Raw genomic sequence first — 127,397 nt, 5'->3', positions numbered from 1 at the left:
GAAATTTTCTTCCTTTATATTTCAATCCTTTTAAACTACTCAGTAGTGTCCTACAAAGTCATAATACTCTCTTTTTCCCCCAAAACTCAGCATTTTCTTTCTCAAGTTTTAGGATAAAAATATCTACTTTCATATGAGAAATAAACATTTTAAATTTTCAATTTAGGTGGTTGAGATATATTCTTTTCCCCAGATGTTCTGTTTTCATATTTATCCACATCTCAGCAACTGATTTTTCTTTTCTTTGTTTCATTTCTTTTTCTTCATTTCAGCAGTAATTTAAGAAGGAAAGCAAGTATCCTCATTCTCCACTAGCAAGTTTTAGTTAAAGTATATTTCAATATCTTTACAATGTGAGGATTTTTTTCAGCGTTTTTAAACACAGCTTCTTGAAGACTTTTTTTCCCATGCATGAACCATTTCAATTCCACAAGTTCAATAATGCCATGTTGTTAGTAGTGGAATGCATAGCATAGATATAATACTGTTTGTTTCTTTCACTGAATAATTACACTTAAAACTGGCTAATTGGAATCAATTAGTAGTAAGAAGTTAGTCTCAGGGGGAGAAGAAGAACTATTTATGGAAACTCCAGATTATGTAAGGAACCAACATTTCCACGACTAGATTGTGTCTTATCTGCTGCACTTTTTCATTAAAAAATACAAGGACCATGGTAGTGAGCGAGGCAAGTGTTTACTTCCATTAAAATTTAGATTAAACCACATTTTTTAAAACATCTGTAGATAATCTCTTCATTCATTTAACTCTAAAATACAGACTTCTGGTACTGGATTTCAATACAAGATTTCAGTACAGTTTATTGCATTTTGTAAAGCTTTATAAATATCCCATGCTCTTTTGTTTCTGTCAGTATCCCATTCCCAGGGCAAAAATACGGATGTTTTGTCACAAGACTCCTGATTCAGCTAAGCTAGAGCATTCCAACTTATGCAGGAATACCTGTGCTTTACAATTGCCTCAGGCCCATATTTGTGTCCAGTAGACATTATATGAATATGTGAACGTATTTTGTCAGCTCCACCGTAACCATTTGCATCCTGCTACAGACTCCCTGAATAATTGTAAGGATAAGAACTGATCTTCACCTTCACTCTTCACTGATCACCTACACTGATCTTCACAATCAAAATACCGTAGGGATTTGTGATTTGCCAAATGTCTTGGATAAGCATCAAATAGGCAATTTTTGCAGAAATGTAGCCAAAATTTAACAGCTATGGGAAAAACAGTCCACAACAATCCTTCAAGAAGAATGATCTGTAAAAACAATCACAAGCATCTACAAACAGAATCACTGTGAGATTCCTTAGTCCGAATGCTGACTGATCCCAAATTTTCTCTGAATAAAGACTGTAAGGAAAAGGTCAGCGTGTGTTTAAGGTTGCTGTGATTTTATAACTGATTACAACAAAGCACTTTGGTACACGCTGAAATATGGCTTTCTTTGGGCTAGCCTTTAAAATGGAGCAAGTACCAAAGGGGAGTCATAAACGGGGGGGGGGCAAATTATGAAGGGGAAGAGGAGTTCAGCTGACTGGGGAAGATCATTTGCCTCAGTGCAATTCTTGGCCAAAATTCGTCTGGGTTTGATTTTACTGAGATCCAAAGGATTGGATACTTCCATTTCCTTGCACAATGAATAATGTGAACCAATCGAACAAGGTCTTTGAATGTAGAATACCAGTTATTGATTAAAAAACAAAACCAAAAACAAGACAAGTAACTGTTCACAGTGATAAAACTAATCTAAATGCATCAGCAGCACTTAAACTTTAACCTATGTTTGAAATACATGAAAATATCCTACTTAGTAATAATTCTAGATTTCGTTCTTTCAAGCTACCTGTGGGTCACTCTTGATTTCCACATTGTAAATTTGCAATTTCATTAAGCATCAAAATACATTACCAATATATCTGATCATTTGATGGGCCTCAGAGCACACTACCAAGTATTCTGTAACATCACTCAACTCATAGAAAATATTTCATTATAGTTATAAGGGGTTTTTTTCTTAATGCATTGGTACTATTCTGAGTTTGCCTCTGCAAGTAAACTCCTGCCCCCTATCGCCCTTAATGGTGCTGATGCCATAGGCACACGTCTTGTAGGGATTAAAAATATTATAGCTATTTTGGCTATAAAGAGATTACTCAGATGCAATGTTTTTCATTATGTTCAGGTCATCAGTCTCAAGAACAGTCATGGCTGCTACTTTCTTGTTAGAGAAGTGTTAATCTGACCACTCACGTATAAGTGGGATCTCAAAAGGAGTTTCACAATTAAGATGTTTTTGGTGAGAATTCATACCCATCATCAAAGTGGGAAGATTTAACCCCTGTTGGTATAAAATTCGTTATCACAGAACCCTATTGTTTCAAATAATTTGTTTATGAAATAAGACCAGAGCGCTGAACAGCAAAGGCAGAAAGATTAAACAATCAAAACATTTCAGTAGAAAATTCATTCACATTGTAGATGATAAATAATTCCTTGTGTCATATCTCTTACGAACATGACTAATGACTGAAAAGAAATTTTCAGTTTTTAGTTCATTTGAATTCCTTTATTCCTTAGAGAAGAAAATTAATTAACTACATTTTGATCACAATTATCCTCCTTAAGATTCTGGAGCTATGATAAGTAGATGATCTACATCTCATTCATTCTCTTAAAAACTTAACTTTTGATGTGGGACAGGGGCAATGAACCATCTTTGCTGCTTTAAGGCTTTTCACAAAATAAAATTTAACTGACAATAAAGGAAGCGTGCTCCTAATTAAAATAATATTGATTCAGCATATGGTATTTTGCCTTTGGTTTTCACTTTTTATTAGCCAAGTTGTCACTTTTCTCTTTAGTGCCACCTTGTGGGTCAGCCAGTTATGAAAGCACAAAAATCTCTCCTGCACTAAAAATAATTGGATCTGGCATTCAGAGCATCATGGGGAAAGGAGGAGGTTGTGGTTTAGGAGTTTAGACTTTCTCTTTTTTAAGGAAAAAAACCAATAATGTATGAAGAAAATGGTTTCTATTCATTTATAATAGGTATGCAAGAAGACAGGACAATCTCTCCGGGATTGAAAGTAATGGGATCTACAAAAAAAAAAAAATCAATGTTCATTTACAGGATAATCATCAAACTTACCTTGGAAAATGTAAGTGGCAACCTCTGACTTGTGTGATTTTGCCACAAAAAAAATGCTTCTGTATCTTACTGCCATTATTTTTGCAACACCTTTTCAAGAGAAGTAAAGCTAGATAATTGTAAACTCCCACTAATCCTACTTTCAGAAAAGATAAATGAGCAGATACAGCATCATAACATACATGCTTGTGAAATTCTAGGTGGATTTGCACACACCAGCTTCAGATTCTCCTGATAAAGCACAGAAATTCAAAAACATATCTAAAAATTAAAAGTGTCAGGGGACATGTGTACTGCAAAGGACATTCAGATCAAGACTTGGCTGCACTGTGGTGACAATAAGTTTTTTCTAATACCGCACTAATAACTCAGCTGTCCCCTCACCTTACAGAATGGCACAAACACATCCTCATTCATTACTTGAAGGAATTATGGACAGTGGAATTATGGCCAGTTTGTCTTCTTGAAAGGAGCAGAGAGAATGTTTGTGATATCTAATTTTTAAAGAGCCCTCTTTGTTACTTTTATTAATAATTTTGTTGGTTTTCTTAATGCTGGCAACTTTGAAAGCTACAAGAAAGAAGTTTTTCTATGTTATAAGCCCCCAAATAAAACATCTTCATTTTATTCTGCATACACATTAAAAGCACTTTAAGCTTACAAATTCTGGTTTTTAGCTAGCCAGCTCCTTTGCATTCTCTCTTACTAAACACAGATTTATAAAGGAAAATACGTCATCCCTGAAAATCTCTTAAATTTGATCAAGTAGTCATATATCAGATAATCTTGCTGGTAAGGAGAGGGGTGATTTTAAATAGTAGCTGTAAGGTAAACCATATGCAGGTATTCTTTCCAAGAATGCCAAGGCTGTTGAAGGATTAAAAAAAAGGGGTTTTTCAGATGCAAGGACCACTTTTTTATGATAGTGCATGCATTGGGCCCCACGGGCAAAAGGCAAAGCCCCTCCTCCTCCAAGGCTTTTTGTATCTTCTCTCTCTCCTCCCCCACTCTCTCTGGCCCAAGGAGGCTTTGTACATGTCTGCAAACATGTTATCCCTCTGCATACCAGAGAGCAAGGCTGAGAACTTCTCTTGCAATGCTGGGCAGGGGGAAAGCATTGAAACTGCCTTTGAGAAAGAGCCACCACTTTAGGCAGAAAGCCTTCCTAGCAAAATGAGTTCTAACTTCACATTACAAATTCTTCCAGAAATGTATCTTTTCCTACAGTAGCTCTTGAGTTGTACTGAAATCAGATTTCATCCTTAAGATATATGATCAGAACAAGTGATAGAAAATATAACACAGTGGAAAATGCAGTTTCCCATGATCATATATAGCCATTACTTAGATGGAAAGGAGTTGCACAGGAGCATATGCCCAGTAGGCCATTGAGGTTCAGTGACATTTTCCAAGGGTGAAAAGCCCCGTAAACTCTCCTACCGACAAGTAGGGAGGTGTCCAGCAATTTCTCTGAGTCTTAAATAAGTTCAAACACAGTAAATTCAGTTCAAGCAGTAGGAAGGATGGTCCAACAGGCAGCTCACTAGCCCAGACTGTAGAAAACTCAGCAACTGACTTCCCAGTACAGTCACAGCCTTCTTCCGTAACCCCCGTATTCCTGTACCCTTTGCTAACGTCATCCCTCCAGACAGTGCAAAAGCCTTTGAGGAAAAGAGCTGTTAATGACTGTATGGTGTCTGGATGCTACATCTCATGAAAACACTGAGATAGCAATGTCTTGGATAGCCTATCATGTTCCAAAATTTGCTGTGAGCTGAAAAGCCACCCACTGCAAAACACTGATGGGAAAGTGCTTCTCTACTGAGAAGACGAAGGGGAGAAAGGAGTTGCAATCAGGTTGAGTGAAGAATGACACACAACAAGTGAGAGAGGTTTCACCCTGTGCTCACATCTCAGCAACTACTGAGGATACAGCTGTAGAGACAGCTGTCTCTGCATGACTCCACAATGCATCAGTTATTCTTATCACTCTTTTCCCTCCCAAACCTTCACATAGACCAGACTATGATCATTTACCAGATGCTTCTACATAGTTACCAGCACCAGAAGACGTACACTGGTAACCTGCCTCTCTGAAAGTTGCACTTGCTGGACTGAGAAATGGCCACATGCTTAAAAATGGGATTTGATTATATGTTTGGGGGCGGTTTTATACACATGGAATCTTGAAATTCTGAAAAAGCATCAGTGAAGTTTAAATGGTGAGAGCGAGTGTAATGGCATAAAACAAATACTCTAAAGAAAAAAGTAATGGGATACCCAGGACTGAAACCATTGTTCACACAGAAGGTCCTTGTACTATTTTGGGGAAGTACTTAATAGAAGCACATTCCATTTTCTATGAGGGGTTTTTAGCCTCTGCTGCATCAGAAACAATATACATGCACCACCAGCTATGCTTCTGCCAGGCCAGTCTCCTACGAGACACACCAAGTGTGATGCCCCTCAGCCCCAGCTGGGTGCAGTCCGACCATCTCACCAGCAGCTACGCTCACAACTAGCCAGGTCCCACGAGTCAAACAGTGACAGAATCCAGATCCCAGTTTTCAGGGATGTGTCCATCTTGCCTGCCCCACTCCTCAGACAGATGTTTTCTCATATACCTCCCTTCCTGAAGAAGCTGCTCAATTTGCTTTTGAGAAGTTATATACATAAACAATTTTGTACAGTTTTATTTGAAATGTGAGTTCTCCAGACCCCAGGAAATTCCAATTTTAACATTATATGGATATGCAGATGGCAAACTTAATTTTCCTAGACTGCAGGATAGAGAAGACTAGCAGTGTCACCCTGCTTCAGCAAACACCAGAGCCTTGCCTTTGCAGTATTTTTGATATGTCTATATAGCACCTGGAAGCATCACCTGGAAGAGCTGTGATCCAGCTGGGGTAAGCAGGTTTAGCTGCTTCAAACACCATGCTTTCAGACTGTTCCAACATGTTTTTCAGCAAGATTACCCGTGCGAGAGCAAGCACCACACAGTTGTCACACAGAGCTGTCATCAGAGGTAGCCTCAGGGTCTCCGCAGAGCACCAAGCTGTACTGTACAGCTCAGTGTCACTAAGACAGTGTAAGCCTACTCTGAGCAGCAGAAGCCTGCTGTACATGCTTGCAGTGAAGACAAGCATCCCCAACCCATGCCACCTTATCCTACCATAGTGGTACCATCCCTCACAGATAACAAACAGCTCAAAGCCACACCCATTACATGCAAGGGGTTGCAAACTCAGTTATGAGCTCCTACTCTAACTTCAGACATTAGCCTAACCCATTCAAGTGGGAGCACGGATTTCCATAACTGTTCTTTCCTGCTAGCTTTAGAGCAAGCAATAGCAGATCATCCCTCCATACCTCTCCTTCTGTTGCAACTTCCTAGCTCCCTGCTTGACAGTCTTCCTCTCCACATAGCTTTTCCCACCAGTCCTGTCAGCCTGTATCCCTGAAGCCTCTCCAAGGCAGCCTGCAGCCTCACTGCTGCTCCATGATGCCCAGGCAGCTGTCTCTTACAGCAGCTGGTTTAGATCCACAGCTTGATCTCAGCTAGTGGAGGTAATGAAGCCGTTTATTAACCCTTTCTTAAGCTACGGGCAGGCATGGTGTACTCATTGCATCTCAGTAACTGAGAGGTTTAGGAGCATCTGTAGGTTATCATCCCACATATGGGCCAGCACGAAGGAGTCCAGGTGCCAATGGGCTTTACAGACACATCTTTACCAACAGCAGAAGGAAGGTTAAACCCAGGTGAGATTTTGGAAGGAGTGTCTTCTTTTTACGAATACCCTTTTGTCTTCCTCTCCTCCCCAAAGCTGATGCTTTTTGCTTCAACCACTTCATCCTACTTTAACTTCCCTGTCAGTGTCCAGATATCTCACCTCGGTTTTAGTCTCCATTCCTCAGACAACTCATCACAGCATCAATCTCCTGGAACACCTCAGTGCTGAAAATCATAACGTGACATTTACAAATAAAATTTTTATGTGAGATTTCCAATGACACCTCAGATCTCAGCACAAGGGCCTAACCGTCTTTGTACAGCAAAAATATAGCAAAGCGAATTTTTTTTCTGTAGTTTTGATTCTGAAATGCATCATACCATAGTACAGTTTAAATATAAAGAGAAAACACTGCTCAGTTGTCTCTCAGAATTAACTTTCTCAAGAAATATTTTTAAGGCTCACAAATCATGTGCAAGGTCTTTTTCCAAAGGAGAATTTTTCTTGAATCCATTTAGTAGTTGAAGGTTATGTCATATGTCACTGGAAAGGTAATTTTTCCTAGTTTATGAAAAATGCCTTGAATTTGACTTTGCTGTCACAGGGGAATAATGATATCTATACAGGTAATAAACTGGCACCCAGAGATTGCTATTGGTAGCTTTGCAAGAAGTATACAATTTTATGGAGGATGATAGGAAGTAATGGGGTAAATTAATATCAAATATGCAATTTATTTCTATAATGTCTACATGACTCAGGTTTCCAGTATTTGTAATATTCTTTTAAATATTAATAGTTAAAGCATAACAAACAGAAGATCATTTTAGAGGAACTAATGCACAGCTCTGTAAATTCAGTAAACGATGGCTATTAATGTTCTCTTTTGTCTTCCAGACAGAAAATCAAAGCTATTTAAATTAAAGGATGCATATAAAATCAATGTATGTTGATAAGGTGTGCACATTAACAACAATGTTTGCAAACATTCTCTGTAGCTTGCATATATAATCTTCCCTTTCTGGATAGCTGAACACATTAGCTGGCCTCATCAAAAGCTCCTTAAATTATTTTTTTCCCTTGTTTTCTTTAAGTTATTAATTTTTAAGCTTGTATGGTAGAAACCTAGAGGAGGCTGTAGTGGCGCAAGTGTTACGGTGTCACAACCGCATGTGCTCTCGGATGAGTGGGATGTACCCATACAGCCTGTTTGGCCAGGCTGAGGTTGGGAGCTGAGGAAGCTGGATCATGGTGCTGAGCTAAGATTTGGACACAGGGAGGCCCCACAGCTAAGGCCAGCCAACCTTCACCCCACTGCCAGGGAATGACCACTGCCAGTCCCCTGCCTCTAGCTGAGACCCCTGCCAGCCCACAGGATGCTTCCTGATGTGACACCCCTGGGCAGTTGGTTACAACCATGGGGTTGATCACCAAATGGTTGGGGCATAGGGTAGCAAGTCAGGCCCCCATGCCTTAGCTGGAGGCAGCCGATCACTGTTCATATGATGTGCAAGTCTCATGGCATAAGCACTGGAGATTGAGTCCAGGGTGAGAGGAGCAAAGTGAAGGTGCTGGTTGAGTGGAAAACAGGCAAGCAAGAACACAAATATAGGCTGAGTCTATGATCAAACGTGCAAAATAGGCCTAGATTTAGCTTAAGAAGTGATTAATGAAATCCTATGTGGTGTACTGAATACACAGTCTTGGCTCATGACAGCTACAGTAGAGATTTAACAAACTAAAAAGAAACAAGAATAAACTGGTGATTTTTTTTAATTATTATTATCTATCCATTCAGCACATCCATACTTGCACCCACATTGTGTAATTAAAATCAGTTAGATTAAAACCAGAGAACGATCCATGTAACCACTATTCATTCCACATGGAGTGGTCCAGCTAAGCCTTGTAGCTGGCTCCATAAGCCTCAGTCTTAACATTCATCATATTTAGCTATGGTCTATGCAGGTGTAAAAATCCACACACACCAACTTGCAACAAGTTCAGAGGCCAGACTTCCAATGCAAAACATTTGTCCCTAGGCCCTCTGCTATCAAAAATATTATGGAAAGAATGAAAATAGAATGAGATGGCCTTTTGTCCATCAGTAAGTCATTGAATCAGAAGGAATTCAAAACATCCTGGGAAGCCACCTTGACAGAACCAAAACAGAGGACATACAAGGCATCGTTCCTCAAAAAAATGTGGCTCTGTTGGCTGTGGGCAATGGCACTGCAGGATGTCATTACTGGGGCCTGCACAGAAAGGCACTGACACTGAGGTAGCTCCCCAGAGCAGAAACTTCCCAGTAGGTTTTGGGGAGGGCTTCAGCCCAAATACACAGAAGATAAACACATATCAACAGGAAGAACCTGGGTTTTTCAGTTTCTGCATGGGCTGAAGTCCCTTTTACTTCAAAGCAAATGTTTCCCAAATAAAAACCTCAGAACTGATCTTCTGAAAAGCTTCTGTCATATCAATAATTCCACCTTAATAAAACCATGACAAGTCTATTCATCTGTGGTCAAATTTACTGGAAATACCTGAAACACAATACGTATTTTTCAGTGAGATATTCAGAAAAAAAATTCCATGTTCCCATGTCAGCACTAAAGCTTAAGAATTTTATTCCTGGGATAACCAGGAATGCTCTGTTGCCTCCCAAACTTGAGACCAGCCACATGAGCAAAATATTGGATCTCACTTTCAAAGGTACCGCTTTAAAAGAGATGGTTTGACAGGAAAGTTGAATCAGCCTTTCTCTCCTTGGCAAGGTGCATAATGTGGTACAGAAAAAAGGGTTACACCTGTTTAGAAGCCAGATGAGCCAAAAGGCTTTTTGTAGAAATAGAAAGGGAACCTGAATTATTATTGTCAAGAGCTTGACTGGGTGGTAGGAACAGGGGCACAATGGAAAAGTCACAGCTGCATAATCAATGCCACATCTAAGGCATATCACAGACTGCAGTTTATTTTATTGCTGTCTTCTTGTACTACCTCCCCAAACTGAAGATAAGTATAATAATCATCATCTAAAAGAGTATTTTACCCAGTGCCAAATATTAAAAATAATTTCTTGCAAATAACTTCTTGTTCGATAAAGATTAATTAAGGAAATTATGTAAAAAATATACTCTTGGGTAGAATATGCTAAATACAAAGAAAACAATACATCCTTTTGGACAGATTCTATTGACAATATATCCTGAACACCATCATTTCCAGCAGATATAAGACCTGTCACTTACAAAGTAGCCACTAAATTAAATTGCAGATTTCTCCATCATCTGTTAAAATGCATTCCTATGGCAGATGTAAAGTTCAAAATCAATTTGAGCTTTGTCGGTGGCTCCAAAATGAACAGTCATGCACGTAATTTCATATAATGACATTTAAAGTGTGCACAGATACACCCAACTCACACACACTTTAAATCTTGTATTTGAAAAGAATTGAGGAAAAGTATGAACTATATCATACACTTTCCCAAGACTGCGACAAGGAATAGCAGACAGTTTAAAGTGAAAACAAAATTATTCTATGCCTTTGTTCACAAACCAGGAAAATATTCACATTATGTGACCATAAAGCTCTCTATGGACAAAGCAGTATTATTGTAATGGAAATAGTATTTAGCATTCAGTTAAAATTTGTGTGCTTTTAATTCTGAGTACAATGTATAAACAGATATTTTGGGGGAGGAGGGAGAAGAAAGGAGAATCAAACTGTGTCAGATTTAGTATATACAAAGGGTTTGACATAAAATTGTTCCAGTCTTGGTTAGGACTTCTTGGAGCTACTATATGAATGTGTGTAAGTTAATGATGCTAAGGAATACAAAAGCAAACCAGTAGTACCATTCACTTTTCTCTTCATAAATTGAAGTATTTCCTCTCCTGCGCCTTTGTATTTGGTTCTTCATAAACCTTTTCTGAATATCTGGGGGGATTATCCGTGTCCATTAATTTTCTAATTTTATCTGTCAAATATACTCTCCAATTTCTTTTACTTTTTAGTAAGACTATGCACAAACATACAGATCACTGGAAATTGCTTCTGGAGGATGCTATAATAGATGCTTGTCAGGTACATAATATGAAAAAATGTTTGTTTATTTCTCCATGTAATCTGACACAATTAGGCTACTACAAAGTAGAATATAATCTGTGTCCTGTGTCTCCTGAGGTCCTCTGAAGAACCTGAACACTATGCAACTCTTTACTTTCCCTTAAATACAGAATCTGCCAATTTTTTTCCAAAGGAAGTTATTATATCTTGATTATCAAAAAATATTTTACAGGAAGTGTTTTCTCCTCGGCAGCATTAAACCTTATTAGCCTTTGGTAATGATCTTTTCTAAAGGGCAATTAATGTGTAATCAGTAGCTGCTCCAAGGAAAACTGGACAGTGGTTTTAATGTATAAGCAAATTGCATAAAATACCCTTTATCTTTGTGATCAGGTTTCTCACTAGTGCACGTTTCACTAGCTGTCAGCACTCTGGACATGTCAGCTGGCCATCAAAACCATCCTTTGGCACAGGCTAGCTGAAGCCCTTAAGATGGACAACTTCTCAACTGCGCTGGTTTTGAAATCCAAAATAGTGATTATGCAATTCTTAGAGATTTCAGTAGTAACGAGTCACAAAGTGACAGAATCTGGGATGAACCAGAGTAGTAGAAGGGTCAAATGAAAATAATTAAGATGTCTTTCTGCATAGCTGCTTGGTCCAAAACTCCGTGGGTCAGAGGAGACATTGTAAACTGATCATTGTCTCTTTGCTTTTGGAATTAGTTTTGTTGGCATGATCAGACAGTAGGAGGGCAAGCATGAAATCATGTAGTTGTACTCATCAAACTACCAGGCTTAGTGCTTAGTCTGATCAATGAGGAGTGAAGATCGAAACTGTCCTCAGCATGACTGAGGTCAGGTGTTTGGGAAAACTATGATGTTCTATGTAGGTGTTTGGAAAAACTATGATGTTCTATGTAGCACAACCCTGCTCATTCACCTGGATTACCAAAGCTTCATGTGCACCTGAACACACTGACAAGGAGCATGGGGCTTACTCTTTGCTTTACTTTTGTAACTTCAATCCACCGAGCTGGAAGAAAATTGATAGTAAGTTTCTTTTACTTTCCAGATGAAAAGTCTACATAATTATGTCAACATCCTTGAAAAATAATGCTTCAGTTTTATAAAGTATTTCAGAAATCTGAGATTTTGAGCCAATTCCAATATTGGACTTTTACAACACCCACCTACCCTGCTATCAGCTTCATACAGTAGCTGCAAAGCAGTGTAGGAAGATAGAAACAACTGCTATTTATTTTGAATACTCTTAGTTGATTCCTTCCTTCCTCTTTATTCTCTCTTTTTTTTCAAATGAGTCTTTTATCATTCTGGGATATGATAATCCACTTTTACAACTTCGTCTCACACCTTTGTTCTTTTTTTTCCCCCTTTGTAATATATATTACATAAGTAATGTGCATTGTGGAATATTAGGCAATTCTCTATTTCTTTGCTAGGTTAAAGAATGATACACTTTTTCAATTTATTTTCAGTGAAAGTTAGGAAATGGCAGCTGTATTTGTTTTGTACTATGTAAAATGAATGAGAATGGTTTACCAGCTGATTTATTTATTTCTGTTCTTTCCACACTGTGCTACAATGTAAAATGTTAGTCAGGTTTAGCTTGGAAGAACTATACTTGACTATAACAAGACCTTTGCTTTTGAAATTTAAAAATATAAAAATAAATATCAGTAATGTCTGGGGAGAATAAACTCTTTCCAAAGGCTTAAATCTACACAGGGTTATCCTAACTATTCCTTACAGATCTAAAAGAATGCGGTGAAAGGGATGTTCTACAGGGCTTCCAGGATTATGGAGAGGTTGTTCATCTATCTTCAAATATGTAGGCATGATTAAAAAGAGCTGAACTTTCTTTTATGTTTAAGAAATGGTTTAGAATTTTTTTCTGTAATTACCTTAATGTCAATCAAAATGATATAAAAGTCTTGAAAGAAAAAATGTATAAAATGTGTTAAAACAACTCTATTAATAATATATGGATTGACAGAAGAGGTTGTGAGAAGGCTGAGGATGGACATTACAATTTCCTGTCAAAACTATTCCTGCACAGAGAGTTTTCTTCTCATATGACAATACCAAAAATTACTTCTCTTCAACAGATCTTCCAGAAGAGGTGTCAGAGGAAGTAAGACAACTATACTACAGTCAAAACCATAGATTTGCTGCAGTACTGCTACAGTCAGCTTAGCAATGTTGTTATCTCTGTGCTCATGGGACTCTGGCCTGGGTACCGAAGAGTAATTTAAGTGCAGACTATATGCTTATACTCAAAACTTTGATACTAAACACTTCCCTGGAGCATGTGTTTTCCCAAAAAGGATTCAGATCCATATCTCCCAAAATAAATCATAAGGTAATATTCTCTCCCTGCATATGAACATGTGGCTTTCAATACCTCCAAAGAGAGGAGGGTTGGCCCTCTGTTTCACACACCTTGGCTGGAGGCTCTATCCACTTTTGTCCTTCTCGTTTTAAGAAAAACAAGTATTGAAAGAACTGTGAGATGTAAGACGTGCCATTTGGACTTCCCTCTCCTGCACAGTTCCTCACTAGCTAGCTCCACATTCTGACCTGTTTCTTATGAGGTCTTCTGTAGATTCTGAGAATTTATCCTTTTTATAGTAGCCTGAGCATCTATTCAGAGCATTTGTATACATAGACATTTGCAGTGTGGGAGTACTTTTATGTATTAGTTTCATGGCAATTTCAAGACATATGATACCTTTATCCTTACCTGTTTTCTACTTATCACTAAGTGGTTACACATATATTATTGTCAGTTCCTTAGCAATTACATGAATTAAAAGCTGATGAACAGTGCTCATCCCTGTTTACCAGCAAAGCTTTCATTAGTCTTCCTCTCACTCAGCCAACAATGTTGCTCAGTTTAGAAATGTGAAGAGGGCAAAAAACTCATGCTCAGATATCTCAAACATTTGTTTTCAGTCTTAAATGTAAATTATAGCTAAACACAATCATTTTCAAATGTGCAAAAAAAGCACAGGGTTTACTCTGTAAGTATGAGGTCTTGACAGTACTCTTTCAGTGACGATATAAACATTGTTCATGTGATACGATAATATACAAAAAATACTTTCCTGGAAGCAAGGTGCACCTTTCACTGAAGTATTATGTGTTACTGATTAAAGTACAGTTTCTAGCCTAAAAAGAAACTATTTATAACTTCTACCATAGAGGCTCCATCTTCACATCTCACATGTTGACAACTGTCAGCTCAAATCTGATGAAGTTCCAAAGAAAAGTTATGTTGTGCAATTGGGCAATCCTGCAAAGTGGATCTTGAAGCAGAAAACTGGCTCCATGTGTCTGACGTCATGCATCATCAGCAACAAGGATGCTGCAGCCTGAACTCAAGCAGTTTCCTTTCTGACAAAGCACAAAGCAGAGATTTATATGGCTCATCCTTCCATGGTAATGGTGGCTCATCAGTGGTAACAAAAGGAAAAAGCAGCAAGCAGATATAGTAGTCAGGAGTCATCATCATCCCCATCATAAGGAGAGGTCAATTATCCCCTTTGTTCAAAGTGGCCTTTCATAGTTGAGGTAAAGCATTTCAAGACTCACTAGAGCATTTAAATACCTCTAAGCATGCTTATTCAAGTAAGGGTTTCTGCTAGAGAGCCCAGAGCTACACCACGGGAGGCAGGACTCTGGAAAATAGGGATGGAGGAAAGGGGCAGGCTAGGGCTACATGCCAGCCAGCAGCTGACAGCCATGGCTGGATGCATCCAGGTCCTTCCTCCCCCAATGCTGACTTACAGAGGCTTTCCTGGCTGCAGGTGGCTGCTCCTCTCCTGAGGTCTCAGCAAGTCACTTAGGGCTGCTGACATTTTGAATCCAGACCTGCCTCAGGATCTGTGATATGTTGGCCCTGGCAGAATTGAGTGCCCTGAAAGACACATACTGGTAGCTGCTGAAAATTTTTTAGGATGCTATAATCTCATTTGTTGTGCAAAAAGGCCTACCTCTAAGAGGAGAGAAAACTCCACAGGTTTTGGGTTCCTTTGCTGTCACACCTTTTCAGTCAACAAACTGATTTAAACCAAGTGTGGATCTGAGCTAAACAAAAGTCCCAACAGTCTGATTCTCATGAATGTTTAATGACACTTTGTACCACTCTGTCATCTTAAAAGGGCCTTGTAGACTTAGTAAACTATTTCTGCATTCCCTGTAATGATTCTGATATTACTTATAAGATATAAAGTAGCATTCATATAAATAAAAGTCAAGACCTAAAATGCAGTCTTTCAAAATTTCTACAGAGAGAAAGAAAAGTACTTAACAACAATCTCATCCAAGAAGATAATTCCACAGCTATGCAATTACCTTATCGTTTACTATGGAAAAATGCCACCATAGTTGTGGCAGTAATTAGCAAGTTAAAGAAAAAGGAAAATACATTAGCATGAAAAGTCACTAGTATAGGCACCTGGTGCAAAGGTTGGCTTGAGTTTGGCTTCATCTTTAGTCAGTTTAAAGATTATTGGATTTTTGCCTACATTCATCTGCAAGTAAGAAGCAGTAAACAATGGTGAAAGCTATATACTTACCCAATCTTTTTGAATAAAAGTACTGCATATGATAGGAGAAATCCCTAGTTACAACCCTATTTTGTGCTTCCAACTTTTGAGGCCATGTCCTCTGCACTGGGGACACAAGGATTTTTTTTTTTTGCTAGGAAACTGCAGGAAAACTCTCATTATCGTCAATAAGTCAGCAGTATTTTTTGACTCATAGGAGTCTCACAAAACATTGACTGTCTGTGGCAGACTGACTCTGGCTGGACAACAGGTGCCCACTAAAGCTGCTCTATCCCTCCCCTACTCAGCTGGACAGGAGAGAGAAAATACAAACAAAGGCTCACAAGTTGACATAAGGACGGGGAGAGATCACTCACCAGTTACCATCATGGGCAAAACAGCCTTGACTTGGGGAAATTAATTAAATTTATTACCAATCAAATCAGAGCAGGATAATGAGACAATAGAAACAAATCTTAAAGCACCTTCCTCCAACCCCTCCCTTCTTCATAGGCTTAATTTTATTTCCAATTTTCTCTACCTCCTCCACTCCAGTGGTGGAGTCTCAACTGCTCCTTCCTCCTCAGGGGGAGGAGGTCCCCTCACACTCTTCCCCTGCTCTGGTTGGTGTGGAGTCCCTCACTGGAAAGACAGTCCTGCACAGACTTCAACCAGAGTCCTCTCCACAGGCTGCAGCTCTTGACAAATTGCTCCAGTGTGGATCTTTCTCACAGGCTGAAGTCCCTCAGTAACAAACTGCTCCAGCGTGAGTCCCTGCCAGCAAATGTACTCCAGTGGGCACCTTTCTCCACAGGGCCATGGGTCCTACCACAACCCTGTTCCAGCATGGGCTTATCCCAGTGTTCCAGCCTCCTTCAGGCTTCAGTCTGTTTGAGTGTGGGGACCTCCATGGGCTGCAGAGGGAGAGCCTGCCTCATCATGGTCTTCACCCTGGGCTGCAGGGGAACCTCTGCTCCAGCACTTGGAGCACCTTCTCCCCTTCCTTCTCCACTGACCACGATGTCTTCATGGTTGTTGCTCTCACATTTTGTCGCTCTGCTCTCTGACTGCTGTTGCACAGGCTTTGTTTCACCCCTCTGAAATCTGTTATCCCAAAGGCATTACCACCATCACTGATGGGCTCAGCCTTGGCCAGCAGCGGGTCGGTCTTGGAGTCAGCTGGATTTGGCCCTGTCATACATGGGTGTAGCTTCTGGCAGCTTCTCACAGAAGCCAATGCTGCAGACCCCCCGCAACCAAAATCTTGCCATGTAAACCAAATACACTGTCAGTCAAGAAATATGTGCTAGAAACTGTGCTGTCAAAAACCTCTTTGCACTATAGGTTTGATTTGTTCCTTCAGGGACATTGCATGAGATGGGATGTACAAGGAGAGGGATAAAAGGGGAGAGAAAATTTGGGACATATCCCTTTCAGGTCTCCTTTACATTCCCAAAACACAGTAAAAAGGACTTCAGGGTGTATTTACAAGAGCTGCCAATGCTGTTCTCCCTCCATGGTCTCTGCAGACCTTGCAGAGAGGGGAGTAACCCCCATTCTGCCCCTCAGACTGGTACCTGCTCTGACCTGTCCCCCGATGGAGCCCATTTTGCCCACAGACCTTAAGTAGGAGCTGGGGAACATCAGCTTTAGCAGGCTGATGATAACTGACACAATTCCCCCATAAGGTGAAAAAATTCCAGGGAATGGAATGAGGAGACCAGAGAATCAGACTGGAGATCCAAATTCCAGTCATGTTCCCAGCCCAAATTAACCATAGCAGCCAATGCATAGATGTAATAATTGAAGAATGGGCTGCATAAATATAAAAGTGTGTGATTTTTATATTTGCCATTTTAAAAATCGGTGATAGTTACATAGTGAGGAAAATGCTGCATTTTATGAGTCATCAGCCCCCTTTATGAGATACATTTTGGACTGTATATCACTGTATTGCAAGAAAAAGTATTTCAATATGATTAATTACCTGATGTATATAAAACATTTTGAATCTGGGGAGCATGATATAAATGTGAACTATTATTATTGTTATTTATTATAAGGGAGATGCAAATCCTCTCTAACTGTTGACTAAAGCCTTATGATTTTTATGGTCCCAACTTTGTCAGAAAGATTTTTATCTTCCTAGAAGCAATGTGGTCCCAAAGATGTTGAGTCTTAAATCAACAGCTGTTATACCTCAAGCAAGTTATGAATTTTCCTTGATTTACAGCAGTTGGGGTTTTTTTTTATTTTTCTTTTTAGGGATGCGGCAGGGAGAAGTGTGTCCTTTTCCAAAGATGTAACATAAGGACAAGAGTTCCTCAGAGAAAAACCACATCCACCCCAGTGAGGCTATTAAATTCATGTTCAGGTACTCAGTAAATGACCTGGTTTTCATCACACAGAGGAGGTAGTGATTCCCACTGAACATGCCAGCAGCTGCTCTGGGAACACGTACCCTTAACAACATTTTCTTGTCTAGGTCTGGCTGCAGGATTCTCTGTTGGATAAATAGTTTTTTGTTTGGTTTTGTCTGTTCATAGCTACCTGTTTGTTTGCTTTAAATTCTGGTCCATCATACAGAGAGATCTGTGCAAATACCAAGGGAGCTTGACTTAAACAACAGAGTCCCTGAAGGGGAAAGGAAGCTCCCTTACAGCTTCCCCAGAGCCCTGATAATTATTCCGCATGGTAAGAATCCCTAAGGGTAGTTGTCAGTAGCATTTTTATACTCTCTTAACCTGAATCAGACAGCAACACATGTGCAAGCCAAGGACAGACAGAATACCTTGGGCTTGAGTACAAATCGATTCTTCTTTCAGATTCCCCTTCAGGGTGTCAGCATGGATGATGTTTACTGGAAACTGAGGCCACTTGTGCAAACGAAAGCTATTGTCTCCAGCAGTGCTATTAAAAAAGCACCTGGAAGAAACAGAGGATAAAATCTGTTGTATTCATCCATTAAGATCACTTAGAGAGGAGTTCTGGGAAGCCCTGACTCTCCTGTAGCTGATGGGAGTGTTGCACATTTTCCACATGCATGCATACAGCCTACCCCTGCAACTATGCCCTTTGATCAGGAAAGTTTGAAAATACTGGCTTTTTGCACACCTGCAGCATGGCATTTGCAATACTACAGACTGGGGCAGAATGGCTGGAAAGCAGCCCAGCAGAAAAGAACCTGGGCAGCTGAACATGAGCCATCAGGGTGCCCAGGTGGCCAAGAAAGCCAATGGCATCCTGGGTTGTATCAGCAATAGTGTGGCCAGCACAACCAGGGCAGTGACAGTGCCCCCTTGTACTCAGCACTGGTGAGGCCACACCTCAAGTCCTGTGTCCCTGTTTTGGGCCCCTCACTAAAAGAAGGACATTGACTTACAGAAATGTGTCCAGAAAAGGGCAATAGAGCTGGTGAAGGGTCTGGAGCACAAGTTATATGAGAGGTGGCTGAGGGAGCTGGGGTTGTTTAGCCTGGAGAAAACGAGGCTCAGGGAAGACCTTATCGCTCTCTTTAACTGTCTGACAGAAGGTTGTAGTGAGGTGGGCATCAGTTTCTGCTCCCAGATAACAGGTGACAGGACAAGTGGAAATAGCCTCAAGTTGCACCAGGTGAGTTTAGACTGGATATTAGGAAAAATTTCATGACAGAAATGGTCGTCAAGCACTGGAACAGGCTCCCGAGGGGAGTGGTTGAGTCACCAGCCCTGGAGGTACTTAAAAGACGTGTAGATGTGGCACTTGAGAATTTGGCAGTTGATGGTCAGACTTGAGGATCTTAAAGGCCTTTTCCAGTCTAAATGATGCTATGATTATTTTCAAGGGAAGATGTATATCACATATGATACATTAAATTTATTTGAAGTTGTGAGTTGCATATATTCTTTTCTACCATACCTGGTTTTTCTGCATAACAAGCATTTCTGTTCAGCAGTTCCCTTTAAAGACATAAGCAGAGAACTTCCCCAGATTATTGCTGAACAGGTTTGCTCTCTGAGAGAGCCACATGTCCCACGAATGCCAGCCAATTTACTATCTTATCAGTGAAATATGTGTTTTATCGTTTAGGACATCCAGTGTTGGGAGTATGTGTACAGCTTTCCCTTCTTCTGCCTTCCTTCACAACACAAATCCACCAAGAGGTCCAGTTCCCACAAATGGAATCTTCTATACACCCACAGTAATCTCCTATCCCAACCCAAAGCTCGATGAACCATAATAAGTCATCTGTCCACAACTGAGTGCAAGTTACAGTTACCTACTTACATATCGGCAGGTTATTGCAACAACTGTTTTGGGCCAAACCCTGCCAATCTCTTCATATAGATGACTAACTCGGCAGCAGTGAAATCAGTTATAGGGTAAGGCAGGAGAGGTTTTGTTGCTGGTTTTTAAATTTAAAAAAAAATTGCTGGTTTTTAAATAAAATTCTATGACTATGAGGAGCAACCAGCCATCCCTCATGGGAGAGAAGAAGGTGGCATTGAGAGATACAGGAGTCACATGTGGATCCTACTTGCTTCTCCCACCCCACAGTACAAATTCCTCACCCACAGGGATCTCCTCTACTGTTTTTTGAATTTGGCCCATAAATAGGACTTCAAAGCATTCATGTAATAAATGTGAACTTCAAAATTGTGTCGCCCTATTTATTTTGCCTGCAATACTGTAGCACTGGTATTTCAGGACAGATTTTTTTTTTCCCAAAAAATATTTGTATTTTTTTTAATTTTTGTATTTTAATTAAATCCTGCAGTAAATAATTATATATGCACCCCAGGGCTGTGAAATATTTCATGAAAAATCAACCTAAAATAAAGAGTTCTATTAAAAATGTTGTCATTTTTCTTAACTGCAGTTTGCCTCTATAGCCACACCGAAAGACATGAATATTTCTCTTTGACAAGTATTTGGCTGAGAGGGTTATATTTTGCTCTAAGTGCTTCCCACTAAACATTGTGACAAAGTTATGTGGATGTTGCATGGCAATTCGATGTTTAAACTGAAATTTAAAAACTGTTTGTACATGCACATCTTTATGATTCACTAGACTGTGCCATGAAAGCCCCTGTATCTCAGTCAGTATTCTGTTGAATCTACAGCTACCTTAAATTTGTAGACATTGCTATCCTTGCGTAAGAATCACTATTTCTGGGCTTTATAGAGATTAACCAGACTTTATTTCCCACTACTGAAAATGCTTCTGTGACATGCTGCGCATTGGCAACGGAATAAGATTTTGACAGGTGCAAGAAATTGCCATGTCCCCTCAGATTTCATTGGATTTTTACAAGTAGATGAGCCCCAGAAAGCTGCTGGGTACTACTGCACAGGAGCAGTTACTGTGAGTACAATGAAAAAGTGTTAACCAGCAATCTGCATATACTCAGCTGTAGGATCTCCAAGGGAATGGAGCGTCTCCAACAAATCTCAAGGAAGAGAATGTGCAGTTCCCATCCTGCAAACCCAGCTGTGCAGGATGGGGGAAGAGGCAGGGAAGAACTGAGCCACTCCGTCATTTCCTCTCCACTCCATTGCCCCATTCAAACTTATGGTAGTTAAAGGAATGGGAATGAGTCTGGTAGAATCAAACGTGCCCTCAGAAGTTAAGCTCATTGCACACCATCAGATATTCTGTATTTAACAATGCAGTCATGCGGTGACTGGAAGAAAGGTTTGCTGTGCCAGATGAGCATGCACATCTAATTTATCTATGAAAATAGCCAGCCTCACTGAATCCAACCTTGTCAGAGGTGAACTGAATGAGTCTGTGTACCATCGATGCACATCACTCCTCTTTGCTTGGTGCATACTTTGTACTTACTGCTCAGTATTGACATTCAGGTAGAAGAATACAAGCACGTATTCTCCCATGATATCACCTTTTAAAATTCTCTTTAAATTATAAAAATACCTGTGCTGAAGATAAACAGCACCTGCACATGATGCGTCATGTGGTCAAAATTTTTATTGGTATCTGCTGTGCTGAAGAGAAGTCTTACACCAAAGGAACTAGCTTTTTCCTCAAAAAGTTTGTGGACTCTGAGCTGAGACTTTGGCCCATATCAGGATAACGCTTGTATGTAATTCTCCCTGACTGGTTGCTTCCCATTTAGCCTGGGCTTGCAATTCAATTTCTTGCATTCACAGTCATGAGTCCCAGCAGCCTGCTTAGATCACACCTGCATGAGTAATCCCTCTTTCCCTGGTTCCCGCTGACCTCCAGCATCAGCACCAATATCTGCTTTGAGCACCTAGGAACAGAAGAAGAAAACAAGAGAAGGAAAGAAAGAGTCCTTGTGCTTCCCCTTTTTTTCCTGGACCTTAGCAGGGGTCGGGAGCACAGGGTGTACAAGGGGTGGCTGACAGCTGGGTTTATGGAATCTTAAGAATAGATTAATCTTCTTGCTGTTTTCAGACGGCTAATAGAAGTGTACAGACAGGGCAGAAACAGACTTCTCCCAAAAGACAGGATGAGAGACAGAGACACAAGTTACAATGTAGGAAACTTCAATTAGAAATTAGGAGACAAAAATTGCCCCTCAGGGCAGTCAAACATTCAATTAGTCTGATCAGAGATAATATAGCATCTTCATCAACAGAGATACTCAAAATTTGACTGGACAAGATCCTGAGCAGTGTGATTTCAATGGACTTGCTTCTAGCCAGAGCTTGGACCAGATGACCTCTAGAAGTCCCTTCCTCACTCTGCCCTTCTTCAGTTCCAGAATTAGATGTGATTTAGCTGCAGCAAACAGGAGTTTCTTACTGACTTTATCTTATTTCAATACAGAAGTAAGTGTAACCATTATTGCACTCCAACCTCAGCAGGCACTGAGGTAAGGGGTGATGCTGCATATGCTACGTAGCTTTAATGATTTATACAAATTTCAAGGCTCAGAGCTGAGTTCTCACTTGGGTTTAATGTCTGATGAGGATGTACCTCAGCAAGCATCCCAAGTTCATGCTGATAAAGGTTTGCATGCATTTGTTCTATGGTTATCTATCTGTCTATCTGTCAAAAGACTTATGTGATAATTTAATGCTGTATGGCAAGTGTCTGATAGTAAATGAGGCAATCAAAACTCACCAAATATTCTGCTAGGTAGTAACAGGGCAGAGTTACCAGGGTCTTGTGTGTCATTATCTCCCTCGCTAATTCTTTGGGGGTTCTTTTTATCATTTCTGTCTCCATAGCAAAAACACTGTCCTCTTCCTTCTATTGATTCTGTTAGATACCATTGCACCATCACAGCACCTGACTATAACAAAATTAGAAAAGCAACCTTGTTCCCCTGAATGTCATCATGCTAGTGCAGCCTCCTTCTGCAAGGATGACCTTACTTCCTATTCTTATGACCCTAGGGCCAGAAAAGCATGCAGAGACAAGTAATTGTTTCCTTTCAGTGACATACTGCTGAAACAAAACACCAAGCATTTGCTTATCATAGGAAATGTCATAGGAAATGCACCTATCCATGATGAAATAAATATCAATTTACTCAATAAATTAGAGAGATTAATGGAAGACCTCAAAAAGAAGTAAGTGGTCCTGGTGAGAAAACAAAAATCTGGAAATCACATTGCTTTATCTAATTCAAATCAATCAGCAACAATTTAAAAACATATGCAAATATCACTTAAATTAATTCATTCTTTTCCACTAAAATCTGTCGGTCACAAGAACAATAAATATCACTGGAGGATGACATTTTGAATGCTGAGTGTGTTTTGTACTAATTGTAGTATTTTATTATGTCATCAACTGAAGGAAAACTATCAGTGTTCTCAATAGCTGTGTACACAATAAATGCCTGAGAGAGGGTTGCCATGAGTATTATCTGTCAAGCAAATATCGGTGCCTCAATTATTGTTTCCTTTCAGTAAATATCAAATCAACCCCCAAAGAGTGACAGTGGAAGAGCACTGCCACCTTTATAGCTCTGTAATTCTGCCAGACAATGATTTAGCCAAATACCCATATGGTGTGAATCAACACCATTCCATTGACTTCTGCAGAATTAAACTACTTTAGACCATCCAAAAACATAGCCCAGGGAAATCTCCAGTAGGTCTTCCTGTCACACACTAGTGCAGGAGTGTCCACTGTACTCTCAGCATTCCAGCCTCTCTCAGACTTAGCCTAGGTCTCCCTTCATCTGATGCTTTCCAGGCAGTGGCACCACTGATAGGAAACCTCAGCATCCATGTGGAAAAAAACAATATTCTGTTTATAGCCTAAATGCTTGAAGAAGATTGGTATCGGAAATCTTAAAAAAAAAAAAAAACAAAAATAAAAACCAAACCAAAACAAAATCCCAAAACCAAAACAAACAAAAATTCAAAAACCAAACCAAACAAACAAAAAACCCCAACAAACACCCCCAGAAATCAAAAGGTGAATAAAATGATACTGCTATTTGGGAATTTTTAACTACAGATATAATCTCCTAACTTCTAAACCACACCTACTTATTTTTTGGACACCACACAATCTTGCTACTATGTTTCAATTGGTTAAGATATTAAGACCAAAAAATCATGCTGCTTTCACATTTTCTGCAAGAAATCAGCATGCACTCTTCATTCTTTAGGGTGTTTTTCCGGACAGTGTCACAGTTTTTTTCTTCAGAATTTCTCTTCTCTGAGTATTTGGGAGCATTTCAGATTTCAGGCACTTGATATTACCTATTGTTTGAGATTCTCTTTGAAGTTGATTGCTCTCCATTTATTGGACAAATGGACCAAGAAAGGGATGGCATTCAAGGAAAAAATTCCATGTCCAAAGTTTTGCAGAGCTAAAAATGCATCATCCACACAGACATATAACTTAATCCTCAGTTGTAAGAACTGCAGTAGCTGGTAGTACCAATGTGGCTTTAAACCATTTTCAGAATCTCTTTGACTTTCTTCTGGGTGCAATATCTCCTTTCACGAAGTCTTCAGTTTTGATCAAGTTGCATTTGTGAAAAGAGAGATGACTCCTGAAACCAGGAACCACTTTTTAAAATAAATTCCTCTGTCTTTTGTGTACACAGGCTACTGTGGAACAAATCAGCCTTAGCAGGGTTGATTCCTACTGAAATACATAGGGGGATATGTAAAGCACTGAGAGGCCTTTATGAATTACTGGTAAATACATTGCCCACAAGATGACCGTGTGATAGTCTGAGTAAAGAGTTCTTTAACATGTTAAAAAACCATTGTTGTCTATTTCAGTGGTTTTCTGCCATGTTATAATTAATGACTTTTTGTGCTGATGAATGTTTTCTATATTCGTTAAAATGATATAATCAAGTCATTTGGGTGAAATATTTAATAGAGTTTTTTGAAAGGGAATATAGTCTTTAATTTTCATGCTACTGAATAATTACAGAAAAAATCAAATAAGAGCTTGTTTACATGAAAAATTAGAACAGCTATTTCATTTTAAATTCATGTCCTTCCTTAAGCCTAAATAACCCTCAAAAAGGCCTAATTTAGGGATTGAGTAGAACAGTGAGGTTATACAGGTTATGCCTGTGTAACTTGGTTTATATTCAGGACCTAAAATATATTATATTCAGGCCTCCATTTGCATTTTAATGAAATGCTATGACAAGTAGGGGATTTTCTAGGCATACACTCCCACCCATGTGCAGGGCTGTCCCATCAGCAGTTTGTCAGTCCTATTGTTAACACACTGTGTGTATGTACGTATCTGTGAGTACATACACAGCATCTCCTACTGCCTCAAACACCTGATGTGCACTTCATATATCTCTCTGCTGCTAGATATAGGGCTCCATGCTGTGGCAACTAATGAATTTTTTCCTGGTCAAAGGATTGTGGGCTCTGCTTATACAGCAGCAGGTTTTGCACTACACTAACGCCCTACACAGCTTGATAAAAGACTCAGTCACTGTATTTCAAGGTATTTCAAAATTTCATTGAAATCCCTTTGCACATCCTTTTTCCCTTTAATGTATTTAAATTTCTGTCCTGAATGATTCAAGAGCAACCTCTGAATTCAATCATATCCTTTCAATTGTTTCCCTGTATATTTCCAGCCCTGCCTGAAGTCAAGTTCAAATAATGGCCCAACGGGAATGTTGTGAAATTCAGCAAGGACAAATGCAATGTGGTTCTGCTGGGAGGAATAAACCCTTTCAACAAGGCAGTCTGGTGAGCAGTTCTGCAGAGGAGGTGTGCCAGTGGGTCAGCCCAGGCCCACGGTGAGCCTTGGCAGCAATGAAGACCAACAGTGCCCTGGGCTGTGTTGGTAGAAGCACAGCCAGCAGATAAAGGAAAGTGATTATTCCCTGTACTCAGCAGCTGTTAGACCACATCTAGAGCACTGCACTGCATTCAGTTTGGGGCTCCACAGTATGGGAAAGGCATTGATAAACTGGAGTGAGTCCAGTGGAGGGATTCCACGATGATCAGGAACAGAGCATATGTCCTATGAGGACAGGCTGTGAGGGACCAGACCTTGTTCACATGGAGAGGAAATGTCTCTGAGGGGACCACAGAGAAGCCCCCAGCACCTACAGGGAGCTTGTCAAGGAAATGGAGACAGGTTTCTCCCAGCAGTGTGTGTCTGGAGGCTGAGAGACAAAGGGCATTAAGTGAAACTATAGAGGTTCAAACTGGACAGAAGAAATGTTTCCCATGAGGACAACCAAGCAGAGGACCCAGGCTGCCCAGAGGAGATGTGCAGCCTCTGTCCCTGGAGGTTTTGAAGCACACGCTCCAGGTACAGCCCAGAGCAATCTGTTCTGAACTTTTGAGCATGAGGCTGGGCTAGAAGCCTACTGAGACCTCTTCCAGTCCAAATTACCCTGTAATGTTCTATGTGTTGGAGAGGAATTCGACTATGCAATATATTCCCTTTGTGATTAGGTCAATATGAAATGTCACTGATGTCTTTTTACTCCTCAAAGACATGTATTGTTTCAACTCCTGCAGGTATGTCATAAAGCTTACCTAAGCAAGTCTTTAAAATAAGCTGAAAAAATTCTTCCTTTTTTTTTTTCATTCTGAAAGATATGAAGCATGAGCCCAAGATGAAATAATGCTTTGCTAAAAACGCAATAATTTGCAGTTGCATTCAATCAGATAGTTGATGAGGAAATAAAGCCCTAGTATAAACCAAGTCTGGGCTTCACTCTTTAGGGTTTTGATTAAATAACTTGATACCTGAATGGAATATGAAAATACTTTTGACTTTTTTTCTACCACATAGCTAATGCACTACTGGCCTGGAAAGGGATTAGAAATTGAATGACACAAGGAGAATTGTGCCAGAGCAAGAGTTTGGCTAGGGTGAAACCTTCGAGCATCTCATAAATGCTTTAACTTAGTGATCTGTCTATGACTAAGTGTCTCTGCCAAACATATAGAGCAGAGAGAACATTGAATTAAGCACGAATGTCTTATCTGTCTGACTTGGATATTTAGACTGAAATTTTCAGATACAGAACTTAGCACAACAGAGTCATTGCTTGTTGACTGAGTTTCTGAATAATTATCTCCAGACAAAAATTTAATTATTAGTTATTGGCAATATTAGCATTCTATGATACTACTACTAGTTCTTATCAGCTGATCTTTACCTGTCTTGTACCAGAATCTAGCAAGAACTCTGAATCTCCACACCATCGAGAAGGCATGGAAACAGAGCTATGTAACTGTAGTATAAAACCATCGCTATATTTTCTCAGCAAAATAATCAGTCAGTGTAAGCTATTGGAAGCAGAGATCCTTTCCTGTTAGCTACCATTAGCATTCCTACTACTTAGCAAAATATTAAAACAAATATAGAAGTATCTTAGCCTGAAGTGAGAAAAAACCAATATGTAACAAAAAGCAATCTTCTCAGGTTCTTGACATGTCAAAAACAGTTAACTGCTCAGCAGTCCCAGCCCTATGTTCTAATGGGATAAATCTAAAACCTCTTTGTCAATTAATTAACTTATCCCTGCATCTCAAATTAAGAAATCAAATAAAGATAAACATGTAATTTTCTTTCCTTCCATGCTTCAATTCCCAAAAGTAATGCAAGCACTTTTTTTTAAAACAGCCTCAAATGATGCAAATTATGCAAAAGGTACAGTACATAAATACAGACAGAAATAAACCTCTGAAATGATGTTCTCTATATGTCTAAAAGAAGAAAAAAGGAAGAAAAAAGTGCAGAGGTGTACAAGAGTAGGTGAATAAGACTCTATCCCTGAAAACTAAGACTGCAAAACTCCCACTGAAATTATTTCTGCACAGGGAAGGACACAAGTACAGAGGGCACCCTCCAGCACCTGGTTAATAAAATGTCAAACAGGGCTTCTCCTGCCATTAATTTCTAACAGAAAGATAAAAAGCCACTTATTATCCTCCTCTTCAAAATCCTCATCAACTTAGGACCTCCTCACCCAGAAGGGACTTGAGTCCACATCTGCTGCAAGAGTTCAAACCAACAGTTTTTCAAGAATGGTGACAAAAAAGTAGTGAAACTGAGACACTTTTGCTCAAATAAGAGGAGAATAAGTGCTGCTATCAGTGGGTGTTCTGCTGCACTTCCCACACAGGTGTGTCTCGGAGCCAACGGGAAGAAGAGCAGGGCGTGGCAGTCACAGGGATCTCTATGACGGTGCAGCTCTGCCTGGGCTGTAGCTCTGTGCTTGGGACCTTCAGAAGAGAGACAACACCATTAATTTAGTTCCTGACCCTGGGACTTTCTCTTTTACATAAATGTGTCTTGTTAATTCAAAATTTCAAGGAAAGAGCTGTCAGTCCCCTTCTTTAATCAAATGGGTGCCAGGGACTATCCAAGAGGGAAAAATTTTGGCTGAGGATGGTGGTGCCTTTCTATCACCTTGAATTCAGCACCAGAGCTCCAAACTGATGTTGAAAAAGCAGCTTTGAATGGGTTCCTCTTGAGTAATTCTGAACTGGTTCTTGTGACAAACTCTGCTTCATTTTCCACTTCAGTGTAGTGCTCGTCCTTTACCACTCTGAGGCACAGTGTATGGGAGGGTTAAGTATTTCACTTCAGGAGCTGGTAACCAGATACTCAAAAAGTTTGCAGCTTGGCACCTGACTCTTTACCAGTCATGTCCACTACTGGCAAATAATTTATATGCAAATAATTTATATGCTCCTAGTGAATTCTGTACCTAAAATTTGGCACTGGGGAGTTCAAATGCTGTGATTTTTATTTTTTTTTTTTTTTTTTTCTGAGAAGCCAGGAAGGAAGACTATGGAAAGGAATGGTACTTGTGGGGGGAAAGCATTTGCTTATCAATTAATAGATAATCAAACAGAATGGGTTTAAATGTGAAAATCCAGATGAAGTAAATAAATTCTTAATCTATCTAATTTTGACAAGATGTTGGTAGGTTTTGTAGATTTTTTTCTCTTAATGGAGCCAGTTTGGCACTTCTGCACAACAGAAGCCTCATCAACCAGTGATTGTTCTTGAGATATGTCCCTATCTCAGGGAGATTCCCCGTTGCTATTTAAATCATGTTCTTTTCTAACACACAGATCACAAATCTGAAAATGAAACTCTTCTATTTCTCAGTATAAGATAAAGATATAAATAATTAATGTCAGCAGTCACTATATGAAACAGAAATTATTTCAGATTCTTTTAGGAATTCTCTAAGCCTAAGCCTATCAGCCCACCAAGGTATTTGGATGTCCTAGCTTAAAGCATATGAGCTACCCTAGGATTTCATGTGATTTAGGTAACTTGAGTTCACTTACTGAATCAGGTTGGCACGAAACACTAATCCTTTTCTTGACTCCCTCTGACATATATTACTGTGAATGGTAGATACTTGTTTCATAACTGGGCTCAGAATTGCAACAGTAGTTGTGATTTTCAGAGAAAGCATTAAAAATGATGCTCAGGAACAGTTTTAACTGTTGCTGCATTCAAAAAGGTGACATCCAATTATAGGATTTATATATAGTATAAAATTCTACATGTATTACATATTTGGAAAAGAGATCATATTCTGCAGGCATTCAACTATGAGTCACATCAAAAGCCCTGCTACCCAGTGTGAACTGACTCCCTCAAGTTATCCATAGAGATAGCTTCAATTTATGGCTGAGGTAACTCCTAAGGCCCCACTGTTTTGACAGTTGGCATAGACCACAGCCCTGCTACCATTTTTCTTTGCTTTTTTATTTTTTTTTTGGTAGCAATTATGCCCCAAGACCTCATTCAACTGATACCTACAGAAAGAAGCTGTGATGATGGACACAGGCTGGGTGTTTCTGCAGGCACAGCATGCCTAGGGAACTACATTGACATCTAAAAGGTGAGTGAAGCTGCCACTCGGGAGAATGCTGCCTCTCCAATGGGCCTGGGTGTCAGACCTCAATCCATCCCTTCTCTTGGGATATTAAGTTTTTCACCAGCCCTGATGCCCTCTTTCCCTATAGCCCCATGCTATGTCTTCACACAGCCACCAAGGCTGGCTGGCAGGTGCCAGCTCTGTGCTGCACTGTATGGCCAGGTCTATGTGGTGTCCTCTTATCCAGATGGAAACACAACTTATGTAAGGAGAATACATGGCTGAGGTTCAGGGATCTCCCTGTCATGTGGGGAATGACCACCAATCTGCCCACATGATAGAAACACATCCTGATTTATGATGACAAGGGGCTAGATATCCCCTCAGAATACTCTATCCAACCTTATCCAACTGAAAGATTCCTGCCAGTGATGCATATCCTGATGTATCTTTATGCTGTTGTCAGCTGCTTCCAAGCCACTGCTTACCATGTACTTAGCGTATCTGTCGACTTGATTCTGCGCTTAAAATGCGCATTTTTACCCTAAAATCTTTGTTTAGCCATATGGGAGTCATGCACATGCTCAGGTCCTTGCGTGAACGAGATCAGGTTACTAGGAGAATGGCATGACCAAGCTCTACAGAAATATATATCCAAGCCACCCTTTCCAGCCTTCTTTCTCCACCCACTTTTCACAGAAAGGAGGCCGCATATTTGCACCATAAGTGGATGGGCAGCTCTTCTCTTTTTATCAATGGACCCAGCATATAAACAGAACTCAGCAGAGACCACAAGCTTCACACCATTCCCTTAACAAGTGCAGCCACTTAATGGGAGAGCCACTTAAAGGATCAAGTAAGTGAAGCAAATTTATTAAAGCAGAGGCACAGAAATTTCAATTACTGTTGGTTGGCATCACACAAATTGCTCCTTTTCTGAAATATATGCTAAAAAATGTCTTCAAAGGAATTATTTGAGTTTCATTAATACATTTCTATGATTATAGCTCCCAGACTTATCTCTCAACCTTCTTTATTTTCATTCACAACAAAAAGAAAACAAACAAACAAACAAACAAAAAAAGTTGTAGGGTTTTTATTTTCCACAGAAGAATAGAGTTTATATCTCAGAGTTTATTTTGACAGAATAAGAATCAGGGTGAGCCTAGTAAACAGTACAAAAGAGACATATTTTTTGTCCATAGAAGGACTGGAAATTCCACTTGCTAAAAAGTGACAATTATATACCACATGAATAAATTGACTCTGGATACACCATGTCATATACATATCCTGGTCAGATAGAAGTAAGTGTTTAATTCTTCATACACACGAGAATCTTAAAACACTCACTTTTAGCAAAAGAAAATAATCTTGCTTCCAAAGCAGATGAGTTGTGGTAGCCTAAAGTAATTTACAAAGCAGAAAATGCCTCACTATTCAGTCTTTTGTTATTCAATGCATGTGCCGTTTACAATATAGAATCTTAGAATATCTCATATGTACTAAGCACATAAATATTTATTATAGTTTTATAATTGCGCTTTTACTGTGTGGTTCACTGATACGGGGCTTAGAAGCTTTCTCTGTTTTCCATTTTTTAATTTAATAAAATGTACACCAAAGTACAATTCTCAGATCGAATAGTGCTGAATGAACTGAGATGTAAAGGCACTTACGTCTAGCTCTGCGTGTACTACATAAAATTGCCAAAGTGTATTTATAAGACAAAAAAAGAGCATCTTAGAGGACCTACTATGATGTCTTCTAACAACATGGCAGATTTGTTTCAAGATGAAACCTTCCTTGCTGGCTACTTCTTCTAGAACTGTAAATATAAGCAAACATGTTTAGTAATGACAAATGTTGCCTTCCAAATTCCGATCATATCTGGTTTTAGTTACAGCAATTTCTACCAAAAAAAAAGCCCCCAAACCATTGCAGCTATATAGACACTTATCATTTTTAAGACTCAGAGTAAAGACAGTCACTTGAATTGTGAGAATGTCCATTCTAAGACTATCTTCCGTAGTGATCATCAATGACTTGTCGTTGAGATCTAATGGCTTTCTACAGTTTCTTTACTGCTGAAAAATAATTTTATTTTTCAGTATTTGACCTGTTACTTTTATAAGATTTTCTTTTAAATTAATGGAATATATTGAGAAAAAGAAGTCTTAGGGACAAAATACACATGCTGCATCCAGAATGCCTTTAAAAACTGAGATATACAAAATCCAGAATCATAGCAAAGGACAGCAACAAAAATTTTCAACTCACTTTGAAAAATTTGTTGACCGTGGTATCTCTTTCCAAGAAATACATCCTCTTGAGAGGGGACTTATGTCAGCAAAGGAACCATCTTCCTTTGACAAGATAGTTATATTCTTGACAACAGTGTATCAGTGAACTTAACTTTAACCTTCTTTTATACATAGATTAATATTTAGGCACTGGAAAAGCAAAAACCACACATGCAAGCAAAATAAAACAAGGAATTAATTCACTGCTTCCCACAGGCAAGCAGGTAGGTATTCAACCATCTCCAGGAGAGCCCCATCACACACAGTGGTTACTTGGCAAGACAAATGCCATCTCTTCAAATGTCCCTTCCTTCCTCCTTCTTCCCCCTATTTCATATACTGAATATGATGTCATATGGTATAGAACATCCCTTGAATCAGTTGAGGTCACGTATCTTGGCTGTGTCTCCTCCCAGCTTCCCATGCACCCCCAACTTCCTCGCCAGCGTGGCAGTACAGAAAGCAGAAAAGGCCTTGGCTCTGTGCAAGCACTGCTCAGCAATAACAAACATCTCTGTATTATCATCACGGTGTTCAGCACAAATCCAAAACACAGCCCCATACTAGCCACTGTGAAGAAAACTAACACTGCCCCAGACAAAACCAGCACAGCATGATATACAAATTGCTACCCCCTCTTCTCTGCATATTGGTGGAGAATAGTGAGTGGGCCAAACAACATGTCGAAGTCAGAACACCATCAAAAAGGCAGGTACAGGTTTATCTCTTCCTTAAAAAATTTGTAAACGCAGACAACAACTGTGAATCTGCAGGAGATTATTCATTAAATTAGACTACAGCCATTAGCACAGCATAAATAGACTTCAAGCAAGTTCAGGGCAAACAATGAATAAAGGGTTGAATACAGATACAGTTCAGCTCCCATCAGATATGAAGAAAGGGAGTCAGCTCTGATGCTCCAAACCTGCAGTGTCTCAGCTCCTTCTGGGGAGCGAGATAGCTGGGTCTCCTCTTCTCTTGTTGTAGCTGACAATATTTATAATAGTTTGCTATGTTAATTTCCAGCAGGTCCACATGGATTTTATCAGCTTATATATTTTCCCCAAAACCAGTTTTTACTTTATCTGCTTTACTAACATTGTGATTTGCAGCAAGTGGCTTTGTTTCGATCTAGGGATTTCTTGTCTTAACTTTTCATGCTTTCTCAAATATAGATTCAGTTCTACAACTGAATAAACATACAAATAATGCAGCTTGTGGTCTGGTGATTGTATTTTTAAAGAAAACAAGGAATCATTGAAATCGTCTTTTACCTTTAGAACCAGTTATTTTTTCAGCTCTGCTCAACCTAAAAAAGAAAACTCTTTTATTTAACACAAATAAAGCATATACAAACAGCATGATCTGTCCATGCTATGTTTTTCACCGACAAGTGTTTACAGAGGGTATTTTCATCCCTTCCTTCTTTCCTTAGTGTTCTTTAGCAATCTCGTTCAAGACTAGCACCAACTTTAGTAATATACACTATATTAGCAAGTAAATGAGAGTCCCACTCAGCAGTAGAAAATTGATGTCAGTGCCATCTGACATGTTTATAGCAGCATTTAATTATTTAATCAATTTAATAACAGAATATTTAAACCAGCATTAAAAAAAAAAATCACTGGGCATAACCATTTCAGTCTATAAATCAGACATTTTGCTCTCTATTCTCATTCTTCAATTACATTCTGTGAACTAATCAGCAACATTTGATGGGAATATAGGATGTAGACAGACTATAACAGGTGGAGCAATCAGCTCTTCACAAGAAATTAATTTGTACAGCCACTATTACTTTCTCATACACACACATTCAGATTTGCACACACAGCCAGGCAAATAGCCCTGAGTATTGCTAATTGTGATTACAGCCAAATGTCATAAAACACATTTCATTATATTCAGGGGAATGATAGTTGTGCTCATTCATTATCTTTTTATTTTCTTTTAAATTATCTTTGTAATCTTCAGATATGCTTTTGCTTCATTTTCTTCTTGATTTTTGAACAAAAAAATTGTTTTGTATTTCAGTATTCATACTGGGTTTATTTGAACTTCATTAAAACCACACTGTTAATTTCTGAATTGAATAAAAAGTATGTCAAAATGTCTAACGATGGTTCTCATGAGACACAATGAACATGAACACTTCAGTGCAAAAAGTAATAATAAAATGTTTATAAGAATATTCCATTAAGACTAAATTTCTCCCATCATGTATCCTCATTTCAACCAGCTAAAATCCTTCCTTACTTTATTAAAGCAAGCAAATCTGGCCATGGGAAACTCTCTTAGGCATTAAGATTACCTCTCTGGGTGGCATGCCATCTTTCTGAAGGTGCTTCTTTGCACTCACGGCACGTCTGCTGCTTGGCCCCTCCAGTAGGAGTTGGAGCTGGTGACTTGTCCATGGGCTGGACTTTCTCCAGCAAACATCAAAGTCTGGGAGGCATTGGCCTGTAAATGGTGCTTGGGAGGGTTCAGCAGCTCATAAGAAAGCCTCTTCCAAGGCAAACTGTAATTGAACCTCTTTTTCAGAGAGCTGTTAAAATCAGCATACAAAAGATAGCACCGCATACAAGGTATCCTGTGCTGTGTTTGCTGGTCCCAGGGACCCACACTTCTTAATGACCTGAACTGGGAGTTGAAGGATGGTCCAGCTTATTTAAATTCTGAGGATGGCTTCAGGAGCAGAGTGGTTAGTCAAAGCACCTTGTATGGACTGGTTCTTCAGAAGTTCAGCACAAGAAACTGCCAAACAGCCATTCAGAATGGAATTAGACAGGAATGCTTAAATCTCTATCCTGAATAAAAACCAGATTTCTCCTTTGTGCAGCATCACTATGCTGGAGCAGCGTTGCAGCAGAACCCTTGAGATTCTCATAGGAAAGAATAGATACAAGATGCATATTCTCAGCCCAGACAAAAGGACTGGTAGCCACATGTGGTTTCTAACTCCCGCCGTCTCTTATGCCCCTGACATCCCTTCTCAGCTCACCCACACTGTACGTCTCCACTCATACAGGAACTCTCTAACAGGTGGGACTTTCAGACTCCTGGAGGGACAAAATCCTCTCCATCCTATATTTGAATAGCGTCTGGTCCCCTGCATCACCCAAACACATCTTGTATTCAATTTACCATCACTGTACTGAAGTACATCACTGAAAGAGGGAAGCATTGACCTTTTAATCATCTGACTGGAGAATAAAAAGCCACATCAGTCATCACAGTTGTATTTTGTGTTTCATTGTATTTTGAACTGAAAGACATCCACTTGCCCAGAGACTCTGGGGTGCTTTATTGGGGTTTATCTTTCATTCTTTCTACCTGCCATTAAGAAAATGGGGAAATACTCTATTATTCTCTGGGTAGATGGAAAAGAGGAATAAAACAGAAGGTGATAGAGAAAAAAAAAAAGGCTCCTTGCCATCGGTATGGGCCTATCTGAGTTCCCAGTAGAGCAGAGACATGTCACCAAGAAATTTGTGTCTAGGGGTGCATTCTCTGAAATCTGTGCTTGTGGGTAGTAATAGCTCACATTTAGCAACAAACTTGTTATTGCCATAGCTCAGCAAGATTCTCTGTCTTCCTCTCACACAAACCTCCCATTTTGGCTGACATTACTGACATTTCCAAAGCAATCAGAGCTACAGACAGAGCCTGGCTGACAGTCAGCTTCAAGAACCACCTTTGTGCTGAGTACTGTCGCCCAGAGGGCATTTCTAGCACGGTTTTCTCAACATCAAACGTTGCTCTCCCATTATTTGGTGGTCAGTAGTTCATTGTTCTCCAAAGAGTAAAGTGAAGCCCATATATCTGCTGTCAGGGGGGGAAAAAATGACGGAATTCTGTCATAATACCATCCAGATCATATCCATCCTCCTGGCTAAGTTATAATACATGCAGGTTATTTGTTAAGAAGTAATCAGTTTTAATAACCACATTTACAACAAGTGTTGGAGCACCCAAAGCAGAGAATTCAGGCTGCCTGTTTTCATTTTATGAGTGTACAAATGCAAAGAAATACATTTGGAACCTGAATTTACAGCAGCTGAAATACAGACCTTTTATTTTAACTTTCAACTAAGCTCAATAGGGGATGGAGGACAGTCAAGCTAACTTACTAACTTTTGTATATAATAACTTTACAAAAGTAAAATAAATTTTGTACTTAATTAATAGCAAACAGAATGGCTGCAAGTGATAAATCATCCAGAGCCAGGAATGCAGAGTGAAATCTGACGTGGTGTCTCTGCTTCACACCACTAAGTCTTTGCCACAGCTTTGGGGGTTAGAGGCAGAGCATCAGTCTTAGCCTTAAAATAGGAAATATGTCTCATCCTTCACATTTTTTCAGTTTAGCCTTTAAATTTAACTGTAGATCACCCTTCTTATGCAGAGAGCTTATTACGGTTTTCATTTTCTCTTGTTTTCATACCAATATTTTCCCACCAATCTGCAATTTAGAGGCTGTCCAATGACACTAATGTTAATGGCATATATTACACTTCTGTTCCACAACAGTGCATGTTTTTTAAAATCATGAAGTGCCCATTTTGCAGATGCTCTGACAGCCTCATACTTTTATCCCTGCCTCCACTCTGCAGTTATACAGAACCTTGACTTACCCAAAAGCAAACTCAAGAGATCAGAAATATCTAAATTAATTCTACCCAAAGTTTTCTCTCACGATCTCACCACAGTCTTGTCAATGCAAACAAACAGCTTTCGAAGAGCTAAACAAAAGTGGAAGAGCAGATGTTGAAAAGAGGAATTGTTCCCCACTTATCACTGGGGAACTGTCCAGTGTCAGGATGTCATTGGAAATCACAGCGGGACTGTGAAGGGGATAAAATACAGGCAGCACATCTGCCTTCATAGCTAAACATTCAAGTAAGTTTAGGTGGGGAGGGCTGCAGTGTTCTCAAGAATAAGGAGATTAAGGTCTTCCCTACTCAACCCAAGTTGAGTATTTTACCTAAACAAGCTTGTGAAAACACAGAGCTGGCAATCCCACTTTATACCCCAGAGTGAGGGCTTTTGTCAGGCACTCACAAAGCTTTCTGAGAATTTGTAGAAGTCATTTCAGAAAAGATTCTCGTTTCATGGGATTTTTTTTAAATAGCTGTATGGGGCCAACACAAAGGGTCTACCTAGTGCTTGCTACAGACAACACCAAGGACAAATGTTGATCTGTCATGCTAGCAGTAATGGGAGAGCTGTAGCTGTTCTTACTGCTGAGCAGTAAGAACCTGTTCCAAGGAAAATGGATGTTCATTTTTATTGCTCTTTTTCAGCAGTAGTGGTCACAACTGTTGGTTAGGCTTTTTGTTCCTTCACAGAAACTCGAGTTCACACATAGATATGTGTAAAAGGGAGTGGTGGAGAGATCATAGGGGCTGTTGTGGGAAGGAATGTTTCAATTTTTCATAGAACTGTTTTTCATTATAAACTTAAAATCCTAAACATTGAAATATTTTGTATCCAAAACACTAAAATAAAAGGTCCATTCTTCTTCCCATGCCTTCCATAAAGTCTCTGTTTTGTCTTATCTTTTCAATATAGGCTACATATATCCCTCCCCTTCCCTCCTGATCAGAATAACTGGGTCCACAAGAGACGGATTCATTCCTTGACAGAGGAGATGGGATACAGTTTTCCTACTGCTGCATCTAGGAAACCTAGATGGCCTTATGTCATTTGTGCATGTCACTACTAACATGGAGGACTTTGGCTAATAGATTCTACTTGTTCTCTCGGACATATGATTTTTTTTCCCTCCTGTGAGGAAAACTAGTGGACTACATCAGTGGTTCAGACTGTGATGTATAACACCATGGGGAAAGGGATGCAGTGTGCATGGATGGACCAAATGTTCTCCAGAGACTTGATCTTACCTCTCATGAATGAAAATAGAAGACCTCAGCTGTGCTAGCACTGACCAGGTCAAACAGGAGAAATGTTATTTGCTGGTTTACTGGTTCAATGGCAGGTTTTTCTAGGTATTGCTTAAAGTATGAACAGCTGCCTACATACATTGACAGCTGGCTTGTCCTCATTTCTCAGTTTTCCTACCTACATGCAGCTGTGAAGAAACAAACTACAGATTTTGCTGTAACTTTGCACTAATCTTCCCCATTTCATCCAGGCTGTTTCTCCCTTTTATTTTTTTTTAATTAGTTTTGAGCTTGATGAGGCCCATTAGAGGCAATAATTAAGACAGTCTTATTTTAAGATTATGCCAGACACAGGTAACTGGCAGAATTTTAGTTCTTTTAAAATTAAAGTCAATTCCTTGTACTACTACAGTTGAAAAAATATTTACTACCCCAAATTTTTTCAGCTCTCCATCTTTTTTTCTTGTAAAACTAGCAAAGACAGAAAAGTGATATAGTCTGGTCCACCCACTGCAGCAAGATATAAACACTTGATTGTGTTCTACTGACAGGGCTATTTTAGACTTTAATTATATGAGTTGTCCTTGCTCATTAGCAGTATACTACTGCAGTGCAACAAAAATAAGTGATTCATTGCTGACACATGGCACTTCATGAGCAGTCATTAATTAGCAAAGTAGCACTTGGATATAAATTGGTGAGGAGCATCAGTAAATGGAACTTTAATCAGGATCTCCCTTAACCCTCCTCTTTTTATGTGCCTCCATGGCATCCAGAGGCTGAGCTCCAGTGGAAGCGCAGCACATCCCCACAGCAGCATCCCCCTGCCAGCATCACCACTGGTGTACATCACCACCACTCCAGCTGCAGCTGTGTTGACATGCACCAGCCAGGGCCAAAAACCTGCTGGGGTGGGGAAAGTGTTTTCTTCTTTAAATCAAGAAAAAGGAAATTTGTTCCTTGTCAGACACCCTTCAAAAGCCCTTTTCATCACTGAAGTTTGCAGGCTGGGGGAGGTGGGGGGTGGAAGTGAAGTGGGTCTGCCTGCTGCATGCAGTCCTTTGCTTCTCCCAAATCCAAATGAACACTGGCAAATGTTCAGTCAGCACTTGATGTATTTGCAATTTTGACATAAAGTGCATTGAGTTCAATGGACAAGAACAAGCAGAAGGCTCCATAATCTAGCACTCCAGGTTCTTTACAAGGTATGTGTAGCAGGGTGCTCTGCCTAGGTGGGAGTGAAACAGCTCAAACTTTACCCTATTTGCATCAATGGATGGAGAAGGGAGGTCATACTGCTTTTGTTGTTGAAGAGTGCTGAGACCAGCCTAACTCAACAATCCCCAAGTTAAACACTGAGAATGTGAAAAAACAACATTTCCTGACAGAAACTGTCACTGGTGAGGATGTGGCAGAAAAAGTTCCTGATAAAGAAACCAACAAGAGATAGTACTGATAACTTATCTAAAGCTGCTGAGCTGAAGGCTGCTGAGCTGACACAGCTAGGCTAGAAACATATGACTGACAGTCAATCACTTTATACTACAAAGAGCACAGTACCACTTTTTAATGGCAGGGATTTCTAGCATCCCTGTAAGGACACACCTCAAGGTTATACCTGGAGGCTGAGTGAAAGATATTTGGCCACAGTCATTAGTACAGAGTAACATCAATCTCTACTTACTAATTATTTTGCTAGCTTTGAAATTATTGATTTAATAAATAGTTCACTGTTAAAATCATGAAGTAATTGTACTTGTAATTGTAAATATCTATATTGTGTAGTAACTGATTCAGATTAAAGTCTTTTAGTCTAATCATAATTATCATCAATTTAAATACTTTATTGGTTTGCCATCCTTAATCCTGCAAGACAAAGTCATACAAAGGCTCAATTACACCTACATAATCCATTAGACATAAACCGTTAACCACGTCTAGGACTAGGATTAGATCCAGCTGCACCTAGCCTCCTCTCTGAGAAGGAGTTCAGAAAGCAAGGGGGGTCCTTTCTTCACCTCATGACTCAACAGAAGGGTCTCCCTGATAATCTTTGTCTGAAGCTTCTAAGCCCACAACAGTGTGTAACAGTGCCTTAAAAGAATAAATAAATAAAGGTGAAAGTATAAAAGCAAGAGCATGAGAAGAGGGATTTCCTCACCATGACATGTAATTTTTGCTAATACAAATGGACTTAGGTTCGATAAATTGCACTACGGTGAGAATCAATGGAATTAATGATTTGTCAATTCTGCAACAAGGCTAGGACAAATCTCTATTCTACTTTCCAGTCCCAAGAAATGGAAAATCAAACTTTTACAACAACCGATCTTTGTGGTCCCCTCACAGTTAGTAAATGAGGCATTTATCCACATGACATTACAAAACTGGAGAATGTCATTTACTCAAAAGCACTACGCTTTAAAGGGTTTAAGAGCACTTTGTAAGTTTGTGCAGTGATTCTGTGTATTGCTCTAGTGCAAGCACCCTTTGTAGGAATTGTATTTACAAGAGAGATGTAAAACTTGTGCTGGTTTTCAGCTTAGGCTGATTATGTATTCAGGATATACTTGCGGATACCTAAGGCTGCCAGCTAGTAAAGCAGAAGACTTTAAAAATCAAATTCTCTTTTGAAAGTTACTGTTATTTTTCTCAGCTGGAACATCAATTTAACATTTTAGGGGAACTGCTTCCTTTTTAAAGTGATGCTGTGAAGAGAAATTTCCACTGGTAGGTGACTGAGAACAATTTATTCATCCTTTCATAGCTATGCTAAGTTCTATCATAGATAAAGCATTATTAGACAGCAGATTGAGGCAACCCCCTTCCTAGAATGGTCCTACTCTCTCTGCAGGAACATATCTGATATACTCTACCAACTTTACTCATGAAATTATTTTAGAGACAACTTATCGCATAGAAAACCTCAGGGAGATTTTTAGAGGAGTTGTGAGGAGCAGGCATTCCTTTAGAAAAAAATACAGGTTCCACTAAAACAAAAACAAAACCAGGAGAGAACTCCTAATGTAGGCAGTTTTGGTTATTTGTGCCCTGAGCTAACCTGTACATGTCACAGTGTTATTCTAGACTCACAGGGGAGAGCAGATATTTACAGATGCCACAGCATACTAAGTCTACAAGGAAAGAAAACTGTTTCTTATTTGAGAATTCACACTTGTAATGTCAGGGCTGTAAATATAAGCAGAGGGGTCTAAAGCAGGGGCACTTAAAAAGGATTGACAAAATAAGCACTGGCTCACGGGTTTTGGCAAAGGCAGCCCCAAATGCAGTTTGGAGAATACCCAGTCCAGTCTGACAAGGAGGGTCAGGAAAGGTCAGAGGTACAAGGTCCAGCTACATTAGCTACATTATTTCAGATCCATAGCAAAGTTTAGCCATCACCATGAGATGTGGCCCAGCTTGGGAGTCTCGGGGGATCAATAAGCAAATATAAATCCCTTTGTCCTCAGGCAATCAGTTAAATTCTTGTTCCAAATGTTGCCATTAGTTGACCTAAGCCTTTCGTTTGCTCTCTAAGCCAGAGTGAGGGTGTTTTGAATTCAGCTTCACAGAGAGCTGCAGATCCTGAAAGGCAATTGTGAGACTGAGGCCAATGATTTAACAAACACAAAGACACTTCACTTTTTGTGGTGGATAATGAAGAATAAAGGGGAAGTTTATAGAGTCGGGCATGGATTCAAATTTGGCTTTCTTGCACTGTTACCTTTCTTTTCCAAACTCCCTCACAGTACAATTCCTCTTTCACAGATCAGGAGAACAAACAAACCTGCGTTTCCAACTCTCCAGTATTCCTGACAAAAGCCAAAGTTATATAGGAAACACTGGTAAGGAACTGTGCAAGATTTTTATTCAAAACAAACTGACTGAGAAGTGAAATTTAGTTGCTACACCTGTGGCAATGATCCATCAAATGGTTGATATTTACTTCTACGTAAGAAAAAAAAAATCTTCATTTTCTTGTGTTATCATCTCTTGAAACTAAATAACATGCCAGAAAAAGATACTTCCTTTTAACCAACATAATGATCAATCCTGCGAAAACTTTGGGATTGTTTCTATTGCACTTTCACATTAAATGAAAAATGTACTGTCCTTTGATATAGCCTGAGGCACATTTAAGATACCAATAACAGAAGATGTCATTAGTCTCAGGACTAAAATGGACCACGAGTACTATCAGACCACTAATTATTTAGAAAAAGTAATAAACAATATAGAATTTAGTAGACATTAGAATAGATCGATTAAAAATTTGCACTAAAATTTTAGCTAACAACTAAGTTCAAAACTCTGTGTTTCCTGAGAAGGAAATAGAACAGCCTCTGCGAATTAGTAAGAAATACACTACATATGGAGTACATTTTTTTGCACATACATTACGAGGTCTGTTAGTTTATGAACTCATCATTTAAAATCATCCTTAGAATACATCTAGGAATATTTACACCATTCTGACAAACAAATCAATTCCAGGTCTTTTAGAAGTGACAACTGACCTACCTAGTTTGTATAGGTTTCTAATACATTATGCTAAATTACATTTGTTTCTGGTTTATGTTTTACATATGTCAGAAGAAACAGAAGACATTTTATAAAATAAAGATGAGAAATTCAGCATCTCAACCTGTAATTGAGGTTAAGCATATATCTCAGTTAAAAACTTATTCTTCTATGAGTATGTAAGGTGTTGCTCTAAGATCATACAGATCTCTATTTGAGATTCAGATGAGGTATCATGTGGAAGCCAAGTCCTGTTTGTTGCAGAATTGCTTCTGATTTTGAGACCAGAAGACAGGACACAGAACTTAAGTCTTCTCCAATGCTCTTATGATCCTCTGAAAATCACTAATGGTTTCCATAAGTGAATTGAATTATTATGTTGTAAATTAGTCTTCAAATACATGCACATGCTAAACCACAAGCAACCTCATAGTCTGTCCTCATTGGATGCTGGCCTGTTCTGGCAAGGACAGTCTCACATCTAATGATCTACCAGAGAAACTCAGTGGAGCTCCTGTTCCTATTGCAGGCATCACACGTGACCTTAGGAGCTCATTTACTCCACCTCGGCTACAGTTCTCTTTTGTGAGACTGAACAAGACATTCCACACTAACACTGGAGACCACACTCACTTAAGTGCTGTGTATATTATGAGTGTAAACAAGAAACAGGGAATGGGTAGATTTCAGTATCAGTTTGTATGTGGTCTCAGTTAATGGTGAATTGTCCCTTGGTCTAAAAACCATTACATATTTTAATAAAACATATTAGAAGCACGAGTTTAGGTAAAGTAGAATACACAGAAGAGAACAGCTTGGTTTGGTTTTTTTTTCTTTTATGGCAAAATTTATGATTTTTGACTAGTGGTGCATTATCACTGCACTAAAGGTCACTGATGTGATGGTATACCTGAGCTGCAGTTGTACTTGGCTAATGTTTGGTGATGCCTCTAGCAAGAGCCCTGAATGTTTTCTCAATTTAGGATTTTTTTGCACTTCAGATTTTGTGGGTTTTTTTCAAGACAAGTGCTTGTGCAGCCTTAATTCTTAGGTAAAACTCTGTGCCCTGCTTGTCTGTCTGCAGCAGTTATATCAGAGAAGAGGTTACAGGGACACAGCTCTCTGTCCACAGTCCTACTGAAGGGACAGAGGGACAGACCTTCTCACAAGATCAAATAAAATGACAAGTTGCCCATATGTAAGCATGACAGATAAGTAGGTAAGTCATTGCAGCCCCACTCCTGATGTTTGCTGATAATAAATAGGCAGATAGACAACAGGCAGATAGAACAAGTGTGCCTGAACAAACAGGCAGAAAGACAAATACATCTGTAAGAGCCACAAACAGCTTTAAATGACAACCCCTTCCTAAAACTTTGAAGACTATCATAAACATCTTTCCTAAAAAAAAATGGGCCAAACTCCTTGTACTCTGTGCCAACATGTCCCCCACCACTACCCCACAGAGGATGAAATTATACATTAGCTCAGCACTTGACATGCCTCAAACACAGTGAACTCTGCAGTTGCTCAGCCCAAGCTCAAGCCAGAAGTCACAGCAGGCAGTGAAGGAGATGGAAATGTGAAACAGGACAAAATTACAACATGAGCAAAAATTGTGCCAAGAGTTCTGCCTCCGAAATGTTTGTTGTCCCTGCACCTGAGCTAAGGATGGTGAGCTTCAAAGAAAAAAGTATGGCTACTATGAAATCACATCAGAGTAAACCTCAAAGAGGAAATATGAGACCAATGCTGATACATTCTAGATATATCTATTTTATTTCTCTGATGGAAAGCTGTATTCCCTGAATGCATAAAGTATTTTCTAACTCTCTTGCAGACAACTGATTTGGATTACACAGAGATCTCATGGGTATATGTATCGTTTCTCTTCTTTATTTTTGATGTTTATATCCTTATTTTCATCTGTGATATAGGAACTAATGTTCCAAGAAGCCAGAGTTGCCACTAAGGCTCCATATATTTACTGGTCATATCCTAAGAAACTAGCATATATTCCCCCAGTTGCATATTTAAGCGAGATTGAGTATGTATTGATATGCATTGGTCCATTTTGGTTTTTTTCTTGTTTGCCTATTTTTATGACATTTCTTTGTTAAAAGAAAAAAAAAAGATACTACCACTAAATCATGTGTTACCATTTACATATACATAGTATAGCTGCAAATACATCTTCCTTTCCCTTCTGGGTTTCAGATTTTATCTTTTTATAACATCTGTACATCCTGAATTCAAGATACAATATGACCTTTATTTTCTTAGTCTGCTGTGACCTCTGGGATAGAACCAATAGACTTTTTTTTTTTTTTCATAAAAGCCAACTCAGATGTTAATTGAGCTGGATTCAGCAACTAGCTGACTCATATAAGTGAAGGGAAAATACACAGCTCTCAGTCAGACTCATTTTATGAGTTTACAAAGGAAAAAAACACTGAGAAAGATTATACATCATCTACTACTGAAACCAGAACTGCACTCATGCAAATGAGTACAATTAACAGATTGGATCACAGGTTTAGGAAGAGTCCAGATCTAGATCCATCAGACATGACAGTCTATCTGGAAACTCTCACCACTGCCCCACAAAAAAACTGACAGATGCTCATCAGAATCATTACAAAATTTTCTGGCTAATCCCTAACAATTTCAAAACAGATGCTAAAGTCCCTAGTTTAACTCATGCTGAATTCAACAACTGAGGACATAATAAAATTGGATCAGGTGGGTATTTTAAAGTATAAACCATAAAATGGTATGTCAAAGTGCTGTTTTCCCAATGATAAGAGAATAGGAAAATATAATAGCGGATAAATGGTCTGTGTGGGAAGAAGATACAGCACATTGTAGCCAGCTCCCCATTGATGTCAGAAATAAAGGACATTGAATATAAAGGAGAGGCAGGAGAAAATACATCTTAGAGGATTTAAATGGTACAGTCCAGAGACCATTTAATTAGCAGTTTTGAATAATATGATGTTCTTTTTGCCAAAGTTTATGACCAAAAAAAAAATCAAAATAATTTATGAAACCATTATTAAAACATTTCAGCTTCTGAAAACTGCTTTTCCAGGGTATCTTTTTTTTCTTTTATTAGACCATAAATATGTCAATACAATTTCATTAAAGGCATAATGAAAGACATTACCAGCAATGGTGGAAAATGGGTTCATTTGACAATTTGCAAAACAAGAACTGTCAGTATTCCTCTAGCTTTTCCTAATGACACTTCAGGCTTTGGACTACTTCCCCAGGGGAAAAAGCTGATAAAATGAATACATGGCTTACGCTCAGTGATGTGAGAAGTCTGTTAGATGGCTTTGTGACTGTGTGCTTTCTAGGAACAGGTGTTTGTCACAGCAGAAGGCAACAACCTCTTCTGAACTAAACCAGGTAAAATTTAGGCCAAAAAAGGGGGCTCAATATCTGCCTCCTCCCTAGGTGCTGCCCTCCAAGGGGGTAGCACAGCAGCACATTTCCAAAGGCATGAAAAGCTCCTGGGTAGGGTCACTGCACTGGTAGAGGAAAGGGGAGTTGGTGAGGGACAGAGGACCCAAGAGGCCAGAGTGTACCACCAGATCAGCTCCCCAGGGAGGAGAGGTGTTCCCTGCCACGGAGGCAGAGCACCAGGAGCTGGGCCACCAGCTGGCCACCCAGTGCTGGGTGCTGGCAAGGCTCCCTAGGGGTTTGTTCAGTTTCTCTTACTCTCTCGCTGAGGGCCCGCTGACAGCCATCAGCACAGACAGGCTATTTGGCACTCTTCATTTCTTACAACACCGCGGCTTGGTAAGGCAAACTCTAATTTTTCCATCTCTGAATCCAGAAACCATAGGGGGCAGCAAAAGCAGTGCAGAATTGCTAGAAAACATTTTTTAAATAATCTCAGTTGAATCCATTGCATTTCAAGGGTCTTGTTTTGATCAAACTGCTCTTGAATTCTTGACAAACTATCTCCTTTTCTAAATATACTCCTTCTTCCTACTTCCCCTACATCCCAAGGGGGGACCAGTCTAGGATATTAAATGACATGGACTGAAGCTACAGTGCAGATATAATTTTTCCTACAAGCAGAAAGAAATTAGAGGAAAAGAGAGGAACACATATTAATTCACAATTCCCTTAGGAGAAATAGCTCCAGCCTCAGCCTCCCTCATATGTACTATTACTCCGAGGGTTGCCTTCATTAAAGAATATTCCCAGTGTAAACAAGTAAGTCTATATTTCCTCAATATTGAAAAAACACATTTTTGCTTTGGTTTCATTGAATGCTTCTGCCCTCTTCCCATTTAAGGAAAATCAAGCAAGAAAATGGCAAACAAACACATCATCCTTCTGCCACCTTAACCCTATGCCTTTTAATCTTTCAATCACCAAATATTTGAAACCTGTCACATCATGAAACACCAAAAAAAAATGCCATGCAGAACAAAAATATTTTATCCCTAGAGATACACAGCTCAAGCACAGGTTCATGAAGGAAAATATTTTTACAGCATTTCCTGAAAAATTACACATAATTGGATAGCCTCTACAGTGGAGCTGCCTCTTTTTCTGCTGGCACTGAACAAACTCTTGCAGCATGGAATTACTTAGTGTCTGGCAGTGGGACTAGCAATAGTCTCTGTGTCATTATGACTGAGATTGGACATGGCACTCGTGTTAACACACCTTGTGTTTGAAGTCCTGCAGACCACAGGCAGGCAGTTTTTGTGTTGGAATTCATTTATGGGAAAGCAGAGTTTGGGATGCTTTAGGGTTTGCTTTATGAAAGTTTTCTATTACCACTTACAATGAAATACACAGATTGGAGAAGAATTGACTGTTCTTTTCCCATGACCTTAAAAGTGGACCAATTTTTGAGAGCTTTTCTGGTCATGTGGAGGCTGGATATTAAGTGAAATTGGAGAACATACTGAAGTCCCAGCAAAGAGGGTACGTGAGCAATTAGATTGTATGAAATCTTGAGATGGGCTTCAGAATGGTTTGAACAAATATTAGTCAAAAAATACCTAAAATGTGCCAGTCAATGCACCTCAAGTTTTTGCTTAATCCAAGACAGTCCTCTGAGATCAGTCATCCCGACTACTGGCACACCTGGCCCAGACTGCAGATGCTGAAAGCTGTGTGGTCCCTCAGCTGGAGCCAGTCTGGGTGGCTTCCCCCAGAGTACCTTTTTGTGGCAGACACTGGCAGCTGCTCAGGGAAATTGGCATCGCTGCCCATTCACGCTGGAAGTGGCAGTAAAAGTGACAGGAACACCAGACTCAGCTGAAATGCCCTGTCCTGGGAGCTTGTCACTTGGCACAAATTTCAAAATCAGACAATTGCTTCTACCCCAAATAACACTATCACCAAACCCAGAGAGGGAGGGAAGGGGAAGTTATTTCATATTATGAAAGTTTCTCTTTTAGGCTGGCGCTTCTCAAGGATAACAAATATCTTTGGTGGTTTGAAAACATGCTCTTTGCTTGGCTCCAAAACTGCCACACCATCTTTCAATTCCACCTTGATACCCTCCCCCAAGGAATCAAGAGTTTTCCAACTCATCTGAATTAATTTGAACACAATGAATTTCAATCAAACAAGGCTTCCAAAAATGTATTTTAAACACTTCTGATTAAAGAATGCAACGAATAAAAGTGGCTGGGAGGACTGACTTGGGATCTACTTGGGAAATTTCTCCTGCAAAGGAAATAAATAGAAGGTTGTTAGATACTTTTGCACTGCATAATCAGTTTGTACTGCTAACATCCCCAGACAGTGATATGTGTACAGAGGATGCTGCAGTTGGGATCATTACTCCTCGTTGGCAACAGCTGCAGCAGCATTTTTCTGACACCAGTTTTCTGCAAGAGACCCAGAGGACAGAACAGCGGTAGATTATAAAACTGCTGTGAGCATAATGTTATTGTCCTCTCCCTAGAGTATGACCTCCACATGCAAAAGCTCCCTCCCCAGACCCTGAAGTTACAGTTAATAAACTTCGAGTCTCTGTCCTGCCAGTGAGACTGCTCTCCTGGAAACGGGGACTTGGATCCCATCCCAAATCTCAGGACCATCCACAGATTTTACATGAAGCAGTCATTGCACAAAACATGGAAATAGCTGGCAGAACAACAAGGTGCTGCCTGCAGTGGATCTCCAGCAGTCCTCCCTCTTCCACGTGCATCTCCCTCCTGCACTGCAGATTAACAGGGATCCCCCCACTGCTCTCTTCTTATTTCAGTACTAGATTTGAGCCTCCTCCACTCTGGGAAGGTCTCTCCTGCTATTGTACCTTGTTGCGCTGGGCTCCTCCAGGAGCAGAAGGAGGCTCTCACTATGAACCTGTGCATCCTGAGTCCGTAGGAAAGGTATCCATATGCTGTAGCACAGCCTGAGATTTCGAATCAAGAATTCTTTCTGCAGCAGAGTTGAAGCAAAGCTTTGGAGGCTTTCTGTGGCTCTGCTAAGTGAAAAGTGCAGAATGGGTCCAAGTCTTTCACCAACATGCAGCAAAACAAAACCTCCACAAAAGTATTTCAGATCTATGATATCATTTTCCTACATTTGAAAATTACTCCCACTCCGTGGCATTTGAACCACGTCTGTCTTCATAACAGAGACTTCTCATCTTCCACATCAATACATTTAATTCTTTAGTGTTCTGGTGTCAGCAAGGACATCGTTTAAAACCGTTAAGAAACATGTCCGTAAAACATATGCCCATTAAGTAAATTCTATGAATGCAGTGGTACTAAAAGCTGTGCCATTATGTTAATACTATTGAAAACACATATCTGTATGTAAATGAATATGTATGTGTGAGTAGCTATTTTGATACAGTAAGTGTATGTGTGAAATCCAGCCTAGTGCTAGCAGTACCCAAATCCCCTGTGGATCCAAATAGAACTTCATCTTATATCTAATAAACAAATTTATAGGTATTCTAGCTGAGATTTTGAAGACCACTAGGAGGAACTGGTATCCGAATTCCATATGCAATCTCAAAAGTTTTTGTTTTGCTTTGTGTCTATGTAGTCAACTGCATTAATCAGTAGTCATATACAACTCCAGGTTGCTGTCAAATTATTGTTCACTAATTGCAAATGATTTCATGTGCACATTTGTATGAACTTTATTTATGAACATGTTTTCCAAGAAGCACAGCTGTGAGTGCAAATGTACACATCCCGTCCTGACAATTCAGTCCTTATCTTGGATCTGCTATTTAGTCTCTCAAAATAAAAAAAAGCCCACAACAGCAAACAAACAAACAAAAAGAATTAAAATGCTTTTCCTCAGACTTCCCCTGGAGCAATATCCAAAATATACTGTTGGGTTTATTCCTGATGAAATCTTGAAACAAAACAAGAAACCTCCCTTAGATGAACTCCCCAGGCCTGAGCAGATCTAGTTTAATTTGCCACAGTCCTTTGTGGAGCTGCTGTTCCTGGGAAAGCAGCAGGTCTTGATCTTGGCCTCCAACAGATGGCCCCAACAATATGACAGTAATAGCATCTGACATGTGTTGTTTCAATAATCTCTCTAACTCTCGGAGAAGTATGCAAGCGTTACATACCGTGTGCTGCTTCAGGTTGCTATTTTTGGCATGGTTCTGCTGGCATATGTTATGATGAAGCATTCACAACATCTTACATTTCCATCATAAAATAAAGGGGAATTAAGAGAGTAGGTCCATAACCCTATCATTTAACCTTGTTCCCAAGGTAACACCTCCTTTGCATAAGGATCAGCTCCACAAAACCCAGAACTCAAACTGCATTTTGAGAGATTAGCTGTATTGCAGAAAGTGGAGTCCTGGGGGTGTAAGAGACACAAGTTGATGGAAATATTTATGGCCCAGCTCTCGAAGTGTTTCACACTGAAACATAATCAGAGTTTTCTACAATATGTATTAAATAGCAGCAATCTACAATCTGAATGGCACCTGGTGATTAGGGAGCTGTGAGGAGGAGTATCAGAGGGGACTGAGTGCCCTGTCAAGATGAAGTTTTCCTGCTAATTACAAGGGTAATGAACACATCCCCTTTCAAGCCCAGAGGACTTTCTTAAGGAACTTCTGATTTTACTCATTGCCAGGTTTAACAAAATAGTATTTCAGGCAGGGAAATGCTTTCAACTGCAAGCAGCAAAACCTAAAAGAGAAATATCACTGATTTTCACTGAGTGCAAGTCACTGAAATGTCTTAGCATCATAAACTAGTCTTGATCGCTTTTTTCACAAATGAGCTGCTGCCAAATAGAGGACAGACAGCAACAAGGAAACCCATTTCAGCTGCTTTCCTCCTCAATTTGCAGTTACACCCCTACCATTTTTCCCTTAAAATCTTATCTAGCTCCTCATAAAATGATTTATTATTATTGCCATGTGGGTTGTTTATTCAGCCGATGAAGGACAGGCTCCAACAGCCCTCCCTTGCCTATCCCTTCAGGCCCTTACCTCTCCGTAACTTCGGTCAACTGCCTTTTCCTCTGTCTTGACTCAGCCCTGCTCAGCTCCCGTATTCCCATCTTCCCCTCACAGTCCTGTGCCTTTTAAACTATCTCTTCTCCAAAGAAATAAGGACTCCTTTTAGTGCCTCTGAAGCAGTTCTTAAGTGGAGAGGTGTGAAAAAGCCACAGCATAGAAAGAGAGGCAGAAAAAAATCGTGGAGTTTGGTTCTTAGCTTTAAAAGAAGAAAGACAAACATTTTGCAGCATAGCCTTGAACTTTCCTCCATCATGCATCCAGACAAAGGTACCAAAGCTGGAGCACACAAAGCTACAGTATTCCCACCAGAAGCATTAGAGGTATTTCAGAAGTCATAGTCCCTAGAAGTGGCCACTTTTCTAATTCTGGGTATAGATCAAGAAAACAGCTTAGAAAAAAACTGAAACTAAACACAAAGAGTCCCATTCAAGTGACATGTAGAAGAGTGTCTGACTGCAGTATTGAAAACCCTCTGGGGAAAGGTGAGGGAAAACACTGAGAAAGCAGGGAAGGGGAGGTGGAAGAACTTGGGCAGGAAAGGAACCACTGTGATGTAGACATGGCCAAAAGCAGACTGCTCTTTGGATATAGGGAAGACAGAAAACTCGAGCCTTCATGGAGCTGCTGGGGTGTCACTACCAATGCCAATATCTCTGCTCAGGGTGTTCACACTCAGGGTGTTCACAATACGGGTACTCACACGGGTCTCCGTGATGGCTCCGATTACACCAGAAAGAGTGGGACAAAGCAGAAGGACAAGAGGCAAACAGCCCACTTTGCAGTAGGGACAATCTCAGCTGGTTTTGGGGAAAGATTTCTACCTTTGGCAGCTGCACAAGATGTGAAGGGGCTGCCCTCAGGAGAGGTTGTGACGGGTGAGCTGGTGAGAGCTTCAGCTCCTATTTGTTCTGCTGTCACCAGAGGGGCTCAATCCAACAACTATGTGCAGAGGACAGCTGATGCCTTCTTCCTTTCTATGTCATTGCTCTTCTTTCTTGTGCTTTTCCTACCCTGCATATCCCAGCATGCCCTTCCAAACCTTCAGATAAAACACTCAGTCATACAACAAGCGGCACCGACATTGAGCAAAACTAAAGAGTGTGAGATTGGTACTTCGCTGAGATGAATGGGGTGGAAAGGGTCACCGTTTTCTGATAAGGCTGTCTGCAGACTCAGACAGACAACATTAATTAGACTGTGGGAAAGAAGATTCTCTTGGCAAACAAAACGGCTAGAAATTCATTTGTTTTAATAGAAGCTTAGATTTGGTACTCTATGATGCAGTCATGTCAGTCAAATAGCTGAGCCTTGGACACATTGCAGTTAAAACAACATCGAGAATTCTTTATTTTTTTAATCAGGGAAAGAGAGTTTTTATGATAATTCAAATTCCCACTGTACCTCTGGGAGGAATACTGACTCTAAATAGTGATAGTTAAGCTAAAGGAGAAGAAGTAAAACCTAAGTAACTATGTCCTAACACCAGGCTTCATATTGCTCCCTCCAGTTCTTAATGCACAGAGCCCAAGATGGACCATCTCTTGGAAGAGATGGACCATGCACTGGTGGCTGGGATGTCCAGCTGACGAGCAATGCTGGGCTCTCTTCTTATAGGCAGAAAACCTCTTATGCCTTGGGTCAATTCTGCTTCCAGATGGTTCCTGTATTTTGGAGGAGGAGGGAAGAGACTCTCCCTGCCTGAGTTTTAAAATAGAAAGATCACACATTCCTAATTTTGTGAAATTAATCCTGATTCAAATCAACTTGCTCATGACTTTCAGACTTGCTAAGGGAAATGCCTGACTGGAAATCCCATTTGAACTTAGGCAGTTTTCTAGTCCTAATAATGGCACTTCTGGGTTTTCCCCCAAGATTTAGGCACTGGGAAATGCCAGAGTCAAGCCTTGTGGCCCTTAAGGAATTCAAACACCTTTCAAGTGTAAACAGGAAAGGAGGTGGTATTTTTCATGTGTTTCAACTTAGGTGTCTACACTTTACCTAAACTACACTTTTACACCCTCTGTTTTGACACTGATGCCTAAGTTCAGGAAAAGACCTGTGGAAGAAACAGCTATTCTGCCACATTAATTAGCTCCTACGTGGACAGAAAATTGACAGCCTGTTGTCAATGCTGGTGACATTAAGGCTGACAGTAAGTGCTGACAGTAAGTGCTTCTCTGTTCCATAATGAGATTGGTACTTTATTGCCTCAAGAAAGCTGGAGAACAGGCAGGATTAGGCTGGTAGAAGATGAAAATTTTATTGGGAGAATCAATCAAGGAACATTATAAACAATCTTTGAATAGAGGGAGCATTACTTTGGTTTGCAACTGAAAGGCCTGGTTAGCTGCCCAGCCAGCACCCGACAATTATGTAGTTGCATTAGCTAGCATGGGGTCTCTCAACTCCAGCTGGACAGGAGCTTGCAAAACTACTGTCCATTACATCTATTATCTCCCAATTATTCTATTTACAAGATGCTCTCCCCAGGGACCCTCCAGGACAAGCTGCTGCAGAACCACTGAATGCAGCAGTTGTACTGGGGAGGCTCCTCCTGTAAGCACACACCTTGGGCACCCAGTAATCTGCACTGGCAAGCTGTTAGTTTCCACCTATAATTACCAAAATGGCTTGGGATCTGCCTGTCTGCAAGACACTTCTCTCTCCAGGTGATCAGACTGTCACAGTGGCACTCAGTGAACGCGCTCAAGCTGTCGCCTTCCCAATTTAAGAAAGGGCAGGACCTGCTCACAATGATTTTGCTGGAAAGGGCTCCAAGCTTTGAGACACTTTCCTTAGCTTAAACAGAAAGGTGAAATTCCCTGAAATCTCCTGACTTTTACAAGTACCCCATAAAATCTAAAAAAGCTTTTGTAATGCTGATAGCAGTGGCAAAAAGGAGGCATGTAATCAGTATGTGTGAGTTGGGCAGATTATTGTTTATCTACATTTTACTACTCAGCATTTAGTCTGTAAATAAGAAGGACACCATTGGATTATGCATCCAAATCTCTTTTTGGAGAACTTTAAGGAGGAAGGAAGGAAGGGAAAATAGAGCACTGACAAAAAATAAATCAAATTAATGGTAAGACTTGCACTGGCAAAGAAATTTTACATTTAAGAGTGGGACATGAGAGCCCTCCACATTTTCATTAACAAAAGAACTCATGACCTACTATTTCTGAACAATCCGCCCACAGCATACAGATCAAACACCCAAACTATCCACGCAGTGAGAACAAAAAATGTAGCTTGAACTTAATTTGGTTCAATTTTTTCCTTTGAAAATCACCACACATCTTAACCTGATATTCGTTTTGCCTGCAACTCCCTACCTGATTTACATTCACATGCCAATATACCTGCTATCAAACTGCTCACACCATTTCCTTGTAGACCTCGAGAGCTGAGCACAGAAAGTTAATGCTGGTAGTTTAATGCCTTGAGAAGGAGAATTAAAAGCTGTTCTCCTGGCATCAAATTAACCCCAGGTTGTTCGAATATAAAGTATATAGCAAGGGGTGAGTCCCTTGATCCTTATCAGATGGGTGAAATATGCCCACATGTATAGAGACTGAGATTAGCATGAATTTACATTAAAGAATACGGACCTGTGTGGAAGAGTGGGCTGTATAAGGAAATACAAGCACAGACCCACTGCCCATAGGCAATTGCTATTCAGCAGGAACAGTCACGTTTGTGCTATGTGATCGATGAACATTGACTGTGTTTTGGCACTAACTTTGGAACAGAATCTTGAAATTAGCTGAAGTCTAGATAAAGAGGTCAAAGAGATTGACAATATGAACTTACAGACTTTAGATAATAATTTTTCCATCAATAAAATATCCTTGCTATATGTCCTACTTCACCACCTCCAGCAGCTCAAGAGAATGAAGTTCCACCTGTGGTTCTCTGGAAGCTCCTCTAACCCAAGAGATTTCCAACACCCTCAGTGTGGAGGGTGTGACCTGGCACAAAGTGACCTGGCCTTTGGACTTTGGGCTCTGACACACAAAGTGCTAAGAAAATTCTTCTGATCTTTGTCCACAGTGGGAGAATCTTCAGAAGAATTCTTTGCTGACCTGAAGGGGCTGTTAGACTCTTTAACCAAAGCTGCAGCTCACTCTTAGGAATAAGCCAGTAGCAGCACTATGAGCTCTAAGTTGCTGCTTTCTTCTGCAAAATCGCATTGCTCCATGCAAAACTTTGTTTTAAAGAAAATTTAAGATTTCTTTCATCCACATGAGAAGGAGGAGAGAAGGATCTCCTGGTGCCACCTCGTGCTACGGACTCTCCTTCCCTCTCCTGCCTGACCAGACAGGGAGCATAAACTAAAATGCCACCCATCCTTTGTGCGAGTCACAGTAACAAAATACAGCCTCCTCACACTTTCCACACATGCATCAGCTCTGAGACATCACTCAGGCAAAGATTTTCCCGGCTTTGCCACCAAGATGGTGACTGACCTCTGAGGACTCCCATGAGGAGAGCCCCCTTCACGCAGAGTGAGGACATGAACCTGTCATCAGTGGTTCCCTAGGGTTAATTACCTCTTTTAACACAGCAACTGTTTTTCAGGATTACATAAACAATGCCTCTCTTCTTATCTACTGAAGTTCCAATCTAGCCCCTCATCACCATACTTTCTGGGCTGTAATTGTAACACTATTAATGGTTATCCCTCCTCTGTGAAGTAAAGTAATCTTGAGTACACCAATTAATCAATACTTGGACAAATGAACTGAGCTTTTCCCTGGGCTAGGATAGTAATTGTAATTATGAGATGTGATCAGCTGGCAAAGTATGGTTACTAACACTTGCATCTGGCAGAGAAGTGAAGTCTTAAATATCTATCAGAAGATTCTCGTTTCACAGAGACAGTATTTCTTTAAGTCTAGTTAACTACTTGTCAGAAGCCATTAGCTTTAGCTAATCGGTTATCGTTCTTCTGAGAAATGACAAGCAAGAGTCTAGTGGACTGACTCCTGAGATCCCTTGTTGGCACCATCATCCATCTGTCCATGAGCACTGAGCAGAAGGCATCGCATTTGCAGTGAGGTCACAGGGCATCAAAGGGAAAAGCATCAGAAGGCAGAAGGGAGACAGACCAAAGAAAACAGTAGTTTACTACAAGTCCTGAACACTTTGAGGCATCTGGTAGTCAATACGGGTTAGTTACATTATGTTTGCTCTGTTTTCTGCATGAGAACCACATGTGCAGCTTTGCAGAACCCTGGGCAGCAACTACGATACAGAAGACCATGATAAAATCTGCTCGGAAAATAATGTGGCCTCTTTTTCATTTACATGTACATACATACACACACTGAAAAACTGTATTGCCTAATTGAGGAGCCACACAAGATTAATTAGGACAAATGGCAGTAAAATATCAGCTTGCTTGTTTGCTTTAATTTTCTAAAAAGACCAGAATAGGTTAGTTTTTGTTTAGGGTTTTACAGGTCCCAGAACTGTGAAATGTCCAACAGCGAAGCACTTACGCAAACGTGTGAAAGTAGATTTACTGACATCTCAACAAAAAACATTTTTCAGGAATCTGCAAGAAAGAAAGTCTCTTTCTGCAGTACCAAAGATGAAGTCATTTTCCGAAAAGGAAACACAAGTCATCTTTCACCATGTTGTAGTGCTCCAGTCAACTGAAAATAAGGTTGCAAGAGGGAATCACAGGGAACAAATGCTGCCTACAACAACTTCTGAGGTGAGAGTGCCAGGGAGGCTGGAAGTGGAGCAGTCACTCTCTTGAACTTGCTGATGCTGGAAAGGGAAGTTTTCTGTTGGTACCAGTTTCTTAACAACAGAGGGAAAACACTTTTTTCCCAGTTTGTGGTTTCATTCCTTTATGCTATGCCCAGTAGAAAGCAGAAACTCAAGAATTTAAGGGAATCCAGAGAAACCTGCTATAGCTCCTTAGTCACAGCAATAGTTTTGTGCAAATTCTGCCCAGACAGCCCTGGAGCCACCATGATCTTCTTAGCTCAAAGAGTTACTGCCAAGGACCACCACAGAATGGTAACTCTCTGGGCAGATTCCTCCTGCTCCTCCAGATACACGACTTATTTCAGAGCTAACAAAATGGCAGATTTCACTTAAATTCAGAACACTGACAAGGTTTGCCTAGAAATTGCTACAGTCAGAAAGATATGGAGTGAGAGCCATCCAACTGAATGGAGGTACCTAGTAATAGTACATTTGTAGAAACTACCCAGGACTAACTTCACAGAAAAAAGCACTCACAGGTTATGTTTCTTTCCACCCTGTAGTAAACACCTCGTAAAATTAACTTGTCCCTGTTGTCCCATAATCCAAAGAGAATGCTGCATTTCTCTGTTTTACAGGGAGCAGATTAATTGTACCACTGCAAATTCCAGCACCACATTAATTGTACCACTGCCAGCACTGCTGGCTTGCCCAGCTAACCCAGGCCCAGTGCACTGCTTCCAGAAAGGGCAGCAGTAAAATCACCCAGAGACTCAGAGCACATTTAACCCAGCAGCTCTATCCCAGTGTCATTGAGGGAGGCAGCCCTGAAACTGAGGATTCTCCTCTTGTGCTTGGACAGAGGCACTTATACCTTAGGACTTGTAAGGAATTTTTAAGGATTTATAAGAATGTTTTTAATAAATATTATTTTCCTTAATAGGCTAAGATTAGATAACTCTTCTGCTATTGATAATCCCCTACAAAAGTCATGTAGGACCTTCTATCCTTTTTCCATTATATCTATAGGAAAAAAGCACATACTTTCCCCCTGCTCTGCAAAGCCCCCTTGGGTCTTTGTGCAAAACAGTGCTATGAAATGCATGCTCTTCAGGTGCTCTGAAGCCACAGGTGGATGCCGTTCCCAACAAGGGCAGGTCACTTCTGCTGCCCACCCTACCTCCTCAACCAGATCCCAGATTTCAGCACCCACATTGACAACTGCTGCTGCTGCTGCTGCCGGTGCCATCAATTTAAGTGGCTCTTGGACTAACAGCATTTTAGCATCAACTTTACACTCATATTTTATGGTGAGCATAAGGAGTCTCAGGTTCTTCCATGAAGTGACAGTCTTGTCACCATTTAGCAGAAGGGGCTGCAAGAGGTAATTGCTGCAACTGACCTCTATTTTTTTTTCCATTTTACCTCTGCAATTAGAAATAAGACTCCTAAATCCTCAACTGTTCAACTTGTTACCCTTATTAATAACTTTCATATCCATCTTTATAGCCATAACCTTCCTCCACTAAACCCACTGATTCTCACTGTTTTTTAAAAGCTCTATGGAATTTATAATTTGGGACAGGGATTTCCCTTTTACAATATCTTTGTCCAGAATCTCCTTCCAAATAACCCTGATAAACACTAATATATCAAAAATAATCAAACTTAACAAGCAACTAATTACACTTTTCTGGGAGGCTGTTCCATTCAAACACACTGTTCCCATGAGCAAGAGATATGTGCAGTCAGGGCTGGCTCACAAACATTTCAAGTTTAAAAACTGAAACTCCTCATAGTCCAAATGATTTCTGTTCTCAATAAAACTGGGGTTAAAGGCAGAAAAATCTCCTCCTGTCTTTTAAAGCAGCTTAGTACATTTACCAAATGCCTCTGGGAGAAGCATCCCTTTTTCACTAGAGTTTTATGTGACCAATTCAACTGTAACAGTTCTGGCTACTTTACTATTGACAATTTGACAAGTGGACTCAAATGAGAAGTTTTTTGTGATTTCCTTTCACAAACCTGTATGAGGGAAATATTAAACAGAAATTGAAAACCAACTTCCATTAGCATTTTTCTTTTGTACCTATTTTCCCTGGGAATTTAACTTTAATTTTAGAGGAATGTTCCGATAGACTGCAGGAAAGATAACACCTGCTTCATTTCCCTTCCCTCCAGCCTTAAACATGCAGGATTTATACAGTTATTTTTCTTCTTTCCTGATACCACAGCCTTGCCTGTTTATAAAATGTAAGAGGTAGATAGATAATTGTACTATTTCACTAGTAAACAGGGAGGTGAACATGAAACTGAGCTCAGAATTGGAAACCCTGTCAGAGTGTTGGTGAATCACTGTATGAAATAAATTGTTCACTTTCTGTTCAGTCCATTAGCTACAAGGACGGAAAGAATTGCTCTTACAACGCATAATGCTGCAATTTCCTATATTCACTTAGCACTTCCCCTCTCCCTTCTGCAAATCAGAAGCATTACATTTGAGGTTTAATTTGCTCCCTCTACCCACGTTTTCATTCCTAACTCTGACAAACCAAGCTATTGCTCAGTGAAAATGCACCAGCTTTTACATAGCATTCATGCATACAGTGCTCTTCTTCCCCTTTGGAAATTAGGTAACGGCAGGAAAACAGAGGATATATAGAGGCCTCTATGCCTATCCATCTGCAAACAGATGATCTTTTGTTTCTCCTGAGCTTTTTGAGAGATGGTGTAACACAACTGAATTCACAAGACCCTCATGTCATGTGTGTGCCAGATTTTGTGCTGACACTGTAATGAGAAAATCCATACTTGCCTACAGGTACCACACAGTTGCCCATGCCCTTTCCTTGTAAATCTGGGGGAGCCACTGACATTTTTAATAGTCTCAAGAGTTAGGCTTGCTAAACAAGCTATTTAAAGTAATTCTTCCCTGAAATGGGGCAAGGAAGATTGTATTGACACCGAGACCCCTGACTGTCCTGGAGGGCTTCACTCCAGCAATGAGGCTGGGCTTAGCATCTCAGACAGACCTGTACACTACCACACTGTACTCAGTGCAGACCTGCACAAGGCTGCCCACCTCTGCACAGCAGAAGTTCTGCAGGAGGACTGTAGTGGGAAGGAAGCATGGAGGGATGGTGCTCGTGGGCCTCTATTTTGCCTTTTTTTTTTTTTTTTTTTTAAAGCAGAAGCCAGGTTTGAGAAGAAAAGATTTGAAAAAGGAGATCTATGAAATAAAATTCTTGGCACTTCTCAGCTTCTCTTTACTACTTTTCCTGCACATATGACAGCATGTGTTAACTGATCCCGCTACACAGACACCCACAGACAAAGCCTGAGGAGTTGCTCCTCAAGTCACAGGAAGACAAACAGTGGCTATTTGAGACCACAGGAGCAGCTTGGGGTGGGAGCTCTTCTCTGGGACTCAGGTGGCTTTGTAACTTCTGCCTGTCAATTAGCATGGACTAAGAGTCTTCCCTTGGATGCATGAACTGTGCTGACCAGCACTGGAAGGGAGCAATGAATGAGATCTCAGACAAGAGTAGACCATGTTGCCTCCCCATCTTCTGCACACTGCATTTTTATTCTGGAATTAACATTTTCTTTTTAAAAATACCTGCAAATGAAATAAGGAACAGCCTTTGCATGCCTGACTTATTACTCTAGCTCTGCTCCAGCAGACATGGATCTATTTCAGAAAACACTGGCTGAGTTGAGACCTGTAGGTAAAATTTAGCCTTTCTATTTCAAGCTATTTCTAATTGAACTGACTGGTGCTGGCACTAGAATGCCTCTTGGAACATGTGCTGGCTTTGCCGCAGTTGAGATTTTGACTCCGATTCCCCTTTGATGAGAGACACTTGTTTTTTCATAACTCTACAGGCAAGTGATCTATCAGGGGTGATCATTAAAAGGGAACTCAGATTGATCCTCCTGACAAATTCTGCTAGAGTGGCAAAACCACTGTGTGTATAACCTTAAACTCGTTTACCATTATCTGGCCTTATTCACATCTCTGAGGTTTGTAATTCACTGCAAGAAGGGATGGTGAGGGAGGGTAGCACTAGATGTACCCACCAATTGTCAAGCCCTGGGAAATGGTAGCATCACATAATCAGCATTACTCTCACATAAAGTATCAAGACTGGGTTTTAGTGACAACTAGAAAAGCTTGAGGCAGAAAACACTAAGAGCATCAACCATTCCATAATTAACATCTCTTTACAACCATTATGAAAAAATAAAATAGTACCATACACCAAAAGTTCTGAAAGGAAATAAAAGTGATTTTACTTCTGTCTTGTTGGTCTCAAATCACTCACTTTTTCTCCTGTGGGAGAGGAGGGCTGTTTGGCTCTAGAGTGCTTCATTGCTGCTCTAAGGATTGTATTCATGCTGGAACTCTCACAGAAGCTGGCGATGCAGGCATATTTGGGTTGTGTTTCAGGTCATGTGCCAGTTTAACACAGACTGAAATCCTGCTGCTTCACAAATCTGACTCCTTACCTCCAAAGGTGGAGTGTGGCAGTGGCGGCTTCTTCTCCATTATTTTCTTGGACATTTGAGATTTCTGACTATATTAAAAAAAATGTCCACCAGAATATCCACCACCCACCTGCATTTTAAAGTATGTGACTATGTAACCATTTCACACTTATTCCACCTGAATAGTCCACTCCAGGCCAAATTCCAAGAAGATGCCAACACTTATTTTTAGTCTTACCCTACCTCAGCTGTTGGCAAAGAAATATGAATTCTTACTCTAAGACATTGGAGGGCCTTTTAAAACTAAATGTAGCTCTTTCGAATAGACATCACTGAATCCTGATTGTTTCGTGTTTAGTTACCTTTTCTCTAGGACCAGATGCAAAATGAAATAAAAGAGGTTTCATAGAACATTTCAACTGAGAACAATGTTTACTCTTCATGCTCAGTTAGAGAAAATTGCCAATAAGGATGCCAAGGATACCTCTACAGCCTTCACTATGTCATTAGAGGGACTCATTTCTAATAAATAAGTCCTAGTATAACCAGAACTTTTCTCTTCATGCCCTGTTCCAAACATACTTTGAAACCCATAAGAGGAATCAGTCATTGTTGTCCAACTCTTCACTGAGAAGGTGAGAATTTGCCTGTGAAACATCTCTAGAGTTGGAGCGATCGATACCACAGAGCATAGTCATTATATAACAATAGCAGAATTACTCTCTTCACAAATTATTTGGAAATATGATCGTGGTTCCTACCGAGATAGAACGGAAGCTGTCATATTTCTAAAAAGCAACACACTGACAGATGAAACAAGAAGAGAAGTTTCCACGTTGGCAAAGCTGATTCCCTGAAAGAAAGAGCATTGCATCAATCCTTACCTGGCCCTTAATGTGACACCAGGCTGGACAGCAGGTGCAGTCCCCAAGTTCCCTGGGAACTTGGACCTAAACCAAAGTTCCCTTCTGGACTACACCGGTGGGTTTCTTTTCCTTGGAAATCAAGGGAGTTAGGGAGAACAGGCTGCTCTGCGCCCAGATTTCACCAAGACACAAGGCTTATATCTGGCTGGAGCACTCAAGTTCAGCAGCCTGGAAGACCTCCAGATTCTCTGCATTGTCCAAGGAAGCACAGTCTTCCTGATAGCCCAAATGCAGGCACAGATAGGATGTGTTTGTAAAAACCACAAATGCTGATTGCATCTCAGTCTTCTGACTCTGGGCAGCTGTAACTAGCAGGTAAACCACATAGAAAGCTCTCTGAAATGGCTGATGAACTTAAAATAGAACACCATAGTCAGTCTTTAAGGTTACACTCTGACCATGCATTCTACTCATTCTCTAAGCGAAGATGGAAAGATGAAGAACCACCCTTTAGGGCTGGTCAAAGACTGAAGGAGGAGGCAGAAGTGCAGGTGACATATAAATGCTCTACAGTGGTGGCTGTTGACCATTACTGCTCTTATGAGCTGTCTGAAGCCTTTTCCAGGTTGTTGCTCTAAGGGACTTCAAGATGTCATATTCCCTCTCCTCTGGTCTCAAGATGGGACTGACTGTGCCAGCATCCTTCCTGAGAGACAGCAGCCTAACCTTGTTCACTTAAAAAATTATGGAGGCTCTGCTCTCTCCCCAGGCAATCTATCCTTCACGTTTCACTGTTACATAACTTAATGTTCCTTTCCTGCAACTTAAGTCCATTAGTTCTTGAGGCTGGAGAACAGCCTGTCCCTTCCATTTTGCAACTATTTCTGTATGTTTGAAAAAGGTTATCGTGTCTCCGCTCAGCCTCCTCTACTCCAAACTAAGCAATCACAGCTTCCCAGTTCATCACACAGAAGGCAGGCTGCTGCTGGCTGGCGATAGCTTTCAGTAACTGCTGACTCGGCTGGATTTGCACCAGCAGCCTGTAGGTGAAAGCCTTCAGCAGCTTTAGCTCTCTGAGCCAGGCTGTCCGTTCAAAGACATGAAACTTTTTTCTGTAATCTAATACAGTGTATCAGTAAATATGCATTACAGTACAGTAAATTTCTGGAATTTTCTCCATCACATTAGGGTATCATAACAAGAAGAAAGGAAAAGACACCTTATTTCACGAAGGTGCATTTTAGGGCCAAACTTAAAACGGGATTCCCAACAGGTCTTGAAGAGTGGAGAGGGAAAATGCAATATATTGTGCTAATACCTTCCCCATTCCACCCCCTCTATCAAGCAAATTAAATGAAATGCATGAACCATGTCTCGGTTGGCAAATGAAACCTGGTATTTGTATTTGCTGCCATGTCTCAGAGTGTTGTTTTTCATTTTAGACTTTGCACGGTAGTAAAACACTGCAATGCTTTACATTCATTAAGCTTGGGCCCATTTAGTCTGTGCAGGCAAAGCAAGTGCATATATCTCAGATCCATAAAGCATCAGTTCAGAATTACACAGGAAATAAATGAGACTAAGCCAGAAGTCCAATTTCTAGAGTCCAGCTCACTAAAGCTAAACAAGCACCTTAGATAAATATGGCCTATTCTAAATGAAATGTTAGTGTAATTTTGATAACTGTCAATAATTCCCTCATTATGCCTAAATGAGCTTGTCATCCAAGGGGATTGCTGTATGGCTGATCTTAATTTGCTAATAAAAACTGCACAGAAGAATTTCAGCTAAACTGGAACTATTTGATTCATAAAAGTACAACAATGCACATTTTAAAGCATTCCTTCCCAGTCCTGGCTCCTGACTGGTTGAAGCCCAAAACCAGTTTGCTCTGCAGCCTGTAAGAAGGCCATTTTGTTATGTAAGAACAATGAGCGATTGTCTCTCTAAATCACTATTATTCCTTACCCCATTATAGTTAATTTATTTTTAATCATGTTGTATAATAGAAATAAAATCATTGGATTAAGCATATATCTAGCAGCAGGAGCCCATTATCCTTTGACAATGTTCTGTTTCATTGACATTATATCTTCACTGTAGACAGTTTCCTTGCCATCATTAGTCCTAAAATGACTATTGGATTTCAAGGGTTTCTCCCTAATCCATAATAAGATTTACTTGCTAACAGTACAAAACAAAACAAAGATATGCTTCTATTATTTTACTGCTGTTGAATACTTACTTTAAGCTATTAAGAAAATTCAAGTACAAATCTAGATTTTATAAGTATTTAAAGTTTTCCTGCATAATTCTGATTCAAGGGAAAGCCTCAGCAACTTTGAAGCTTTGGATCTTTGTGGCTCTATTTTACTTAAGCAAGCAACAATACTTTGTCAGTTCTTGAATCAAATAAGATCTACTACTTCTTGCACAATGATTTTTTCAGACCAGTTAAAGCAAATCTCAGTACAGTTCATTTTCTCCAGAAATGGCTACAAGGGGTTCATCAGATTTCACGTGAAGAAAGAGGCGCAAACTTTCCTGCTTAAGGTTGCCAGCAATTCCTCTGTGCTAAGTGCTAGCGAACAGTCAGCACTAATGTTGGGAGGTTAAAAACTCCTTTGGCATGCTGATTCCCATGGGATAATTCAACAGTTATCCATTTGTACAAATGGCAGTCACAGTTAAATCTAAAACTAGATTTTTCCACACCCTATTAACAGCAGCATTAGAATGCAGCAGGGACCATCCAGAGAAAAGAGCCTTTTCTGTTATCTCATAGTTACCTTTGAGAAGGTGGCAGATTTCCCTGTGAAAATTATCCTTATAGATTGCCTCTTATTTAAGGATATGCTGGCACTATCAAGTGGTGCTCTTTTTATGCTGAAATTGCTAGAAACACTTAGTAGTCTTTGCATGACTCCTTCATCTGGGAGAGCAGCTTCAATAGATACCTATTTTCCATATATGTAGACAAGCTGTGACACTTTCACCCATATTGACATAATCCACATAAGCCATGTGGTTTCCATTAAGAAGGGTCCATACAACATAGTCAATTCTCCATTATCTTGGCTAATAGGAGAATAACCCAGATAAAGGAAAGACATGCATAATTATTGCTTCCAGATAAGAGCTGGCTCAAATATTTCTGCACTGTGCTCCCCAGACAGAGCTTGTACATCTGTCAGAGCTTGACAACTTAGAGTTTATTAACTCAGGCATTACCTGCATCCATCCGATACAAGCAAGGTAGCTTGGGTGTCTCCATGATTTAATCACTCCACAAGTATTCTACTAACTGAAAATAATTTTGGCTATAATTAAATAACAACTTCCATATTCATCGTTTTATATGTTCTGATACTAATATGGCGTAGACCCAGTCATGCATGGACAAGTCAAGGTTGAATGGGGAATAATGAGGAAAAGTAAATTATGCATGAAATGCAAGAGGAGTACGTTCAAAACACAAGGGAATGCACAAGGCACACGGTGATGTAGAAGGGCTTGTGGAATCGTATTCCCAGATAGCACTCGCAGAGGAAGCATGCTCAGGACTGTCACAGGTAGCAAGTGTGAATCAGAACTATCTTTCTATGTGAATTGTCAGAGGTTTCTTTTTTATTGTGTTGAAATTACTCAGCCACACTGAACTTTAGTCAGTTGAGAGTTCTCATAATGTGTAATCTCCGAGACCTTTTAGTACCAATACACAGCCTTCCTGATCTCAGAATTGGTACACAAATTGTATTGTTCAGTCACAAGAGACACTCAGTTCTGTTACAGATATATAGACAAAACAGTGTCTTTACCACTATGGAAAGAAATACAGATTCTCTTACAAAGAAAATGAAAGTGTCACAAATAATTTTTTCTGGATTCTTATGGAAGGAAAGGGATTATAAAGAAATAAACTCAGACTTAATGAAATCAACAACATCATTTCTTAAACATTGAAGTGAATCATCTTATGGAAACGAAACCATTGCCAGTCAAATTTTTAATGGTATGCTTGTACATGGCATCGTGTTGAGGAATTGATGATTATATTCTGCCACATTCCGTGCTGCATTTACAAATTAGCATTGCCTTGGTTTGTCTGCACATTACATCTAGACAGAGGTACACAACAATGCAAGACACAGGCCAAGCTGTAGAGGGAAAACTGATGGGTAAGAGAAGTCAGCCATCTCATGTGATGTAACTGGCTACAGAAAGAGTAACTGACAGCAAATCACAGTGCCAGACATATCAAATCCCTAAATATCTGTTCATTTTGCTTAAAGCATCACATACAGTGTTCAGATCACTGCGGAGGTCCTGGACAACATTTTCTATACTCCTGGTATCCTTCAGAATCTCAATGCTTTGCGTATATGGATTGAAATACACAGAGAAGGGACGATTGATTGATTTGGCAAAGTCCCTGAAAGAAAAAAGAAAATTAACATAACTTTTTTTTTAACTGCTAAAGAAGAGAAATTTGGATTTTTGAGTCAGGGGAAATAATTTACCTCATCTTTTCTTTGGCTTCTTCAAAACTTTCTGAAACAAAGTAAGCCTCCTGGAAAGTAGTGATAAGGCATTCTTGCAAACAGGTTGTCTTTGGATCGAATGCTTTCACATTGGCCTTGTCAGAGAGAGCATGCTGCAAAATATACCATAGGATCTGTTAAACTGTGTTTTGATACTGCTGCATGTCTACATACAACTGTTCATATATACAGCTTTTATATCACTGTGCTGTATGTTTCCCACGAGCTGGTAGCCCCTCTTGTTTTACTACAATGTTTTTTTCAGTTTGAATAGTGAACATGGTGAATTTGCTACTTAAAAGAGCTCTTTCTATGGAAAAATTTTTTTGCCCTAATAATGAAATAATAAAGAGGAGATTAGAAATGCACCTGCCATGAAGATATACAGACATAAATGTTCAGCTGGAAACAGGAAAGTCATCAAATAACCATTCTTGAAACATTATCTGTACAACTGCAAATATGTATGTCCCCAAAATGTCATTTAACTGGCAGAATTCATCATTGTCTTGGTGAGTAAACTGAGTCTCAACAAACAGTTTATACAATCTGTGCTTTACATTTTCAGGACAGCATCATATACTATTTTCCTGACAGCGAAAGTGAAACTATATATCTGAAAACCCATTAAATAATGCCAGTGTATCGCATAGCGATGAAATGCATTGCCCTTCTGCCACATACACCTGAGCAATAATGCTCCATATAGTACTGCAAAGAAAAAATAGCTAAACAGACACGGGTAAGTACAGGGCAGACACTGGGCAGATGAGGCATCAAATGCTGCTACTCAGAATAGAGATTTCTGATTAGCCTTTCTCTTTAAATGACTTGCACAGGCCACTAGAAGGACACGAAGGTTTCAAAACTGGAAAGTAGGTACTGAAACATTTTCCAACACAATCTTTTCTAGCTCCCCTTTTGACTTGAATACTTGTGTTAGCTTTTGGACCTACCTTATCTTCCAGAGCATACATATTTTCATTCTCAGTGCTCTGTTACGGCAGTGCAAGGTAAGGAAGGAGAGCATATTTAGGTCACTTTTCAACCTTCTTTAGTCCCCTTATATCTATACACAGTGGAAGATGTGCATAAAAAGCATAAAGAAATGACAGTGAGGAAGCAGATCCCTGAGGTCCAAAGGTGTCTCTGATTTCTTTACTTTCTATCTGCATGGACATTCTTTATAGTAGAGTAAGGTATTAACCTTAAGGTATTCACCACAACTTTTATCCATGCTCTCGCTTATGCTCATTCCTAAATCCCTGTGAAAGGCACTGAAAATATCACATCAGCTCCCAACCTGCAGTCTCCAAATAACAGGACAGAAAATTGGAACAAGAGCCTCTTCCTCCCACCTCCTCTCTCTCCAAAAATAAATACATGAAAAATTAATGTATGGAATCACGAATTGTCAGAGAATTACCTTTCTTTAGTACATGTATCTTTTCCTTCTCACAAGGTTTGCTGTTTCTAGCCAGCCATCAGTTGAACAGGTTTGAAAACAAATATTAAAAATGGTCTGTCAACCAGCATCCTCTTCTAAATGGACTGCAGATCAGGCTCACCTTATTAGGCTACTGTCTATATCCCTGTTGTCACTTTCTCTTTGCAGAGCCACCATACAAGTGAATGCTCGTAAATTTAGGCACTTACCTCCTTCTATCAAAATGAATTTGCTTTTCTTCACTGAAAATTATAATAGATTCCCCGGGAGGTTAACTATAGATTAAAAAAATCTCCTCTTAAGGTGTCTTTGTACTTCCAGGGGAGACTTGATGCCTCAAATGTCTAAAGCACAAAGTCTTAAAACTCTGACAGGACTGAGTGAAGCCCTATGCCTGGAATCAAGATTATGATACAGGCCATGATTTCTTAGGAACTGAATCAGTAGGTGACCACTTCTGGCTTATGGATTCTTTCCTGTACTGTGAAAGCTTCAACAGAAAGGTTGACAGTGTTATCTTCTCTACTTACTAATGGCCTCTGCCAGGCCAGGCCTAGTCCTTGGGACTGAAGCCATCAGAGACGAGAAGGGATTCAGCCTGTGGCTCCGACATCATGAACAACTCCTCTAGTCACTGAGCCCTGATTTTATAAAAGGAGAGAGTTTAAAGAGGAGGAAAAGCTGATTAGTTATCACAGGGGATGTCCTCTGAGAAAGCCTTTCTAGCTATTCTCCTCAGATTAACCATATGAAATGACTCATACATTCTGGATTCCAGTCTACTTTACAGATGAGCAGAGCTGTTGCTTCACAAAGCAATTCTGCAGAGACTGGGATGTGAGGACACCAGAGAATGTGCAACCCGGAAACAGAGGGTAAAGAATTCAGACATGCCTTCAAATATAGGTGACAACTAATCAGTTATTCTTAGGGTTGCAGTTTGGGAATGAAGTGCCTAAATTCCGATGAATTCCCACCTGAGTCACCTGTCTCCCTTCTAGGACATAGTCTTCGGCTCTTGAATCAATTAGGCATTGTCATGGCTACCAAAGCAATGTTTCCATCTTTGCAAGTCTGGATGGTGCTTTCAAATTCCACAATCTGGCATCTGTAACATCTGCTATTGAGTTGATATGCTGACACCAGCAATGCAAGACCTCAGCAACTGAGCCTGAGACACTGAGCAACTGAACTGAGCCTGCAGACAAACCTTCAGAGGGATCACACTGTTTAGTGTGAACTAGAAGGGTCAGGATACTGACTCAAAGCTGACTAGAGCATTTTACAGAAACATTACAGTGTTCTAAAATGATGGTCCTTGGCACTCTCAACAAAATAATAATCTCAACATAATCTCAACAAAAAAACTTGGTCTGGTGAGTCCAAAAGTTTTCAAGTTCATGCTATTCACTTACGGTTTGGTTGGACATTCAGTTCTTCAGTGAATTCAAATGAGAAAGCAGATTTCTCCAACAGAAACCTCTTTTGTTATCCCACTCCAATGAGATGTCAGGGCTAATACAAGGAAAATAGGTTTTGGTAAAATAGAGCATCTTACCATCTTCTGGATCTGTAATAACTGTCCCTAATGGCCCATTCATATGAATCATATAACTGCTTATGCCAATAAAACTACTGGTGATTCTCCTTCAGTTCGAGAAATAAGAATTTGGAGTGAAACTTCCAAATTAATCATCACTGATTCTGAGGAAAAGCAGCAGTATCAGACAACTGGACAGCTTAAGAATTAAACCATTACTCATTACAGGTCTCTCGGGTCTAGGTTGTCTGATGCATTGTACAGAAGATGGAAGATATAGCACAAGATCTAAAGAAGACTTACATGTTTTCGCAGTGGCAGCCGGTCAGAAATACCAGGGCATGTCAGATGGCACCAGGCATTTACACACTGCACAACAGTGAATCATTTCTTAAGTGACCACTATCACTGACACATGAAAAAAGTTTGGTCTTGTAATTTCTCTTGAGTATAAAAATTGGACTGTAATAATACAACCCAGAGCTTTTCAGATTTGAGAAAAAATAAACAAAACAAACCCCAAAAAGTAAAAGTTTCAGCCAGCAAGGGGAAAACTTGAGTTGAGAAGTTGTGTGTGTACCAGTACTGATTTTATCGCCTTGTTATTCCTGGTAGAGTACATATAGTCTTGGAAAACCGTGCTCTTAAATGTTTTTCTGCTTATCTACAACCTAAGTTGCAAATCTGACAGTGTCCTGATATGACCAGAAATTCTTTTTCAGTGGTACAGTTTTATATATTGTCCAGACAAATAAGGAAAAGACTTTCTAAAGAGTACTAAAATGAACATCTGGGATCCAGGAGTTGTTTTCTTCATCCTCTTCAGAAAACTGAGCCAAAATTTGCATTTGAATCTTTTTGGTGTTAAAGGCTAATTAATACTGGCTCTTCTTAAAATAAACAATCATTAAAACAAAATAATACAACTAGATATTGTATTTGACCTTAAAAATTTATACAGAAAGATTTGAAGACTACCTCTCCGTTTAATATAGAAGCATACAACAGGGATATATGACTTGATCTACAGCCAACTGAAATGGATAGAAGACTCCTTTAATGAAAGAGTTCAAGAGAGCATCATACAAAGTAAATGGATTAAAATTTCCAAAGACATTTGAACTGCCTTTTAGAAATAGTTTTAATAATTGAAATGTACATTATTTCCACCTTATCTCTAAGCCCCAAATACATACTGTGTAATAGTGTTAGCTAGAGTTAACCTGACTATATTAAAGCAGAAATTTTATAACTACTTACTGTATTATTCATTTCCCCCGGGCTTCATTTTTAATCTTCTCTTTCTCCTTATTTTGTTGTGCTTTCCAAGTTTTTTTTACTTGATGCTTCCCTAGCATGCACATCAGGAACTGCACTTTTCAGTATCTGAAATTCTAAGTCTAAATACTGAGTGGGGAAAAAAATTTGAAGGGAATCCTATATGGATAGGTTGGTGCCCACATTTCTCTAGCTTTTGCAGTTCTTTGTTACTAAAACTGTTGACCAGATTTGCAGAGTGAAGCAGTGTAATATAGAAACAGAGAAGACTGAACAAGCCATTCACTGCACTGAAAGGACCAAATACTGCTGGCCGTTTACACGTGTGACTTATTCATTTCTAGAAATTTCTAGAAATTATACATAAAATTGGTCACCATGTTATTTCCTGTGAATACCACTGCATTGAAAAGAGAGCTGATGGGGAGAGCAGTTGGAGAAAACCTTTTCTTCTTGCTCACAAAAGCATATTAATAACAAATGCCTCTGCAGTCTTGAATGCACCCTCAGTAAATTTGGAGACAAGACCAAGCTGGCATGATTATTGTTCTGCTGGAGGACAGGAAGGCTCTGCAGAGGGATCTGGATAGGACAAATTGATGGGCCAAGGCCAATCATGGAGGTTCAAAAAGGCCAAGTGCCAGGTCCTGCACTTGGGTCACAACAATCCTATGCAGAGCTACAGGTTTGGGGAAGAGTAACTGGAAAGTGGCCCAGCAGAAAAAGACCTGGGGGTGCTGGTTAACAGCAGTTGAATATGAGCCAGCAGTGTGCCCTGGTGGCCAAGAAGCCCAATGGGATCCTGGATTGTATCAGCAATAGCATGGCCAGCAGGACCAGGGCAGTGACTGTCCCCCTGCACTCAGCACTGAGGCCACACCTCAAGTTCTGTGTTCAGTTTTGGGCCCCTCACTACAAAAAGGACATTATGGCACTGGAGCATGTCCAGAGAAGGACAATGCTAAGGTACCTGGGGTTGTTTAGCCTGGACAAGAGGAAGCCAAGGAGACCTTATCACTCTCTCCAAGTACCTGACAGGAGGTTGTACTGAGGCGAGGGCAAGTCTCTTCTCCTGAGTAGCAAGTGACAGGACAATTGGAAATGGCCTCAAGTTGCACCAGGTGAGGTTTAGACTGGATATTAGGAAAAATTTCTTCACTGAAATGATTGCCAAATATTGGAATAGGTTGCCCAAGAAAGTGCTTGAGTCACCAATCCTGGAGGTATTTAAAAGATGTGTGGATATGGCAACTTGAGGACATGGCTTAATGGTACTTGACAGTGCTGGGTTGACGGTTGGATTCAAGGATCTTAAAGGCCTTTTCCAGTCTAAACTATTCTATGATTCTATAAAGTCAAGGTATAAAAATTCAACATTGAAACAAGATCTGCCTTCCTAGTGACAAGGATACTTAAGTATTTGAACTTCTTCACAGAAGTGACTGTGGGCCCACAAACACCCTGTCTTAAGAACGGCAGTAATTATTTCTGACATATTTTCACTCTGACACCTACGAGAAGTACGTGTGTTGCACACAGAAGGGTGAGGCTTCCTAGCCATGCAATCTGACTCTCCTATTCATCCCCACTCACCACTGAAATAGCTGGTATTGTCATCATTTTCAGAACAATTGCTGCCATCCATTAGGATTTTGGTTATAATCAGGATATTGATATAATCAGGATCTCCAGAACAGTCTATTAGCATGATTTTTCAGAAACCTTCAGATCAAAGAAGACATTTTCTCTCCCAATAGGAGCTAAGAGAAAAGGCTGATAAGGGAGGTTGCTTTCCCACGAAACAGCAGAGACTGGCAATGGCTTGATGCAAGGCTGTGCACTGAAGTCATGGGTGCCTAGACATTCTCCTACCTAAGCACCTGCCTGATGTATCTCGTTCACAAGAAGCACATTCATGCCCATGCATGAACGTGGTCTAGAAACAGCTTCTCCCATGGTCACTTTAGCAGAAAACTTAGTAATTTTTTGCATTTTTTTCCTTACCTTTTACCTTCTTTTCTGCTCTGGGGCACAGTCCCACAAAGGCTTTCTGGACATTTTTCACCTTATCAGGCCCTTCATGGAGACTGTGTCTACTTGTGGTATAGTGCTGTTCTGTTCCCACAATACACAAATTTTCAGTAACCAAAATGTCTCATTTAAGTCTCTAAGCATATGCACAATCTGGTGAAATTTAATATCTTATGATACACAAGAGATCAAACTAAATGGTCTAATAGTCCCTTCAGGCATCATATCTACAAGATATATATGTAGTGTAATAGAAAAGTATATAATATTACTGATTTATGGCAAAATTACTATTATATATATATGGCCATACCTTTGAAGAAGATCAATATAGTCCATTAATGGGCAAATTATTTAATTTATACTGTTGCTTTTCAAAAGGATTATTCTTTGCACTTAAACTCTGAGATTACTGCTGAGCAAAGAATACAGATCTGGGATCACAAATGTGTGATACCAAAATATGCACACTTGACAAGAATAATGCGTTTGTTTATAACAGTGATGGTAGAAGACTTATTATGTTCTTGACTATCCAATTCCTCATTTTTATGCCCTTAGATTTTGTAAATTATGTGATAGGTATTTTCAGGGTCATAACCTAGCGACTATATCCCTTAGTTTAAATAAAAGGCCTGATTCTTTGCAAAATACTGCACAGAGTTTGGGGCTCGGCACTGAATGTTGTCGGGCCAGATGAAAACAAGCGGGACATGTTCATATCTTTGCGTTTAACCATCTTTGCGCTGTGAGTATAAAATATTGCCAGGCAGATAAAGAATGCTTCTTTGGCTGAAGTATGCACAGAACTCAGAGCATCTCTAATGCAGTCAAGGAAAAAATACTGAAAAAGGTAATTTTCTTCAACCTTTTTCCTTCTACTGAAAGAATAGCAGTTTGACTACGGAGCTTCACCACAAATGTTCTGTTATAGGTGAAATAAACAGCAAAAAGAGACTGGGGTATTTCTATTAAACTGCCAGATAGTTCACTGAACGCCAGCCCAGGAGGCTGGGAAGATGTTTTAACACAAATAAAGAATAGATATATTGCAAAATAGTTTGAAATACTATTCCATATATGCTTTTGAAAAACAAATATTTACCTGCAAAGCCACCAAGAGGTCATTTGGGTCCCTGAAGATAGTACTCTTACCTCTCTTTACCCTTCCCTCCCATCTTGCCAACAGAGAGACGTACTAAGTCCCAAAATACTACATTTGTGACAAAATACCTTTTGCTTGTTTCCCATGTTTTGTAGGCATAAAAAGAGGCAATAAATCATTGCTACAACTAATCACACCATGCAAGGTTAAACAGTTTCACCTTTATAAAAATAGGGCTCTATGTATTGTCTAATAGGCAAGTCTAGCATGAGTTTATACACATTCCTTAATTGTAAATATGAATAATCTACTGAATGGACCTTAATGAATGTTGGTTTTTTCATATCAATAATGAATCCATTCAAATACACTGGATTACTTACAACACAATCATATCTGATTTCTGACACTTTATTTTGGGTGTTAAAAATATATGCTTCTCATCCAAACAAAGCTTTTAGAGGCCCAAGGCAACCTTACCTGTTAGAAACCATAAGCCTCCTTTTACAAGAAATGAAAATTCAACCAGAAATAAGTTTTGTAGTTTATAGTTGTTTTGGTACTTTGGGACTTACAAGTCCGTTTCATGCTTCAAGTGCCAGTTGATACTTCTAACAAAGCTTTTAGGTCAATACCACATTTTAAGTATCAGCTTTTTATCTTGAGAATTTTAACTGTTATTTGAGAGTCAATATATCTATATCCAACTATTATTTTGTTAAGATTAAAGGTTGATTCTGCTTTAATGGTACATACCTTTAATTCTCCAATAGAAGACAGAAGTCCTGCCCCATAAGCGCGTAGTTGTCCTTCTTGCTTGCAAAGGCCAAATTCAATCGTAAAAAAATAGCACTGTAAAATATACAGATATTCAGATACATATAGTGTTGTTGCAAATGGGCACTTAAGCAATGACAATCAGTACCATATTCATTCACTTGCCCCACTTCTTCAGAATTACCTGTCTTGAATATAAACTCAGATACAGTATATTATTACTGCCAAGTAATTTAAATGTCATGTTCTGCAGTAAGGGAGCTTTGAACAAAAATGTGAGATTCTGCTTTTTTTCTGGGCAACCAAGCAGTTCCCAGGAATGGCCAGTTAGGAATAGACAAGCAAGATCATTTAGGTATCAAATGCATTGATAGGAATCTGCAGAGAGTTTTGAAACCTTCTGAAACAAATGAGATGCCTTAAAATAAAATTCTGCAAGGTAGTCAGTCCGACTGTCTAGGAACCTCTCAAGATCTCTGGGATCTAGTTCAGTTTTACACTCAAGCTGATACCGCTTTAAAGTCTGCAACATAGTGAATTTACTTAAACCCGTGTGCGTAGGAGCCTTCTTAAGTTCAGGCCTTAGTCTTCACTAGATTTTAGTCTGTCATAAATGAAGAACTAATATGGCATTTGGCTTCTTAAATTACAGAAAGAAAATTATAGTCAATCAAATGAGTTTACTTGACCAATCCATTACAGTTGTTTTTTAGGTCTACATTCAATCAGGTAACATATCTGAGCTGTAAAACTGATGAGAAGCTGTGAAAGAGATATGCTAAATGAGAATAACATTGTGGTATTTAACTTTGCTGTAGCCACCCAACAAAGTTAAACATTAGGAAGACTTAAGAAGCACAGATAGCCCACTGTCCACTAAATGCAGAAGATGACAGTCTCTTCTGCTCCTGTGGTACTGAGTTTTAGTTTGGTTTTGTTATGAGACATCAAGATTGCTTTTTGATATTAGATCAAACAGTTGAGATTAAGATAGTAACTATTTCTACATATAAAGATTTTAGGAAGCTGATTTCTAACTTACATGAAAATATTGCACATATATACACACACATCTGTATATACGTGAGTTTTTTATATTATCTGACAATTTCAGGTTTTGTGTAAAGAGACATAACTTCACTGAACCTAGCAGATTTAATTGTCTTTGCAGGAAACATGAATTTAAGATAAGAACCAATCCAGTATTTTGTACTAAATCTTGAATTTTTCAAATAACTTAAGAATGGATCCTAACACAATGATCTTTTCCCATACAGGTCCTCCTTAATACCCCACTCTTCCAGTATTTAGCATACTAAATGTAAAAGAGTAGAAATTAACACCTCTTTTAAGTTCAACAAATGTTTAGAAATTCAGAAATTATTAATTGCTTTGCCTCATCAAAGGCAGAGCTAGTGATTCATGCAGCATGGCACTGTGCAGAAGGGTGTAATGAAAGAAAAAATAAAAACATGAGCCCTGTGTCTGATCCAAACCCGCTAAGTCAGCTGAGAAGAAGAATCAGTTGCAGAAATTTCAAATGTTTTAAGTCAGATTCCATCACAGCAGTCAAAGGCACAGATATCCACAAGGGGAGGTGAAAACACAACATCATCAAAGAGAACCAAAAAAAAATCAAATTTCCACCTCTGGCTTAGCTGTTGACTCAGCTAAGTCAAGCTGGCATAAAATTTTTCAGTACATGCAATGAGCTAATGTCCCCACTTAGAAGAAGACAACTCGTTTCCAAAAATGTCATCTCAGGGGCAAACCACCAGGTACACAAAATGACAAAGGTATTGCTGTAGGAGCAATGAGTGAAGCTGAGAGACCTACCACCAAGAGTACAAATGCCACTTTCCTGCCTAAATATTTTGCCAGAAAAACCTTCAGGAGGCAACAGTCCTTGTTCTCTACATGCTGACACTGTCAGCAATGAACTACTCAGCTTTACACTTAAATCCCATCTTTGAATTTGCCCCCTCCTTCCCAACTCCTTTAAAGGAACCCATCAGGCCATATGCTGTAAACACGAACATTCTGACAGACACACAGCAGGATTTGGCTCCCCATAAAACACAGTGATCATGCTCATTTTCATTCTTAAAAGCAACAGTGGCTAAAAAGTCTAGCGTTTGTCTGTTAAAGACCTGTAAGAGCAGCCATGACTTTGTCCCCATATGTGGGACACCTTTCCTGTCGACCTTTCTCAGACTGAGGAAGACCAAATCAATGTCATGCTGGTCCCTGGAGAATGTCCAATGCCCACTCAGCAATCTATAGGGCCAGAGGAGCAAGGGAAGAGAAACATTCTCCACTCCCCTGAGGATGTGCGCTCCAGGGAATGAAAGGGGCAGAAGGCAGAGAGCTAACACAGCCACAAGAGAGAGCAATCCCTGCTGTCAAGGGTGAACGGGTATCCTGTTCACAAGTCAGAGACCTAAATTCCACTTCCTCCTTGAGCTTCTTTTACTTTAGTTCAAAAATTATTATAATTGTTACTATTATAAAAGGGAGTTATATTTATGAGTCAACACTTGCTGATGAGAGCCAACCTTTATTATTTACAAGACTTGTACTCTCAGTATAACTAACCCAAGTAAAACACATACAAAATGGCAATACATCTGCCTACTACTAACTTGTGGCATCCAACTATAGCATTGAGAAAAGCCCTTCAAAAGAAAAGCTGATTTTTTTATAAATTTGCCATATGGAGCAATTACAATTTACTATTTAAGAGAGTTCCGCTTAGCCAAGAAAATGTGATAGTTCACCCAATGCTGCCATCTTCAGATCATTAGTAAGTGATACACGATTCCCTCCCACCTTCCCACTCACAGACATGCAGAGATGGCTCAGTGCATCCACACAGTTTGCAGGCTCGGTAAGCTGTGCTCTCAAGTCTACAAACATCAAGGCATACTGATAAGGAGGTTAAATATTAACTATATAGAGCCACTTTTCATAGACCAGACACAGAGATACCCACTAGATGCCTCTCTTTGTACGGTAAACCACAATTGTGGTACTCTATATTTACACACAGGATAACCATTCTGGAGTGGGAACAACTGTACAAAGAAATGGCTGTTGAGATAAATACATTTTTTAAAGCCTCACCTGAAGACAAAAACTGGGTATTACACTGTTGTTACAAATAGGCTGATGAATGCAAGCACAAATGGGGGTATCCAGGCTTTCCTGCTCTGATTTCAAATCTTGGACCTGTCTCTGGCATACTTCCTAGACTGCAGCCCCAGACATTTTGCTCCTCTACAAACTATAGCAATATCCTGTCATCTGCCTTTACATTCAGTTCTACCTCATCTTTGGGGTGAAGTGTGGGTTTGCTACAACCTTGAAGTTTGCTACAACCAAGAGGTTCTTGAAGTTTCTGTAGTTTTTGAAGAGCCTTACACTAAAGTGCTCATCTTGTCCGGAAGCTGCTTTATGCTCATGACGCCGCCCTTGTTGCTCACACAGAAGCAGCTCTGCAGCATTTAACATACTGCTTTGCAGATACTGCCGAGCTCTTTGGGCTGGAAGTCAGTTTAAAGAAGACAAGTTCTCTATCAACCGGCACCTCAGGAAGTCTTCCATCATCCCCATATCACCACTGGTGAATCAGAGCTCAAATCAGTCCAGCAGTTTAATTACCTAGGTAGCCTCGTCTCCTCGGACGGTAAGATTGATGGAAAGATAGACAACAGGTTAGCAAAGGCATATAGTGCTTTCGGAAAGCTTCATAAAAGAGTTTGGAGAAATAAACACTTGAAGAAAAGTACAAAGATCAGTGTTTACAGAGCCATAGTGCTGTCTACTCTCTTATATGGATCCGAATCATGGGTCATCTACCGCCACCACCTGCGACTCTTAGAACGCTTCCATCAATGCTGCCTCCATACAGTCCTAAACATCCACTGGTCAGATTATGTGACCAATACATCTGTTCTAGAACAAACAGCAGTCACAAGTATTGAGGTCATGTTACTGAGAACACAGTTGCGCTGGGCAGGACACATCTCAAGGATGAAGGACCACCGCCTCCCTAAGATTGTGCTCTATGGTGAACTTGCCACTGGCTGCCGCAAGAGAGGAGCCCCAAAGAGAAGATACAAGGACTCCCTGAAACAACATCTCAGCCTTGGCCATATTGATTATCATAACTGGTCTACTCTGGCCTCCAATCAGGAGGTCTGGAGACAAACCATCTATAACGCTGCGGATGCTTTTGAGAAAGCACACAGGATCACTCTTGAGGAGAAAAGACAACGCAGAAAGAATCGTGCCTTGCAGAATACACCACCTAAGGAGTCTTTCTGCTGTGCCTTTTGCAACCGGATATGCCTGTCTCCTATTGGCCTTTTTAGCCACCAACGCGCCTGCAACAAATGTGGGTAGAGCCCTTCCCAAATCTTCATTCGTGAAGCCCAGCCATGATGATGATGACACTAAAGTGCTGCTCTGTTAGCCAAATCAGCAAAATGAGATGAAGAATCAAAGTGCCAAATGAAGGACTAGAAACAATTTTTATGCCAAGTGACATCAATGTAATGATCAAGACTGCACCAGGAGCACAAGACAGTGTTCAGTATGATTTTAATTTATTTCTCTTATTTATCAAAAATATGTGAAAGATACTTTACAGTCCTATTCATAAAACATTGTCTACATGGGTTTAAAAACTGTTAATCAGATGCATGGAAGAAAATCCTATTAAGGGCTATAAAATACTAATACAGATTTCTTCCTTCAGAGTCCTTGAAACAAAAGTCATTGGCAGCCAAAGCAGTACATCAGGAAAATACCACTGTATGGCTTTAGACATACACTGTCCTCTAGATGTCTGCGATTTGCCTGTGTCAGAGACAAGATATTGGGGTAGCTGGTCTGGCAAAGTATATGTGTGATTTTAAGAGTCAGATCAGTTGTCCTGCTATTGACAGGAAAGATACAGGGAAGATCAAGCCCTGGCAAACTCCAAAGCTGGCTTCCAGGGTAAACACAATGTCTGTTCTTCACAATCAGGTACTGCCCTGCATTATAAACTGGACTACCAAAAGAAAAAGAAAAAATCAGTGACAGCTATGACAGCTAACAGAAAAAATCGTTATTTGAGGGTGCTTAGAAATTTTCAAAGGCAGGAAAAAAGGTCTGATAAGCTCAACTCTTCTCACCTGTCTGATTTCTAAGGCTTTGAAAATCACTTCTCACATCACATAATTTTGCATTTGAGAATCTCCCTCTTGGGACCTGTGCAAAGAGCTTGTGTATGGCATTGGATGCTAGTGTCATAGAGTCAGTAGTTCAAAATCTGACTTGTCCATAAAAAGGCCTTTCAAGCCTTTCCACTTTGCCTAATTTTCTTACAGTATAGCTTAGAGACTGATACTTGTGTTCACTTGGCAATTTTCAGCATGATATATAGCATGAGATTTTTATCTGTTCTCTAAAAGTATCTTATAAAAATGTTGTCAGGATGAGTCCTGAGAACATGTCAAGCACTGATTTGTTTGTGCTCCCTGTCACGAGGGGGGAAGAATGAGAGATTGAGTAATTGCATGACTGCAACCCTGGCATGTGGGCAGGAAGAATCACCACTACAGGAACTGCCAGTGGCAAAGGGCTACAACCCCAAGCTGCCATGTAGTAGCACAATCGCGTTATACATATAGAAAATTAGCTGCCATGAAGACAATACAATTACTAATGTATGTAAGTACTTGCAAGACCAGTGCCAAATAAATATCCTTAAGAAAACATCTTTACATTGTTTCTACTGGATTTAAGATTTCAAAGGATATTTGAATAGACCACTCAATTCAAATGCATGCAATATGTTCACAATATGCAAAGATTAAATCCTTTTTCTTTAGGAGTCCTTTGATATTTTAGCTCTAAAAATATTCACATAGAGATAAAATCTCTCGTATAGTTGTAATTATCTCATAAGTAAATAGTTATATATAGCGAAAGACTTTTTCTAACTCTCATTATTAGAAATTAATCCTAAGGATTAATGAAATAAAGGTGTTTTCTTTCCCCCTGTAAAAGTTGCTCAAATTGCAACCAACTGTGGACTCAGAAATATCTGTGACTCCCATCTGTGCTTTCTTTCTTCATTCAGAGCTAGTGCAAATAAATTTTTGAATAGTTGCTTATTTTTCAAAGACATCAATAGTCTCCAAAAAAAACCAGCTGGGATTTCACATTTGACTGAATTATTCAAAATTCACAGTCTGTTGAGTAGTATCAGGAGTGCTCCACTACAAGAAACAAATAGATGTAACACAGGTAACCCAGGCAACTAGCCAATACAGTACAGTGTTAGAGTCCGGACATCAAGCAATACTGGCTATTTGACAGCTATTCATGCAGGAACATTACTGAGTAGAAATGCAGGGAGATTTTTGAACAACAAATAAATCTCATGATGAGCTTGTGAATAGATCAAAAGCAGAAAAGAAGTAAAATTCAATAGCTAAGTCTCATTATAGACAATTCACCTACCTCCAACAAAGGCAGTGACCCTATTCACAGCCAACAGCATTTCTAAATAAGAAAACAAAGTTTAATTTTTCAGAGTTACCTTCTTAAACTATTTTGTTTAGTCTGCCACTTTGAAATGCATTTAGGCTTAGTGAAATGAGGTTTCCTTTGGGGATTTCAAAGTGAATATATTTAACAATATTATCCTTTTTCCCTCATCTGACTGCTTTGCATTCAGACCTTTCACTAAGGGTGAATGCTTCGAACAATCTCTTTAAAAACAGACATTTGGGTAGATGTGGTGCTGCTCATTGGAGCACTGGGGTATAGATACACACCAGCCTTAGCATTTCTGTTGACAGCCACAGCACTCAGCATCACCACATGCAAACTCCTCTAATGCAGAGGCTTGACATACTCAGAGAAAGCATGGCCTACAGTGAGCTCACTTCGAAATTATGTTTCTTTATTCAGGAGTTACTGGAGAAAAACTCATAATGGTAAACCAAATAAAATTATCATCATGAGTTTGTAAGGAAGCAAAAGTGTACCTCAAGCAACACAATGCTACAACAGTATCAGTAAGGAGATAACTCTATACCTCCAACACTGCGGAGCCCAGACAAGACAAGACAGTGTCTATGGCAGCTGCCAACCTTGCAGGTGCAATACAACTTCTGAAATAAGATCCGGAGGACAGCCCTACTAACCATATTGTGTCTCCTGAGAGAATATATCTTTCTATTGTTCATTCTCACATGAAGGAGGCCCTCTTGCTACTCTGAAGAGCAAGCAGAGAGAGCAGAGGATGAAGCATTTTTGTGATTTTTCTGCTGTTCCAAAAAGTTACGTCCCACACAGTTGAAGCCACTGGATATCCCACTCCATATTTGAATTACTTCAAAATAATCTGAATTTAGGTTTGCTCTGCACAAAGATGATGTCTGTCCAGCCTTCCCATTTTATCTCAGTTGAAAACCTTGGAAACCTTTGGAGGTGCAGAATCAGGAACTTCAACACTTACACAGAAAGTCTCTCTGTACAAAAGGTTGTGTTTCCTGGCAAGGCAGCAAATTCCCTTCCACCAAAGCTAGCTGTCACAGAGGTGGCGCAAAAAATGATTGCCCCAAAAAGCACACTTGCCTCAACTTGCTCAACATGGCCAGAGAAAGAACTTCTAGCTTTTCCAACATAACTAATAGTGCTGAAGCTTAATATGCAGCTAAGGAGACAAGACCACTTAAACTGTAAACTGCTGCTTAGGTCATTTGTTAAACATAAGGCCTAATGCTTTGTTAAACATGAAGCCCTAATGCTTTGCCCTTCCTATTTCCCCTTCTCTATCTCATTTGACCCTTATCTTGAACAACTTCTAAAACCTAGGGGTTTAAGGTTTATTAATTTCATGTGGAGTTATGAAGAAAAAATTATGTGCAATAATAACCCATTCCAATTTATTTTACTACAGATAACATGAATTCACATTCAGTACTCCCTACATTTTAGCTAAGTGAGTATTTGCTCATTTCTTTTTCAAGCTGTTGCTTCAAATTTCAGCCATGCAGAGATTTCACACAGGTATTGTAACATGATAGTTTTGACATGATAGTTGAGACTCCAAGAGATGGGGTCCTCTGAAAGTCAAACTATAAAAAAAAAAAAAAAAAAGTTGAGTAAACACATCTCACTGCTGTCCAACCACAGTCTTCAGTCTGCGCTGCTTATGTAACACACTTAGTTTGTTACAATCCTTCACAATTCACAGACTGCAAGCAGGCATTGTCTTTACAGCTTTGCCATTCCTGTTTTCCAGATCTTTGTCCTGCTACTCTTACAAGTGAGGAACTGGCATAAACACTACCTATCAAAGCAAGAACAGTCCTGATTTTATAGGTTACAGGGACAAGGGCTGGCACACCGTAAGTGTTCTCCTCAGCCTTGTAACTTATGCTACAGCTTGGAGAGTATGACTCCTCCAGCATGGGTCAGGAACTTGAACATTTACATGTGGACATGGAGGCATGACCAAAGCAAGAGCAAAATTTGAAACAAATAAACAGACAAGAGATCATTTGTCTGTCCTTTGCCTGACAGCATGCCCATTTTACGGGTCACTGACCCTAGGACTGTTGCCCCAAACTGAATTGCATTGCTTAGGAAAACACCCAGAGAACAGACAGGACCAAACTCACTTTTCTTCCTACAGCATCCAGAGCCAGAATCTCTACAGAAGTCTAGCCCAGTCGTCAGGATCCATTTATCACAGTTACCTGTAGACTTCAGCACTGGTCCAACATTGTTTGTCCTTCTCTAAAAAGACCGACTTCTACTCCCCAGCAAGCATGCTAAGAAGGACACTCAGAAGAGAAGGCATAAAGTTGCAACACTCCATGAAATACCAAGAAAACATCTTCAGACTATGGAGGCAGAGTTCATTCTTTTGAACAAGCTGCAATGCCAGAAGGAAAGCTTATGGGGAAAACTGGCAATGCCACAAGGAAACCGAGTAAGGGGAAAACTGACACAGGATTCTCTTCCACTTATCCTGGGACACGCTTTTGACAGAATGGTAAAGTAAATCCGCAGCTTATCAAGAAGTAAAGGTGCAGCAACTAATCACAGTACAGGCAATCCTCATTTTATAAGCAAGGAGTTTACTGAATCACTGCCCTATGCCAGTCCACTGTCAGAACTGATTACTGCAAGATACAAGGCCTCTTTAGTAACTACCCTTGGCCAGCCCAGAGAAAGACCCCAGTGTCCTCCTTTACAGGAATTCCCATGGGGAAGACATCAGGCTCATGTGGTGCTTCCCACAATGCCATTCCCTGGAGCAGGTTGTGCCTCCTCTAACTGCCAGGCCAGTTACTGTAGATGACACTTGCACTGCAGGGAGTGATGCAGGAGAGCCACTGAGCCTCCCACAACATTTTAGCCAAGGAGGACTATGAGGTTCTTGTATACATGATCAGCTCTAAAAGTCCTAATGTACCTACTAATGAGAGAAAGTCGTATCTTCAGAAAGGGGAGAAGCCTCCTGGGGCTGAAAGGATCTCAGAACTTTTGCAAGCCCTGAACCTGTGCGGGCAAAAAACACATTGAAGAGACAAGAACTACTGGCCAGTGAAGTTTCAGAATTCTTATTTCAAGGAGAAAAAATGCACTATTTCTTCACAGTCATATCAATTTCAAATTTATTTCTGAAGAGAAAAAAAGGTAGGACTTCATTCCAAAATTACCAGCATCCACACTTATTTTCTAAATATTTTAAAAGAAAATTAAGTTCTTGCATCTATTTACTGAAAACTGATTTAATAGCTAAGACTTGTTTTCAAACATCACAGTTTCTAACAGTAACACTGCATTTAAACTCAATGTTCTTTTAATCACATAAATGCCAAGGGACTCCCAAAAGCTTTTGTGACTCTTAATGCATTAGCTCAACCTGCTTTGCAAAAAAGAAGCAAAAAAAGATAGCAGGCATAAGTACAAAAGTGTAAGTTCTATTCATGTCAAGCCGACAGACAGATCAAAGAAGAAAAGTAGCTCTGGGAATTTTAAATATCTATTAATTTTGCTACTAAAAATATATCCAAATTGAACATGTTTTTCACAGCCCCAAACAAAATCTTTCTCAAGTGCAGTTGAACATCTCCTTGCAGCACCCTGATTTTCAGCAGTTAGGACATGTGAAATGAATCTATCATAACCACAGAATAGTCAACTGAGTCACCACTGAGTTACTTGCCAAAAGTGTGTAAATTCAAAGTGAATCACATTCAGCAATACATGGAAAAAAGTTATACTGAGCAAGTACCTGTGAGCAGAGAGATCACAGTTCTTCACTGTACCGAAGTCAAAGGAATTTCCAGTGGCTGTGGTCCAGGAATAACTTACCAAATGTGAAGATCACTCTGAAATTGTCACTAGTGATCAGCTCCCACTGATATGCAAGAATTCTGTGCTTGTATAGGTCCTAAATTCATTGCAGATATATAGTATGGATCTGCACATAAGCTAATATGCTTACTCAAAGTCAAAAAATTAATCCTACAAAGGTGTTTACATTCTAGAAATGTAAAATGTCTTGTTAAACTATAATCTTAGCCGCTTTTATGTAGTCAAACTATATAATTATTACAATTATAGCCTACTGATTCAAGAGAAGGAAGAAAAATCTTCAGGAAGATAACAGTAGTATGTTTTATGGGGGAAAAACTTGTAATATGTGAGTGTCCATTCTTTCCAGCATGTCTTGAAAAAGCTCTGAGCTCAAACTGCTTTATCTAGCACTATGAGCAGATGCCATCTTTATGAATGCCATAGCGATGATCTATAGAAAGTTCTCTGTAAGTTACAGAATATATAAAACTTACAGCTAACAACTGAAACAAGGTTACCCAGTCTAAACTGATGCTTTGTCTGATGTAAAAGCAACCTAACAAACAGAATGAGGAAGTGGAGGGGTTGTTCAAAGTGTGCCTGAAAGGGCGCCACGTTGATGTTCTGTTGACCTTGACAACTTCAGCAACATCTGGAATCAAACCAAAACAACCAAAATTAACAGTCACAAGGAGGCTGTAACCTTCTCTGTAACCTTTTCTTTGGCTTCAACAATGCTCTCAGGCTTAGACTATTTGCTTTAACTTCCCAAAATCATCAATAAATCAAACAAAAACCTTTACACAATAATTTCATAAGGCCTACTATGTCTAAGGAGTAGCTAACAATTTGTTGCATGCTGTACCACACAAAGCTGGACAAAGTTTGAGTTTGGACAAAGGAAGAGACACAACTGCAAAATCATGTGTCCTCCAGAGTTAATTCTTTTTCCACCAAAGTCCATACTCATAAATAACCAGTTTGGGCAAGCAAATGATAAACATTAATTTTACAGCAACAAATTCTCTTTTGTTTGCCTGTGTACAGCTCTATGAACTTTTAGGAAACAGTACACATAGAAATGAGGTTAGTATTTTGCCCATGGACCTAAACTCATTGAAAAAAACAGCAAAGCCCCCCCGGTGCTCTGTAGCATCAGCATTGGACCTATAAATATATAATTAAGATATACTTACAAAATTATTACAGTAGATCATCCAAAAACATCTCAATTAAAATTTTATGGAACCATATTCCATCCAGCACTTTGATGCCATTTGATAGAAAGATGATGACAGGCACAAGAACCACTTCCAAAGTTGCAGCATTAAGTAATTAAGCCCTAGGCATACTTAGCTGTTTATGGATACCAGCCATATTTTGTCTTACTTCCATACTTTAATCTCTGCATACAAAGAAAATACCCAAGAACATGCTGGATGAAAGAATCAGACTGAACACATGAGTCAAGTCCAGCCCTTGAACCAATATTTAAACAATTTAGGTGTTTTGCGTGGTTGTGAACATTGTTAGGATTTTTTCATCTCCGTACAGATATGTATTTGAAGACTCTTTCCATAAGGTAGTATTTGGGTTATGCATAGTAGCTACATGTATGAATGTCCCCTTTTGGAAGCAAAATTATTCACTGAAATATTCCAGACAATAAAAGGAATAGTGCATGGTTTGAGGACTTCAGTGAGGCTGCATCTGGAGTACTGTGTCCAGTTCTGGGCTCCTCCGTACAAGGGAGACACAGAGCTCCTGGACAGGGTCCAGTGAAAGGCTACAAAGATGATTAAGGGACTGGAGCATCTCTCTAATGAGGACAGGCAGAGAGAGTTAGATCTGTTCAGCCTCAAGAAGAGACAAATGAGAGGGGACCTCATCAACATCTCTAAGTATCTGCAGGGAGGGTGTCAAGAGCATGGACCTATTGCTCTGCTTGGTGGTGCCAGGCAATAGGACAAGAGGCAGTGGGCAGAAACCAATGACAAGAAGTTCTATCTGAATATTAGGAAGAATTTCTTTGCTGTGTGGGTGACCACACACTGAAACAGATTGCCCAGAGAGGTGGTGGAATATCTCATCAGAGATATTCCAGAACCGTCACAACACAATCCTGTGCAATGTGCTCTGGGATCATCCTGCTTTAACAGGGAGGCTGGACCAGATGACCCACTGTGGGCCCTTTCAGCCTTACCCATTCTGTGACTCTGTGATTACACATAACTGGTTTGGTTTCTGCCTGAATGCAGAATCTCCTGGCTTTCTTCTCCTGATGTGGTCACCAACCCCCAAAAGAAGGGTGGGGGGTGCAGGATGGTAGCCATGGTTGCACCACACAGCGCAGCAGAATGCACAGATCCCTGAGCACAGGGAACCTGGAGCTAGTCCACCCCAATACCACCAGTCAGCTAACCAGGTACCCGCATTCAGAACCCCACCTGCAGTCACCAAAGCTATTTTTGCACAGAACTCCTCAGCTGCTATGGTTCCATGGAAAGCATGGGGAAAGCCAACTCCTCCACCTGCACACCCACAGCACAGACATTCCCTCGGCCCTAAGCAAGACCTAGAAATGGCTGAAATGCGCCACCACATGCTGAACTCCTTTACTTCCCCATATACCTGTGTGCTGCTGCCAGAGGACGTCCATGTCTTGTACAAATGACTCAAATAATGTGTCAGTACGAATGATACCAACACAGAGCCCAGGATTATCTCTTTCCTTCTATAAACAGGTGCAGTTAGGAACGGCAGTAGCGATATATTCCAAACCTTTCCTCTATTGCTTTTTCCCCCCATTATTTAAACCTTTATTCATGTAATTTATGAGCACTTTGTTTATAGTTGTTATCCGAAATGTTTGTCCTATTGTTGTTCACTGGAAGCTTATACTGAGTACTTTCTTTTGTCCCAGTTACATATGTTGTATAAAAGACACTTTATGCCTTTTTGCTAATACACTATCTACTCTAGGTCAAAAGCAAAAACAAATACGCAAAAAACCCTATCAAAATTCATAGACTCCTTTCACCTATTCCTCAACCTATCTCAACTGGATCCCACACCAAATCAGCAGATGTTTGCCACTTGCATGCACTCCTAAATTCCACAATTTTTTTCAAAGCTGTTTTTCAGGCTCACTTTCATTACTATTGTAGCAGAGCAAACATTCGGAGTGTGAGCTATTGAACTACCAGCAAAGATTACTATTGCAGAATCTGCAATTTCTTAATGAAAATGAAGTTGCTTCCGAAAATAAACAAACATAATTGGTAAGCCAGTGCTGTGTGAAATTTGCACCATTCTCTTGTTAACCTATATGTCAAAATGTATACTTGTGTGCATGCAAATTTACATTCGCAGTTCAGTAACCTCACAGATTATGATCTAACCACTTTCGGAAACAAAATGCTACAAGAAGTAAAAGCAAATCTAGTGTCTGGTTGCAATTTGTTATTTTAATAGAGCCTTTTCCTTTAGCGTTTCTAAGTGCTTAGGGCTTGATCTTCATAAATCACATCCTGTATAAAAGGAGCTATATTATTTCTACAGCAAAATTTCTAATTTCTTCCCTGATCCCAATTAAGTCAAATTAGTTCTCTTTTGCATTGAGCTCCCTCATTACAGGGCTGGGCCCAAGCATACAAACTTACAAGCACATTACAGAACAACACTATTTCTAGCTACTTGTGAGCACAAAATTTTGTCTCTTAAGGTAATCTGAGATCCTTTCAAGAAGCAGGTTACTGACCTGACCAACTGGGCACCCTCACAGCAACAGGCAAATCCCCCTTCACCTCCTTAACTTTGAGTGACACAGTACAAAGCAAAAGATGTTTATTTTTCATATTAATACATCCTGCATTGACCTATCCTTTGTACCTTCTGCTGATCAGAAACTGAAGGGACTCGTATCCTTGAATAGCAATGGATCCACTGAATCCTACTTCTCTCCTGCATGCAGCCTATTTCTCCCATCTCTAAACTGCAAACCATGTCAGCCCTACAACATCAGGTTCACTTTTCCTACCATACGAAAGGTTCCCACTTCCACAGCAAGCACATCCAAAACTGGCTTAAGTCCACAGTATTACTCTTAAGGAAAACTTAGATTAGGGTTCAAACTGCTCATTTACCCTGCTCCACAGACTGGTGACTGAGATATCCTCCCTCTTTTCCAGTTCTAGCTGGAAAGGTGGAAAGGGTTCAGGGAAGGAATAACATCTCAACAGCATGAGGAATAACTAAACAAACTATTGGTTTTCAATCCAGAAAAGGCGAGAACTAAGCAAGAAAATGTGTTCTGTAAACTCATGATGGCATACAGAAAGCCTACAGGGATGATTTGATCATTCTCTCCTCAAATACAAAAAAACCTAGCAGGAATCAAGTTAAAAACAACAAAAAGAGAGAGTTCACCAGATAGTGAATAGTTGAACCACAGAGTTCGTTGCCAAAGTTACCACAGGTACTAAAAATCTACGTGTCTTCAAACATAGAGCTGTTTCTGGACAGAAATCCTTTCAGGTTGATTACATACATAGAAACTACATTTGGTTTCCAAGATTCTGAATGGTCACAAGCTTGGAAAAACTTTGAAAATAATCAGAGATGGTCATCCTGTTCTTACATCTCCTCTAAGTAGCTATTTATGACTTGGGTACAAGGCATCAGCCATGGGCCTGACCAGCACAGTAAATCTTAACAGATTTCAAACCTGGAAACAGACTCTTCAAACACAGAAGAAAGGCCTCAGCAGACTGTCACAATTCCTGCAGAAAACATTGTGCATTTGCTCCCATTCTAGCAACAAAACTCTTCAAATTCTCCTTGTAGTAACTTCTCTGGAGTGCTAGCTTATCTTTATGTAATACCCAGCCACCTGGTTTTGAGCTACAAAGCTGGTTAGATATTTCTGCTAAGATTGTTTTCCCTTGTGCCACGAATCCCTGATGTGACGATCATGAAAATGCACTGCAGGAGAACACCGCAGTATTCTAAAATATTAAATATTGATCCCTGGAATCTACGAATTTTTTTTTCCCCCTTTAGTCCTGTTCTGTGATATATGTACTATCTTTTCTGCCCATCTGCTTGATTATGCATACTGTAGGAAGGACTTCACATCAGTGCTTCAGCTACTTTATCAAAAAGTTATTGCTGAAAGAAACCCTTAAAAATGGACACCATTACTTTTTATTAATTCTGTTGCAACATTTTGCAGAGCAAATCCACAAATTTTGGAATGGTTTTAGAGCAGCAGTCAGTGAGCCCAGCAACATCTCACCAATCAAAGGAAAGTAATCCATCAGTAAGTAATCTTTCTCTCCTGATTCAAACACACCTGTGTGACTTTGTAATGGTTAAGAGAGCCACAAAGTTTCATCAGGTTCCTCTTCTGCTTCTTCTGTAAGTTTCAGGTTTTCCACCTGGGCAATTTCCAAATACATCTGCATATGGGTGGTTTTGCTTGGTGAAAGTCAGGAACAGAAACATAGTCCAGGCCATCTACTGATGAACAATACAGATCATAGTATTTTGAGTCTCAAGCTGAGTAGCAGGACAATGTCTGGCTATAGTAGTCCATCATACCTGACTGCACCTTTATAGTTCTAGCTTTTACCCTGGGAATTGATTCGTCTTCCCTAAGGGACACACAGCCAAAATCAGAGTAATTTCATATGCCTCCTGTAAGCCCGTCAAAATTTCTCAAGCAGTTTTTAAGTCATATTCACTCCCAGCTCTTCGTGCTGCAGCTCCTTTATTCACTAACTAGAAGGTGTAGCTGGAAGTAACTCTTTTGTAAGAAACTCAATTATGTCACCCCTGGTACTCACTCTTGGGATCTGTCACACATACATGGCATGCTACTGGGATACAGAAAAAAAACTAAGCAGAGATTTGAATGTTAAACTTCAATATGCTCAGTGACTGCCACAGCTCTTGAGCTGTAATACCAGGTTTCAGTTGGCCAATACCTAAGTATTTTTATATGTCAGAATAGCTTCAGCAGGGGAACTGGTCACAGACCTACAATGGTGGTTAGTTCTCTACCTATCATTTCGCAACTATAAATGAGAAACACACGAGTAGTTCTGATTTGTCAGACATACAGTTGGAATGTTCAAAATCTCACCTACTTTCATACTTTTCTTCTCAGCTCCATTTGCTCATCCATGGAGGAAGACAGTAATCCAGTTCACAAGCTGTACTTAGGCCTAGCACTACCAGTTAGCCCCTCCGGGAAATCTAATCTTATGTTTGTGAAGATGAGAGACTGCAACAGTCAGTTCTGTCTAGTGAACTGACCACGAATGCTGTATCTTCCCAAAGTTACCAAATGCAATTCAGTCTTTATCCGCAATGCTCCTGTTTCTTCCATTCTGGTTATCTCCTCAACAAACATAACGGAGAATTATCCTGAATTATGTGCCAGTTGTTCAGCATGGGAATAGGACTAGAATGAAGCAAACAAGACCAGATAACACAGATCCTGAGGAAAGACAGGCAAGTAAACTCACAGGAATTACCATCACCCAGAGAGGCAGCTCTGAATGTTGGTTTTATCCCACCACATAATTTTAAAGTATTTTGTTTCTGATACATACATAGCTTTAGAAGTGAACAAGTCAGCTTCAGAAATGAACCACTGGCCTCAGTCAGCATGCAGGCCAGATAAAGCACTCAGAACCATAAAAAGCCTGAAATGCATTTAAAAGATCTCATCACACACAATTCCTTCAAATTCAGAAGCAACTGTTGTGGTTTTCCACATAAAGGATAGCAAGTACAAGACTAATTTCTTGATTTCTACTGTCCCATGCTGTTAAAATACAAGAACTAATATTAACAAGAAAGATGAAAAAGTGACAGTTTTACAGCTCCAAAGAACTTAATGTTTAAATGTAACTTCCAGTGAGAAATAATTTGAAAAAAACTTGCTGCAATTAATTAGGCCCTAATGACCAAATTCTTGGGTGGAAAGATTTGGTGATAAACTGCACACAAAGACACTCTCTTATCCTCTTTTCTGAAACACCACCAGTTACTGTGCCCCACTAAATTTTATCTATGCAAACACATTCTATTCATACAGCATCTCAAAGAGGTAACCTGAGCTCTGCTGAAACAACTTAGCAGGAGTCAGGTATCATTTCTGCCATTAGCAAGAGAGGCAGGTTCCTGCTTATCAACTTGTGGCTTCACAAAGACAGCTGCTCTCTGGTTCCCAAGTCCACAAATTACAAGGTAACACTGAAATGTAAACCAAGATGTACTTTTTGTACAATTTTCCTGACAAAATCTTATGTTATGTGCTGTTAAATGTGTTGTAAATTATATACTATATAAATTAGTTGAAACACCTCATGTCAAGTCCTCTCTACAGCTTATGGTTTGATAGGTAAGCAGAAAAGACAGTCTTTTTTATTTTTGTATTATGTGAAAACAGAAAGACCAGGCATGCTTGAAAAAGCAGCTCAAAAGTGGTTTTAGAAAATCAAAGAGAACAGCATGAGTAATGAGGATGATAATAATTAGCACCCAGACATGCACAGCAAAATTGTGTTCCTCAAACAGTAACTGCATTATACCACACTACAAGCGAAAAAGTGGATTGTGCAAATATTTTGTTGTTTCAGTAACATATCTCTCAGTTACTTTTTCCTTTATGTTTTTCCTCTTTCTTACTGTCCTAAAACATTGTAAAGGAAATGGAATCTCTCAATAAACCTCTACAAAGACAGCCTTTCGGCTCTTTCAATATTCCACTCTCATGATAAAGCAAAAGCAATTCCTTTCTCCTTTCCCCTTTCTACCAGACTCCAAGAAGATGAAGGGACTTGCATACTTTCTTTTCAGCCCTCGTCCCCTGCAGTCATCCTTCTCCCTCCAGCAGGCCAGCACCAGGGCCTCTGCAATGCTCTCCCATTGAATTCTTGCCCTCAGTGGGGCTGCACAGACGTAACCAATCGCAATTTACCAAACACTTCTAGTCTGCCCAAGGCACCAGACTCCAGCTTGTTCTACATCTCATGTGTCAACCCTGTGGGGACAAAAACATCAGACATTTCCTTTGCAGCTCAGGACTGATGGGGACAAAGAGCAGATCTATCAAAGCTGACACACTGTGTCTTTTTGAGACCAGAATGGAACAAAAGATTATGAAATCACCTATAATAATTCTTCTCTTTCTGGTTTGAATTCCTAGGAGGTGTTTTCCTGTCTTCCTAAAGCCATTGTCCTCCCTGTAATGGCCCAGCTGTTAATGTCACTGTCTTTTGAAACAGGTCACGCTAATGGCAAGCTTGCTTTAGGCATATTGATTCAAGCTCATTAATATGCATGCTCTCTCTCCATTCATTTGTTTCTCTATTTACTTTGAAGTTGCTTTGTTGGAACCTGCACTGCTTTTCTGTGTTAAGACTCTTGGCTGGCATTTCTCAGCTTGCTGCATCTCTGTTTTTTATCCAGAACGGAAATGGGATGGAATGTTGCAAAAGCTACTAAATGGCACCTCAAGTGACATTTGGTGCCCAGCTGAATGAATTTCTTTGCCTCCTCACCCTCACCACTGAGAGATATTTTTCTACTTGCTCTCAAGTTGGCTGTTTACATTGCACATTTTAGGGCAAGTAATATCTCTGTATTTGTTAGGCATCTGCCCCAGGAAAGTACAGCCCCTCACTGTGCTTCTACAAAAAATAACACCACTTGGGTTACCTTAAGTCTCTTTCTAGATGTTTCTTCCACCTGAAAGAGTTATTTCCAGCATGAGAGGAGAAATCAACTTTGACTCAGATATAAAATTCTCAGTGTGATAAGGGAAAGTGATTCAGCTGTCTTCTTTTATTTTTGGCTTTGTGATTCAGGAGCAGCTCATTGTTCAGATGACACAGTCAGTCATAACTGGAAACTTCTGTGAGGGGGAGGAGTAAAAGCATTTATATAATATTAAAAGGTCACTTTATATTAAGATCTCTACACAAACAGATCAGTATCAACTTGGTCCTCAGCAACAGGTCTATGTCATCCAAGGTTATTTTGGAGTAAAATATTTGGACATGCCATTTTCCTCGAAGTACCTACAGGAATGGTCAGTTAGGTAGTTTCTCTTGAAACTGCGTGTCATGTCAACATAGGTCTGCTTACTACTAAGTCCTTTCCTAGCAAACATGGAAATAGCCACACAACCTTCATGATTCCCTCCTACAAACACCACTTTCTTCTCCATAGCCATCTATTATAAACACTCTGAAGTATGTGAGAGAAGATGGCCATGAGCAAGACACTGAGCATATCTAACTAAGGAGTGAAGTCAGTTTGAATAACTAAATTTAGTGGCCTTTTCTAGAGGGCTGCAAGATTTAAATCAAATAGGTACAAACACCTTTTTTGGCAGATGGGACTCATAGTCTCTACTAAGCCAGTGCACCAAAACTTCTACAGTTTAAATGAAACTGCTTTGACTCCACTCCAGCTTCAGCACAGTTGTTCCCAACCCTTTAAATCCCACTGCACTTCTTGTGGAGAAAAGCAGTAGTAAGCTGGATAACGTTTAAAGTAAACAATTCTTCTGCTTGATCTCACAGAATTTTTCAGGAGATAAAATATTTACATATGGAGCTGGTTTTTAATTCAATATAGTTCATTAAATTATTTACAGCATTAGTTTTAACAGGATCCACAAAAGGAAGCATATAGTAAATTAACACAACCAAACAGAGTGAGTGGTATAGAGCAGGAGTCACTAACCTATGTCACAATGCAAAGGGCTGCATATGAGTTACTGGAATATGGCAAGACAGTAGGGCTGACAGGTGGTCATGAGCTGAGAGTCCTGACAGTTTGACAGGGTTCCTCACACAAGGGCCAAGAAGGTTCCAGTTACAACAGCATCTAACAGCTTTAACACACAACCTCTTCCAGTTCACACTGTCTACTGGCTTGTGCCTCACTTGATGTAATACAGAATCCATCTCCCAGCTGCTGGCTGAAGTACTTGATCTTGGTCTAGATCTACTGCTGCACAGCCTTGGCTTATTAACTACATATTCTCCAACAGGAGCAGTAGCAAGGATGCAATGTCATCTGAAAATCCACGACACACTGCAGTACAATGAAGAGCTGCAAAACACAACAGTGAGTACAGAAATACCAGTGCTATGAGCCAAAGTGGCCGCCTGTGGAGGAACAAACAGCGTAGAGATGAAAGCACACACCAAAATGTTTCAGGTTAATTTTTTTTTCCAGGTTACCTTCCCTACTTATTTTCAGCACCTTAAAGTATACAAAATCCATCTCGGCTAGCCCTGAAAATTGCTGGTTATTGCACTTAAAAAGTAAAACTCGCTACCTAGCGTGACCAGCTTTTGTCTTAATAGAAACAATGGAAAAACACCTAAAGCTCTGTCACCTGGAACCTGAAAATGTAGTCAGCTCTAATAAGACAATGCCCATCACTTCATCAACCAAAGAGGAGGACAGATGAGAGAGCATGCCACAAGAAGATTTTGACTCACCGTGGCTAATTTCTGAACATCTTCATCGGATGCTCCCAGTGAAGCAAGTCCTATCTCTTGTGAAAACTGTGCAAACTTGGGATCAGCAAGTAGAGGCACGTGTCCCAAGAGTTCATGGCACGTATCCCTAAGGAAATGGAAATGAAAAGAATGTAATTACAGAAATTAATACCATAATAATTCCATAATTAATTTAACATAAGCCATTTTACATGGGTCTGACCCCTACTTTAAAAGTCTTAAAATGAAACACAGTTTTCAGTGTAGTAGTTCTTCCCTGTGAATGGTTTCTGCATGTATGTGGAAACACACACATTTGCTTCTGTTAAATAAGTTATATGTCATTTAACCCTACCTGTTCTGTGATTTTCTCATCATTTCCACATTGAGTGGGAGAGCCTGAGCACTACTGACTTGCAGACTTAGTGACATGAAGACTGAACAGCCCAAAGGCAAGAAAGCCAGGTGTTTCACAAGTATAATTTTCAGCATTTCTTTCCATAAGAATCAAGTTCAAAATCCAACATATTCCCTCTTCCTCGTCTCCATTCCCCTTTCCATACCTGGGTAGAGCTCCACACCAACATTTTGCCACTTGGCCCTAGAAATTTGAAGCAATATTCACAGAGGTTTCTGTGTGCTTAGTTTCTCATTTAGTCATGAGATCCTACTGCAATTACTGTTGTTATGCAGTCCACTTCTCAGCAAACGGATTTAAGAAAAAGCAGGAACCCCAAATCATTTCAGAAAGAACAGCTGTTCACATCTGTATGTGCATTATTAGTCATGACACAGTGCAGACATAAGTGTACAAAAAACTCCTAACAAAAGTGCACATGCATCATCTACAAAAGCTCTCAAACAATTCTGAAAGTTTTGGTGCTTTTGTTCACAAGAAATAATGGACTTGATAGTAAAGTTCACTTTAAAAATCCAATATGACATTTCCTTTGCTTTTGTCTCTTCCAAGACATTTCTCTTTCTTTTTTTTTTTTACCCTAAGCTGTAAACAAACATTTTAAAGGCAAGGAGAAAACATCAAGTTTTCTGCCTTCTACCCAAAATCATCCAACTTGTGTTTTATAAACTATTTTTGTTTGAAAAGTCATAGAACCTGCCACTTCAGCTAAATAATGAACAGAAAAACAACCTCTATATAATTTAAAATCATCTTACTCAGTATCTCACCAAAAAGTCTGCACCAACTATGTGTAAGTAGAGAGCAGTAGACATAGTTTCTGAATACGCAAATGAAGATTAAAATTTTTGGTACTCCTAGTCTGCCTCACCAAAAGCTTATCAAATATAGTTCCAGTGCTGGAGGGTCATATACAAGCTTCCTTATCAGTCCCAATGGCCTCACTGACAGATGCGCAGCATCATTTGCTCATGTTACAGTCACACTTTTCGGTGAGACAAGCATCTGCCTGAAGTTGTGTGTGACAAGTTTGCCAACGTCATATATGAGTAATTCATTCAACGAGACCCATAGCTTAGATAGGAGTCCCTTTCTCACTGGACCTCACACTTGAAAAATTGGTTAGCTCCGCTGGTATCCATTTCTTTGTTCCCAAGGTGGTTTGTATCACCTGAGCAGATAATCATTAAAGGTTAATGACCCTTTTTTAATTAATTTAGTTCCAGTCACAACAATTTCTTCTATCATCTCCTGCAAGACTTAGCTTACTAACAATACAAAGGATCGCTGGAAAATGTAGTTTGAAGTCCGACAGATACGCCCCAGGAATTCTCAGTACCAAGTAAACCTCAGTTCACTGGAGGAACATGACTTCTCCAACCATCATCTTTCAACACAGAAATGGGCCAAAAAGCCCATTCTCTGGAAGCCCAGAGCTCCAACTCCAATTCTTGCCTTCACTGAAGAATCGACAGTAATTGCTGAGCACCCATGCTACACTGCATCAGTCCAGATATATTTAGCTTTGTATCAGTAGTTCAAACAACAAAAGCAAAGACGATCCAGTGGGACTGGCTTCAAGTTCCTGGCTTCAGGTAAGCATGCTTGTCTGCAGGCAGGCTTCTGCAGCAGCAGCACTGCTATTGATACCTGAGCGAGTGTCTACATCTCTGTTTTCCTGTGCTGAAGCCGCAACTCCCAGAAACAAATAAGCAAAGATGTGTTATTCCCAGTTCTGCCCTGGGATATGTGGTCTTTGTTGCATCCACCTTTGCGGACAAAATGAGAACAGACAAAGCCTAAACCTATTAATTTGTCTCTCTTGGCAAGAGGAAGAGAATGAGGAGGCAGAAGATATTTCTCTCGTGCTTTTAGCTCATATATTCTTCCATTAAAACTAGACAAAGTGGTATTTTGCTTGTGCAGTTATAAAGAGGGGAGCTTGAAGCAAAAAGAGTATGAACAAAAAAAAAACAAACCCAGAAAATCTTTCAGACAGAAACATGAACCAGCATTTGGGATTGTCATTAGAGACTCTTAGACTTCCTGCCAGTCTGGCCCTTTATAGATAGTCTAAACAATATAATTCTTTGCCTAACTACCAAAGCTTGATTCTTTTGTTTTGTTTTATTCAGAAAATAATTAAGTTCCTTTAATTTATTCATACACATTGCTCTGAGAAAATAAGACTTTTGTAATGCACTTTTTACAGCAGAAGATTTTTCTTGGAGTAAATTAGCTGAGCAGAGGAAATCTACACAGCCTTGTGAATGTAGTAGAAACATAATGAAAATCAGGAAGGAATGTTTTAAAATGCATACAGTACTGATACAGATCAAACCAAATGAACTCTCCAATTTGTATCTATAGCCTGGGTGTTAAATCTGATAGAAAGCCTGCTGAAGTCAAAGGGAGTCTTTTCACCAGGTTTATATCATTGAAATGCAATATTCACCAGCCAGGGACCTACAGCAAACCTCATTATGACCCCATATATCAACCAGCAGATCTCAGGGCATTACAGCTACTGCAGAAGATGAAGAGCTGTCCCCACTCAAATCAATTTAGTTTTGCCATTGATTTAAAAAAACCAGCCAGGATTTCACTCTACATTTCTGGTAACACTTACTATGTGCTCTATGCTATCAAAAAACCCTAAACATTTTAAAAGAGGTTTTCAAATTTTCCCTAAGGAGTTCCTGATAGTTAGTCTGCTTTATTTAACTAATGTGAACAAGTAAGTCTAGAAGAAAAGAGTATAACATCATTAGAAAATGACAGCTTAATTCTTCTGTTAGTCATATTTAGCACTGTTAAGACCATAACCTGGATTTTTAAGTTCAGCCCAAATAAGGAATAAAAATCTTCATTCTAACTGAACTATTGTTCAGTTAGAATGTGACTTTCCAGACATCTAGACCAGAAAGGTTACCAAAAAACGTAGCTGCCATTACTACTAGGGATCAGCTATGATCCACTGCATAATTCTGAATGTAAGCAGCATCCTGAAAACTACAGGGCTCTCAAATGCACAAATCAATGACCCAGAGAACATCAGCAAAAGCACAGACACGCTTAATTGTTTCTTGGAAAATATTTCTTCCTTTCATTCTGTTGGAGTTATGCACCTAAATCTCCTATCAGTAGATGAAAACATTCTTCTAGTTTGTACTAAGTTAATAAATGTCATCATTCTTTTACAGAACATGCTGCAGTCTGAAACTGGCTTCCCACAGGAGAAGAAATCATTGGTGCAAAACCTGGCACTTCCTAAGTATCTTTTTTTTTTTTTTGAAATATCTACAGATATTTTTAGATGGACTGGAAGAGGTTCAGCATCACATATCCAAGCCCTTCTTTCAGGATTTTATGTTGCAGCAATTTGGCTACAAATTTAAGAGATTAAAGTTTAATTACAAAGGCTATAGAAGTGAATGAATTCCTTCAGGGATCACCATCTCCTCCCCAAAAGAAACACGTATACAAAACTAGCCTCAGAGCATTTCAGCAAATGCTTTGCCCAGTTCAGATGCTGACGAAAAAAGGTAGATAAGTGTCTAACAGCACCACCTGGTGACTCCTGCCAGAATAATACTAGCACATTTTTAGATACAGCTTAATATGCAGTTCCATGAAACCTTTTATATACAAAAATATTACTCCGTGGTTTTGGCTGTCGATTCATGAAATCCAAGTTAGGCATGAGTCCAAATATTTACAGAACTGGAGCTGAATATATATGTATAAATCCTTTGTGTAAATTTGGGTAAAAATCAAATACACTCGAGTAGTCCGAGCTGATTAAACCACAGCTACAATTTCATGCTAACTGCCTGATGACTGATTCACTGCAAAAATGTCAGTCCTGTGGTTACAAGATCAGCAGATGCCTTTGGTAAAACTACCTCCATACTATCTAACTGACATGTATTGTTCTGTTATTAGTGCACAGAACACACAAGACAAGAACTACAGTCACTTTGATCTTCTTCCCCACTTATCATCAAAAGATCCTATGCCAAAATATTTCATACAAACTCGCAATATTCTGTTTTGGAAAAGCTGCAATGCTCTCCCATGAAAGTTGTAATTAAAACGTTTCTTATTTCTATCATGTTCCCTGTAACAGGTTTCATATCTAATATTCTCTCTTGGTGAGAGACCAGTGCCTCATGACTTGCTTGCATTGTGTTATAGGAAAGAAACGAAGTTCAGCTGGGAAGCCTGGCCCAAAAACAGAAAAATGGGAACACGGAAGTCCAAATTATAATTCTAAAAGCAATGTTTTTTCAGGAGATTCAGGGCTTTTTTTCACAACTTCTTTCTCAAAATTTTTCTCAAAATTTCCAGTTGAAAATTCTATTTTCCACTGAAATATAATCCAAATAGGATTTTTGACGCACCACAATATAACACAATTATTCAAGATCATTGTAAAAAGTCAACAAAAAAGTCTTTGAATTAAATTCTGGCTCACCAACATGAAGTATTTTGTCATCAAATCCTTCATCAATGCCATCATGGTGTAAGTATATTTTCACATTTGTAGGAAAGTTCCTCTTTTCAATCTCGGCAAATTCAGTTGGGTCTTTTAAGAATCTAGTGAGTGTATTTTTTCAGTACTAAAGCAAATGCAGCAACTTACGGTTCCGGTGTGTAGAGAGGATCTGAGCCATGTCGTATGTACTGAGTACAGTGAAAAACTCTATATGCTAAGCCAGCTAAAAAATCCCGGGGAGACAGATATCCAGCAACTGGTCTCACTGTGAAGCCAGACCTTTCTGAAGTGAAGGACATAATAAAAGACCACATTATACATATATCACTATATCAGTTTCTGGTGACAGATCTGTTGTTAATTATTCTACCAGAAGCATGACATGAAGAATCTTGGCTGAAGATCACCGCATATCATTTTCAATTATTATGTACAAGAAGCATTTTGCATTGCTAGCATATGTAAAATGAAAACAGTTTGAAGTATTTCAAAGTTGGTTTGAATACCTCTGTCTGGAAAAAAATGCTAAGGTGCCATAAGTGATGTTCTTAATATTTTTATATCTAGTACCAAACGGGAGAGAAGTTTCCATATCAGAAGATGGCTTCTGTAGAATATGTTAAAAACTAACAGAACAGAATAGGATTATAACAAATTTGTCATTACTTTTACAGATAAAATATTGCTTGTGACAATAAAATACCGATTTTTATAGTTTAGGTCCTCATTTAAACATTTAATAGTGTTCCTTTGTCAGATTAGTCACAGAGGAGAACAGCTTCAGATTCAGTGACTTTAAAAAGCACATTTCTCTCAAAAATTAATTCTTCACTCTTTCAAAGTTTTTACAGGAGAACGTTTCAAGTTTTTCTACAACAGATACTACTACTGCTATATGTAGTCTGAAAACATAGTTCTGAAAGAAGTGTCAGATCTTGAATTTCTAGCTAGGGACAAAGAATTTAGCACCATTCCTTAGAGACCATAATACAATACATGACAGACCCAGAAAGAAACAGTTAAATTCAAAGAATGATGAATCAGCTATTAGTAAATGCAGGTGTTCACAAAAAAGATTTATGGATGAAGCACGGACTGAGGAAAGTTACCCTGTCATTACAAATTTCATTATTTCTTTTAACTAAGGCTTTTCCATATATATTTGGGACAAAATGCTCTGCTAATTATTCTCTTAACAGCACATAATTTTTTTTTTCAAACACCCATCTCTATAATATTTTAGTTCCTGAGCAAGAGGATTAAGGAACAAATATATGTATCTGAGGGGACCTTTGAGAAGAAATTAAAATCTTAAATTTACTCTTTGGTAGCTTTTTCTCTAGAGGTAAACCCAACAAGTTTGTGCCTGCCACATCTTCCATATGGGATACATTTCCACTATAGATGAAAAATAAGACTATTTTCAAACTTAAATATGTAATATACTGATCCTTTACAAAATAAAATGAAAGAGAAGTATCAGATCATCTAAAGTGATATATTTTTTTCAACATATAAATATAACAACTAGCTTCATGAGGTCTTAAGCACTCAGGAAAACTTCATATTCATCAGGCTGTAAAACAACATGCCAAACCTGCTTCCCTCTTTAAATTCAGTTATCTTTGCATGTGATTCCCTCTTTTACTTTCCTGGATATTTGGGGGATGCCCACTGCACTTATGAGAGAACACAGCTAACTCAGCTCTTTCTTTTCATTATACTGAAGGGCTTTTCTCCCCGTGCAAGATAATCATAGAATCATAGAATCAGCCAGGTTGGAAAAGACCTCAGAGATCATCAAGTTCGACCCTTGATCCAACACCGCCGTGGTTACTAGACCATGGCACTAAGTGACACATCCAGTCTAGCTTAAAAACCTCCAGGGACAGAGAATCCACCACTTCCCTGGGCAGCCCATTCCAATGGCTGTTACTCCCTCTGTAAAGAATTTCTTCCTAATATCCAACCTAAACCTCCCCTGGCACAGCTTAAGACCATGCCCTCTTGTCTTGCTGATAGCTGCCTGGGAGAAGAGACCAACCCCCACCTGGCTACAACCTCCTTTCAGGGAGTTGTAGAGAGTGATGAGGTCTCCCCTGAGCCTCCTCTTCTCCAGGCTGAACAGCCCCAGCTCCCTCAGCCTCTCCTCATAGGACTTGTGTTCAAGTCCCTTCACCAGCCTTGTTGCTCTTCTCTGGACCTGCTCCAGGACCTCAACATCCTCCCTGAACTGAGGGGCCCAGAACTGGACACAGTACTCCGAGTGTGGCCTCACATCATGCTTTACATGTTCAGCTGTTTAACTTCTCTCAATTTCATACATGCAATACATACATAAAACTGTCTTGACTCAAAAAACTCCCTGCCATGGAGAACATCAAAAACAGAATATTTCAGGCTAAACCAAAGACCTGAGAATGCTGAGAATCTTTTCATTTAATGTGCTTGGTATTCCATACTAAGAAAAAAGAGTGTTTTCATTGAACTATATCTACTGATAAACCAAATATGAATCTTACCTTTAAGAAAAATAGAAACATCTTCCAACTGAGGTACATTATCCTCTCTGTATCCACAGTACTTGGTCAGCAGAGGAAAGTTTTTTAAATATTCACGACAGGCATGGGTGGGATAGAGTTTACTGAGTTCCCTAAATACCACCCCCCATGTTTTAACTTCTTCAGCTGTGTACTCCACTCTAGGAATGGGTTGACCACTGTAAAAAAAAAATTAAATACAAAATACATCTGAATACAACTAGGTTCTAGACTAATTATGGAGAGCAACATTTCTGCAAAAAGTATTATTTAAATAAAGGTAAACAGAGACTACTAAAACTATTTAAACTATTTTAAATTGACAACTAGATGCTTTTTTCTCAGAATTATTTCTTGATGTTATGATGTACATATTCTACCATTTTCTTAAGAACTGTATTTCTTTTTAAATAATCACATTGTTTCTTAATCTTTGTACATATCATAGTAGAAAGATGCATTTCTTATATGCCATATTCCTATATCATGCTAGTATTTCTCCACTTATTGCCAATGATGCCTTTGCAAGTGGACAGCTGAAGATCCCGATTCAGTCTGATGTGTAGTTTCAGTAGGACAGCAGACTGCATGCTTTATACATACTTTAAAATACACAATATTCACACAGCATCATTACCTAGCATTTTGTGAAGATTAGGTAATTACATAGATGCTTAGAAATGTATAGATCCAATTTAAAAATATATATTCATTGTTTAGACTGTTGCTTACATGTGAAGATATGTTTGGAATCCCAAATTCATCATCAGGAAGCTCACCTCAGAGCCAGCTTCACCTGTCTAGCTGAAATTAAGTCTGTAAATACATCTCTCCTTTTTTAATTCTGCACTGTTCCTCTGCCCTCTCCCATTTACAAAGATGTACAGAAATTGCAAAGCAGGAACCTTCCAGGGTACCTGCTAAACTGTTTCTGACATTCAAGATTTGCCTTGAGTAGTTATAGCTAATTCAAAACTGACTGATAGTGTGAACAGTGCGAAGAGTTCCTTCCAACTTGCACTGCCTTGTATTTAGCTGTAAGGAATTTTCCATGTCATGGTCATGGGGCATCATCTTATGTCATTAATTCCCCCTAGAATGTTATAATCTTTCTCTGGATTTAATATTCACAATCTATAATATGTAATCTCTGCCATCTGCCTTCTCCTCAGGTATCTTCTTTTGCTGCACTGTAATGATGATGTACAGACTGGCAAAGGGATTCATATGATCCTCCTCCCTTTCATCAGTTCTTATGTCCCATCTCCATGCCAGGGCTGGACAGGTGGGCACTTCCAGCCCAGTACTGCAGCTTCCGCAGTATCTCAGACAGCAGCTAAATAGGTATACTGGGCACGGGGAACTCCACTGCAGCAGAGGAACTGCAGTGCTGGGATTTTGCTAGAGGTTGTTGCCCAGTCCTGTCTCCACTGTACAAGGTAACAAGGAACAAGCCCTCATGTCACATTTGATTGCTGCTATGCAGTCCCTTCATGCACACAGAGGATCACCTGCCCTACATTCATTGTGGTTGTCCCCTCATCTTTACTGAAAACTTACCATTTAATCCCCCTGCCTTTTGCTATATGAAAGGATTTTGATCCATGGCAGTTATCTGTCAGTCAAAGGATACTTTGCATGAGGTACTTGTACTTGTAAAGGTCTCACTGAATACCCAATACATTCACTAGTGTCCTGTCAGCCACTCTTACAGACGTGACAAGAATTGCAACACATTTAGTGAAGTATTTCTCATCCACAGAAGCTGCACTGTGTTCGTGCCCATCCTGCAGTGGGAGTCAGTCCTGCAGGTCTAGTATCTGTCTTCCCCCTTAACACTTCATCAGCCTTAAACTGCCTGCCAGCTCATGGAAAGTGTAGCACAACTATTCTAAATTGTACTGCACACGACAGCACAAGTAGGTTGTTACTCCATCCACTTGGTGCGCCAGAATACCCAGCCTCATCCCTTTTCCTTAGGCCTGACCTCTACGATGGATACTGCGGTATGGGTCAGCACTGGTCCATCAAGAAGTAAGATACACATGCACCAGTGGAAAAACTCACGTTTCTACTGTCACTAGGAAGGTATAAACACAATCAATGGTCTGAAGCTCACTAAAAGGTTTATAACTTAGTTATTGTTTCAATTAATTCATTAGTACTAACGTAAGGTTCACTGAACATTAATTCCTTAATAGGATTTATGCATAGGAGAGCTGATCTTACTTCCAGCTCATCATGATACTGCTTTCTTTATCAAGAGAATCAAGGCAGCCAGACTTGAGGGAGGATCTACACCTTTTTCCCTCAGCTCTGCAAACCTCATTTTTCTTACCCTCATATTTCAACAAGCAGGACCCACCTTCACTCAAACATTTCAATAAATCACAGAAAAAGCCAGCCTGCATAGCCAGCTTCCTTGTGGCTAAGATGACTCTACAAGCTAACCTAATCTGAATTTTTATTTCTCCTTATTAAAATAGGGTCTTTCCATTTTGCCATGGACATGAGCTATCAACTCATATTATAAATTCCGTCTTAAACATCGTATGTTTCCTCCACATTTAATTTTCTCAACACTTTTCCAATCCCTAATCAGTCTCAAAGGACTAATTAGGAAGATTAATGCATTTTCACTATCTTTAGGATAGAAGCTAAGTGAAGGAGGGAGAAATATGGGGTTTTATGGGTTTTTTGGTCCATTTATTTCATACAGCTACCTTCACTACTGTGCTCTATTAACATGCCCTTTAACACCCAGCTCCAGTAAATATCTGCTCCTCCAACCTCACTTCTTAGTGTTTTTCTCTTTCTCTCTCCATTACAGATGCCACTTTATGTTCAAACAAAGCAGAGCATCTACCACTATAGAACAACCACGATTCATAAAGAAAACACTGATCTGGGCTTTTCAACTCAGCAACTTTTTATGGAGCCAATTCCTTGCAGTCAAATATCTTTGTTATTTTTTTTAAGGAAACAAGTGTGGTTAGGGGTTGTTTTACACTGGAAAACGAAAGGTAGAAACACATCAAGCTTCAGTAAGTGATCAGGAAGGTCACTTACCTGGAAGACACTGACAAGTGTTTATCCCCAAGAAAGCAGCCCTTATAACAGAGCTGGTCATTTTGCATAAGTAAGTAAAGAGACACTAGACCACAGAGGTGAGTGTGATGAGACTGCAGTGTAGTGTCAAGACACCTTTAACTCTGAGCTCCACAGCAGGGGTAGCAGAAACAGCTCAGCTGTAGCAGCACAGAGTCCTCCCTGAGCTGATTTGCCTTTCCTCAGTATGGCTTAGGCTGTGCTGCAGCAGAATGCCAAGCGTGTCTCCCTGGGCTGTCTCTACACACATACCCAGACACATCCTGACTGTACATACCAGCACATATGGCATACCCCTGGGGTTAAGGATAACCACTGCAGGAGACCTGAACTATGAATGAGATTTTGACACGTTAGGTAACTGCCCTAAGCACTAGTCTGCCAGTTATTGTGGTCCTGGCTAAGAATATTTGAAGCCTCCTGTTTTCTCTCTGCTCTCAATAATAGGACAAGTTTGAAATCTTTTAAAGGTTTGGAAAGAGCAGTGAAATAAAGGAGTACATCTGAGCAACTCTGCTGAAGTACAAGATCTGGCCCCTAAATAATCTCTAGTTATTTTATTTTTGTAATGTGCCTGCAAAATGGTTCTTAAGCCTTCAAAATCCAAAGAAGGAAAAGATTTTTCCTTTCTTTTATCTGTTGTTCAGGGGTTTTTTTCTGGGAATATGTAGGATTACTTTATGCAATTTTGTGAAACGATGTTTCTCACTAGTTTCAGGGTGAAAAAAACCTCACATTTTGAAGCAGAAGACCAACTACACCTTAGTATGCCAGCTATATGACCTTTCCAGCACTAAGCTGAGGAAGAAGGGAAGAAGGTATTTCCAGCAAGTGAGCAGGTGTGAAATGCATGGCACTACTGCTACTATGATGGGTAAATGGAGAACTGCCCAACATACTGAAAGAGCCTAGGAGCACACACAGCCTGCCCTCATCCACAGGTATCCACTTGACATGCCTCACTGCACTAAATGCTAGCACTAACTTCACTGCAAGCATTAGATTGAAAAAAAAAAAAAATCAACTGAAAACAAATATACAAACAAAAAAACTGTCTCGATTTACATTTGAAAGCTGGCTAAACTCAGGACTTACCTGGGCAGCCTAGAGAGCTTCTCTACCAAACAACACTGTCCCAGCAGGCAGCAGCTCAGTGTGCTGGGTGGATGTCATGAGCATCCAGCTAAACAAATGCCACTGTGGGCAGAAAGGGGAACGAACACTAGCACCTACACATTTGTAAGATTGGTAATAGCTTAATGACAGGAATGGGACAAAAGTAAAGGAGAATTATCATCAGAATTATATGGTCACAAAGCAGAGTTAATACTTCTGTCCCCCCAGCCTTCTGCAGGCCCTATACTAGACTTATAATGAAAAACCTTCCAAAATCCAGTTTTGAATGCTTCCTGACAGGACGTGCCTTCTATAAAGGGAGAAAAAAAATTGTGTGTTTCATCTTCTTTAAACAACGTAGGTAGAAATCTCAAAGGAGAAAAATGAAAAACCTGAAGAAGTGTGGTAAAATGAAAAAGATCATGAAATCAGTATGTTCTTTCCCTTAAGAATGAGTGCTTAAGACTGTTGCAAATAAAACCTAGAGTAGGATTAGAATTAGTTGAATGCTTCTGTGACAAGAAAATTGCAACACAGTAGGTGTTTGTAGGTAGAACAGAAAGTTTCTTAACTTCCAGGGACTGTAGAAATTGAAAATACTGACTTGAAATGAGAAAAAAAATCACAATGAAAAAACACATGCAGTGCATTTGTGCACAGGCACCAGCTCCACTGCAGAGAAATGCACTGACTAAATTCTAAGAAATTTGGAGCTGTGTAGGCAAAATTGATAAATGGCACTTTGCAGCATCCAGTATCATCATAGAATTATTAAGGCTGGAAAAGACCTCTACAATCATCAAGTTCAACTGTTAACCTAGCACTGCCATATTTGCCACTAAACCTTGTCCCCAAGTGCCACATCCACCCATCTTCTGAACACTTCCTGCGATGGTGATTCCACCTGAAGAGTCTACTCCAATATCTGACCACCCTTTCAGTGAAGAAATTTTTCCTAATATTCAATCTAAACCTCCTCTGGTGCAACCTGAGGTCATTTCCTCTTATCCTGTCACTTGTTATCTGGGAAAAAAGACCAACTCCCAACTCAGTGCAATCTCCTTTCAGGTAGCTGTAGAGAGTGGTAAGGTCCCCCTAAGCCTCCTTTTTTCCAGGCTAAACAACCCCAGCTCCCTCAGCTGCTCCTAAACCCTTCACTAACTCCACTGCCCTTCTCTGGACATGTTCCAGCACCTCAATGTCTTTCTTGTAGTGAGGGGCCCAAAACCGGACACACGACTCAAGGTATGGCCTCACAAGTACAGAAGGATAATTATTGCCCTGGTCCTTCTGGCCACACTATTTCTGATACAGGCCAGGATGCCACTGGCCTTCTTGGCCACCTGGGTACACTGCTGACTCGTTCAGATGCTGTTGAACAGCACCCCCAGGTCCTCTTCCGCCAGGCATCTTTCCAGTCGCTCTTCCCCCAGCCTGTAGCTCTGCATGGGGTTGTTGCAACCCAACCTGGTACTTGGCCTTGTTGAACCTCACACGACTGGCCTCAGCCCAGTATAGTACATGTATCAAAAAAAGAAATAATAATTTTGGTTTTTACTGAGCTCTTTCAACTACACTGGGATGCTAGATATGTGTACTCAGAAGTGTGTCAGTGAGACACGCAAACATTTGTAAAATATTTTCTTAAGTCTAAGCATCTGTGAATAAAATGCTGAAGAGAAAGTGCTTGCCTTTCAAATGTTTTCCTTGCCTGTATCTGTATCAAAAATGTAACAGGATTCAAGTATCAGGTTTGTAATTTATAGCCCACACTAAACTAGTCCAAGTTTAAAAGATGACTTTGTCTACCGTTAAACTTTATTCTACAGAATTAAATAGAGCATGAATTCTAATTAGTCAGCAGCACAGGGAAGAATTATGCCAGTACTTACTATTTATAGCTCATGGCAAGATCCACAAAGTACTTTCTTCTCTGTCGATAGACATTGTCTTTAAATCCCTTAAGCAAGGAAGAAGAGAGTCATTTACAATAAGGACATAAAATTAGCTGTGAGAATTATAAAATAAATCATTGCAGTGCTTATTTAGTACTTAGTTGCACTGTATTTTGATTAACGCTGTCTACTGGACTGCAACAGAAAACAAGGATTTCTTCATTTTTTTCTTCACCGAAGTCTCACAGGAGCCCATTCAAGACAGTTTTGTGAATAGGTACAGTCATTCATCCAAGATGTTGATAAGGGAAACTTTTTCTTATCATTTCATCTCATTCAAGGTTTCCTTGATCTGAATGGAGATCTACATGCAGGCACATAGCAGAAGAATTTACCTATCCTTAATACATCTTTCTTTACTAGAGTCAAGCATCTAGAGATCATAAGCAACTCATTTTGAAGATTCTTATTTCAGCAGTTGCCATCCTAACCAACACATTAGAGATTGAACCATCAACATCCAGCACTAAATAGGCATATTGCTTCAGTTTGAGTTACAAAGGAAGGGCTCTACCTCATGGGCTACAGTAAGCTCAAACCTTTTCTATATTAAGTGCAAAAGAGTTGCATAGCACATACACACTGGCCATTTACAGCTCTTTGTGTTATTCAAAATTAGAACAAGATCTCTTCTACACGTATAAAATATGCAGACACTTCAGGTTTTGCATTACAAGAAGAGTTAACTTTTTTCAAGGTAGAACTGTCAATCTCTTGAAGATAAAAAGGATAAAAACTTAGATCTAAGTTCCCCAGTTAGTGGCCCACAAAGTGCATTTAAGTTTCCCTTATTCAAAGCTGAAAATTAAAATGTCTTTTTTCCTTATTGCTCACATATACAAACGCAATCACTGAACGGAATTAAAAGATAACATGGCTAGATTTGAAATATTTGTATGAGGTTCCATAAAACTCAGAAGACATTTTACTGCCCCATAACCAAAGCTGTGCTGCTAGGGGAGAGTAAGTGAGGATTTCAGAGGACTGCAGAAAACCTTCCTACACAAAGAAGCTTGTTTGCTGTAATCTGGGGGAGTCTCCTTGTCTCCTTAATACCTTTTGACATAAATGATGAGTTACTCAGGTGAAGACCATTCAAGACCCGGAAAGTCATGGAAGACAGCACAGGGGACTTAAATGCCTGTCAAGTGTAGTGAAACTGAGACTGAAATCATTAGCCAGTACGGAGTGGGTTAGGGCTATGCTGCTGAAGCAGTACTATCCTTACAGGTTCTGTACTAGGATAATTCTCTTTGGTCCTCTGGCACCAAATGCCACCGCTAAGGAAAAGGGTAGATATTTTTAAAAGCCAGTCACAGATTTACAGGTTTTTACCCCATTTCTAACACCTAGCATACTGTATGGTGTGTAAATTATGTTTGTAAGAGTTCCCCCAAGGGTAAAATATGTATTCATAAAATGCAAATGTCTTTTTTTCATTTTCTGTAAAACTGAAGGCAAATTTTCAGCACAGTGCTACAGTATTTAATAAAGGTACCAGCTCAAAATATAAACAGTATCCAATAGTCCGTCACAGTCATAAACTCAAAGTTGGAATGAGCTGTCACTACAACCTCTGTTTGAAGCAAATTATGGTTAGTGGATGAAGATAATCAACAGGTTTTTCCTTTCTGAGAAAATGTGAAGCAAATCCTAGTTTGTCATCAAGAAGCACATGGCAGAAACCAGGATCCTCAAACATGCTCCCTGTCTGTGGGCCCACAATGTGGGAAGGGCTCACACACGGCAGAAGTAGCTGTGAATGAAGCAAGATGATGATTATTATTGTGTTTGATACATGGGCAAGTGACACCAGACAGGGAAATGGAGCTACCAGGAGACATTGTGATGGTATTCTCCTGGTATGAGTGCAAAGGTGTGAGAATCTGTGCCTAAACTCCCGCTGGACTGTGTGCAACAAAAAACAAAGGAGACTATCACCTACAGCTGCAGTTTAATCTGACTGTATTACAAAACAGTCTTATGGTCAGATATCTTAGTTTGCTGCCTACTTCCTTTCAGCTGGAAGTTTCCTACAATACTAGTTTAATCCAGCCTATTTTAGGAATTAATACAACTAGCTACCACCAGTATCTTTCAGTCAAGTCATGCAGAGGTAGAAACTGGGATTTATAAAAAGGGAAAATATTTTAACACAAATGCTTTCAATCATCTGCCATCTAAAGACTCAGAGGCTAAGCGTTTATGGAAATTAGCTGAAAGAAATAAAACAATAACAAAACCATTTTTCTGTCTTTTGCACTGAGCATTTGGCAACACTGTAAACACAGCTTGTGTGAAATGCAGGCTCATCTCCTGCCACCAAAGTCAGGAAACAATGTGAGACACCTTCCCACCTGCTGCATTCATCAGAAGCAGGAACATATTGCTCTGTTTTATTTTGTAGTTACCTCCTGAGTGACAAACTATTCCTTCATAATTCTTTCCTTCATATTTCCTTCATTATTCCTTCATAATTCTTTCTTCTCTGACACCTATTGACAATATCAGTTCTTACCTAAGAGCTACTTGTGGCATAACTGAAGGTTGCATTGATCTAAACTCTTTAAAGTTTGAAACCTTTCTATCAACTAGTTAATTTAAAAAAAAACAAGCATTACAAAAGGGGACATACTTGTTAAACAAAGAATAAGTTTTCTGGAGGACCTCCATCTTGTGTATCCTTCGACAGAAAAGGAAAATTAATTTACTGAAACTACTGAAGAGAGAGTAGTCCCCACGTTCTGAAAACAATCAGCAGTCAACAGACTTTTTATCTGACTGGCAAATAACCTGAACAAATTATCTACGGGACAATTTTGTGTTACACTTACAGGGTGATCTGCATCCAGCTCAGATCCATACATCAAAACTCTCTGGGAGCATTTGTCCAATTCAGATATCTTCCTGGGGAACCAAGGGACACAGTCGAGATCTGTAGAAGACAGAATGCAAGTTGAACGTCCTGGAGAGTAAGATTATGGAGATACCTGTGCAAAACGTTTGTCAGTGCCTAAGCCAAGTGATACGAAAACAGCCTTGCCTTCTTCGTCAGTCCAGATGTTTTCTGGTGGATTGAGAGATACGATATTAGTTTGAAACTTGAGCAACTGGATTAGTTCATTAAATTCTTTCTTACTGCAGTCACAGTCCACAAAAATTTCCACCTCCGAATTCCTTCTCTTTGACTTTCGTGATTCAATATGAACCATACTCACATGTTTTTCCTGTGGAAAGATGAAATAACAGATGAAATACAGACATACCAGCAGAAGGACAATATTGATAGCATATTCTTCAGGAAAGTTTTTCCAGTTATTAAAAGACCTTTTTATTGAAAGTAGTCCCTTTTTTGTATTTATAGAATCAGTTAGTGACACATAAGAAATACTGATGAAAAAAAACCTGTACAGAAAGTAAAAATAAAATTATTATATAGTTAATGAAGAAAACAAACTAATGATTTCATTTTATCTACAAAGACAGTCTCTTACAGAGGACAATATAACATCATTTTTTTAACAATGCAATTTTTTATTACTTTTATATTGCTATATTACATTCTAATGCAATTTTACTAGGCAATGTGCATAATAATAATGTTAATTTAAATAGACTTGAGTGTGCTTCTTTAAACAGATGCTATTAAACATGTATTACTTTAGTCTCTCTTATAAACATCCAAGGAAGAAAATATTTTTGTGAGAATGTGTATCAGCCTCACCTATCTATTGTGCAGCAATTATTGATAGCAAAAAGCATTAACAGTAATAAAATTGTACTAAAATTAAAATGTAATTCCATTCATTTTCTATTACAATGTCCCCAGCAAACACAAATCATGCATCAAAGATGAGAGTGTAAGTACTTCTAGCATGAAAACTTTCCTTTGGGGTATCTCTCAACCACAACTACTGGTCTGCCAAGGGTGTAATACAATGACAGATAAACATAATGTGCTATGGTTGTCCTGATCTAGTGCTATGACAGCCTTGCTTCTAAACAGAAGTTGGATTAGATGACTGCTTTCAAACAATACTTCTATTGACTCTGATTTTTTTCCTTTTTTTTTGGTCAGACAGAAACTATCTGTTACTTTTCACAACTATCCTTTCGCTTACTCAGTGAAGCCAATAAAATATTTTTTGATATCCAAATGGGACAAACTTTGTTCTTGTACTTCCACTTGCCTGCTGAATTTTGCATAAATGGTTAATACAATTTTACATAAATTTACATAAATACCATTTCAAGTGAAGGTCTCCTCTGGTTCTGCCAACTAGCAGTCTCTGCTTTTACACCTCCGGCTGTACATACATAATTCTTTCACTGGCATGCTCCATAACATATGTATACAGTGTAGCTAACTCAATCACATAACAAATTCACTCTGATCTACCCTAGGTTAAGTGGAGAACAAAACCCCACACTCCCCCCTGCAATACTCAAATTGTTGTGACTACATGAATGGGGGTGATATCTCTGCTACATCTTCCAACCATATTTTGAGAGACCACAGTGACTTATACACCTATTCCCAAGAAGGGGTAGTTGATGTGCAAATCCAAAATTTCAGATATAAACTCACACAAGCAATTAAGCCAGAGCTGCAGTCAGACACTTAACTCTTGCAAAGAAACTGCATTGAAAACATGACTCCTTCTGAAACTTCTGTTCACTCCCTTAGGTTTCCCCTCTTCCTATGAAACACCCTGCTTCCTGGCAGCCTCCCTCCTGTGGGTCTTACTCACCCCTTTTCCCAGGCTGGGGAATATAAGTATCTAATTACATCAGCCTTGGGAATCTGCTCCCAGAGACAGCGACTCTGAGTGAGGACTGGCAACATCCAGTGCCCCTCCACTTACATCCCTCTGATGGTTTGGCCTTAGAGGTAGGCTCCAGGCCACCTCCTAACTTTCTCTTCACTACACTGCACAGATTGAACAACCTAAGACTTTCATCATACTGCTTTAGCTATGCTCAGACGTTCTTCCAAGCTCCCTTCCATTCTTTAACGTGGCAAGCAGACTACATGCAGTACTAACAAGCAGTCTGACTGAAAAGCATCAACTGCATTGGGATCTATGGGGAAACAATACTTCACAATTTACCTTCCAGTTAGACACATACGTCCCCTACCCTGCACGTACTTAAAGGTCTCTTTAACTTTGTGACCAAATACTGTCCTGCAGCAAGGCTGCCGCCACCACCACCTGATTGTGTGTAATTTAGGTTTCAAAGTGCTCTCTGCAAGCGCCTCCTTTCATTGTGGCCTGCACAGACTGCAAATCTAATTCCCAGTGTTGAGAGTCACACATCGGAAACCTAAAGCGAATGGTGTAAACATCAGCATCACTGTTAAAACTTCATTCCAGAAAACCCTTCACCAGCCCAAAATGCTTTGTTGAATGGTCCATAAAATTTTAAGTTACTTTCATTCAGTTCTGCAGAGTGAGCGTAACTGCACTCTATTCCTTCCGCCACGGTCCATTAGATTTATACCAACAAAGAGCCTGACCTCAGTAGCCTTCATCAGTTCAGTCAGTGTAGAGATTTGTAAGCTTTACCTGGAAGAGTCGGAGAGCTTTCACCAATCCACCAACTTCATTCTTCAGGGAAAACACCACAGCTGTCTTTCCACCTTCAGAAACAGATTCACTTTTCCCATTTCCCTTATTCCCTTTCTTTTCCTCATTTTTCCCAGAACTCGATCTGTTTAGCTACAAATGGATAAAGAACATGATCATTTCAGATGAAATTGGGCATTTCCCACAAAGAGAAATTTTTGTTAGAAAATAACTGAACGGAATTCATCCAGACTTTACTTATTCAAAAGGTAGTGTGTTTACTTAAAATCAGAATCACAGACCAAAGGCAGCTGCTAGAGACGATTGTGTAAGAGGCCACTCCATTAAAAAAAAAGCTTAAGGAAAAGCATATAAATAGGATACAAATACGATGGTATTACTAGGGCGATACTGTAATTAGCAATAAATATGAAGCAAATGAAGACACTCTAAATTACTGGAAAAGCCAGCAGCTCTGTTATTCTAACCTGACTATTGCTGCAAAATTGCAGGGATGCTATTCTAACCTGTACCAGTCAATTTACGAAGATTTGCATTGGTCTGTACGTTTGTATTAACCATTAAATTTAAAACATAAACTTTACGGTCTCTGTTGCAGTACAATTTGCTGTCATGTAACTTTTCCTGAGAAAACAAAACATCTGTTCATTATACAAACAAGGTGGAAATACAAGCTCAGACTGCACCACAGAATATCAAGTTGGATGGGACCTCAAGGATCATCTGGTCCAACCTTTCACAACAAAAGCACGGTCTAGACAAGAAGCCCCCAGCACCCTACCCAGCTGAATCTTAAAATTGTCCAATGTGGGGGATCCACCACTCCCTTGGGAAGATTATTTCAATAGCTGACTGTTCTCATTGTCAAAAACTGTACATCCCATAAAAGAGGAATTAGCTGAGGAACTCAAAAAAAATACAGAAAATTACACCATCCTTGGTGACTCCTACATTCTTCTCACAATTTGGGAGTCAAAGAGTGCTTTAAGCCAAACTTCAGCCAGCATTTTCAAAAAAAAATGCAATTTTATCAGCTTAGATCTTGTCGAGATGCCAACAGTACAGCTTTTATAGATAATTTTTATAAGATTGACCGTGATTTTCAAAAAACAGCCTGCATTTTCCAATACTCTGTCACAACTTCAGGAGTTGTGACTCCTGAAGAAATTAAATCTCCAGTGAGATGCTGCTTTTTCATAATCCATAATACAGTCACTAAAAATACAAAGATAGAAATTTAAAATCATATACAACTATTTCACATGGATTGAACTGTCTTTTACTAATTTATAAAGCAGCTTACAGAAAATAACCTGAAAATGAAGATTTTCAAACAGGTCTTAGAACACCCTTTAAATGGCACAGGTTAAACCAGCCACATTTAAACTAGTTACAGGACATGCTAAGAAGCCTCCGTGGTCTTTTCTCACCATTTATTAGACTACATGGAAACAATCTGGAAAAGCAATTAAGTTTGCAGAATGATATATGAGTGGTTTCACACATGTTTATTTTTTAGCGATTGAGCTTATATGATTCTGCTCGGTAGATTTGCCCAGGGACAGTTATGGAGAAGGTCACTTTCAGCTTCAGTAATATTTGGGATTTGGCTAAGTCCTTTTCATATACATCAGGCACACAATACCCACATGAAGCGACAAAGGTGCCATCTTTATAGCATCTGTGTTTTTTCCATGTGTGCTGCTTTCTAGAAGCTACATACAGATGATCATGGAGTCAACTGAGTGTCTGAGAATCTCAATATCACCAATTCCTCTGGAAAACAAGGGTACTTGGCACCTTCCAAGATTGTCACAGGTTCCCTAATACTCTGATGAAATCATTAACTAAAGTGATGACAAAACCCTCTCAAGCACTTGAAACCTATAACACCTATTTGTTATGAGCCCAGTAGACGAGGCTGAACTCAAATCTTATTAGCCCTGCTAATCAGTACATTTCATAATTAAATAACAAGTAAAAGATCAACTTCCCTAATGAAAATTAATTATCTGGGGCAAGGGCAAGTACTCAGGAAAAAAAAGTCATCTATAGTGGAACTCAGTGAAGAAAGTAACTCAAATATAAAGACAGTAAAACAGATTTATTCCATTTAATTCAATACTTCCAATAGAAGTAAAGCATGTACAAATAGCAATATTTCACATTTCAATATAAAGACAATATGCCAGTTCACAACTGGTAGAAACTGGTGCATTCCGTTGGTTCTACTCAACTGATCCAAATCTTCATATGTTGAAAAATTCTATAGGAGGCAAAATCTTCATAATCCTAAATATTTCACATATTCAGATTAGGTTGCCTTATTAGCCCCTATTAACATTCTTTATTCTTATTTAGGCATACATACATTTACCTGTAAGCATACAGAAATTTATCCCATGCTTGAAATGACCCAAGCACCTGTTGCACCCATACCATCACCTTACAGAGAACTATTTCTACCTCCTGACAGGGTTTTCAGCAGTCCCTGCACCCCTGTCAGCAGGCAGAAGCTGGGAACACAGCAGCACAGCCATCGGCACCAATGCAGTGTGAGTGCAGGCGACTTCTATTTTACCGAAAAAGCTTTATATATCGTCCCGTGAGGTTTACGAGTGCCTTGAAAAGGCAGATTCTGCTGATGCAAATAGCCTGCAGGATTTACCACAGACTTCCAAAATCCAAGCATTTAAAACCCCGCTGCTTTTCTGTTGTTCCAGTAGCAATATGGTTCCTTTCTGTAGTAAGGCTTGTATTACTAATGAAACTTTTTCTGTTATTTACAGACACTTTTAAGGCAGCGTTCTGAACGAGGCAAAGTTAATTTCACCGGGCCCTGCAACTGCTGAAAAACTACTGACTTGACCACGAAAAGAAGCGGACGGGGGACGCACGGCGCCCGGCATCGGGTCCCGGAGGCGCCGGCGGACCCGACCTCGACCCACTCGGCGGCTCCCTCCCGTCCCCGCCGGGGTCGGGGCTGCCCCGTTCCCAGCCCCGCCACTTACGGTGAGGCTGCCGGCGGCGGGGCGCTCCTCCGGCAGCGCCGAGTCCAGCGAGAAGCCCCTCCGCGCCCAGTACTTACTGGAGAACATCATCATGGCGGGCTGCATGGGGCCGGCGGGCGGGACGGGGGCAGCGCCGCGCTCTGCCCGCCTCGCCCGCGGCCGCTCCTTTTATACGCCCCCGCCGCGGCTGATGGAAACACGATTAGGGGACACCCGTCTCCGGGTGACGAGAGCCGCTGGCAGGCGGACGCCCACGGTCCCCGCTTACCTGCGCCGCCGGGACGGGACAGCACAGCACAGCGCGGGAAGCGAAGCCGCCCCGGGCGCTGCCCGGCCCCGCCGCCCCGCGCCGGGGGAGCCCCCGGGGGAAGCTGTGCCCACAGCAGCCGCGGAGGTCCCGCAGCGGAGCGGCTGCCCCCGCCCGCCCCCGGGTCTGCCCTGGGCGGTGCCTTCCTTCCCCCTCACACCGATGCCCGGCGCGGCTGCTGCGCTCCGAGCCCAGCCCGAGCAGCGGCGCGGGCCCGCCCTGTGCCCCGGCGCTGGCAGGGTGGGCAGCGGGGCAGGGCCGCGCAGGGCTCACAGCATGGGGGCGCTGGGACAGGGCCCAGCAGGGCAGAGCACTCCGGGAGCTGAGCTTCTGCACAGGGAAGTTGTGCAGAGATAGTGATGTGAGAAATTCTTCGATGCAGAAATTCATGTCTCTCCATTTTATAGAGTAATGCTTTGAAAGATATATTAAGGGATAGAAATTAGATCTTGTAAGGAGGACTTAACGTGCCTTATATATCGACGGTAGGTTAAGTCTGATTGCAAGGAGTACTTCCTCTGAAAAAGAGCACTTCACTGGAGAAAGCTGTTTAACCGAGGCAGCAATGGCTGTGGTTTATGCCTGAGCTGTGCAAGGGCCAGATGCTGATCATGAGACTCTCTTCTAACCACAACATCAGTAAAACAATTAATTACTTGTGAAGGTAAAACAATCCCATAGCACTCCTGAAGGTCTTTTATATGTATGACAACTTTACTTGTCTCTAAAATACTCGTGTCTTGGGGTAAAGATTTATTTATTGAGGTTAAGAATTTGTTTACTCCTTAATTTCAGATTAGTACTGGCTCAGAAATTTTAAGTGAGCAGAAGGCAACCATTGAAACAAGAACTTGACTGCAGTGTTAAAGGTACTCAGTCTCTCAAAACTACTTGTGAAATTTAGGATTTTTAATTTCTCTTACATTCTGAGGTCAATGCTCATTTTGTGACCTGCCACTGTCACTTGCTCTCCCACTTCCTTCTCACTTCTACCATTTTCCAAAACTTCTCCACTACATCCTTTGAATAAACCTTACAGCATGTAGCACTGAACAGCACATCTGGATTGGGAGCACTATGCCAGTTTCCTTCAAATACATACAGTTTTTTTCTGTTCCAGTGCTCCAGGTGGGGGAAACTGTCACCACTTCCCTGTGAAAAGCACCATCCGTGACTCACCCTGCTGCCTGCCCAAAGAGGGGCAGCCCAGCTGAATGCAACAGCTGGCTTCACATGGCCCTGAATTGGTATTGCATACAGATCACACAGATTAGGCAGGAAAAGTTGAAATCAGATCCACCGAAGGTGGGACACTGAGCAGGGAGCTGCACAAGGCAAGTAGCAGAAGTGTCACTGACAGTATGAAGCTTCATGTCACATCTTCCTTCACAAGCCTTCCTTCACAACCTCAAAGCCCTTACTTTTGCAAGACAGTACCTTAGAACTAGAATTTACATATGAGCATCAGCAGGGAATCTGTGTTGTTCTTCTGCAAGCCAAGACAGAGGCACAACAGAAGATTTGAGACTGTTTCTCCCATGGAGCAGCATTGAATCTTATATTTTATCATAACAAAGAAAAACCAGCAAAAGTTTCCAGACTAAACTGACTGCTGTCAGTCAGACGCCCCCCTTCTAAAAACAGATGGTCATGCTTGATGTTCAGGACCAGGCCAGGTTCACAGATGCCTCAGAACTCCTGGGAGACCTGAAGTAAACCCTTTTAGACTCATCTTTCCAGAGCTTCCCAAGTGTAGCATGCAATAAAGATCTTTTTGTCTGGTTGATACTAAGTTTGTAATAATATTTGGTTCCTCTAACCAAATGATTTGCCTTTAGTGCAAATCAATAATTTTTGTTATGCTAGCCCACAAAGTTTTACTTCATTTTCCCAGTCAGAGAAAAGCATGTCTTCATGTATTATTAGTTCTGTGTTGTATCCTAAGTTATCAAGATACGTTCCCTGTCCTGTTTTTTCATTACTTTTGATGATAGGAAAGCAAGTTGGAGTGTTTGGATTTTGATATTCCTATCTGCTGTGCATGAGATACATAGACACTGTTTCAGCAGTTGAACAATTTATGAGAGTAAGATTGCTTAGCACTCTTCAAATGCTCCAGTGACAAAACTGAGCACTACTGAGCTGACTTTTCACCTACTGGCATGACAGAGCATGATTTTATCTACTCTTAGATGCAGCTGGAACATCACACAACTCAACGACCCTACTACTCGGTAGCCTTGCTACTATCACAGCTCTGTGCAGTAACCATAGCACAACAAAGGTTTTCGGTCTCTCTCAACCCCTTCAGGATGACTCACGAATGCAAAACAAACAAAGGTACATTGTGTCAGCAGGTGCTACGTAACAGGCAGGGAAGACTCAAGGGCTTCAACTATTTTAACCATGCTGCCTGCCCATGTATCCCACAGGGAGATTGCTTCTCCCTGGAGAGGTATTGCAAGTATTTTATAGGTGGACTTTTCCGTATCAGTGTCACATCAAAGAATATTTATGGACTGAGAGTTTATTTCTTCTTTGTTCTAGCTGCTGTACAATAGAGCTGGTATATGGCTCTGGGAATACTGCTAAACTACAGATCTTGTTTAGAGCTCAACTCCTTTTTCTATAGTTAACAGTGCTGTATATGTAAAAAAAATGAACACTTAAAATCACAAAACAAAACGCAAAAAATTAGAAGTGTATTGAAGCAATTCAAAAATATGTGTTCTAGAACATGTCAGGGTGGCACACAGCAGTGTTTTGTCACCTTGGGAAATAGAGCTAATGTTGGTAATAAGAAAGAGATAAGCTTACTTTTATTACTAAAAGGCACCTTATTCGCCTATAATAAGAATTCAGAAACTGCAAGGTCCTCTTTACTTTACACACATACTTTCCTATCTTCTCACAAACAGTAGAGTCACTGTTGCCTGAAATCCTTAGCTATGCACTTTTTAAGCTTAAAAAATTGCTGAATTCTCAAGTGAAAATTTAAATCTAAAGCAAACCTATGAGATGTTTTCAATGTTTGAGTCATTTCCCCCTGATGGAGATACTGGTGGCCCATTTCAGCATAGTTTTCCTTAAAACCATTTGTAGCATTTACTGTAGTTTAACAGGAGGATTAAATTTGCAGTGCAGAGCAGCTAGTATTGACCAGGAAACTATCTGAATTTGCCTCTGGCTCTCCCAAATCACCACCAAGTCTTTGTCCAGAAGCACTACAGCAGGAAGGACAACTCTAAAGTCATCATGTGGCAGGACAGAGAAAGAAACAAAGCTATGAAAAGGTATAAAAAAAAAAAAAAAAGAAAGAAAGATGGACTCCTTCACAAGGATCTTAAGTGAAAACAACAACATTATTCAATGTAAGGTCGAAAAGACAAGGTGGAGAACAGATGGGCTTATTATTAATGTAAGAGATGCTAACACAAGCAGAAAATAGAAGTTTCAATACCTAATCAAACCATAACTTAGTTGGCAAAACGACAACTTTGTGAAACAATTGACAAGTAGACTAGCCAAAGGGGCTTTTTCAATAAGGAAACAAAGTTATACAATCTGTTCCTGTTTATCAAACATACCCACATCAACTCCAAAGTCCATTTCTCTGAGTGATGTACGCCTGGTGAAAAACATGTGATAAGAATGTACACTTAATTTTTAAGTCATGAAGATATGGGAAGCACAGGTTTTCAAGCAGCCAGCAAAACCATCCCAAGCTCTACTAGCACAATTAACAACTATTGGGAAAGGATATCTACCAAATGATAGACTGGCTAGGCAGACCTGGAAATACAGATGATATGAAGAACATAAGGTGGATTCACAATCTTTGGATAAAGAAAGGTTCTGAGAAGGAAGCAAAAACTGACAACTTCAGAAAAAAAGAACTTCAATAAATTCAGTTATTACAAGTCCCAAGGAAATGAAATCTAGAGCAGAAAGACAGTTCTTTCCTTGCTTCAGGAAAAAAAGTAGTTTCATCAGGAAACTATTTCATTATAGAGGAGTTGTGGTCTTCCAATACACTTTTACTAGAAGCATCGAAAGTCATGAGTTTGTCATTACCTTCAGTTCAAAAGAGGTACTTACGGGAGATGAAAACTAGGACCAAGCTAGTAAATGCAGGCAGGGCAACACATATACAAAGGCTGTAGAACAAAATTCAAAGTAATTAGTACAGGACATCAAAAGCATCTATTTTAAAAATATAAATACAGCAGCAGTCAGAAGAATTGAACTATCAGACAACTACTGAACATAAGTAAAGGATAAAACAGAAAATAAACTTGAAATTAATTAAGTATTTAATACACTCTTTTTACATCATTCTTTGCTAAAGAATCATCTGTGACCAGCTGTCTATCCTAATTAATAGCAATGGCAGAGAGGTAAGCTCTTTTCTTTTAACAAGGTGAAGCAGTGTTGGAGAATACTTGGGATAAGTCTGACCATAGTAAATGACAGCACAGTAACCACACTTCCAGAGTAGGCTCACTCAATCTCTGCCATCAATAACTATTTTAAGAACTCAGGGGATGGACAAGTGACAAAAGACTGGGAAAAGGCTAAAATAATGTCACTTTTCAAGAAGATAATGGGGAGAAAGAAGGGATGAAGAATTATGGAACAGTCTAATTTCATTTGTTTGCGAAAACAGAAGTACCAAAATTATTTGTAAAGATCCAGAAGATAACAGATGATTAAACAGTCAAGACAGATTTGCTGGGAACAAATTGAGTCAAGCAAATCTCATTTCCTCCTATGACAGTCTTGTGGACCAAGGCAAAACAATACACATCATTCATCTTGATGGTAGGGGAGCATTTGGCATGGTCTGTCATAACATTCTCACAAGAGATAGAAGGAAACCAGGTACAGATAAAACAAATAGATTGTACAATTTTGCAGCTCCTTTATGTTGTTCACCATACACTGCACGAATTAACCATAACAGCATAAAAGGTGTAGCAGCCCAGGGCAGAGTCCATAGAACCAGAACTGCCACTTTTGGTAACAGTAGTTGTACTGTTTTGTAGCTTGAGGAATTATCAAGTCCTTGAACCCAAATACTTGTGCCTTAAGGGTTTTCTTGGTGTCTTGCATGAGTTACTCTAACAGTAAAACCAGAAGAGTGTGTGGAAGCTCTCCAAGACCAATGCCCAAAGGCAGCATGCACTCATGTGACTTAAAAGTCATCTGGACCAACTCATACACCCGAGAGTGTTTTAGAAAAGTTTCTGGTGTTGCATCTCATTGAGTTACGGGAAGCAAAGCAGAATATCTGAATACCAGTCGCTCACATGTAATGCAACTATTTTTTGCACCAGGTCTAGATGGGCACTTAAAATGTGTCATCTTCAATACAGGAAGGATTTTTTTCCTACTATGATCTCAGACATCATCAAGAATGGCTGTCATCACACCAAACTGGGTCAGTCTGGGATGAAGTTCACTTTCTGCATAGTAGGACGTATGGTGATGTGCTTTGGAGTTTGTGCCTAGATCAGTGTTGATACCACACCAGGGTTTTGGCTGTTGCTGAAGTGTCTGCACAGCATTGAGGCTTCTCTTGCTGCTTCCCCTGGGGGTGGGCATAAGGCTGAGAGCAAATACAGCCAGGACAGCTGACCTAAACTGACCAAAGGGATATTCCATACTTGTGGGAACAAGCTGAGTCAAGCTGCACCTGCATTCAGTTAATTAGAATCAAAAAGGAGTCTTTCAACCTTGACAGGTGTTTTGACAAAGAGAGTGCCATGTTCTCAAAGTGGAAAACCATGTAATGGTCTGCATAAGAGCGTGCATGGTTTTTTCCCGTGGCTGAAAACAGTCACGACATGATACGAGTGTGAATGTGTGATCCTGGGAATTCTAGTTAACTGAATGACACTACCAGGTGCTGTTTACCAAAGAACTCTAATAAAAGCGAAATGCAGAGAGAGATCTGCGGAGAATCCCGAAAACTGAATGGTGTGTGTGCAGCCTCATTTTTTCACCGCACATACCATACCACGTGCCATTGTGCTCAGCCATAGACACTCAAAGAAGGGAGGAGGAAGAAGCAGGGACATTCATGGTCATGGTGTTTATCTTTCCAAGGAACCTGTGGCGAGGTCTTGCTTTCCAGAAGTGCCTGGACACCTGCCTGCCGATGGGCAGTACTGGATGAAATCCTTTGTGCTTTGCTTCTGGGACCAGCATTTGCTTTCCCTGTTAAACTGTCATTGCCTCAATCCATGAACCTTCCTGCCTTCCTGCTATTTTCTCCCCATCCCATGGGAGAGGGGAATGGGCAAGGGGCCGGGTGGGTGCTTGGCTGCTGGCCAGCGTCAACTACAGCATACCAAGAGGAAACTGCCTTTTGCTGGACTGCCAGAGCCTGGGCAGCAGTTTAAACTCTGAGCAACGGGGCTCTGCAGTTAGTTGGTTAATAACAAGATACATCTGTAGAAACAGTCTAAGAACTAATGTTAAGGTAGGGTATACATGAGCCTGTATAATCAAAAATATATACTATAATTGAATTCTTTCAAAACAAAACCCATCTAGAAGACTTCATTTATTTGAATTACATAGACAGTTTGAAATATATATTTGATTCAACTGTGAAATTCATTTTGGATGAGGCAAAAAAGTGACATCCTACAATATATTTTTTGTTCGCCATTCATCAGAAAATTCAATATGTGCCAAAGATATTCTCATTTAACATGAAAAAATAGCACACATTCTCTAAAAAATGTTTAAGAATAAAATCCTCACTTGAACAAGAAATAAATTCAAGCTTAATTTATACAAGGCCTGCACTGCAATAATATCATTTAATTGAATAGCACATTTTCAAGTCCCACTAAACATGAAGCACAACTCATCTTTTAAAACCATAAAAAACTCACTTGAAAGCATTTTTAAATCAAAAACAGTATCACACATATATGAAATCTGTCTGTTAAGTGCTCAGTTATGTATCTGTGTCTTATCACATTATCAGTGCTCATATTACATCAACTATTGAGCCAGACATAGGTACATAATTGCACAGAGAGAACCAAGGGTTAGGATTTTCTGCATTAATCCCAGCCACCATAGGGCAGCTCATGGAATTTTTCTTTTAAGAACAAGCACTGATCTCTCTGCCATACTTCTGTCATACAGAGATGGCATCAGCCACTGACCAAATGTTCAGAAAACAGGCAATAGATTTGAAAAATATATTTTAAGGTATTTTGACAGGCACACATAGAATTATTGTTACTAACCACTCTTCTGCAGCCCACAGACCAAAATTCAGTTTTAATACAGCCCACTTAATTACTTTTTTTCGAATCCTGTAATGCAGATGCATTTTTAAAGTATCACTAACCTCTTCAGCACTGTAATTTCTGTTGTCCAGCAGGAAACGGTTTGAGGCAAACATAGCTTCTACGTACAGAAATTCAATCCCATACTTGGTAAGGCTTCATCTGCACCACAGTAGGATGCACAAATCATGCTAGCAATACTAAAACTAGTTCACAATCCAAATTCTGAATGATAAATCATTCCCCATAAAATCTTTTTTCAAGTTAGGTAAGTGTCTTGGAACAGAAAATTATCTAGAAAAGCGAGGAAAAAGTGCCTCACCTATTTTGAACTAAAACATTACTTCAAAAACTGGAAGCTAGAATACTTTTTATGGGTTTCTGAAAAGTTTCATCAATGTAGTTTTAATTTGGTGCTTAAGAATATATTTGAAAGTAATGAGGAATCTGTTTCCTAGTTGTTTTGGCTAAAGGGGGCCAAAGAATTTTTTCTATTAATATGTGAGGAAAAACTGGAGAGAATTATTTATGAGGCACCATCAGCATCTTAAAATTGTCCACTAGAATAATTCAAAGATTTTAGGAAAAATCTTGTTAGCAACAAAATTGGGCTTTGTTGAACATCAACACCTTAATTGTAATTAATCTACAGATCAAAACAAACACATTGCTAACACAATAAACATCACAGTATCTCTACATCTGATTCTGAAAGCAATCAGGACCCATTGTGACATATATATATATATATATATATAAAACATATAGTCTTAAATTCCTTAGGAAGATTACCCACAACAACCAACACAAAACCTCCACACTCAACATGGGTTTGAAGGCCCCTGGCTCTGACATTCACTCTGTGCAAACACAGTCACTGTAGGTGAACAGGACTGGCATTTACTCAATGTAACTGAAGTCCTAAGTGATTACTGTGGGCAACTTAGAATCATCTTTTTATAGTTTTCAACCTCCCAGTATCAAAACCATTCCATAAACATTAATATTAGTCTAAACTTGCAAAAACCTCCACCTATTCACCTTTTTGTAAGCTATCGTCTTGCCCACAAACAGAAGAAAACATCAAGAGCGTATTTTCAAAACAAATAAAATTGTCCAAACAGACAAAAGAAAAAGGTCTGTCTTAAAAAGAACTTACATAAATATTATTTTCCCCTTGGAACAGATAACACTGGAAAACTGCTATGCCTGAAAAGTATTAAATTTTAAATACTTGCCCCCAAAAGATAATTAACTTGAAGTCAAGTATTAAAAAGTAAAACAGGTTTGCAGGAACTATACAAGTATTCCCTCTTTTATAGCCTGACAACTGTAACAAAAACTGTATTCAGAACTGGTTCATATGTATCAATTGTAATCTAGATCATTCACATACAAAAGAAATTTGCACATCCTGAACCTTCCTGAACCCATGGCATTTCAGCCATCATGATCCTCATTAAGGCCTCTCACAGCATTTGTAGTCTCCACTTAGACTAAATCCATCCCTAACAATCAGGAATAATTTGGTGGACAATGAGGTTCCTTTTGCAACTCTTGGCAAGGCTGCTTGTCAGCAGGAAGAAAACTACAGATAAGGAATGCTGCAAGGGGCATTGAATCTTATTGCTGGGAAGCAGAACAAGCCTACCTACCCAAGCCTTTCACAGCAGCTGCTGCTCACTCTTAATTCAGGAGCAACTTTCTCATCTTGACATCAGAATGCTTAATACAAAGGGAAAAGATCAACAATTATACCCCAAAAAGAAAGGCAACCTTTACTTTAAGGGCTGGTAGTCCTTCTT

At 39.7% G+C, this 127,397-nt stretch overlaps 1 protein-coding gene across 3 annotated transcripts; it reads right to left on the bottom strand.

Moving 5' to 3' along the window:
* Positions 1-31,603: 31,603 nt before the first annotated feature.
* On the bottom strand, positions 31,604-118,112 carry TPH2 (tryptophan hydroxylase 2). 3 transcript variants are annotated; one of them, XM_032689395.1, is made up of 12 exons: positions 117,976-118,094; positions 114,944-115,096; positions 112,420-112,603; positions 112,211-112,311; positions 109,314-109,381; positions 103,180-103,376; positions 100,805-100,940; positions 95,742-95,868; positions 74,818-74,913; positions 66,640-66,773; positions 66,422-66,551; positions 31,604-31,654 (listed from the first exon to the last, which is right to left on the bottom strand). In XM_032689395.1, exons 1-12 carry the CDS (start codon positions 118,078-118,080, stop codon positions 31,649-31,651), a joined length of 1,437 nt encoding a protein of 478 aa, XP_032545286.1. In that variant the 5' UTR covers positions 118,081-118,094; the 3' UTR covers positions 31,604-31,648. The 3 variants fall into 3 exon arrangements, with proteins under 3 accessions (XP_032545286.1, XP_032545285.1, XP_032545289.1); XM_032689394.1 differs by lacking the exon at positions 31,604-31,654 and having other exon boundaries at positions 65,665-66,551; positions 117,976-118,112; XM_032689398.1 differs by lacking the exons at positions 31,604-31,654; positions 66,422-66,551; positions 66,640-66,773; positions 74,818-74,913 and adding an exon at positions 85,301-85,864.
* Positions 118,113-127,397: the final 9,285 nt, after the last annotated feature.

Source organism: Chiroxiphia lanceolata, chromosome 5 (assembly GCF_009829145.1).
Source record: "Chiroxiphia lanceolata isolate bChiLan1 chromosome 5, bChiLan1.pri, whole genome shotgun sequence".
NCBI classification, from domain to species: Eukaryota; Metazoa; Chordata; class Aves; order Passeriformes; family Pipridae; genus Chiroxiphia; species Chiroxiphia lanceolata.
This window is presented reverse-complemented; position numbering and strand designations above follow the sequence as displayed.

Bases quoted from the DNA above. Each gene is read 5' to 3' on its own strand.
- TPH2 (XM_032689394.1), bottom strand. From the start codon at position 118,080: ATGCAGCCCGCCATGATGATGTTCTCCAGTAAGTACTGGGCGCGGAGG. The intron at 112,604-114,943 runs GTAAAGCTTACA...ATCTTTCCACAG, and splicing joins AAGCTCTCCGACTCTTCCAG to GAAAAACATGTGAGTATGGT. The intron at 66,774-74,817 runs GTATGTACCATT...TATATTTTGCAG, and splicing joins CTTCTATTGGAGAATTAAAG to CATGCTCTCTCTGACAAGGC.